This window comes from Numenius arquata, chromosome 4, assembly GCF_964106895.1.
Source record: "Numenius arquata chromosome 4, bNumArq3.hap1.1, whole genome shotgun sequence".
NCBI classification, from domain to species: Eukaryota; Metazoa; Chordata; class Aves; order Charadriiformes; family Scolopacidae; genus Numenius; species Numenius arquata.
This window is the reverse complement of record NC_133579.1, coordinates 49072145-49216323: the sequence shown is the minus strand read 5'-3', so window position 1 is coordinate 49216323 and position 144179 is coordinate 49072145. Positions and strand designations below refer to the sequence as shown.

Sequence of the window (144179 nt, the reverse complement as noted above, 5' to 3'; positions counted from 1 at the left end):
AGCTGTTTTATTCTGGAAATATATTTGAATTCTGTAAGTGAATGAAGTTTAGCAAATGGAAGACAAATTCAAACTTTTGAAAAGCAGAACGTGCAGCAGACAGTACTTCCTCTGTGCTTCTAGACATTAAAGTGTATTCATGTTGGATAACAGATATGATAATTTACAGTAATTATTTGATTTTTTAATTGATCAAAAATTTAATTTTTAAATATGTTACAGTACCAAGCAAAAACAATTCAGCATATGCAGTAAACCACTGAACATTTACATATCAAAGCAGGTTCTACACTCATTAGAGTAATTTCCTGAAGGGAGCGCACAGAGTACGTGACCTTTTGTCACAAGACATTTCAGCAAGCAGGCCTCAGACAGAAGAACAGAGGACCCATTAATCTTTGGGAGACCCCCGAACAATCAGTCTGTCTGTTTTCGCAGTTTCCAGTCTGTTCTGAACTAACCATAACGTGGAAACTTTTCCACCTGGTATGCTTAATGAGTATTTTCTACTAATGAAGGGTCTTTCTCCTCAGCTTCCCATATCTTCAGTGCAGCTTGCAGAACTACATATCGTTTCATCCTTTTGAACTTTGGCACATCTTTCTCTGTGTCTTGGTCTCATGTTTCTTTTCATGCCTCCTGTTCTACTTGATAATGATTCCTCCCTGCAACTTTGTCTTTTCTGGTCTATATCTATCCTTTTTTGTGCACCTTAAGTTAAAAAAAACCACAACAACAACCACCACCACCACAAAAAAAATAGAACAAAAAAAATGGAAAACCGAGAAATACTGTCTTTTTAAAACAAGCTACAACCATTGTTACAGCCATCAGCTGAACACTTCTTCCAGCTTGCTGCTATTAATAAAGTTGCTAAGCCTTGGTGCTGCTCGGGAGACAGTTCAGCGTAAATTTAAGATCTGAACTTCCTATGCAAGCTGTTTCAGAGGCAGAAATTTTCTTGTTGGCCAAGAGGAGCCAGCCTCAGGCAGGTTGGCTCAAGTGCCTTCTCAAGTTCCCTTCTCAATTTAGGATTTTTCTTCAGAAAGTATACTGGCATAATCATAGTGAGCCACATAATATTGGCATAATCATTGCGAGTGGCCCCCATCTCCAACATCTGCATGGCCTCATCTGTACTGGTCTCTTAAAACCGCAATTGTTACAGGTTGCTTCTGTAATTCCCTGTTCTTCAGAGACTTCAACAGGTCCAGATGCAGCTGTTCTGTCATGCACGTAGATAGGTGCATCCAATTCTCTTTGGTTACAGATCTAAGTTCAGTTTTGTCCTGATAGGCAAAAGCCTAGCTTGATTAGAGTTGGCATGAAATATCTGAGGTAGACAAGAATTTCACTTTTTTTTTTTTTTTTAAGAAACTTTGGTTGGTGTATGCCACCTGAACAGGATTGCAGGCTCTCTACTCACCTCCCTGTCTGCCCATTTATTGTCTGTCTCATTCCTCTGTTGCAGTGATGGTCTTGCCATTGGCAAGCTAAAAGCTGCATTCTCTGAAGCTTTTGAGCTCTGAAGGGGCAATTCTGTTTCTCTGCAGGTCTTTTTATATTAATTTTTTAATCTTGAAATGTAATTAGGTAAGGAACAAATGAGGCAAAATTAAACCTGTATTGTAAACCTACTGCAGGGTAGGGGTTATAGGGAGCAACAAGAAAAGTGAAACTAGTAATAACTTTGCAATTCAAAGGAAGACTGGTAGAAAAAGGTCTGTAATAAATTCTGTAAGGCTTACTGCTGCTTAGGAGTCCTATCATGCTCCATATTCATTCTGGGAAAATTACTATCAAGGCAATAAGGTTGCTAAAGTCGCTTCTGGGGACAGCCATTTAAAGGGATCAAGGTATGGCTATTGGCACCTGCAGTGTACTTTGAGGCACTGGTCATTAATAGCCATGAGACGCCCTGGAATAGCAAGCAGTATGTCCCCTAATACGAAATAAGATGCAAACCTATTTCGCTTGGCGTCTCAATTAAACTTGTGCTCTTAAAATAGCTCTGAATCATTACAAAGGTAAGTATAGCATGATACCAGTCTAAACACCAGTTAGAAGTACAGCTCAGGAATGCAGTACAAAGGAACGATGAGAGGACAGCTTGGCCCCATCTGCGAGGATGATTGTGTAAAGGGTGTGGAGCAGGTACAAGTTCAGTGAATGCAGCATGTGAACTGCTTGTCAAGCTGGAATTGTAATATTGTCATATGGAGACTTGACTGTATGAATTTTACTGAGTTGGCCTGGTAGAGAGATTTTTTTTGCAGAAATATGGAGAAGGACAGTGCAAGTCTAATGCTGCATTGAGAACAGCACTGACATAAAACCTTGAAAGATGCAGGGAGGGAGACTGAGCTTCAAGGATATTGTACTATACCTTCAGCACAGGATTGCTAAGCATCTAGATAAAACTTTACTTTTAAAAGTCTTTATTTTTTAAAAAAATTATCCTTAATAAAATGGTCCAGCTTCAAACTTCTATGCACATCCATCCTGTTGCGGTTGTATACCAAGCAAGTGCTTTATACACCAGCCTCAGTCACTCAGCAGACTCTGGGTCTCCTTACTGGGGAGCAGATGCTTTTGTGGTTTTTTAAAGACACTGAGCCCAGCAGTGAAAAGCTAAAAAGTGTTAGGCCCTAAATAGAGACGTCTTTATGGTTTACTCACTTAGTTGCAGAGCCCTGAGGTAGCAGCCCTTCTGCAGCAAACCTGCAATGTTCCCTGGTACCGGGAGCTAGCAGATCACAGGGTAGATGTGACTTGCCGTCTATAAGAAAAAGGGAATAGAAAGCCTGATCATCATGCTAATAGCTACTCTGTCATACCTCGAAAGTAAAGGGAATAGATTATATGGCCCAGGTACAGCTGCTGGGTGTGTGCGGTGCTATCTGTAGAAAGTTAAGGTCTAGTAGTATTCATTTACAGCTGTATAAGCAGCTCATGTATTAGAGATCCTTATTGCCTGTTTTAAAAACCTGTCTTTTATCTCAGTTGTTCTCCATAAATACTTGTTTTAAGAAGGCTTTCTGGCTGCCAATTACTGCTGTGATTGCTTCTGGAGGAAGCAGAGCCACAGGCTCTGAGCAGAGCTCGGGCTTGCTGGGGCAGCCTGGGTCAGGTTCAGGGAGCTGCTGTTCAGGCTCATCCTTTGGGAGGAGAGCCACCATTTCCCAAAAACACAGCATGATGGCCCAGTCTCGTAGGTCAACAAGTGCATGGGGCCAAATACAAACTATTTATCCTTAGCTCTTTAACTAGTTCATAAGGCTTTATTGTTCGTAATCAGGAAGGCGCAGTCCTAAGGTGTGGCATCGTGCCTGGCCAACGCTGCTTAATTCAGCTGCCGGGATCTTGTCGCCTTGGGTTTTGCAGAATTACATAGCTTCAAATCAAGACTTGTGGAGTATGTCCCAGCTGCATCATTTTCTGGCACATCACTCGAGTAATTAGGTCAGGCACTAGAAGACTCCTTAGGTAAAAGTGATAAGGAGAGTGGGTGTGAGGAAAGCAATCGCTCCTGCTCACGAAGTGCCGGCAGTGATGTTACGTGGGGATCTGAATCCCTGGCTGAAAGAACAAGACAATTCCTGCAAAGAGTTTCGTGCTGCGCTGGCAGTGCCTGTCTCCTGTGTCGCCTCCCTGAGATCGCTCCCATCGCTCCTGCGGTGCGGCGTGTCGGTTATGCTGCCCGGGAGCCACTGGGCTGTCCCTTTGTCCCCATCTCAGAGCGTCGCTGCTTGCTGGGCTGAAGTAGGTCATTCCGCTCTCCAGGCAATCGCCCAGACAGGCATGTCCTCCTCCTTCATCAAGGTTTGTTGTTTACTAAGCAGGGCTGACTAGGCATCCCTTGCTAAGTGTATTAGGGTTTGTCTAAATTTTAGTCACCGGGGCATAAGGAGTTTAAAATTGAGATGTTTAAGGCTGGGGATGGAGACCTGAGATGGGGTGCTGCCGGGGAGGGAAGCAGGCACTGTGCTGTAAAGATTGCATCAAACTCCAGGCAGTTCGGGCAAACAGATTTTTGCATGTTTTGCAGCACGTATGTGCGCGGTTGCCAAGTTTCCCGGAAAGACCATTTGGTAGAACTCTGTCCACAAGTGGTAAGAGTCATTTCTTTGCATCTCAGAGAGTAACTGTGGCAGTATGCTCTGGTGAGCAGGGTGGAGGGATGCACGGGGAGCAAACGCTGCTTCAGGAGGGACTGGGGAGGAGGCGCACCAAGAAGCAAAGTACCAGAACAATTCTGGGGAAAAAGAAAATACCCGGAGGTGGGGTATTTTTGAAGTGCAATACTTGCTATGTAGTTCAGTGTAATATTTAGAAGTGAGAAGAATTTTGGCTGCTGCAGCAATGGATCTTTCAGCAGCAGGGGTCTTACTGCCTCCAGCTGACCTTAAGCACTGTAATAATTTTGCATTTTGTGCCACCTGTTGGATTTTTTGTGTTTTATGGATTCCTTCAAATGTGATTGTGTGACATGGATGGGCATTTGTGGAACTGCAACTAGTGATCCCAAGTCTGAAGTATTTGCTTTTTATAAATACCGAGCAAAGAAGTTGGCTTTTCTTCCTTCTTGTGCACTCTACCAAGTATTTGAATTGCAAGCATTGTCATGCAAATGTATGCGCAGAAAAAGTGTGTACTTCATCAAGCTTTGGAAGTTTTCTTTTTTAACTACAACAAAAAAAGTCCCCCCACATCTCTAGATGGCAATTTACATTCAAATCCTGTTTGCTGTGTTCTCATGGTAACTACTGCAAGGGAATATGCACAGTCCATGATAAATAGACATCCTTAGAGCTCCAAAAGCATCGCTGGGGTACAGAGTATTGTTCTCTAGCAAAAACTTTTAACGTTCATAACTCCCTTGCTAAACTGTGTCTTAGGGCATTTTGTGCATTTTTATCTCTTAAGGTTTAGGAATTCATTGGCTGTGAAATATATTTACATTCTTGATGCCTGTGAGGTGAGATTAGCCCTCGTGTCCTGTTAGTCAGGAATATCTACAGCGATTGCTGTAGAGCCAGCCCTCGCTAGGCTTGACTTCCTTTGAGTAGCAGCAGGAATGAATTAAGCAAGTACAGCCAAAGATATCACATGAAAGACTTGAAATACCAGTGAGCTGAAGAAAGCTCTGTTCTGTCTGTGTGTGTGTGTGCGCGCAGAACTGCAACTGCTAAAGATTCACTTTTTCACAATGGGCGAACGCTGAAGGGTGAAAAAGCCTTAAAAGGTAAGAGGTTTAATTCATGCAGGTTTTTTAATATTTTTAATCTTGCATACTTAGAGATGTAATGGACTTGTAGAAAAAGAAAAGAAAGTGCCTGGAGTTTGAGCAAGCTGTACTGAAAATCTTCCTGGACTTGTATTTTCCTTTAAAGGGGGTAAATGCATGCAGAATCAAGTTAATGAAAAAAAAAAAAGACTAAATTTACTGGTCTAATCATATTTTTGAACACCAGGAGAGCTTTGCTGCCAAGCAGTCTGCTTTAATAAATCACACTCTGTTTGAAAGCTAAAGGGGTGATTGTTCACAGAGCAGGGAAAAAGTCAGCAGAAGTAGAGCTGTGTGTGCAGAGGGGGGAAGACGCATCTTGTGGTGATGGGCTGCTTTCTGGAGAAAGATCTTTTCTGTTGTTCAGCAGCCTATGGCACAGATTCAGGAAAACCAGCTCTGTAAAGTTTAGGACCATAGTATTCCTATAATTTATTAAGGCATAAGGCTGTAGTTTTGCTCTAATTACATGATAAGAAAGCAACACTGGGGATGAGTGTGTTTTGGGGTGGAGGGAGTCCAGCAAGATAGTTGCAGCACCCAAAAGTCTAAATTAATTTTGTAGTTTTACTGGAGAAACTTGATGGGGCACATTTGCAACAGTAATTTTTTTTCCATAGAAATACAGAAAACGGAACATGCCTGGAAAAAAAATAATAATTGCAGTAGTAAGGGAAATACCACAACAACAGTATATTTTCACTTTTGTTTTCTGTGTCAACTCCCCCGATTCTGCCCCCAATGAAATAAACCCCCCAACCCAACTCAGCAGGTAAAATAGCTCTGTTCTTCACCTGATTGCCTTTGCTTCTGGGATCTGCATTTTGTTCCTTGCTTTTGCACTTAAAGAGCTTGCCTCTGCAAACATTAGAATTCAGCCACAGGGTAGAAAATTAGGATGAAATTGCTTGGGAGAACCTGTTACGAAGGGAATGGGTTTGATCCTGAATCATTGAAGTCTATGGGAGTTTTATTCTGGTCTCAAGAAGAGGAACCCTAGATTTGCCTTGCAAATCTAGATGGAGGAGATATGATCTGATAAAGAGCCTATGAGACTGGGGAAGGGGGTTCTCATAACTTGTAGTTGTTCTTCTCCCACTGATGCTGTATCCTTTTAAACCCCAAATGGTAACAGTGGTGGTAGGTCAAAATGTAGGTATTTTTGTTGTGTGGATCATCAATTATATTTATTCAGTATTTCTTTTGCTAAAACTGCTTAGTTTCAAAAAAGATCAGATTTGGTTTGTTTTTCATTTGTTGGCTTATTCAAACAAATGTATTAACAACCTGCAACATAAATGGAAGCATAACAACAATGATTTTTTTCCAATACAGCTGGATTACTGATAGAAATTAGATGAAAGTTACAGTACTGTCCCAACTATTCACACATCTTTGTCAGAGCTACCCTCAGAACACAAAATCTGTGTCGAGCTAAAGGTAATGTTGTTTAAGAGTAGACTTGGGTCAGTTGCTAAAGTTTTTTCCTCTTTAACTGTATCTGTCTGTTCCTGTGTGTTTATATACATACATGGGTTTTCTTAATTTAGTCACAGGATGGGGCAAAGAAGCAGAGACTTCATGGTGAAAGCCTCACTGTCATGTATTTATAAGGACTAAGTACACTTCAGAACATCTGCTGTCACCTTGTAAGATTAAACTTTAAACATGAAATGTTCACTGAAAGCGCATCAAAGCATCTTATCTTTGTTGTCTAACTTACACTCAGAATTTACTGGGTTTAGGGAGTTTATAAACCTAAGCAGCAAGGCAGGTCTATTCCTAGCGCTGACATTAGAATTACAGAAGTGAGGTGCTGGTTTCAGTTGTACGAAGTGGAATGCAGTAGCTATGAAGTAGAAGTTGAGGACATCAGCTGAGTTGTAGCTGTATGAGGGCAGTCAGCCTAAACTACAGGAAGTTTTTGGCTGATGCATGATGAGGTTGGAGGTTGCTGTTGTTGGTTTGTCTCCTCCACGTTCCTGACGTGCATCCCCTGCTCAGGCAACAGGGAGCTGGGCAGCTGGTGCCGTTCGCGGGAGCTTTGCTGGGGAGGTGATAGCACCACAGCTCCTCAGGCTCTGTAGTAGTGGGCAGGAGTAGTTTTGTTGTTCAGTCCCAAGCTCAGGGTAAGCGTACTCTCTGATCAGGTCTGCAAAGTTGCTGGTGAGCCAGGAAGCCCGTGGCAGCATGTCAATCATTCAAGACACTGGGAGGTTTTTCATTTCAGCTGCCACCTTGGATTGTCACACACACCTGTGAGAATTGTGCAATGTTTAGTGTAGAAAAGGCAAGTTTGTCACCAAACTTCTAGTGCTTTGTTATATTTCCACTGTTTACATGGCATCTTTGGAACTTACTTGCTGTAGATCTAGAAATCTTAAATGCTAAGTATGTGGTAATTAGGGGTTTTTGGGATTCTCGAAACTTTTGATAGTCGAGCAGAGATAAAGTAGATGGGTTGAGAGAAGACATCCACTTTCAGGAAGCCAGACAAATGCCACATCCTTTGTGGTACTGGCTTTCTAGGATGAATGGCTGCCCCAAATTCAGCATGAAAAGGCGAGTATGTCCATCTGCAGCTTGCCAGCCACACCATTTGTGCATGTTTAGCCAAAAAGAAACAGTGTCCAGCCTCATTAATTAAGTAGTCTTTCAAAGGAAGAAATGATGATTTTTGTTAAAAGTGGTTTAGCACTTAAATTAGCTTCACAGAAGTTTTTAATATAAGCAATTAATTCACATAGCAAATAAAGTCTCATTTAGGAAAGCTGATTCTATCTTCAGTGTCTCTGACTCAAATATTAAGGGTTATGTTTTGTTGCATACTTAAGCCAACCTAGGAATTTCTCAGGGGAAGAAATGTTCAGCCATCCAAGGTTGCCATTTCCCTGCGACCACTGGCGTCCCCTACCTAGCACCTTTCAAATCAGCCAGATGCTTAAAGGGCACGTACATCTCATTGGCCTCAATGAGCTCTAAGCACACACCTAAATGCTTTGCTTAAGTTATTGCTGCTTTTAGGCTGCTGTGGGTGTGCTGGGCAGCACATAACAGAGTGCCTGGAGCCGTGATTCCTGTTGTCACACAGCTTTGAAGAGGAGTGAGGTGTATGTGCATCTCCCATAGAGTTCTGTATCCAGCCCAAAATTGTGACTGGTCTATGCAGGGGAGGAGGGAAGACTCGTTAACCTCCGTTGCTATAGTGATGTGGAGTCCACGCTGCTGGCCAGTCCCAGGAGAACAGAGTGCTGGTATGTCAGCAGTGAAGTGCATCTAACCCATTGTGGAGTCTCAACGGTGTGTTTTCACCATGAGCAGAAAATCTGGAAGAGGGACAGAAAAAATCCACTTCTGGGGCAGGAAGATCCATATTCTTATTTAAATGTGACACAGCAGACTGTAAAACCATAAGTAAGGGCAGAACTTTTCTCCACAGGATCATCTTAAAAATAGATCTAGTCAACTAAGTGTGTCCTTCATGTAACTAAGAAAAGATGGAACTTGTCTTAGGGAAACAAAGGACCATTGACCAGCATCCCTGCCTGTAAATTCTGCAGGCTTTGTGGAGATGAACAGTGGCATCGCAATTAAATCACTCAGAGGGTGGTTGAATGTTAAATTAGTTAGGTCCTGATGTAATTTTACCATCTATTATAATTCTTTTTCTCTGTAGATAGGTCAATTAATAGTTTGATAACCATATTGATGTTAAGGGAGATTTCTTGCCATCAATTTTGGGTAACTGCACCATGCTAATAAAGGAAGGTTAATTTACTCCATAATTAACTTCTATTTCACAGATGTGTAGGAGTTGGAACAAACAAGTAGTTTGTGCAATTTTTTTGTGAGGGGAAAAATGAGTGATGACTTTCATTGCAAGTGGTAATGATTGTCAATATATAATCTGTAGCAATGAGATGGCAATGTATTTTTCCCCTACCAAATGCAATGATTAGCAATGCTTGCAGGAAGCACAGGAGCTACCTGCTGTTCTAGCCAAGGTGATGTTGACTCACCTGTGCCTTCAGCATGGCCTCTGTGGCAGCACAGATAGCTGTGATCTGCAGAGCTCCTCCATCTCGTGTTTATATAGTATTTGAAGAAATTAGTAAAGGGGCTTTTTGGCTTAGGATAGGCATTTCAGAATTATCAAAAAAAACCCCCAATTTGATTTTGATGTGGTTCTCAGAAACATCAAAGAACTCGAGTAGGAGATTTCCCAGCTCTTAATGGCAGGATGGAATGGGATGGGAATGGACTGTTGTGTTGTAACAAATCAGTCCAAGGAGAACCTATTGGTTGCCTTTTCCTGTGAAATGAATGTACACAAGAACAAACAACTACCTTCATTTTCTGTCCCTTCCCTGCAAACACATACCTTTCACTAGTCTTGATATCTTATTGTATAGTTACTTGCAGATCTGCAAGGCAAGTCCTGAATTTATAATGTAAAAATGTAAAGGGGTACAAGAGCAGCAGCTCAAAGGACCAGATTCTAAGAAAAGTGCCAAAGTTAGACTGATGCTATCTGAGACATGCTGAGATATAAGATGTGGGAGTAATGAATGTACTGATTGCATGGGATTGAGCTGGGTCATTGATCTGGGCCATCATGCAACTCTTGCTGTAGCCAAGTAGACGTATGTGCTGATCACAGGGATCCCCATCACCACCTGTAAACTCGAATTTTCCCTCTCTAGACTTAAAAAGTACCTTAACTGCAGTTTCCTCATACTTTTAAAGCAGATCTCCAGACCACCCACTGCACGTCTGCTGCAGCATAGCTCTCAGGCAGCCCCCCTGGTGTCTTGGGCTCCCCTAGGTTGAAGCGAGCCCTCGGTATTGATGAAAACCAGAAAGTCTGATGGACATTTTTGGTGCAGAGGGGCACAGACACTGACCACTCTGGCAGTGGTCAGTGCCGGGTCCCGGGGGAGCCAGGCAGGCAGGGAAGCTCAGGGAAGGCCAGGTCGTGGCACCCATGCAGGCAGCAGCCCGGAGGCAGCATCCCTGCCATGAATGGAGCCCTGTGCTTGCGCCGGGGTGGGAATAATCTGCCCTTTCAGTGCTGCCCGACCTCTGGTGTCCTAGCAACCCAAAGCTGTTGGGCTGAATATTTTGTGGCGTTCCTCATTTACACATATCAGATACTGGCTGTGAGTTAAGCCTGGCTGATTTCCCATTACATCTTTCAAACCAAAGGCTCAATACAGGAAGGAGAGGAGAAAGGGCTCCTCAGGAGATAATTTTATAAAACCATATATTTTTTTTTCCCCGCGTAGGAATTGCACTGGAACATTTCCTTGCTTGAGAAAGCACCAAGCAGCAAGTCTGAGCGTTACATCAGCCTTGTGCTTTGTAGGCATCTTTTATGGGCCACTGAGGTGATGAACCACGTGCAGGGGCGAAATGCATTGGAGGAGAGACTGCTTACGGCCTCAGTATTGAAAAAGGAGTGCCATCAAGGACTAACTTTTTAACGTTGCTTGAATCTGATTTTGACTTTTAGCTAGGAAGTTGCTGGCCCTCGTGGCCATACAACAAACTCATATGCTCCACACTGAAATCAACTAAAGACAACTCAAACTTCTTAATTATAGTTTGCAGAGGTGTGATTCATGATCGTTGTGGGGCTTTTCCCATTTTTAACAATTAGAGCTGATCACGTGGAGGGGTTTTTTATTATCTTGTGGTGAATGTGTGAAGGCTTTGTAATGACTTAATCTAAGCCAGTCTATAGTGCTGCAGCCTGGCTCTTCGCAGACAGTCAGTCACAGTAAAATCTCAGCCAAACTTCCCTCAGTGGACCGCCAAATACTTGCATAAGTAATGAACTTTCTTCTTGCCAAGGCGAAGCCCTGCCTGTGGGAAGCACAGTTCTGGGTTGCACTGTGTGCTGTGGGCCAGCAGCTGTGTGTCTTCTCTCTTTCTCTGGTGCAGAGCTGGTCTTTGGGTGTCCCAGTACCAAAGGTTGCAGAAGTCAGCACTAAGCTTCTTCAAATAAATCAAAGTAGTATTTTTTCCACAACTGGAGTGCTTAAAGGTGACTAGTCAGATCTTTTAGTCTAACCTGCTGGGTGGCAAACTAAGGAAACCATTAACGCCTGCTGGAAGGAGGAGGACATCCGTGTTTTCTTTGAAGTGACTGGTGGCTTCAGAGAGTCCCACCACCATGGGTAAGCTCTTCCAAAGAATACACTCGGTGAGAAAAAGGTGTTCTGGGGTTTTCATGCTTTTTATGTCTTTATCTGCTGTATATTAGAAATTGTTGTTGAATGTATGCTCTTGGTATAGCTACACACAGATTACTATCAAGGCCTCTCAGCTTTCTCATTGATGAGCTCCTTAAGGCTTTTATTGAAGTTCCTTACCACTTTTTTTTCCCTCAGATCTTTTCTCTCATGGCTGTTATCCATGTGTAGTGTTTCCAGTGTAGTGGTCTCCTTAGAGAGAGACAAAGCGTTTCAGGAGCAGTCACATATCTGAGGAGAACAGGTTAGCCTGCAAAACACTAAACTGACTTCTGAAATATCAGAGAATTTTTAGTATTCTCTTTAAAACAATGCCCCAAAATAGAAGAGTCTCCAGATGTAAATGGCATTCAGGCATGCGGTCCTAAAGGAATAGGGTGTGAGCAGACTAGAGATGCAGCAGGTGGGTGTCAAGGGCTGAAGCAGAGAATAAAGTGAGATTTAGATTTAGTCCTCTTCTGCTCTCCTTGTGCTCTTTGAGTTGATGTCTCTTATCCTTCTGTAGAGTATGTCATTAGCTCCCTCCACCCGTCCATCATGAGCTGTTCTGGCTGGAAGTGAGGTTCTTCTAACCTCCTCCTTTCTACTTATTTGCAATAGAGAAGTGGAGGCGATACCCTTGTGTCCTCTCTCCCCCTGTATGGAGCTGCAGTCTGAAAAAAAAGGTTGGTCAGTTTCATGTCACCAGGGAAAGCAAGGAGAGTTGTGGTAATGTGGATCAAAGTTATCTGCAATACTATTTCAGGATGTACTGCTGAAGTGATACTGTGTTAGGATTTCAGTGAGAACTAGCTACATGGAGGGTTTCAGGTAGTCAAGTGTGAGATTGTAATAACACTACACTAGGCATCAGAACTACATAGGATTAGGTTCTTACACAGATTGTTACAAAGAAAGGTTTTACTGCCATGTCAGACTTTGGCCATGCATGATGACATTCGTCTTAAACAGATTCTCTCAAGTATTTTTCATCCTAATTTTCTATCCCCGATGAAATTTCTTATCTTTCAGGAATAAATGCTTGATACTGAACTCCATTATCTGAAGAAATCATGTTAGAGGAACCATCCTAAAACATAATTTACTGCTTTAAAGTATAGATATGGACTTGTATGCGCACCCTGCCAATAAACTGTCAAATAACAAAAAAAACACTTGTAAGGTGTGGATGAAAAGTCTGGCGTGGAAGAGTGAAAATACAGTGGGAGACTTATAAAAAAACAAAATAGAAATAAGGGTGAGATCTCAGTCCATGTAAGTTATTTGATGTCATTGCTGACGTGGAGGGCCAGGGTTTCACCGTCTGCGATTGGTCTTTATGCAGCCTCAGCGGACACGGAACGGTGCGTGCAGTTGTTTTCTTGACTGTTTGTCCTGGGTTGAGAGACACAGGACTAACTTTTCATCTAATGCTGGGGAAAACTGCACTTTTAGAAGACTCTAGTGTCTGAATTTGTGAAAATATTTACTTTATAGCCAGCCAGGCTCTGTGGGATTCAAGGTTAGTGTTTTTGAGCCTTGCCAGGGGCAGGGACAAGGAGGAGCAAGGCCTGGGCATTTGACCCAGGCTGGCCAACAGGAGTATTTCATACCACGAACATCACATTCAATATAAATTAGAAAAGTTTGCTGCGTAGCTCGCGCTCTCCCTGATGGCGGCGGTCCAGACAGCTCCTTGCCCCGGTGCCGGAGCCCTGAGGCCTTCCCTTCCTCCTGAAGCCATTGCGCTCCCAGTGTCCGCCATTTGCTGTCCCTGCTGGGAGTGCACAGCTTCCTACTGATAGAATTGGCTGAGTATAATTCCTGTATATCTTATATCAGTATCGGGATTAATACTGGTTCTTTAGTATTATTGTTAATTATTTAGTCTTAGTCTATTAAATCTATTTATATTTCAACCCTTGTGTTTCTTTGTGTTCCCCGATTCCCCTTTCTGGGTGGGGAGGGGTCATCGGGTGATAGAATAATTGTCTAACGACAATAGATTGTTATGGGTTCTCTCAAACCATAACACTGTTGTAATGAACAGTAGTGATACTGGTGTTGGCTGTCTTGACACGGGGTCGGTAAGGAAGGACAGCTGTCCTTGCAATTAGTACCTCACAGCATGTTTCTTCATGGTATGTCTGTGGCTATCAGGCAGCCTGATTGATTTTCTGCAGGAGAAGCTTGCTGACCGGTCACAATGTGTGGAGAATGAGGCCAGATCGGGGTTTAGTCTGCCGGGACTCGGAGGCTTTAGTGAAGATGACCTCAGATGAAATGACAACAGATTACTCACAGGTGCAGAAGGAGGGTCCATGAAAAGTTCCAGCTGGGGTCCATGCTGTGAGTTGCACCTTCTGTCAGTGCGCTGAGACCCTGCCAGAGCGGCTTCAAAACTTAAATCCCTCTTTTCCCAAATGCTCTTAATCGTCTGTCTCACATGGCTGGTCCTGCAGTTGCTGTGCTGGGACAAACAGCCCATGAGACTTGCTGTGCATTTCAATGGACTCCCTGAATAATGTTTTCAAGCAACAAGGGCTCACGGCTGAAAATGTAGGCAATCACATGGATAACTCTAAACATGCACTTAGAAAAGTTAAATGTATCTGGTGTTCAAGCCTGTGCCTTTAACAATCCGTTCCTGTTCCATGAAGTTTTACCAGTGTGTAAGAAATTACACTGTCATTTTGAGGAGGTAGCATCCCTCTGTTTTTTTATGAGAGGTAAACAAATTCTTCCTTTAGAAGAAATTCTGTATTCCTTTAGAAAGGAAGGCTCACAAACAGGCTGTTGTGTGTTTACTCAGGGGTAGGCTTTAGTCCATAGAAACCAAACAAAAAGAAGTTTACTCTGAAACGCAAGAGTACAGTGACAATGACTAATAAAAAGTAGATTAAATAGCTCCAGGATTGTGTGTTTATTGATCCCTATTGACGAAACCATAAAATCGCAGCAAGCCAGTCAGAATCATTTGAGCATCTTTTCTCCAACAATGAAGCTAGTTCCAGCTCTTATCTTTGCTCGGTATAGACAAGCAGGACCTGATACATGACTACAGCATCTTTGTAGATGGGTCTAACTCAGCAGTGTCTTAACCTAGTTGAAATCTTTATAGACTAGTGCAAATGGTCAGTGTGGTAATGTACTGCTTCATGGCTCTTAAATGGGCTGCTGTCTTAAAAATATACTCTTGACTGTAAAGTAAGCTGGGTGACAGGCTAAATATAAATACAAAAGCATTTTCACATTCATTTATTGAGACTCCTTCTTTGACTGTTTTAGTACAGCAGCAGTACTCTAAAATTACAATGTTCCTTCTATACAGTATTATTTTTAGCCGGAGCAACTCTAACCTGTGGCATGAGAGTGGCTAATTCTGAAGCCTGTCTCTTATCTGAAATACTCTGGGCTGGAAGATGAGTCACGCAGGTCAGATGCAGTAGTTGGAGCTGAAGAGAGAATCAGCTAATCATGTAAACACTTGTTATTGGTAAATGCAGTACTTTCATGTTCAGACCTGTAGAGATTGTATAAAAGTGCCAGCATATCATTACCGAGTTTGCAGTGAAATCTGGCCTGGAGTTTGCAGCAGAATTTTTTGAGACACTAAATGTTGTTGCAATGTACTTAGGCTCTTTTTCTAGCAAGTTACCACCAGCAGTGTTAGAATTTTTAAATGCTTTTTGCGGATTTTTGGGGTGGGCCTTTTTTAAAGGCCAGGAGAACTTTGAACGTGCAAAACACATACTGTTATTTCAGGTTTATCCAAATATTCCTTGACTTCCCAGTGCCATACAGTAGAAATAGCAAAGAAACGTTTTAGCTGTGGCATGTTCTTTGTTTTTATTCTCCTATACACTTAAGGTGTTTGTCTGTGGACACAAATACTCTGGGACAGTAAGGGAATGTCTTCAAAAACAAAGCAGGCATCAAACTTTTGTATGTTTTGACCTGAACCTGTTCCAGTTACAGCTTGCTGGGTGCTGGAGAAGACCATAGAGGGTTTCTTTCCTTGAAATACGCATACTCTTAGGTCAATGGGACCTGATGCTCCAGGTCCTTGGGCAGGACACGCACAGGTTTTAATGTTCCTTGTGCTGGAAGTGCAGCAATTCTGAGGTTAAAACTCTGTTGAATAAGCCAGTGCCAAAGTTTACCGTGCAAACAACTGAAGAAATAATGGCTGGAAGAGCAGGGGGTGAAATGGGAGATAAGAGGGTGACCAACATGGCACGGCAGCAGAAGTCTCTGGACTGGACAGGGAGGTTGTCCTTGTCCTGCCCAGCCTGGGTTTACAGTACGTTTTCCTATTGCGAGTGCAGGCATTTCCCTTTCACTTCTTTCAGGCTACTGGCTTGAACCCTCAGGACAAGTAAAGGCTGCCGAGGAGTACGTATGGATAAGAATCGCTAAGCATAATGTGGTTTACAAAAGCTAAACAATGGGCATGCAGACATTTTCATATCAGTTCAGCTACATTATATGTTAGAAGTTAATTTATACACACTTTTCAGATTTGTCTGGGAGGAAAGTCTGACATTGATTTTGACTTGTGGAGCTGGTGACTGAGATCAGAAGACCATGGGGGACTGTTTCAGAAAGATCTGGCTTAATAAGTCCTCCTGTTTCTGAAGAAATATCAGTACACCTTAGGATGCGAAAATAAGTTCAAAATCTACTCTGAAGCAGGGTAGGGCTGACGTCTTTTTAATTTCTGCTGCTTTTCTCCAGACTAAAATTGCCATGACTAAGGGTAAAAGAGCAGATTTAAAAAACTAAAATATTGAGAAAAGTTGTTGGTTTTTAAATAAGAAGTTACTTTTTCACATCCTCTTTCCTGTTTTTCATGTTTTCTTTGTCTTACACAAAACACTTTCCTAAGGCAAGAAAATCAACACTTTTAAGGCACAGTAGCAAAGCCGACATAGTCCTACTTAAGTTCTCACAGAGGAATCTAGAAACAAGGGACTGGGTTCTTTTTCCTTCCTTCCCGTCCTGCCACCCCCAACCTCTCTGTGAAATTCTTCCTGCCTACATAAAATCCGTGAGGCTGCTGTAATCTGTCATTATTGTGCCTGCACTATTCGGAGGCCGGCAGTGATTCAAGGAGGAAGAAGGATTTCAGCAGGGGAAGTCAGGTTTCCTCTGTGTTTGAACAGAGCAAATGATGCACACAACAAAAAAAATGTTGTGTTTTCTTTGGGTGTTACTCGGATGCACTAAGGGTGATGTCGAGGGGAAAGGGATGGTGCTTTTTGAGCCTTAGTTATACTGTAATCTAATGAACTATTGTATAATGAAGATTATGCGTACATGTTAGAAGTCTGTCCTAATGGCTGCTTCTAATTGTGATTTCAGGCAGAAGCTTTGCCCTTTAGGAGGCTCACAACAGATCAGAGCAACATTTAGCAGCTTAAGGAGCCAGAGTCTTGCCAGCAGAGACTCCAGGTTGTATTAAAGCCTTGGCTTCGATGTCGTCTGGTGCAAATTCAATGGAGACTTCTGGATTCAGGAAATGATAAATTATAAGTTGTGCTATGAGAGAGTGCACACAAAAATGCCTTTATCAAGTAGAACAGAGCTGACTTGTAGCTATTAATTTCACACTGATGTTGCTCAGTGCCCTAACATGGCTGTGACCCACGTGAGTCTAGCCCTCGTCTGGTGATTTTGCGTGTCAGAGTGGCTGCCATTCCTTGACAAAAGTAAAGTATCTATTGAAAATTGAATTGATTTGAAGTCGATTGCATCTCTCAGAAGATTCTGGAAGCTTATTAGTTGACTTCCTTTTCTGTTGCCTTCTCTTTTATAAATTTGACCTTAGTTTGCAGGAGTCTTGCTTTTAGCAATTAACTCAAATATTTACTTTTTGGAAGTATGGAAGACGTACTGTTTTAAAATCCGTCATGGTTCTGTTGTCTATCTGAAATTTTCCTAAAGAATACAATTTCTTCCCAAGTGTTCATTTGCGAAACAAGTCCATTTTTCACAGCAACACCAGTGAAAATTTGGCAGATCCCAGAGATGGGTCCTGTCCTATGTTACTTTGGTATAAACCTGAAAGTCAGCTTGCTTACCACAGGAGGTGTAAAGGAGCACCAGTAAAGGTACAAGACTGAGCATCAGCTGCATAGGTCACCCTTTGCAGGGAGATTTTATACTATTGCAAGTTTAACTCCTTAGTGCTGCGTTGAGCATCGTTCAGGTGGAGATGGTCATCACTCTCTGTCTCAGAAGAGTCTGGAGGTTAAGTGGGGTATATACAGTACTTGCACTCTGCTTCAGTAAGTGCATGTGCAGTTGATTTTTTTTTTTTAAAGTATGAGGAGTCCTGCTGACTGGAAGTTATGCTTAAGGTTATCCCTGCCTGCAAGTGCTTATACAATTGAGGCCGAAATCCTCTTCATCCACAGGGTAAAACTACCTGAGGTGTAACGTATCGCCAAGTCGTAAGGTGGATATGCCGGCTGCTGTGGTGTTGTGCACGGTGCTGCATTTCTTACTTCTTCTGGTTGTTTTCGTTAGATGTAGGAAACCCTGGATGCATTTTAGTGTGTAGGGTTTCATCTCCGTCTCTGACCGGCTGCAGCTCTCCTCTTTGCTGAGGACTGAAGAGTTGCTGTGGTGGCTCCATCAAAAAAACACCCAGGTGATGGGGAGTATCTTCTGCTCCTCTGTATCCAAAGCGTAAAATAGGAGTTCATTGCATCTCTTACCACCACCCTCCGTTTACTCAGAGCAGCCAGATGTATTGCAGGTGTAATTCCAGTGATATGCCAAGGCAGGATTTGACCCTCAATTTAATAGCCTCGTGTGTCTGTCTGTGAATAATTAAAAATAACTAATAATGTAAAGTGAAGGAATATGCTTATGTAATTAAAATGTTGATGGTCTTTATGTTGCCCTGCTGTGATACTGTGTTAACATCTCTTGCAGTGCTTCATGCTTTTCTTTAAAACTCAGGCTTCTGAAGTCAGGCGACTGTGTGACAATCCCTGCTCCTGGTGACAGAGCAGGGCTGTTTCCAGCTTCTGTAGTTGCTGGGAAAAGATTGTGAAAATGTTGCTTCTTCCTCTGCAACTCAAAACAGGGATGGAAAGAGAAAGTCTTTTTTTAAAAAGTAACATGAGCTTTCAAGCCAGCTTTGTGGCTGACTTTTGACTTTTTAAGTGCCTGGGGCTGGCAATAAAAGGATTAGGTGGTGGAGCAGCCATCTGGCCCGCGAAGCAGGAGGTGCTCCCTTGCAAATTGAGAGGCTGCCTTGTGGGAGATGTCTATAGTGTCACCAGAATTTTGCCTGGCTTTGGTGTATCCCCACTCCCATCCATGCATCTGCTCCCTGGCCTCACTGCCTAAAAATACTGTTTTGTTGGCAAGTCTTGCGAAGATTGTCACATTTTGGGCCAGCGAGTAAAGGTGGGGTAAAAGGACTGAAAACACGTATAGTGTCAAAGAAAAAAAGACGTATTGACCTGTGGCCATTTGTGGCATGAACCGGCCTTGGGTTACATGAGGCAAAAAGCGAAGATGTGTTTGCTCATGGTTTGTGCTTGCGTCTGTGTTCAGTCGTTCCCTGTCCTGCCAGCATCATCAGCCGCCTGTGCAGAAGCAGGCAGGCAGGTAGATGCAGGGACATTGGTAAGGCTAGTTCCCTGACGCACCTGGCTGCCACAGGGTGGGCACCTATGGAAAACACGGTTGGCAGTACCAGTCATGACAGTTTCCATACCTTTATTGTAAGCATTCATACTGTGTGCTCACTAAAATGCAAAGGTTTTGCTTGTGGTGTATTTCACTGGTGGTGGCAAAATCCAAATGAAGCACATTGTTGAGAAAGAAGAGTTTGTTCACATCATTTGCAGAGACATTTTTCCCTTCTGGAACATTATTTTTTGTATCATGTGGGTATGGAAATAAAATGTGAAATCACATTTGTCACAGAGCCATTAATGTAACAGCAGCCAGAGTGGTGCAGAGTTGATGTTGCTCCTGAGTCTCCCTGGAATGCAAAGCACCCATCTCAGAGGGAAGGCAAAAGCAGCAGCCAGTGGTGGTGGCTGAATTTCTCCATAGACCCCATCCGCCTGCTGGGGCCGGATCAGGTCCTGCCGGCACACGGTGCTCATTACCCCAGGCAGGGCAGGGCTCACCATGGTGACCAGCCACTTTTTAAAACACAGATTGTTTTCCTTTTTGGTCAGTGCTATCAACTGTGGGGGAAGGGCCGGGCTGTGGTGTCTTTCCATATGAATTTTAGTCCCTGTACCAAAGGAAGGAGTTGGAACAGTGAGTGCTGGGGAAGGGCTTGCCCGTGCCCGGCTCTACAACAGCTCGGTGTGGAGGGGCTCCTGCATCTACAGAGGAGTCTCCCACCTCTACTCCGGAAAAGAAATTAACGAAAGGAAGAATAGCAACATTTTGGGTTAGACATTTTGCCTTTTAATGGAGGGAGGTAGAAGCTAATCTATCAGTATTTTTGAAGCCTACCTAATGAACAACTCGGAGGTGTTATCACTAGCACACAGTGTTCTGTTTTATGGATAAAGCGGCTGATGAAAAAGTTTAGACTGGAAATTTTAAATGAACTTTTGGGTCTGTGCTTTCCTGAAAGTACTTTTGATAAGTTAAAATTTGGGGGAATCATTTATTTGCTAAGTTGAACAAGAGGCATAATTAAAGCCAATTAATAAATACCAAGAGAGTCTTTGGATTTACAGTTGCTCGGGGCTTGATCTTGCTGTCATTTCTATCAGCTGAAGAACCTCAGATCTTATATAAACCATTGACTGTATCTATGAGATCCCACCTTCTGAACTTCTTGCAAAATACAGAGCGCTGTACTTCAGCCCTGCAAATGACTTTGCAGGAGGGTCACCTCGTGGGTTAAAGTGGATGTTTGGGCTGATGAATTATAAGATGTATTTACATACGGTGTTATTTTGGTATTGGGGTTGCAAGACAGCAATTAGCACTATCTTGAGTAGCTCTTTGTGTGGCTGTGGCTGCTTTACTTCAAAGCGTGGTGAAAGCACAGGTGACTCGGGATGAGAGGATTCCCGAGGCTCCCAAGGGCGGGAACACACTGAGCAGTATTCGCAGGTTTTCATGACTGAGTGGCTGTAGAGTTATCTGTTTTCTAAATGAAAAATGATGCTGAAAGAACTGCATGCAAACTAAGGGAAACTTATTTCAGATAAGCAGGTATTTTTTTTCTGCTTACAGATGAAAATACTTCTGCGGTTCAGAATAGCAGCAAATAGAATCTCTTTGAAATACATCTTACTTAAGATTTGAGGTACCACTGGCAAACTTCCATCCTTGTCCATAGTAGATGAATTGTCACTATGCTAAAAATTAAATCTTTTCTGTCCTTTTGTTTTTGTTGTGTTTTGGGTTTTTTTTTGCTAAAACTGTATCACACCACTGTATTGTGTATCTTCAACATTTGGCATCATCTCCAGGGGCTTTATATTCTGTTGCTAAAGAAATAAAGTAGTCAAGCTTATAGCTGTTGACCTGTTGTCTACCTGGACTTTTTTCTGCCAGTTCTTCCTTCACAGCAATGGCCTGCGAATATATCTGAAATGGAAGGAGAGAGTTGATTGCATTAAATAGCTGTAAATGTTCTGTCTGTGGAAAGGATATTTTGTAATTGCCCCTTAATTTCCATCCTGTAGATTTATTTTTATATGCTCAGAACTGCTAGTGTCCTTTAAGAAATTGTGTAGCCAGTTTTTAGCCTTTGTGCATTTCAGATTCCTATAATTTGCCCTTTGTTTATTTCCCCTGACATCTCTAACCATTGCTATTAAAATCCTTGTTTTGAACCTGCTCATTTTAGATGCCAGACCAGTTTGATCAGACAGTGGTGCTTAACCAGCTGCGCTATTCTGGGATGTTGGAGACAGTCAGGATTCGGAGGGCTGGTTTTCCAGTCCGGAGGCCCTTTCAAGACTTTTATAAAAGGTAAACACACTGACCTCTGTGCTTCAGATGCGATTCACGGGTACCAAATCAACATTCCCGTGTTGAGGAATAAAGTGAAAATCTAATTAAAAAAAAAATCAAAACTTGTCTCTTAAATGAATTAATAAATAGTTTTTGGTTGCCAGGTATAAAGTCCTCATGAGAAACTTAACTCTGCCTGAAGATTTACATGAGAAATGTGCCGTCCTACTTCGTCTGTATGACAACACAAGCACTGAATGGCAGCTTGGAAAAAATAAGGTAAAATAATCTGACTGCGCTTATTGTGGGGCTGGTGCTTATACAAAAGTGAGGGGACAGGATTTAGACTGCACAGCTGCAGAGGTGTAGTTGTAATGGTAATTACTTCTGGCCTTAAAAGAAGCTGCGCATGCCTGTTGGTGCTCTTGAAACCCCTATAGCAACAATTAATGGTTGTGCTCAGGAATTTGCTGTCTAAGGCACTTAGACACTGACTGGTGATTTCACTCATGGAGAAAGAGCCCACTTGAATTTTCTGCCAGTGCTCACAAGTGATAGCGCTTGTGAGGGTCAGAACTTAACACGTGGTAGCTGGATTTTATCATTTTGAAATGTATCAACCATGTGAGCTAGCACTTTCATTCTGCAGGGAGCTCCACTCATACTAGTAAACCCACTTGCATGATACCTGCTCAGTGGCGGAAATCAGGGGGAGGAATTCTAGCTGGTGTTCATGCGGCAGAGTTGAGCTCTAAGTGTGTTTGCCATCCTAGTCTGAAGAATCTTTTACAGAAGTATATTAGACCTCGATATATGTCCTACCGAACTACCTGAGCTTTGTCTACGACTTTTTTTTTTCTACTAAAAAAATCCAGATTCTTTTAATTCAAAGCATGGAATTCTAATTTGAGAAATAAAACAGTCCAGGTGCTTTTGTGTGCTTGTTTTGCAAGTTTTATTTTGGACAACAGCTGTGTGGAGAGCTTCCGTCTTTGTGAATTTGTGCTCTTAAACTTGACAAACAATGTGAAAGCTTCGTGTATTCAGGAGAAGATTCCCCATTGCAGGATTTGAGATTTCCTAAATATTAAAAATGCCTGGTGCAAAGTACTAGAGAGTGGATTACAAACATCAGGCCATCACTGCCAAGGACCATGCCCCAGGCCTCTGCAGATGACTTTCTCTTCTTTTTTTCTGTGGATAACTCCTATGGGCACTCCCAGGGCTTCCGTAGGAGAGAGGGAATGAAAAACAGATCCAGAAGTAAAGTTTGCTGAACTACGTGTTACACTTGCAGTTTTCCTGTTAGTTGTTAGAATTGTGAAACTTTCTCATTACCATAAGGCAGCAAAAATATTTTGTAAAATCTAATTGATTTCTTTGTGAAATGCCCTTCCTCCTTATCGTTTTGAAGGGTTTCCTCCGTTCCTCTTCATGCTTAAGGAGTCTCAGAGATGCTGTTGGGAAAGTTGATTTAATCATTTTACAATTATTGTAAGAGGTAGAATCTGAAATATTCTGACAGCATTGAAGTAATCTGTCATCCTGTTTTTGTAGATAATGGCTTACAAATAATACAGTAATAATGTTCGGCTGCAGAGATAGACTGTGCTTCCCATTATACTTTCTATATTAACTCTATATTAACTATTTATGCACAGACCCCAGACAGTGCTTTGGCGTCTTAGGGACATATATTTATCAGAACCTGGAATTGTTTTAACCAACTGTTCATCAGGACCTCGGCAGGAGCCAGAGCTCTATTATAACTTCCCTTACTGGGGCCTGGGCTCCTTTCCCCCCAGGGGCTGCCTGCGCATTTGTGAGAGTCTTCATAAATAGCTTATTGTAGAAGAGAACAAGTGGCCATTGGTTTCAGACTGAAGATGGGATGGGGCACTGTCCTGCCCATGGTGTTTAAAAGGGATAGTAACAGCATTGCGATGATTTAGCTTCAGTGTGATTTTTTTTTTTTTTTCTTGTCTTTTACATCTCAATCTGCAATGCACCTGCTCAGGAAAAGGCATTAGCCTGGGCTTAACATGTGCTGAACATCCATTTTTGTTCAGGAAGTGGCTGAATGCCTTTCTGAAGCAGAACTTTGTTGTGTTTTTAAAGCCAGTGTGAGTAGAGCAAAGAAGGATTGCCCACTGAGTGAAAGAAATGGCTTTTTCCATGCCTAAAAACTGTATCTAGGAGGAAGTGCCCAGTGCAACTCGGATACTGGAGCACTGGGACTTTCTGTGGGACTTTTTATTTTCTGTAGTGTTGGGTAATTTGTGGTAAAATGTAATCCCTTTCTAGCTACATTCAAAACTCACAACGTGCCTCTCCTTAGAAGTGCTGCTGCTTTGGCTTTGATGATAGGCTTTTCTCCCTTAAACACAGAGGAAAAAACTACCTTTTTCCTACTTGAACACCCCCAAAAGTCCATATTTTTCTTTTTTTTTTTTTTTTTCTTCACAGCAAGAAAAAACCCAAAACACTTCAAGGAAGCATTCCTGCTTTTAGATGTCTTTGTAGCCCTCCTCCCTTAGCAGAGTCCCCCCTGTCCATGCACTTTGCCTTCCAGAAGGAAAAGTTGAGAAGGCCTGGAGAGAGCGTGGGCAGGAGATGGCTCAGCACTTTGTGAGTGCGCAGCAAAGAGCAGGCATCGAGGCGGGTGGAAGAGGGAAGCTGCATCCCCCATGCCTCCGCTTGGCTGGAGAAGCAGTTTCATTCATTCAAGGCAAAATAAGCCGGGTTAGCTCAATATATGTCAATGCCGTGTGCTAAAGCTGTCTCTAAGAAGTAGTCCAGGTGAACGGCCCAGGTTAGTGCTCGGCTGAGAGCCTGGAGAGCGGTCTGTCTGCTGGAGGGTGGGTGGCCGTGGTGGGGTGTCTGGCCACAGCAGCTCTCTCCCCCTGTAACAGCAGGAAAACCCAGTCAAGCCAACCCAACTATGAAACCGCTCTCATTTTTTCTTACTTCCACAGGCTTATAGCAATGTCATTTGAAGCGATGAGGCTTGTAAAGGGTTGTGGAGGCTGCTGTTACTTACTGTCAAACAGCTACATTACTGGGGTGGTATTTCTGCCCCTCAAATCAGGAAATTCATGCTAAGTTCCACAGCTTCTTTGGCCTGTGTTACTCTTTGGTGGGAAAGGCTGTTTAATGAATCCAGTAATTGTGTTGCTTTTGGAAAAACCCTGTTCCTAATTAAAATTTCCATTAGGGTAATCAGGCTCTTCCCACTGAAATCCAAAGTTAGAGGATCGTCTGCAGGTATTTTCTTTTAAGAGGAATACATTTTGTTTTTTTCTTTTCTGTTGAGGAAACAGTATGTTTATCTCTGAGTTCAAAGCTGAGGCTTGCTGCTCAAGCTGACGTTGGCAGCACCCTGGCTGTCCTTTATATATGATGCTCTCCGCAAGTTGTTAAGCCAGATGTTTTCTTGTGTAGGTGTTTCTCCGAGAGTCCTTGGAACACAAGTTGGAGAAACAGCGAGAGGTGGAAGTCACCAAGGCAGCAATGATTATCCGAGCGCACATCTTAGGTTATGCGGCCCGGTAAGTGACTAGATGAAAATAATAATAATTAAGCTTTGGAATAAATGGCTAGGGTGCCACGGAATTAAATCCTTCTGGCACAATTCTTAACTTTTCCTAGGGACCAGACATCTAAATCCTGTAAGTGGCTTTTGAAAATACCACTGCTGGTATCTTTGCCAGACCCATGAATAAAACAGTATGGAGTTTGAATTGTTTTAATATAATGTATAAGACAGTATGGAAGTTTGGAGGTCAGCCAGTACCCATATAATTGTATCATGGCATTAGATCCATGGTAGGAACTCTAGCTGGGCGGCACCTAGTGGTTCTGCCCCAAGTTACCAGCTGAGCTTCAGATTTGTCTTTGCTTCATCATGGTAAGAAAAGAGAAGGCAAATAAAAGTAATCAGTTTGGTTCTTAAAGAACCATGACATTAGGTAACTGATTAATATTTCACTTGTTTACTTGGCTTCATGCATTATGTATTAGGTGGATTTGCTCATCCCATCTGTTTATTTCTCTGCTTTTTCTAAAAATCAGTAGACAGTTTAAGGAAACTCATTTGCATAATAAGGTAATTTCTCTTCATGTGTATATTAGTCCTGTTCTTATATTCTGACCAGTATGTTACTTAAAGACTATATGCCTTTTTTAATGACAGAGCTATCCTGCTGTTCATGAGATGTGCAGTGAGTATCTATGTATATTCTTTCTGGGCATGTGTGCACACACACAGAGCTGTCCTTTTTGCATCTCCTTATCAGGGACATAAGAACATGTAAGACAGGTAATGTGCATTTCCCTAATGAAGACAGACAGCGCTGTTATAGAAATGGGAGAATCTCTTTACTCTCAAAGGGAGGAGAATGTGAGCAAGAATGGAGAAACCGTCACAGAGCTAGAAATAATAAATTGGTTTATTACCACAGGCTCGTTATTGCATTCACTGTGGCAAGACTTCTTGTGACTGCTCATTAATTCCTTGTTTCCTTAGAAAGTTGCTTTTTTTTTTTTCCCCATATCTCCCAGAAAGCGGTATAGAAAGGTTCTCTACTATGTGGTTGTGATACAGAAGAACTACAGAGCATTCAGTGGTAGGAAAAAGTTCCTGTGCCTGAAGAAAGCAGCCATAATCCTTCAGAAGCAGAGGCGAGGCCAGCTTGCTCGACGTGTTTACAGAGAGCGACTAGAGGAGAAGCAGAGACAAGAGGAGGAAAGAAGAAGAGAGGAAGAAGAAAGGTGCGGTATGCTGTCATACATCACTCCCCTGTTGGTGCCATATTAGGTTTTGGTCTGAATAGCCTTTATTTCAGGCTGTTCTTGATCAAGTGATTTTGGAAACCTTTGGTTCCTTTGCTCAAAGATGGATGTAGCTATCGTGGTAGTTTTGTATGCACAAACATATCCTTGGTGACTTTATTTTTGGCTGTCTTTTCCATGTGGCAGATGATCTCTGTAAGTTGAGATACTGCCCTAGCTAAGGTATGTGATGAGCTTATGTTGAGCTTCATATACTAACTTCTTTTCTTCCCTCACTTTTAGGGAAAGACAAAGGCAAGAAGCAGAGCGTCTTGCCCAGCAGGTAAATTATATTCTTAATGCTTTCAGCCATCCTGTTTATTTGAGTTTCTCAACCAGCCATTAAAAAAATAAAAGGCATCTGTGGCATTTAAACTAAACTTATTACAGGAGTTGGCAGATAAAGCCAAAGGAAACTTGATACAGTTGTTTGCATGGAAATTTTTTTCACCTCACGGTTCATTTAATTTCTGGCAAAGTTTGAACTTTCTGCACATACTTCAGCTTTCCAGTATCTGTTAGCAAATGTAATCATGCTTTGGTTTTCCTTTTTCTTTCCTTTTCTGATGTAGGGATAAGGGTCCTTTTAAATGAACAGCATGGTGGGAGAATAGTCCCTAAGAAATAAACAAATTTGAAAAAGGAATCTTGCATTGAGGGGCTGTATTTTATTTTCTTTAATTTTTTTTTTATTTTATTTTGAACGCAGGCTGAAGAAGAGCGGCAGAAGCAGGAACTGGCTGCCATTCAGAAAGCCCAGAAGGAGGCAGAGCTGAAGCAAGAGGTGGAGAAACAGAAAGAAAGCAGGCAGGTTGAAGAAATCCTGCGTCTGGAAAAAGAAATTGAAGACCTGCAGCGTGTGAAGAAGCAGCAGGAGTTGTCCTTGACAGAGGCTTCATTACAGAGGCTGCAGCAGCTTCGAGATGAGGAACTCCGGCGGCTCGAGGACGAAGCATGTCGAGCAGCCCAGGAGTTCCTGGAATCTCTGAACTTTGATGAGATTGATGAATGCGTCCGAAACATTGAAAGGTCTCTCTCTGTGGGCAGTGGGTATCCTGCTGAACTGACTGAACAGACTGGAAATGCCTGCAGTGAAAAGCCCAATTTTAACTTCAGCCAGCCATATCCCGAGGAGGAGGTAGATGAGGGCTTTGAAGCTGATGATGATGCATTTAAGGATTCGCCCAACCCAAGTGAGCACGGCCACTCTGATCAAAGGACCAGTGGCATCAGAACAAGTGATGATTCTTCAGAAGAAGATCCCTATATGAATGATACTGTGGTGCCAACAATTCCTGCTGCTACCAACACCATGCTTATACCTCCTACCCATGATACAGTCAGTCTCCACAACTCTTCAAGTGGTGAATCCACATACTGCATGCCAGAAAATGTATCATGTAGACCCCCAAATTCTGTGGAACTTATTTCTCCTGATGGAGACTATGATTACGACCAAGACGATTATGAAGATGGTGCTATTACTTCTGGTAGCAGTGTGACCTTCTCTAATTCGCACAGCAGCCAGTGGTCACCGGACTACCGGTGCTCAGTGGGGACATACAATAGCTCTGGAGCATACCGATTTAGCTCTGAGGGAGCTCAGTCTTCTGTAAGTAACACTGGTTTTATTATCTAATAATTGCTGTGTGCTTTTTGATTATTAATCTTCTTTTTTTCCCCACTCTGCAGTTGTAGAGTCACTGTGGATGTTCTTATAAATGTCTGTGTTGTGTAGTTTGACGTGCTTAAGCTGTGTGCGGACATAGTTGTCTGTTGCCATCTAGATGCCACTGGGGTGAGTGCATTAGAGTTAGAGGCAGCTCTGATGCTCTTTGCAGTCCTGGGCTTATGCAAGGATATGGGTCCGTCTGCTTTAATGGAGAACCGCATGTTATTTGGTGAGGAGCTCAGTGCATGGCCTTGGATGCAATTCATAAGCAAAATTCTGCAGTGTGTGTCTGTGTTTTGAAGGGGGGTGCCAGTAGTGTGGTGGGGAATTGACTTCAGAAAAAACAAATTCAGTTATGGATGCAGGTTGCAGTAGTATGGAGCAATAAACTGCTCGCAGAAGTCCCTGAAATGCCTGGTGTATTTTGACATGACTTGGAGAGTGAATTTCACATGATGGCTAAAATTATTGAGGTGGACACTCGTACTGAGGAGCTCTTTTTCAGTGCCATTTATTGAGTATACTGTGGGCTTTGCTCCTACAAATATTTTTAGAAGAATACGATTCCCTCTACTGCTCACAGAATACTTCTGTGAGACTGTGCGTCTGGGAAAGTGAAAAAGTATTTCAGCAATGCTGGCTGAATGGTAGCACTAAAATATCTGTTACAGTTGAGGTTATGAGAGCCGGTCAAAGAACCATCATGGTCATTGTGATAAGGTGATGGTTCTTGACTGAGAGAAAAGCACTTTCAGCTGTCTCTATTGAGGACCTTTTCCTGTTGCATGACTCTGGGTGTGTGTCAGATACAGAACAGAAATTCTGATTGTCTGAGGTGAGGGTGGAGGAATAGGGAGCTTGTAGAATACATTTCTTTTTCCAAGACTGTTACCCACAGCACTTCAGTGATGGAGGGAGGAAGCACAGGGTAGTATAACCTGACCATGCTCTCGCAAAGGGATAACTATCCTGAGCAGCTACAAAGCTGTTTCCTAGATTTTTCACATGACATTAGAGCTAGTGTGTAATCAAACAGCTGCAGCTTACTATGGTGTACTCCTTCCTTTCTGACCTGGACAAAAAACAACGAGGAGTCATGTCCTTCCAATAGAGCATAAAATGTTTTAGCTCAAGACTTCTAAACGAATCTCATCTAAACTCCTTCCTGAGAGATCATTTCACCTTTATTCTTCTCTTCTGTAGTTTGAAGACAGTGAAGAAGATTTTGACTCCAGGTTTGATACAGATGATGAACTTTCCTACCGGCGGGATTCAGTCTATAGCTGTGTCAGCCTGCCCTACTTTCACAGCTTTCTGTACATGAAAGGTACTGGGTGAATCAGAATTTGCTGAATATACAAAATAACCAGAAAGGCTTATTACACCTTCCACCCCAATTCCTGTTGAGTTAACCTATTTTCTGATTTTTCAAAGGGTAATAGAAAAGTCTGGAGAGAGCTGCTCTCAAATTGAAGTTACTTGCAGTGGCTTACAACTGGAAGCCTTTTTCCTATCTGCAAAGGAACATCGACATTTTGGGCTGCCTCTGTTTCATTTTACATCTTTGCTTTGGCTCGTAAACAATGGAATATACAGTATAAATATAGCGCAATAACTCACAAAGTCAAATCATACCAAATTTTGAGGAAAGCTGATTCTGTCTCCCAAAACCATAGACAACATTCTACATTGCAGACCAGTTTTACTGATCTCAGTTGACTTTAATTTTGGATCCGAAAGACACAAAGAAGGATATGTGTAACAAAGGGGCACGAGAGACTCTGAAAGAATATACACAGGAGTTCTCTTGTTAATATTCTTGGTTTTATCTTCTGATGATTGATAGTAAATCATAATCTAGATGAATCCTTGTATGATACTCATCACTGTAGTGTAACTTATTTTTCTGAAATAGGAACAGTGATGAATATGTACATAGCTGTGTTTGTGTGAAAAATAATGCATAGTCATCACTAGCATGGTTTTTACCTTCTGACATAGTTAGCAATAAGTTTTTGTGGAATGACAGGAGTATATTGATTTGGTTAAGGTTTTTATGACTGTCATGTACCTACAGTGCGAGGTGTATTGTCTACCATATAGCCACACTTTGGTACGACTGAATTCACACTGATATATTTCCTATTCAGGTATAGCTTCTTCAGGTTTTGTGGTTTTGAGTTGAACATTGTTACCTCCTAATAACCTGGAGAGAGGAAAAAGTTTAACACTAAACTTTTCTTAGATTATCATTGAGATACATTGAAAACTGTTAAAGCTCTGATTCTCATATGCAATAAGACTTTTTAATAATCTATTATTTGTTATATATATGTTATGTATATGTAATTATATGTGTTACATATTTTTTTTAATATAGAGATTTATTATCATTTATAATTTAAGGGTCTTTAGATTGCCAACAGTATTGGTGGCCTTAAGGATATGCAAAAATGAGATCTTTGGTTTCATGGCTTACAGCAGAGGCTCAGTTTAACTGCAGCATTGTTGGTCACCATCTTCCAGCGTTGGTTTGGTCACAGCTTCTGTTTTATAACATAATTGTTTGCCTTAACTACCTATAAACCCACATCTGTGTCTCTTGCCAGGCGGCTTAATAAACACATGGAAGCGACGCTGGTGTGTCCTGAAAGATGAGACCTTCCTGTGGTTTCGTTCCAAGCAGGAAGCACTTAAGCAGGGTTGGCTTCACAAAAAGGGGGGTGGATCATCTACGCTTTCCAGAAGGAACTGGAAGAAACGATGGTTTGTTCTCAGACAGTCCAGGTTGATGTACTTTGAAAATGACAGTGAAGAAAAGTTAAAGGGTGCCATTGATGTCCGAACAGCCAAGTAGGTTTATATGTTTTATTATATTATCCATAGTTCCTCCTAAATACTTCTTGGAGCTTAATCTAGGAAGATGTTAAGTGCCCCGCCTTCAAACTGTGTGAATGCAAGCGTGAGTGTGCTTGATGAAGTTATTGAAAGCGAGTGTTGTCCTTACTTGGCTCTCTCTTAAGTCTGTGGAGCGTTCCAGAGCTAAGGCACTGCCAAATACTTCAGAAAACTGCTGCTATAATGGACCCATCTATGTTTTCTCCCAGACTAGAGGCCCTACTTAGTCTGTAATGATTCCCAAGGCAATTTGGGGCACGTTGCCAAGTCTGTAGCTGCAGGCAAACCTAGAATGGAGAGGGTGGAATTAATAGGTCCTGAATATATTTAAGCTAGCATGGGTCAAAGCTGTATCTTCTGGATGCATTTATGATTTTTTTTCGTGTTTGAAATAACTGTAGTAGTGGTAGAAAAGTCTTTAAAATTCATATATTCATTAAAAAATATAGGATTACTAAACCTGGCTCAATAACTTAAGTCTTGCTTACTAAAGTTCCTTATATCTTGAAATTCTGTGCTTCCTGAAGAATGCATTTTCTAAGGGATGTATTTTTCCTTCTAAACTGTCAGTATACTTTATGAATTATCTAACTAATTAAAAATTAGTGTGCTAACATTGGTGGTCTCATTTCTGTATAAAAGTGTACATAAGCTTTCTTCCAGGGTAGAGAAAAATGGAAATGACTGTAACACTTGATTCCACTCTGCTCCTTGTAATCTGCAACTATCCATTTTATTTTGTTAATTTAACAGCGTACTTAAACTAAATTGAAAGCTTAGATTAATCTTTTCTTTGGAAGTCCTGGCTTGAGCCTGATTTCAGTCAGGACAAAGTAAATAGTTTTGGTGAGCATCCTGACTTGCTCTTGTAAAACCAATGGGCTGCTGGCTGTGAAGTAAATATCTGAATAGAGACTGAAGTTCCCACCACAATTATTTTTTGTTGAAACTGAATTTGACTGTCTCGTGTACCGTAGCATTTATTTAGCATATTTTTCTAATATGTTTAAACTTTCTTTTTCATTGTTTCATTGGCTGTGCCCTATAGAAATTTTTTGCTGAACGTACCCTTAAAATTGTCAGGTAAAGGTTATTGAACCGAACTTGAACTGTGGGTTCAATCAAGGACTATATGTGTATAAAATAGCTAAAAGAAAGGGTACTTGTATTTAAAGAACTGTACATCATGAGAAACAAGCAATAGCTTTTCCTGGTAACTTTAATATTCGCTGAGTGCATTCCTAACATATCGTACGACTTACATATTTCACCATTGCATGTTAGGGACCCTGTTCAAATCAAATAAATCTTAGGCTGATCCACTTAAAACGCAGAACAGGGAGGTATTCTGTTGGACACTGTTATTGGGAGGGAAGGAAACCAAATTAAAGAAAACAGTACTGAATCACAGCTTTTTCATTTAATAGCAGATAAATTGTCCTCATGAGTCTGATAAGCAGAGCTTGCGTATATTGTTTATAGGATAGAGATTTATGAAAATAGTATAGCTGATAAGGCAGTATAGCTAGTTAAGGAAATAATAATCTTCAAACAAATACAGTAAAACAGCAAAAAGGGAATCAAGTTGATTTCTTAAGCTTCAGGAAAATCTGATGTAGTACTTAAATTACTCCTTAAAAATCTTGTGCTTTTTGGTTCGTGATTGTTTAATATATTGATACTTAGATGTCCAAAATACAAATTAGAAAGGTGTAATTTTTCAGCAGATGAGTGCTCAGCTTCTTCTGGAAGTCATGTTTGGAATTGTCTTTATGCTGACTCACCCTCACACAGAATCACTAATCCAGGTTTTGTTTGCTTTTTGTTTTTAATCTTCAAGAGCTTTCTTTTTATCACTCCAAAAATTACTTAGGTATGCAGTCAGTTCAGACATATATCCATTTCTCAAGTCAGTTATCCTTGCCTCTCTTGAGGTTTGATAATGCGTTTACTTTAGTTCTTGTTAAAACAATAATGGAATAATCAACTTGGTGTAGTCACATTCATAGTAGTTTGAATGTTTGTACCATATAGGCAGAAAACACAACTATAGTTTGGTGAATTAATACTGTCTGATAAATTACATTGTGAGTCTTGCGAATGAACCTGATTAAGACTGACTGCTGTTACTTTAAGTGTCAGTAGTTTGTGTGTTTCTCAGAAGAAAGAATTTTCAAAATGTTGACAATCTCTAATGCTCAATCTTGATGTTTTCTTCTTTTCAGAGAGATTGTTGATAATACAGGCAAAGAAAATGGTATTGATCTAATAATGGGTGATAGGACCTACCACTTAATTGCAGAGTCTCCTGAGGATGCAAGGTATGAAAGTCATCAAGCCTTTGCCTTTTCTTTTTTTTCTTTTTCCTTTTTAACCTCTATGTCATTCTGACTGTGCTTGTCATTGGTTTGTTTGCCCGCTGTGACAAAATATTCAGGTCGCTTTAAACATGTTGCATTTAACACGTTTTCAAAAGGCCTGCTCAGAAGAAAATCTTGTGGCAGAACATTACTGGGAAGAGTCAGACTGCCAACGAAAATTTGCCTAGAATTTGGCTGTTACCCATTTCTTACTAGCAACTTTCTGAAATACAGTGTGTCTGTAGAGAGGCAGTCATCAGCGATTGATGCTTGTCTTGTTCCTTACCTGCTGTATTTGGCTGCATAGATTAAATCAATATTTAGGACCCTCTAATCTGCCTGAAATAAAGTACTGTTCTTTAGGATTGGGATCTGTTTGCCTAAGCAGAGCCTAAAATTTTTTCACATAAAAGTTGTCACGTGGTCAGTGGAATTTAGGGTGAAAGCATGTTTATGAAGAAAAGGAGCGTGCAACAGAGTGTTTCCCTTTCTGCTGATTTAAAAAGGGTATTGCTTTTCTGGCAACAGGATCCATATCAAACTGTAGGGGGAGGCTGGTAGGTGAGGAGCAAGCTTGGCTTGTCAGATCAGATGTAGTGCATATTTTTAAAAAAAAAAATTCCTCACGCTACAGTTCATGCAAGATAATAATATGCTTGCCCATAAAAATCAAGTATTTAAATAAAGTGAACTTAGTAATCAAAGCTTATTACCCACTGCCTTGCTGCCCCAAGGCCAGAATACAGGATGCCTATGTCAACATCACTTGAGCTAGTTTTGCTCTGAAGCCTTGAAAGTTGCTTCGTGTTCTATTCTTTTTAAAGGTATAACACTTTCCTATATCACAGGACCCTGAGTGCAAATTTAGCAATGCTTACAATGCAGGAACATTCTTTATTTTTCAGGCGTCCTTAAAGTTACCCTTGAAATAAGCTATGAGCTTTCCAGCACTTATTGTTAAGATTCTTGTGTGATGTCTGTATATTTTAAAATGAAGGCTTAGCTAAAGTCTCTCCTGTTAGACTTGTGTACATGCCCTAGGGACCAATAAGAAATTATCAGCATAAAGACTTGTCTGTTGTCATGCATCTCTTTCATTTCTTTCTTAAATATGGAAGAGGAGACACTATACGCTATTGTTATATATAGTACGCATAACACACCAGCCAGATTAAATTTCTTTTTACCGGTGTATTTCATGTTTCTTTTTTCTTAGTCATCACAGAAGATTTTAATGAAGGAGATGTGTAAAGATTTGCAGATAGGCTTAAGTCAAAGCCTTGTTAATGTTTGGCATTGTTAAAAGTGAAGTACAAAATTACTGGACTGTGGTGGTTCTGGATCTGCTATTGAAAAAAATATTTTGTATGTGGGCTAAATCATGATCTGAGGTTGCTTTTTGTTCAAATAAAGGGAAAAAACAAGGAAAACCTTCCACCCCCTGCAAGATAGGAATTACTATTTTGATCGTGGAAGTGTATTTGAGGAAAGAAGTAATGCTTCAGTGGGCAACCATTGCTGAGGATTTATTCCTTTCAAAACCTCTAGTCTGTCTTTTTTCCCCTATTACTGGGTTCTGGGACTCAGCTGAAAACCAAAGGGAGGTCTCAAGAGGGAAGAAAGCAAAAGGAGAGTAAAATCTGCCTTTGTCTTTTGCAAAGTGCCCTGATTAATTTTCATTGTTTACACAAAGATTACATGAAATAATGAAAACTCTGAATTGTTCTTTAAAATCCAATAGTAAATTATTACTAAATATGCATACAGTGCTACGAGGTCTTTTTTTTGTTTTTAAATAGATGATTGACAGTTAAATACATTTGCAATTCTTGAGCCCAAAAAGGAAAGCTGAATCTAATTTGTGGGAATCTTTTGGTAGATGAGGTTTAGTTTTCTTCAGCTGATGGTTCCTTCTCTCTAAACGGTCCTTCCCTCATTTTGAGGGGTTTTCAGGGTTGACCCTTGTCTTACTTCCAGCAAAGTAAGTGTTAAGCACAACCTCTCTCTGGGTATCTCTGAGTCTTAGCAAAAGAGTCAGAACTAAGTATGTTCTCATCTGCTTTATTGTTAGGCATTCTAAATCTTCTCTTTTCTTCATGTCTTATATTGTTTCTAATAAAAGCATAAGCTGTAGGAAAGGACTGAGGATCTGGCAGCAATGGTACTGTTTGACAGACTACATGGGTTTTCTCAAGCTATTTTGGCAGTTCGGTTTCCAGATATCTGCATTATGGGGAGCAGTTGGCTTCTGAACACTGGAGTTAAGGAGACAGCACTTCAGCATCATAGGCATAAATTCGTGACTACAAGAAATTGCAGAAAAGATAGCTTTATATTTAAAGCCAGTAGTTTTGCATTTGTTTCCTCAACCTGGTGGTTGGGGGAGAAGTCTCCGCAGAAAGGTGAGGAGTCTGTTTTACAGGCTGGGCTTTTGAGCCCTTTGAAAACTTGCCCCCAGGTGATTTTCATTAGAATGGCAAATTCATATCTCAAAGAATGGCATTCGGGAACCTGCTGAACAGGCCAAGCTCTGCCCTCAGATTTCAGTGGGATTGCTTAGAGCAGTTGAGCTTTATCATATACAAGTGCCAGGAGGGTAGAGATTTCCCAGAAGCAGGTGTGGTTGGAATTAAATCCTTTTGCAATTGCTTCTCAACACTGGGGGCCTAAGTATTGGAAACCTCTTTGCCAGTTTTCCTGTTGTGGATATATCCAAGGCCACTGTAGTGGCACAAATTGGCTCTGGTTCAACTTCACTGGTCCTTCCAGCAGCTGGATTTTCCAATGCTCCATAGGGAACAAAAAACATAGAGGTATTTGCTTGGGGTTTTTATTCTTTTTCCCCTTCTCAGTTGTGCTTCTACACAGGATGTGATGGCCTTGGGTGGTCTTTGCAGAGCTACAACTGTAAGAAACTATTACTGGTCACGCTCTTGGTGCAGCAGAATTTATAATCTGAAGGTTGGGTTTCCCATTAAAAGCTTTGTGTGTAGCTAGTAATGTATTTTTTTGCAGATGAAATGTGTGGAATGTGTTACAAACACTCTCTAAGCACTCAGATGCTTCAGTGTGCTTACTGTCAGTTTTTCAGAGATGGCACTTTTTGTACAAGGTATTTGTCTTCACGGAAGAAGGGTATGACATGAGCTTGGATGGGAGATCTGGAGGGCTTTGCTTCTACCCAATATTACTTGAACTGACATAAAGTTTTGCTGCTTCATGCATGTTGACAAAAGGAATCTTAAGCAATTTCAGAAACCTGCAGAACCTGCTAGATTCCTGCAGAACAAAGGTGACAGAAGGCTTCTGCAGAAGCCACGGTTTACTTACATTGCTGCCTTTCTCTCCACAGCCAGTGGTTTAGTGTACTGAGTCAAGTCCATGCCTCCACAGAGCAAGAGATCCGAGAGATGCATGATGAGCAGGCAAATCCACAGAATGCTGTGGTAAGTCCAAATCTGAAGAAATATTTTTAGAAAACAGGGGCACTGTGGTGGCCACATCTTCTGAGTGTCACAACCTAGGTTTCCTTAAATGCAGTGGTAGCTGTGACACTGGCTAGAGGCTCCATGTCCCTGACCCTGTAGCTATACAAGAGGAGAGTCTGACTTCTGATCGCTCTCCCATCATTCATCTTGATGAAAAGTCAGTGTTGGTTTTGGGGGTGTTTTTTTCTGGTCCAGTTCCCTATCACACCACAGTGTATGCTTAAGTTTGAAGTTTGGAAAAGATACAGTTAACGAGTAAATTAAAAACCCAAGAGTAGAACATCTGAGATTTCTCTGGTCTTGCATTTATCATTCTGTACAACGTACACTGGGAATGAATGGGATAAATTTGGAACCTAATAACAAGCAAAGGGAAATAAAAACTTCTGCTTAATGGCTTCAGAAGTTTGTTCTGAGAGGATGCCATTTATATTGGGATGGCACTTTTAGGTGAAAAATTCAAGTAAGTTTGGAAGCACAGAAAAATAAGAGTAGTTTTTGAGTTGCCTCCAGCTTAACTGGAGATACTCTTTTATTGGATCTATTTATCTGAGTCTCTTAGTTTTGCCCTCAGCAGTTTTAACGGTTAAGAGAAACTGATGCCCAAATCTGCAGTTCATTTTGCTTGATCAAAGCTGCTGCTCCTTTCACCTGTCTCTGAGAAGAGCACTGTGAGTAATGTAATAGTAAATGTCTTCCTCCTCTCCTGGTTGGATATTTGTTTACAGGGTACACTCGATGTAGGACTAATTGATTCCGTCTGCGCTGCTGACAATCCAGATAGGTAAGTCATAACCACGCCTGATGACTTCCTTTTTCTCCTTTCTTTAGCCAAAATCGGATGCTTTATATTTTACTCTCTATATTCTACTGACCAACCATGCATTAAAGTGATTCATTGTTGTCTCCCTTTTTATAGTACTAAACACCACATGATAAAACGTGTAATAAGATTGGCGGTGGTTTTTTGTGGGGGCTTCATTAACTTCCCTGACACTGCTTCATGTATGAACTGTTCAGCTACTAAAGTGATCCAAAAGTAGAAGACCAAATATTTCTTTCATTTATACAAGTAAATCTCCTGAAAAGCAGCAGTTTACTTTTCAGCCCTTTAGCAATACAGTAGGCAGAAAAATTAACATTTCTCTGTTCAGCTTCTCATGCAAGAGTGTTGTATTCTACAGGGATGAGAATTATTTCCCAGAATAAAAGTATCTTGTAACAAAGAAGACAATGCAGCATAAAAAATAACCATCAGGATATTCTTAGTTCTGGAACAAGTAGCAGTATTTTGTGGGATGAAAAGTAATCTGGGTTCAGGCTATGACTCTGGTTATAAGGTCACTGGCTGTGAGGTATTATTTGTACTGTAGGACTTCAGTCTCCTCATTGCACGTGTGTTAAACAGCTGGGTTTAAGTTACTGGTTTGTCCTTGGCCGGCCAAGACACTGATACCACATGTAACTGTGATTATAAGCCAGGGTTTCATAAACAACACAACACAAATGTCCAGAGCTTTCAAAATTTTGTTAGGCATTTCTTTTGTAAGCATTTTTCACACAGATTTTTTTTCCTTGTAATTTTTTTTTTTTTAGTTCTCTGAGTCTAAATCAGTGATGGCAGGTTTTTCAATTAGGAAATGAATTTGACTAATACAGGCAATAGATTATTTTTATCTTGAAACATATGAACCCACTATTGCAAGCTCAAAAGAGGGAAGCTGAGCAGAGCCCTTTGAATCTGTATTCAGAAAGAATCCCAAGAATGGGGCTACCGTTGTTTTCCTAAACTGGGGAGGAGGAGAGGGGAGCCTGGAAGGTTGGCTACTCTTGATCATAACCTTCTGTTTGATAGCTTGATCTACTTTATACCTTAGGGCTCTCCTTTTTCAGTTCTCTTGCTACAGCTCATCTATAGCTTCTGTCCTGTATATCACATCATCCAGCTTTCTAGAGTGTGCTTCATGTAGCTCAATCTAAAGCTGCTTCCTCTTCACACATCTTAAAACACGGTCAACAAAATTCTTCTGTTCAGTTCACATGCCCACTTGTTTCCTCATCCACCACTCTTCCTGAGTAACGTAGCACTTCATCACCACAGCAAGTGTGACCGAAAGGTTGGATTCTGATCACTCCTTTACTCCCTGCTGTGGCACTGGTGAGCACTAGCTGTGGATAACTCTTAGATAACTTTTTAGATAACTTACACACTTCTCATGTTACTTGATTTTACTGTAACCTCATTTCACGCAGTTTTCTAATTTTTCCTTCTAATAGTTTTACTTACTTTTTACTTTATCCTGTTATCCATCCAGCTTTTACATGGCACACGCTGTTTTTGGAGAATAGTGTCATATTAGGGTGAACCTCTCCATCCCCATGAACAATTTTTCGATTGGTTCTACGTTCTGCCCAGTTACCTTCTTGCAAGAACTGTAAAAGGAAGGGCCGTGAGCTCCTCGTGCGTGGCGTGGCCCAGACTGCACCGTCGCCATTTTCTACATCTGATACAGTTCTTAAAAATTGTGTGTGTTCCAGGATGCACAAATTAATGGTAAAGGGTTAAAGCAAGTGTTTGTAGGCTGAAAAACCTGCTGCCTCTCTCATCCAGAGAGCCATCAGCACAGTTCACTTGGGCTAGCTCTTCACGCTTCAGTGAATCCTGGTGTAGGATTGGGTAAAAGCCAGACTCTCATTAAAAATAGATTGTGCTCTCTGTGAATTGGGTTGCCCTGCATTAAAAATAAAAGGATCTGTGTTCACATGCTGCTTCACTATAGACCTTTGTAAATTTTAGTTGGTTTTAGCTAATGTAACTACTGAAGCAGACGCTCTAAATAGATCTGACCCTGAAATAGAGTTATGATTCACATCCAAAACTGATCAAAGATTGCAGGTTTTTCTCACCATAGATTTATTTTGAGATAGGACAAGTTGCAATTTAATGTAAACTTTCCCACCATTCAGAGCCCTAGCATTTTTGCGTGAATCCAATATAATTGAGTCTTTTCAAATGCTTAACTTTTTTTTAGATTTAGTAGTATTGCAATAAATGCTTCAGAGGTGGACAGTATTTGCATAGAAAATGCAAATGATGGACAGTGTTTATGGTTATGGTGAGTGAGGTAAACAGAACATATGTTGATTGTAAAGACTTTTTCAATCTTCATTTATTTACATAGACCCAATTCATTTGTGATCATCACTGCTAATCGTGTTCTTCACTGTAATGCTGACACTCCTGAAGAGATGCATCACTGGATAACACTGCTCCAAAGGTCAAAGGGGGACACTAGAGTGGAGGGACAAGAATTCATTGTGAGGGGTAAGAACTGAGTGGGGCAGCAACAAAGTAATTAACATCCATTAAGCTTCAAAGAGATTGTTCCCACAATACAATCTCTATAATATGCTAGAATTGCATGGCAGAGTAGGAGTCTCATCTTTGTATGCCGGAGTTTACTCACAAATTAAAACAGCTGAAATTATACTCCTGCTGTGCCATTTAAGAAAACACTGTAATGATGACAAAAGCATTTTTGTAAGTTGACAAAAGATTTTTTTCTAGGTAGACACCAAAGTAGAATTTTTTTAATGTAGATTTTATGTAATATCTTCATTATTTCATTGTTTGAGAATTTTACTCAGTTGTTTAATATGTGGGCTAAACAATTCACATAATATATTTTGTTGTTAAAAGTATACAATTAGCTTTTAGCAACTTAATTTTGTCCAACTCTTTTAAAAAAATAAAAATGAAAATAGCGTGATTCAAATTGTGTCTTTACCAGGATGGCTACACAAGGAAGTGAAAAACAACCCAAAGATGTCTTCGCTAAAACTAAAGAAGCGTTGGTTTGTTTTGACGCACAATTCTTTAGACTACTACAAGAGTTCAGAGAAAAATGCTTTGAAATTGGGTACACTGGTCCTGAACAGCCTCTGCTCAGTGGTCCCACCTGACGAAAAAATCTTCAAAGAGACAGGTAATTGTTTGCTCTTGTTCAAATATGCTTTCAGTTGCCTTCTGCCCTGCCTACCTGGTAATGCAACAACCAGTGCATAATATTTTAAATAGATTATTACGGTTCCAGTTTGATAAATGAATCAGGTTCCTAAGTCACTGAGGCATTTTACAGGGAATTACTGGACAAAAAAACAGAGGTAATAATGTACACAGGAGTAAAATTTGTTCTCACCAACATTCAAGTTATCATAGACTGACACTGCTGCTGAGTTAGTGTGAACACTTAGGCTTACACATCAAAGACCTGGGGAAAGACATATGAGTAGCTCTCTCCTCATACGTTATTTTATGCGCTGAGGAACTATGAGGACTAATATTGGTGGAGCAAGTATAGGGAGACCTAGGGTAAGAGTCCAGTTTGTGCTAACCTACATCCTACACCTGAGTCAGCTCCCCTGTGCATTTTCAAAACTGGTTTTCAACTCGGAAGTGGCTGTTTGCAAATGAGAAGCAACTACTGTCAGTCCTGTATAATCTCATTGGGGTCACTGACGCTTCAAAGAGGCTTTCGCTAGTGAAAGATGAAATAGATTTTCTTTAATTGAATCTGCTTCATAAAAAGCCTATACAATGATGCAGAAAGAGAATTTGAACTGAAATGCTCTTCTGTCATAGTTGCCACTTCATTGGTGTGAAATTAATGACTTTTTTACAGAAGAGGTAGCTCATGCTTTATACTTGTTTGTACATGTGCCGCAGATGATGAAGGACTAGCATACAAAGCAAGACTGTCTCACATCTTCCTGTTACAGACAGGGCTGGAGAAGTAGGGCCCACATGAAGCTAACAGTGTTCCATAGTGTTGTCTTATGGCCACTTTTACTAAGATTACTGGATAACATAATGGTGACTGTACTCTGAGATTACTGGACAAAGGCTTTTTTAAAGGAGAGAATCTCCTCTAATACCATAGTATGTGTATTACGGTACTTAATTAATCATATGACTTCTTAGTTCCTGAAAAACTGCCTGCGTGATCCAGAATACAGCACCTGGGATCTGATGGGACTACAGCTGTTTTCAAATAGAAGCTGGGGTATTTTTAGAGCTACAGCTTCTATGATTAATGATCTTTACTGTTGTGCTAGGTTATTGGAACGTAACTGTATATGGACGCAAACATTGTTACCGTCTCTACACAAAATTGCTTAATGAAGCAACCCGCTGGTCAAGTGCCATCCAGAATGTGATTGACACAAAAGCGCCAATTGATACACCAACTCAGCAACTTATTCAGGATATTAAGGTAGGCACAAACAGGAGGGCGTGGGGTGGGAAAGAAAAATTGCTTAAATATTTGAAATCAATCTCTTTTTTATGTTGGCTTTGCCATACAGGGTAGTAAAGCAGAAAATGTGGGTTTTAATCACACAGTAACATGGACTGAAATTGTGGAACCTGAATGCATTCACTGACCTGATAAAGGAATTTCCATCTAAGCAGTGAAACAACAAAGTATGAAGTGCACCTTGGAGGTCAAGAGGGATAAGTTTTTTCCATGAAAACAGGAACAATTTTTACTGGTTTGTGTAACTGGACAGACGTTGCTATACCAGGCAGGAGAGCGCAGTGTGCAGGTTCACAGGTTGGCAGAGCTGTGTCCATGGTGAGCAGCACACCAGGATATGGACTAGACCTGTCCACATGTGTGATTTTTTTTTTTCATTATGGTTCATTTCTTGTTCTGTGATAGCACTGGCTAAGCATCTCGTGTCTCTGCGTGATGAGAAACATATTCAATTAATACTTACTGCTTTATGGTCCTGTTGGAGACATTGCCTGCACAGCCAGAGAATGTCATCCTGGAGATTTTTGCTAATGTACTTTCAGGAGAGAGGATGATGATTCTCAGAAGAGATCAAATGAAAATAGAGGGGAGAATGGCTACGAATGTTTTCCCTTAGAGGGTGCCACATCTTCTCTCATGAAAAAACCTACCAAGTCCTGAATTCCAAGACTATAAATGCTGTTCTTCAGAGCAGCAGACATATGTGGAAGTTGAGGATTGATAGAAGACAGTGGTCCCATATCTGTAAAATGTTGCCTAAGAACAAAGAGTATTTAGACATCAGAGTGGGTGCATCAGGCTTACAGCAGCAGTTTTTCTGGACTATTTTGTTATGGTAGCTCCTGTAGATTCTAACTGAAAAGGCCAATTAGTTATGCTGGAGAAATATTTTTAAATAAAATTTGAATACAGATTTCTTAATTCCAGTTATGAAATACTGGAGTATAAATGATTGTAAAATGAAAACACACTTCAAAAAATTTTATGAAACTTCATTTTTTTTGTCTCCTGCAGCTGTGCTGTGGTTTGTTTTTTACTCCACAGATAAAGTAAGCTTATGCAAGGCCTGAGGTTAGCAGATAGTGAGCATTCATAGCCCACAGAATGCCGTGGGAGCCACAGTACCCACAATTGGATTTAGCACCAAATAGTGCTGGTAACTCTGATGACTAATTTTTTTACAGCCAACCTAAAGGTACAAAGCATTGAATCATTGTTAATGCTGGACCCCAAATCCTGCTTTTTGTCTTACCCCGACAGGAAAACTGCCTGAATGCTGATGTGGTTGAACAGATTTATAAGAGAAACCCTATTCTCCGTTACACTCATCATCCATTGCACTCACCATTACTGCCACTGCCATACGGGGACATCAATCTAAACTGTAAGTTTTTCAATCATAGAAACACTTTTCCTTACGAAAGACTAAACCAGAGGATGAGAGTTTTTAGTCAATGGGCTATAGGGAAGTAATGGTAGGTAAAATGTATGTTTGTAATACAAATAGACAAGTTTCCCTGTTCTTTTCCAGGAGGTAGAGAATAGCAGTTTGTCTAGCGTAGAGCCATGGGCTTGTGGTGCTCCTGCACGGGTGTTACAGCAGGGAAGGTCGCTATTGCTGCTGTAATACAAGTTTGTTATCCTCGGCAACACAGCTGAGACCACTGAGTTTGAAAAGCCTTGCACTGAAATAAGTGACAAAACTGAACAGATTCAGTCTCCTTGAATAGTATTCTTCTGAAACCATTGTTGCTTCCTACCCCATGGGGGGAGCTGCAGTAGCTAGGACTTCCAATTAACAAGTGTAAGTTTCATCAGTTGTGTTGGGAAACATTGTTTATGGGAAACAACACTTGAGTGGACACGATTTTAAAAAGTAATGGCTCATCTACTGAAACAGGTGCAGTCATGTTTTTTAATATCCTTGGCTCAATCACTAACTTAGAAATCTGTTTTGAGTGAATGGTTCAGAGCTATTGATGGTTGTGAATTTGGTGTCCTTAAATGGATTTGCTTATCTTATTTTGCAACTGCGTATTAAACAAGATATGACTCAGATCAGAAGTTTCAGCCTTGAGAGGAGGGTGGGAGGTTACAGTTGATTAAAAGCTAAAGTATTTCAGGTAAGACTTCCTGACAACTCAAGCACTATCCTTATGCTCAAATGACTAGGAAGAGGAAAAACCTAGGAGAAACCTTTCCCTTCTCTTCCCCCTCCTCCTGTACAGTGGCAGTAGTACAGTACTTGAGCTGGTTGTCCCATGAAGGAGCGCAGCATGGTTGCGCTCCATTCCCCTGGACAGGAAGGGTTCGATCCCTCTGAGGCAGAAGTCCTGCCAAAGTCTTCCGATACTAAATGTAGCTCCGCAGATGGACAGATGCTCAGTTATTGTCTGACCTGCAGATGAGTCTAGTTATTTTCTGTATTAATATAATGTCATGTTTGAAACTTCATATACATAAGATATGTTTGTACTGTTCTGTGCTTTGATGGCTAGTAGGGCCTAACTGATTCAGACATCAGAGTAATCTCTTCCATCTCTTGAACTCAAGTATTGCATGGTCCTTTTAAGTAGATTGTGAAAGTTGTTAGCCCACGCTGAATAACCTGTAGTACAAAAAACAATCACCTTCTTTTCCAGCACTCAAAAAGCAAGTTGCAGTTTCATGGCAGTGATTTAGTTTAGTAGTATCGTATGGGTTTAATTGAAATGCTACTCCTGTAGACAAAAGTGATGCCATGTATCTTTGTCACTTTCCATAATACAAGCATGCTTTACTTCATTTATGATCTGATTAGATTTTCACTTTCCTGTGACAGCGCAAAAATGATAGGCACTTCAGCAGTGTGGATTGCTCTGGAAGGAAGATTCTCCATCAAAAAAACCCAGATCAAGCAAGGCCAGGTTGGATAGGACTTTGAGTACCCTGGGAGGTGTCCCTGCCCATGGCAGGGGGGTTGGAACTAGATGATCTTCAAGGTTGCTTCCAACCCAAACCATTATATGATTCTGTGAAATTCTATGATTCGTTCCAAGATACACATTTTAAGTTATGTTGTCAGAAAATGGCAAAGCGGGATTTCATTAAATTTGGATCAAATCTCAATAGAAAAACAACTCGTAAAATGAGTTTGCATCATACATTTGAAATGGAGAAGTTCCATTCTATAATCCTGCATAATAAGGGTCACAGAATAGCATTAAACAATTCCTAAGCCTGAGTGCTTTCTCTTTCATGCCTCAGTCTAAGCACCTTTCTCCCGATTTTTCTTTTGTAGTGCTGAAAGACAAAGGCTACACAACTCTGCAGGATGAAGCCATCAAGATATTTAATTCTTTACAGCAGCTGGAGTCTATGTCTGATCCCATCCCTATAATCCAAGGTATCCTCCAAACAGGACATGATTTACGACCTCTTCGAGATGAGCTCTACTGTCAGCTCATCAAGCAGACCAATAAAGTGCCTAACCCTGGGAGCGTGGGCAACTTGTACAGTTGGCAAATACTCGCCTGCATGAGTTGCACGTTTCTGCCGAGTCGCAGCATCCTCAAATATCTTAAGTTCCATCTCAAAAGGTGAGAAGCTTTGAACTATTAGAGCAAGAAAAGAAGTTTCTTCACTCGCTGTTTTCCTCCCCACAGCTTGTAGCGGTGTTTAAACATCTTGAAGTGAGACTTGAAGATGCATTCACTTAGTGAACTGGTTATGCCAAACAATGAATCTGAAAAAAGTTGCCTGAAGAGAGTGTATGAATTGATCTAGGTGGAAATATTCTCATTTGAAGAATCAAGCAAAATCCCACTAAACTTAATGCATAATTTATTCATGTTGACAAACGAGGGGCTTTCTGTAACTGTGTAATGTTGCTTAAGTGATTTGCAGCCCATACCGCCAGGTCGCATTCTCAACCGACCAAATCAACCTGATAAAAATTCTTCATCCTGCTTATCTTAGTTTTATGAAGTATGCATCATGCACATAAAAGAATATTCTTGTATTTAAAGATGTATTTGAGGTAAAAATGGCTGTTTGAAAATCTAATTTAAAGATAGTAATGACTGTTAAAAAAAAAAAGAAGATAATTTTTAACAATTCAGCATTAACCAGAATGGAGTTCCTCATGCTGTGATGCAGCAAAAGAATGCAGTGCGTCATTAGGAAAGTTACTCCACCAAGTGTAAACTGTTTTCAGTAATTTAAGTGTCATGTCTGTATTTGTGCTAGAGCATGGACTTTGTCAATCACTTTGCTAAATCTAGTTATTTTATAAATGTTTGTAAAATGTTTGTATTGAAGATACACCTTTCAACCAAAGTAAGCAGTAAAAAGCATCGATTACTTTATATAACTGTTAAAATGAAAAAATCCAACATTGATTCACTTCCTCAGTTTAACTCAGCTCCTAAACTGGTGTCTTAGTTAAAAAAATTGCAGCTGATAGAACATTTGGAGGTTGGTTCAATACTATAGATGTGTAGTCATCTTACAGCATTTCTGTAATCCTGTAGTAATCTTTTTATGCCTTGTAGATCACACATCACTGTACTTTTTCACATAAATTAAACCTTAGTAGCTCTGTGAAGTTGATATTTTATCACTGGAAATATTATAGAAACACTCTATACTGAAAGCTACCCAAATTTAACAGTTTTCAATAATACAGAGTGGAGTTTATTGAAGTTGTTAGTGAATACTCATATACTAACTGCTGAACAGTAAGGTCTAGAGAGAATCTTTAAGAAAATCAGGAATAAAAATCAAGTGTCCTAAGTGACACTACCACAAAACTGAGCAGTCAAATATGTTTCATTGCTTTTTTTTGTAGGACCTTAGGGCAGTTTAGTCTTCATTCAACAACTGTTACTGACAAAAAGAGGAGCTGATTACAAGAAAATTTTCATAGTTATCTTGCTGTCAAATCTGAGTCTTTACAAGATTCCTGTAGTTAATGTTATAAAGGTAGCTCAGTTTTTTCTTTCCTTTAGGTTTGTAGAGCAAAATGATGAAAGCATATGTTATCCCACAGTAAAATCACAAGTTAGAACACTTTCCTTGACAATAAAGATAAATCTTTGAGCATGGCAATTAAGTAGCTTACCGGATACAGAAGTACTTTCAGGAAAAAAAACCTCACAAAACATTCTCAAACAAGCAGACTTTCTGTTTTACAGACTGGCAGATTAAAGTAGTAATGTTTGTCTCACAGGGTTCGTGACCAGTTTCCAGGAACTGAAATGGAGAAATATGCACTTTTTACTTATGAATCTCTGAAGAAAACCAAATGCAGAGAGTTTGTGCCGTCCCGGGATGAAATAGAAGCTCTGATCGGCAGGCAGGAAATGACATCCACAGTTTATTGCCATGGTGGGGGCTCCTGTAAGATTACAATCAACTCACACACTACAGCTGGAGAGGTGAGAAGTTGTGACAGAAGGGCTTTGGCACAACCTCAGTCTGTCCCTTTACGTGCCAGTTACAGGCAGCAGCAGCGTCAAACTTCAGAAGTGCTGGGTGTTTCTCCTGCTGGTCTCTCATTCAGGGGAGGGGAGGCTTCCAGAGCTGTCCCTCCAACACATCCAGCATGTTCTGCAGAAATCCCTGCTATAAAAACTGTCTTTATTTTGCAGAGGATTACCTAACTATAGTTCCTTCTTACAGGAAAAATTACAGGAAAGACTAAGCAATTCAGTAGAGGCATTGATGGAATAGCTTCAGTAGATATTGGTGTGTATGATAGCCAAGTTGCTTCCTAAAGCTGGAAGACTCTTGCTGAGTTGGTGAAATACAGGGCTATATCTGGCCAGGTGATAGCACATACATATTCTGAAAGAATCAGCATTATTTGGTATAAAAAATACAGTATAAAAACAATTAATACTGGTGATGAGAACATGTTAGCAACATTTTTAGCCTGATGTAAAACCTAGCTCTGAATTTTATTCTAATTATTTGTCTTACTCTGTGGTGCCGCTTTTCCATGCTATATTTTTTTCATGTGCTGTTTTTCATTAGGTGGTTGAAAAGTTAATTCGTGGCTTGGCCATGGAGGATAGCAGAAATATGTTTGCTTTGTTTGAATACAATGGAACTACTGATAAAGCAATTGAAAGCAGAACCATTGTGGCTGATGTCTTGGCAAAGTTTGAAAAGTGAGTGCGCCTCTCCTTCTCTCTCACCACTCTAATCTGTAGCAATTAAATACATTTCCAATGTCAATAATGCTGAACTTTCTCTTGCTTGTTTGTGGTGATGCAGCTGAATTACACACATAGTGGAACTTCCTGGAACAAAAGTATCTTTATTTTTTTTCTTAAAGGAATTAATGAGCCATCTATTCACTTGTGTTTGGTTTTCCTCTGTCTTGACACCAGTAGAGTAATATTTCTCATCATTATTTCCGCATTTTCTTTTGCACTACTACAAATCTTTCCACCATTGCTAGCATTGTGGCTGCCTCAGTACTGGGAGAACTGAACTCCAGGCAGTCATTGCCATTCTGACTACCCGTTGCCTAACTTCACATGGAAGTCGCCACAGTACAGCTTATAATACCTTTCTTACCAGTAAAATCTAAACCAACCGTAGTGCTGTAGTCAGAAAATGTAATACAAGCCTTAGTACCTGTTTGTCCTTATATTATATGCATGGCAATCAGCCTCCTTTATCCACATAATAAGGGGGGGGGTGGGAGGAGGAATGTCTAAAGTGTTGTGCATTTATATTTTATAGCAGGACTTAATAATGTTGCTTTTATCAACACCTGACTGAGCCACAAATAAAAGTTTATTAAGAGACTGTCTTAGAAACAGTTGTCCGAGGACTGGGTCAGCTTTTATAAGTCCTTGATTTTGCTGTAGGCTCTAAACACACACATACGGATCTATCTATAAATATATATATATCTTCAAATGACATCAGTCAGGTATACTGCTGAAAACAATAGCTCCTGTCAACAATACCAGATTGACAGCAGGTGTAACAAAGCAAAATTCAGCTGATGCCTTGCTTAGATTCTTCTGGTGTCAATTTAGAAAGGAGTTTGATTTCGCAGATCTGATCTCTCTCTTCTCTTCACACACCCGTGCAGACTTGCTGCCACTGCTGAAGCTGGGGAGATGCACTGGAAGTTCTACTTCAAGCTCTACTGCTTCCTGGACACGGAAAACGTTCCAAAAGATAGTGTGGAATTTGCCTTTATGTTTGAGCAGGTAAAGGATAAAGGTTCTGTTTTGAAGCACTTGTAAGAGGAAGAAAAAAGCAAGAGATCTAGGCAGCACAGAGAGTGTTTTGATTATGCTTCTGTTTAAATGCACTATTACTCAAGCATCAAATGCAAAGAAAGCAATTCAGTGGTAAAAATAGGCTTACCCTGACATAAGTGAAGCACATATGTTTTACCTAGTGTTACAACTTTTCTTCTGCATTACTTGTGCGTTGTTTTATGTATAGTGGTAAAAAATTGGATAACTGGATCTAAGCTGGATAGAAAAGAGTAATACTTGCTTTTAGTTTTGCTCTTATGAAACCAGTTTCTTAAGGAAGTGCAAGAAATAAAGTGAAATGTGTCATTGGCAAACAAATTAATTATTAGAGACCCCTGTTGGCAGCTGGACAGAATTAATCAAACAGTAGCTTCTTCTCATTTCAAAAAGTGATTGATATTTCATAGGCACCATAGTAAAACAAACCAGTTCTGTCTCAGCAGTAACCATAAGGCAGCTATGATGGGCAGAAATCCACTTAATGAATGTCATGAGCTCAGAATAAGGCCATACTGCAAAACATAAACAAAATTTATTTATAATGAAAATTAAATGCATCAGCCGTTGCATTTCTATCGTATGAAGTCCTGTAGTTACTCAGAAACTCTCACTGATGGCATTTTTCATTGCTGATTGACCTTCTCCTTTTCTACTATATTGCAAATGGCTAAAAATTCTTCCAGTGGGCAGCTGCTTTCAAGTGGGCACTAGAGACAGATAAAGAGTTCTGTGTGAGGCTATTTGCAATGCCAAGACACTGACATTGTGTTGGTAAGCAAACCTGATGGGATCAGAAACACCTTCCCTGTAATAGAGTATTTCTTCCTTGTTCACAGTTTAGGTTTTAAGGCACCATATTACCTCATGAGTATACCAAAAGTCTCCTTCCAGAGCCTATGACTGTAGCTCAATCTAGAACTGCTTATTGCTAGCTGAAGGATCTGGGCAATAGATTGCTGTCGCTGGTCTTAGAAACATTGCTGTTCTGACTGTCTGTTTTTACATATAGAAGAGTCAGACGATTAATGCCTCGGCTTTGGAATGAAGTTTAAGCAGTAAGAAGAATATCCATGAGAGCTCTGCATCAGATATTTTACATTAGGATATTGGTTAAAGAGGCAGATTTAGGTAATTTTCCATATGAACAACTAAAACAAGCACATTCGCTGAAGCAGATTGTTTTCATGCAGCATTCTGTGCTGACTGGTGTTTAGCCAAATATTTTATGTCTTTTCTTGCCAAGACCAATAGTATTTCAGTTATAAAGCATGGCACATTCAATCCCTATGATTAATATTGCAGCAAATTCTTAAAGAGGTGACATTGTATTCTAACATCAGTTCTGTTCTTTTTTTTCTAATTATCTCCTTTTGATGTCAGTCACCAACTGTTTTCAGCCAATTAAGAAAGTTGCCTTTTGTCATCAGTTTTAATTCTGTAACCCCCATTATTTTAAAGTCTGAATCCTTTAATACATAAGGCACTGAAGAAAATCTTTTAGTATTTTCTTGTTAAAATACTGTCCTTGCTTTTCCACAAGACAGCTCTTTCTTCTGCTTGGGTACAATCTCAGGTAAACCATCTTGCATGTTTAAAGGCACATTTTGTCTCCATCCTGAGTGTACACATAAATGAAGTAGCTCTTACTCAGGTGTGAATTATCTTTGTACATTTACTAAGCTGCTTGCAGTTCCTGCATCTCCAGACATGAGGCGTGTTTGTTTCCTGTACTAGTGGCCTATGAAAAAAAAAAAAAAATCAAACTGCTGTACATTTCCAAAGGTTTGAATGGGTTTGCAAAGAGCAAGGATTTGAAAGAGTTTTCTTGGTTCACAGTCTCATCCCTGATGCTACTACACACCCCTACAACATAAATGTTTTACTAACTTTACCTGGGATCCTCTGAAGATGTACCGTTTTCCCTCAGTGAGGTGTATTACAAAGCTGTCTCAGGGCTTTGCTTGTTTGGCTGGAAACATCAGATTTCACATCCAGATTGTTGATAGCAGTAAGCAAAACTAGATACCCATTTCTTCCTAATGCCATTGAATGAAGATGGCTTCCTCCCAATCAGGTGTTTAGATCCTGATTTTCTCCCCTTCACATTTTATTTTCCTTTTTAGTAATTCAGTTGCTGTTATTTATGTGAGTTCACTAAGAGCTGTATTAGTAACAGCAACTCCCATTTAGCAGGTTCCTCCTCAATTGCCGTGCAGTTCTTCTGGTAAACCCTGTCTCACCCAGTGTAACAAATTTGCCAAGAGATTTACTGCATTTGATTTATTCAGTGGATCGTTTATTTCAGATCCTGGGTTTGCCTGGCAGTAAATCTAGTTCATATTTCTCTCCTAGTCCTTTCAAAGACTGGTTTGTATATAAAAAGCTACCTTTTCCCCCTTGATAGGCTCATGAAGCAGTGATTAGAGGACACTATCCTGCTCCCGAAGAAACCCTCCAGGTCCTTGCAGCTTTGCGTCTTCAGTACCTTCAGGGAGATTACACTCTGCATACCACCGTCCCAGACATGGAGGAAGTCTATCCCTTGCAAAAGCTGAAGTCTCGGATTACCCAGTCTACCAAAACATTTACTGGTGCAGAGAAGGCTGAGAAGAAACGAGCCAGTTTTCTTGAAGGAACGTTGCGGAGGAGTTTTCGCAGCGGCTCTGTCAGCAAACAAAAGGTTGAGGAGGATCAGATGTTAGACATGTGGGTCAAAGAGGAAATGTCAGCCTCCAGGACTAGTATTATCGACAAATGGAAAAAACTCCAGAGGATGAACCAGGAGCAGGCTATGGCAAAGTATATGGCTTTGATTAAGGAATGGCCTGGCTACGGCTCAACACTCTTTGATGTAGAGGTGAGTATGACCTCCTGAACACTCAAACTACAGTCTATACTGTAGACATGGTGGTTTCATTACAGAGTAGGGAAACCATAAATACGGTATCATGATGCTCAGACAGCTGATGTAATAAGATGTTAGATATTAAAAGCATACTCCCGTTAGAAAGGATTGTTGCCATTTCAATCCACTAGCTAATCATAAAATACAGAGGGACCGAATGCGTGCCTGATGGGCTGCAAACAAATTTAGAAGTGTAAAAGGCTGCGTTCAAAGAGAGACAATCAATATGCACTTTTTAAAAAAAGGTTACAGGCAAGAACCTCAACAGTAAGTGCTGTGTGGCTCCCGCTGTTCCCTCCACTGTTAATCTACATTTTTTTCCTCTAGTGTAAAGAAGGGGGATTCCCACAAGAGTTGTGGCTTGGCGTCAGCGCTGATGCAGTTTCTGTCTACAAACGTGGGGAAGGCAGGCCTCTGGAGGTGTTTCAGTATGAACATATCTTGTCATTTGGTGCACCGCTTGCCAACACCTACAAGATCGTGGTGGATGAGAGAGAACTGCTCTTTGAAACTAGTGAGGTAAGAGCAAGAAGGAATTCTCTTGTTGTGCTCTTCATGTTCTGATAGCCAGGCTATTTAGGAATTTAGTAACTGCTGCAAATGTTAGAGATTTATTCAAGATCCCTGTAAAGATAAAAGAAGAGATAGTGAGATGGATAGAAATGCTGAGTATTTTTGATTTGTTGAACTGCAAGAGGGTTTTGCTGAAAACGCAATACTTTTATATTGTTAGCGTCTAAAGAAATCCAATCACATACTGTTGTTACCTTACTAAGAACTTCGCTCTTCATGCTCTTTTGGCAGGTGGTTGACATTGCGAAGCTGATGAAAGCTTACATCAGTATGATCGTGAAAAAACGCTACAGCACCTCGCGATCAGTGAGTAGTCATGGAAGTCAGGGCAGCTCCAGGTGAAAACAAAACCAGTTCTACTGTGCTCTAAATAGAACATGTCGCTGCTTGGCCTCAAAACGACCTGACGATACTGATCACATCTGTTGACAAGCTAACAAAGAACCAGAGTTTCCACGGAAAATATCTTCAAACATTGTTTTAGAAAGACCACAGGGTAGGGAGGGGAAAATCGGCTGAAATAGTCACATACTAGAACTGCTGGCTCGTTCAAAACTTTCCAAAGCAGCATTATCTTCAGTTGATGTAACAAATGCCTTAAGACTTGATCCACTGCAATACAAGCAGTAATAAGTGCCTTAACAATATTAAACCCAACTTGTATTGACCTAAAATTGCTGATAAAAATCAAGAGGATTATTTTTGTCCTTCCAGAACACTGAAAACAAAGTTATATTCATCCATTCTGCACTAATCTACTGGCCTGTATACATGTGCGAAGGGGGAGGGGAAAAGAGCAAGGTATATTTTTTTGGAGAGCTGCAGGCAGCCTTCTTGATGGACGCCAACATTTTGTTTCCCCTTGCTTCCATGGATATGCACATTGTGCGTGCATCTTTGAGCTGTCAGTAAAATTTGACTAATTTTATTCTGTATTTCACAAGTCTTTTGAAGCAAAGGGAGTAAGTATGTGCAATGGTGTAAACAATCTTTCTGTACATTTTAATAGTTCAGAGTTATAGTTGTTACAATTGTATGGTTACTTTATAAGCAGTTTTATTAACAAGTGAATTCCAGAATTTTCATACATTGATTTTTACTATTGCAAATATGTATTACCATATAAGTAGCAGAAGTCTGCATTCTGTATCTGCTGTATTATAAAGAGAGATGTAGCTGAGAATATTTATAGACTACCCTAATATGGAAATACAATTATCAGTTCAGTACTCCATAACGTCAGCTTAAGTTTTTAATATTAAATTTTTCTTTTAAAGACATCACTCTTTTATAATTCTGGCTGGACTCTCCAACTCGGACTGACTGCCAAAGGTCAGAGCTCTTCAGAGTTGACTGAAGAAAGCAAAGTTATACAATGCAACTGCTTTAATACAGAGTTCTCTTATTTTACCTGGTTGCTTGATGAAGGTTCTTGACAGTACCCTGTAAATAAATCGGGGAATATCAGCTAACAATAAGCTGATTTTGGACTTCTATTTTTGTACAGAAATACTGTAATTTAAGGCAAAACTTTGATCAAAGGTATCTTTCTTTCCGCAGCAAAAAGGGAAAAAAAAAAAAAACAAACTGAAAAACCTTACTGTTATTAAAAACCTCAGCCTTTAAGGAATCATGCCTACTTACTAAAAAAAAAAAAAGTCCAGCAATAAAGAAAATATATGTGATGTGCTCTGTTTCCACTTCATATTGAGTTGGACTTGCAGCAAAGCCCTAACTCCGTCCGTCTTCTGAGGAGCCAGGCCAGGAACATGGTGCAGGCTATACGTGTGCTCTTGCTTGGAAAGGTGCACCTGCTTTGTGTTGTAATGGGGCAGGTTTCCGTCTGTGGTCACCACTACCTCCTTGATCATGTGGTATGTGTCAGTTACACCAACAGGACAGAGGGGAAGCACTGCTGAGCAATTCCACTCCACCAGGAATGTGCAAGTAAAGCTTTTGCTATTTGTGTAGCCCTGATGGCTTCTTCTTACTAGCCAGCCGCAGCATCGTAGTGCAGCGTGCGCTGCCGTCCTAAGTGTACACAGCCTTTGTAGACTACAAGGCTTGCTGTGAGAAATCCTCCACTCTTCTCCAACTGGCAGATACGTTTAGTCACTCCATCTGTGACGCTGCTCCTCAGTCCCTAATGACTTAGCTAAATTACACTACTAATCACGTCCCCACCCTCCCAGCAAAGGTGGTCTTAGGAAGACAAGAAAAATGAGAGAACTCTAACTCCAGTATGTATAGCTACACACAGAGAGAGTATCTGAGACTGCAATGTTTCTGATTTTTTCCATATGCAAGTTGTTTAGAAAGAACTTAGCTGCTTTTAGCAAGGCATCCTGGGAATGACACAACGTATACATTTGAGCCCATGCAAGAAGGTTCAGTTTTGTCCATATGCTGTTTGTAAACATGCTGTAGGTTGAGAGCATAGGAAATCACGAAGAACCTGAGCATTAGAAATTAAAGAATTATAGGAGAAACACTGTGCCTTGTCCTGTCCCTCTGTAGAGAGAAGGGGAATTTTACTGTACATGTAGTGGTGTTCAGCGCTTGAAACTATCATATATTTTCATAGAGAATGAAGAGCAGCCCCGTGTCCCATCTCCGCTCCAGGAGATCCACCACCCTTGGGCAGGTACACCGGCCCTGTCAAAAACCCTTGGGGAGGGCACGGCAAGTGATTGCGCCTGGTCAAATACAGCCACAGTAAGAAAAGCCCCAGGACCCACCAGCCGGACACGCTGCGAGAGCGCAGGCTGGGCAGAAACTCTGCAGTCTGGCCTAGGAATAGCGTGGCAGCTGCAATGGAAATCCAACTGCATATCATCTTAGCATGCCTTAGAGCTGGCCGTGCCTCGGTTCCACTTACGTCCTCAGGCTTCAGACTAGCACTTTCCCTGTGCCTCGTAATACACAGATATCCATTTGCCAGGGTGCCAGAATTCTTAATAAACTTAATTACACAAGTTATGCACAGGAAATTGCTTCACCCAAAAAGCGTTGCATCAGAAACTTCGGCTTCAAGCCCCACATTTCTGAGGCATCCGGCTGACAGGTACACACAGGTTTGCACCAGTACAAACACCTAACGCAGACATGCTACAGCATTGCAAGTCGTGCTGGCCTAAGTCCATTCTGCAGCTGCTCCAGCAGAACAGTGGCGATTTCTCACGGCACGTGTACTCCAGATCATTTACAGCTCTGTGAAGTCAATGCAGAAGCACACCAAGCAAATATGACAGGACTGTCCCGAATATGACTAACTCTGCATGGTGCCCAGCCCTAGAAACCCACAGCCTTTCTATCAGATGGAGGAATACAGCTACCAGCTGTGCTGTGGCACAACCGTGCCACACACACACACAGCTCTGCAAGGTGGGTGAGATTGTGGAGACAGACATTTGCAATTGGTTCCTGGGACTTTCCATCTCTGAATTGCTAATACCAGTTAAACTTGCATCATAAGCAAACTTCTACTTAAGGAATCCACTGAGAATCTCCCTCACAACAGACACAAGGCCTTTGGTGCAACACAGGTGCTACACCCGTCATGGGAAGCAAGCAGCAGAGGGCAGCAACAGCCCAAAGAAGTGAACTATACCCAGAGCATTTCCAGCTGTAGTATGATTTTACCTGGTCTTAATCAAAGGTAGGAGAAGAAAGATGGAGTCCTGTCATCATTTTTCCTGTCCACCAGATGTGTGATTAGGACAAGCAACAGCTACTCAGGCCACTTCTTGGACAGGCCAACACCCCCATCCATCTCTAGCTTTGGGCAATCCAGCAATCATAAAGTGAAAAATACATTAAACATCAGAGGGAGGACACCAACAAAGCAAAGAGTGACACTTCAGAGGACAAAGTTGCAAGTTTCTAACCAGTCAGTCACTCCTTTTTCCTGATATATTGGCCGGGGGAGAGGGGGGGCAGGATAGGCAGGGGCTGCTTAGTTTAATTCTACCTACTTGCCCACATTACCCTGTTCAGAAGGCTGTTCCTGAACTTCTCTGTAGACCTTTTTTCCAAAATGTCTTGTCTAAAGTTGATTCATGACCAAATTATTTGTTCCTGTTCCAGTACAACATTTTGATTTTAATATTTTTTTCCTCCATGTATATATTTTTACCCACTCCTGCCTCCCAGTACATTTTATAAAGAGTAGTTGCATCATCTTCCAGCCTTCATTTTGCAAGACGACTCACACCAAAACTTTTTTTATAAATAAACTTTTCTCAAAAGCAAGTTTTCCATTATCCCTAATCAGTCTCGTAGCATCTTTGAGCATTTATTAAAGTTCTTTAAAAACGAAGGTGGTGGGAATGGTACAGTGTTCTAAACACCTTACTGTTGCTTTATAACAACAGTACTAATACCTTCATCTAGTGAAAGTACTTTACCTGTATCTTACAATCTCACTACTCCTATTCATAGTGACATCCCTTTAATTCCACATGGGAATTCTAGACTGACAAAGAAGAAAGGAGGAGACAAAGGGCCAAATTTAATCAACTGAACAGACTTCAACTAATTTTTCAAATTAGCTCCCAAGTATGAGATTTTTCATTCTATGTTGTTACATCTCATTTCTCTTACTCCCATCCTTAAGAGCATCCAGTCCTTCCTTTATGATTATCCTGCCTAGTTTTGCTTCATCCACATCAAAACACAGTTCTGACAATCATGCTCCTAATGAAAACATTTAAAAGGATCTCAAACCCATTCCTGGTAACACAATTATTAACTTTAGTGATTTATATTAGCAAGGTCCCTTAACAAAAAGAAAAAAAATCCCCCTTTTGCTACCTTCCCTCCCATCTTATTTTTATAACATATCTTAAAACAGCAATTTTCAAATTTTTTAGAATTACTTCCTTTTTCTCATAGGAGTTTATTTTTCCCTTGCTGCTAGTCACCCATACACATCTCCTTGGCAGACCTGAATCACACTCCTGATATTTACCAGCTGACCAACAATAAGATCACAACATCCTCTCATTTGCTCTGTCAGAATTGAAAAATGGTTAAATCCCATCTTCAAGATCTGTTTTCTCCATTATAAGGAAGTATCTTCTGTGCACTCTGGGACATTCCATATAAAGGGGACTGTATCTGTTTTGCACGCTGAAAGACACTTCCCTAACCTTTTTCTCACGTGCCCCCTTCTGAGAGAGTATTTCCCCACCCATGCTACCAGAGTCAGTCTTCTAGGTACAGTGCCACAATCCAGTTTGCTCCAGCTAGGCATTACCTTAGCCCCTTCCTGACTAGGAGCTTCTCAGTGCTGTAAACCAAACATTACACCCAACTGCCCTCTCCACAGATTGTACCAGGAATTTCTACCTTTTACCCTCAAGTGAAATTACCTGTTTGCTACTATCCCTCACCAGAGCACACTGATACACCCACTGCCATGGTGTAGCCTTAGCTGTACAGACCGCAATTTGTAGCGCTCTCCCTGGCAGCATCTGGGGTTCCAGTTCTGGCTACTTACACAGCAAACACTCTTCTCTCCATTCTCAACTGCTCCCCCAATTTTGTGTGTCCCACACTTCTTCACACTTTGAGAATCTTGGTCTCTTGAACTACAGTTTTAAAACAAAGCACCAAAATACCAATGTACGGATTTGCTGATTCCCAGTGATTCTGATTCTTCCTCGCCAATGACAGCTCCCATATGAGCTTGCCTGTTCCTAAATCCTCAGCAACTGCTCGATTCAAAAAGGTTGATGGCCTGCTTGCCCTGTTCTCAGGTGGAGCTGACCAAAGAGTGGAGCTAAATCTATGAAGTCATTATTGACTCTCTATCACATATATTCAAACAGATGATGCTATCTAAGAGACTACAATAATTAGGTTCAAAATTAGATCCATGAAAACCAATTATTCTTATTGATCTTCCACATGGCATGATTAAAGACACAAGAACGGCAACATAGTTTGCTGCTGAGCACCTATAAATTGTTGTATAAATTTTTTATAAGATTGCTGTAGAGCACAATTTCTGGGCTAAAACCACTTGTTTTAAGAGGTTTTTTAACGGGCTTCAATCAGAGCTGTTGAGCCTGTCAACATGCATTTTCTTCAGCAAATTCCTTTGTCTCAGGTCTTAAACAGTTACATCAGAGATACTGTCCTTTCTAATTTAAAGCTGATCTGTCTTTATTAGTCATCTAATGCCACATCAACAACTCAGACATTTATATTGTTATACTACCTCAATTCTATAAAACCTAGATTCGGAAAAGAACAACACTGCATTTGAGAACAGAACATTTACTATTGTTTTCACACACATTAACCATAAAAAAAGGAACATCAGATGCAGGGGTACCAGAGCATCATGATCATGATCTGTATTACAGAAAAACTAGAACAGACCAATAAGCATGATTCTTCCATACATTACTTCATTGTTGGGTTCTACTCTTAAAGCTTTGAGTTCACAGGCATCAAGAAGCAGAGAGGGGAAAAAAAACCAAACAACAAAATATTAACATTTCTGGATAAGAAGCAGTATCAACATTCATAAAATTTTGTCACTCTTTTGTTACATTTTTACATCTTGTACCACCTGGTAGATTTATCTTGTAAGGCCAGTAGGTCCCATGAATTCCAGCTGCCCAACAGATGATAAACATTTCAGTGTAACACATGAGCATTTTGAAAAATCTGAATTGGGAAACTTTTTAATTTTGCTTAGCATGCTGTGCTCATTAATGTATTTTTCCTCAAAATATACAACTTTGCAGAACCACTGTTAAAAGCACCAAGTTTCAGTTTTGAACTACCAACTAATATTGTCTACCACAATCCAGCATAACTATGAATATGCCAAGCAGTCTTATAACCTCAAGCAACTACGTATTTCATTTTAAGATCACCTACAAGCTTTTGCAAGCACAGGCCTTTCTTAAGATTTGTTTTCTAAATCAACCACAGTTTTGATTTGTAAATTACAAGTTCTCCTGTTTTTCATTATTTATCTTGGGAAAGTACCTGGGAGCTCCGAGATTGCACCCTGCTTAGGCTTGGCACTGTACAAACACATGTGAGGTCACTCCCATCTGTAAAGACTTCAATCAAATAGAGAAGACAAAGAGCAGGACAGGAAGATACAAGGAGTATTAAGTGTATTGGGAAGATAGAAGCAATTTTCCCCCTCTCACGCAGCTGGACAATAGGAGCACTTGAGGACAGCGCAGGTCTCTTCATTCTTGCCCATTGCTCTATTTTCCAGATTAGTGTAACTTTAAAAAGCCAGCAGAGGCAGTGCAAGCATTCTAAACAACATCATCCTGCTGATGATATATGTTAGGGTTTTTTTTAATGAAGTTCTCCCATAAATTGTCCTTCCCATTTACATAAAAAAAAGGAAAACACAAATTTATGAACACAAGAAGTATAAATAAAGAGACAATAAGAAGAAACAACACACAATCCTCATATAGCATCAAACAAGACCTTAGTAACTAAAGTTCTTTTTGTAAAGTACAGTCTGGGATGAGATGTATTTTTCTGGATTTGACACACAAAACTTAAAAATATGTTCATTTTGTTATCCTATGTTTACTTCAAGAAGGTAAGAAAAAAAAAAAAACAAACAAAAAACCACCGAAAAACCAACCAAACAAAAAACCACCACAAAAAAAACAACCCACACCAACAAACAAGCAACGAGGCTGATGGCTGAGAGAAACAGCAGAGGGCAGCCTCTAAAATAAAATGTTTCTGGATTGAAGTTCCCTCAGACTAACTGGCAATTACACCTTTGAATTTCCCTGCGTTTCCTTTAACTACAATTAGTTAGTTATTTAGTTGCAACAACCTTCATGGCTGTACTGAAGCCCAAAACCTGGAATATTAAACTGAATGCTGTATTTTTGAAGCATGTGGCAGCGGACAAGAGTAGAATAGGACTGTTAGTGCCTAGCATTTTAACTGATATACAAACTTTTATATAGAATACTCTAAAAGGTGTGTCACAGTCCTAATTGCATCTTGCATAAGATAGGACAACACTTAACACGTTCCTGCTCCATAGTTTAGAATTATGATATATTACAGTTAAATAAAAGAATAAACAGTTTGGGATGTAGTTTCAATGCTCCACAATAGAGACCTTTAGGATGCTGAAAGGCTGAGAGGGTGTACCTCAAGGAGAAAAGTGTTTGCCAGTTACTAATTGGAAAGTTATTCTACACTTAAAATAGTAACTATAACAGATAAGAGTTTGGTAAAGAGACCTGTGAGAAAGTCCACAAAAGCATGCACAAAGCTTCAAGCAGAAATGGGATTAAAGAAAGGTGCATGTATGTCATGCATGACACCAGTCTTTAAAGAGTTTGAGGGGTCTAGGCAACTAAAGGCTTTAAACGTTAATTAGTAAATATTATAATAAATAATACAATTAGGGGACACCTGGAGAAGTAAGCTCTACTGGGGAGAAGCAGCACAGGTTCTGTAAAATAAAGCTCTGCCCTAGAAATTTGCTGAGGTTCTTTGACAGGCTCAATGACCTCTGAATGAAGGCAATTTGGTTTACCTGGATTTCCAAAAGGCTTTTGGCAAAATTCACTACCTCAGGTTTTTAAGGGAAGCTATGTAGCCACATAAGAAGGGAAGTCCTGACGTGGAGAAATAATTGGCTGGAAGACAGGGAACAGACAATAAGAGCAAATGGCCCGTTCTCAACAAAGGAAGGAAACCACCACTGAAGTTCTGCTGGAGTTCTGTGCTCTTCAACTATTCAATAGTGAACTGGAAAAACGACAAACACCAAGCTCAAAGTTTAGTGATGGCATCAAGTTAATGACGGAAGTGAGAACAAGGGCACACTAAAGAACTGCACAACTTTAGGAAACTGAATAGTTGTCCAATAAAATGGTAGAATAAATTCCCAGTAGATAAATTGAGGCAGGTAAGGTGGCAGGGGTGGGGGGAAACTCAGTCCCAGATTTACCTGTACAACAAGTGCTGAACTGATCATTATCACTATGGGACAAAATCATGAAGTCTTAATAGTTCCAGAAAAATCTCAATTCAATGTTTTTCACCAGTTAGGGAAAAAAAAAAAAAAAAAGAAAAAAAGAAAAAAAAAAAAGGAAAGCAGGCATTAGAAATTATTACAAAAGGCATATAGTGAACTACAGAGCATTGCTATGAAACTGTTTAAATCCATGACCTGCTCCTACTTTGAACTCAGCGATGATGTGACTCAAACTGCATGAGAAGGTCATCTTAGATCTGGAAAAGGGTCTCACGGAAGGGTAACAAGGATGATCAAAGTCACGGAACTGCTACTATATGAAGAATGACTAAGCCTCCAAGCAGGGACAAATTAGGAAGTGCCATGGACATGACTGGATACAGAGTCAATAATCATGCACTAACTATGGGTCATTAGTAGGACAAGGGAAGCGATTCTTCCCCACCTCCCATTTGTAAGACTACATACAGAATGCTTTGTCCAGTTTTGGGCAATCCAGTACAAGACACTCGCTGACATACTGGAAGGAGTCCAGAGGGCCCCTGGAAGGTCAGTGGTGTACAGCACGTGATGTAGAACAAGCGGCTGAGAGAGCTGGGTTTGCTCACTCTGGAGGACAGAAGGTTAATGGAGATCTACCTACTAAGTACCTAACGTGTTGTTATAGAGCAGACGGGGCCAGAGTCCTCCCTTACGAGGTGCAGACCAAAAAAAATTAGAGGGGCAAAATTTGCAGAAGAAATTTTTAGTAGCTAATAAGAAAATATTCTTCACAATGAACATTGTCAAACATTGGAACAGGTTGCCCAGAGCATGCTGTAGAATCTCCAGATCCTCCTCAGAGACATTCTCAACTAAGTTGTTGTGGTTTAACCCCAGCTGGCAAGTAGGATCACGCAGCCGTTCACTCACTCCCCTCACCTAATGGGACAGGGAGAAGAGGGAGAAAAAGAAAAAAAACACCTCATGGGTTGAGATAAAGACAGCTTAATAGAACAGTAATGGAAGAGAAAATAACAATAACGGTAAAAAATACATAAAATCAGTAATGCAATGCAATTGCTCACCACCCGATGATCAATTGCCCACCCCACCCTGAGCAGCAGTTGCGGATCCTCATCCCCCAGCCAACCCCCATTTATATACCGAGCATGATGTGTACAGTATGGAATATTCCTTAGGCCAACTTGTCTTGTCTATGCTCCCTCTCAGCTTCATGGGAAGCTGAAAAAGTCCTTAACTTAATATAACCATTACTTAGCAACAACTAAACCAATTTGTGTTACCAGTGCTATTCTCATACTAAATCCAAAACACAGCAGCTACTAGGAAGAAAATTAACCAGGGCACCTGGGCAGGAGACAGACCAACCTGTCATAGCCAATTACCAAGGTGCTTTGAGTGAGTATGTATGTGGGGAGAAAAGTTAGACCAAATGTCTTCCAGATGTTCCTTCCAAACTTATTCTGTGATCCCGTGATAAAATGAAGCAAATTGAAAACGTTTGGGTTTTTTTTTTAAAAAAAAAAAAGAATAAAAATCATGCCATTTTGAGCTGGAATCCTCAACTGAATTCAACAATGTTTCTCTGTGCTAACATCAGAATTTTCAAACACATTTCAGAAGCATTAGAATGCTTTGATGTATCTAAGCTCCTTTGATACAACCATTTAGAAAGCTTTCTCCTCAGTTTTCATCGATCATTTCATTGTAGTCCCTGACACTAGAACTGCAGTCCCTAATTCTGCGCATTACAGCTCACACACGCAACTGTGCACTGGCTACTAGTCCTAGTTTTTCCCAGCTGAAATTCACAAACTGCACACAAACCTTTTAAACCCTAGCAGGCAAAACATCAAAACACAGAAAGATCAAAGCCAGAGATCCTATTTACTATTTTTTCTGAAAAAGACATCTGGGAATGAACGATCTATGTCTTCTCTCACACTGATGTCTATACCAGAGCACTTTCAGTAAGCTCATTCGTATAAACCCAGCCCAGTACCTATCAACAGTGAAAAAGAAGAGCTGGTGTCCATCAATATGTGAAGCATTTTTTCCATTAGCTAAATTACAAAACCTGTTCTGAAAGATCTTTTCACTAATTTCTAGTCATGGTATAGGTCAGGAAAGCAGAGGCCAGTAATCCAGAATGGATGCAAGTTTAATCAAAATCAGAAAGAGTTCCCACATCTATAGTCTACCCTTCCACTGAAACCCCACCTCATCCTCCCCTCACAGATTCCATCCCCATTTTTCTGAGGAGAAGGAGGATTCCTGAACTCCTGTGACTGAAGGGAGTACAGTATAGATTATAAATGGGGGGAGGGAGGGAAGATAGAATCATACTCTAATGTTTAAAAACAAAAGTGCAATATTGGTAAGGGCAGATCACCTAAAACCTGCCATGGTTTTAATCCTTAGGACCACAGGATTATATTGCCGTTATCCACAGTTCACAACCTCAGTACAAATCAAGACCTAATGTCGGCTAACTCCAAATTTAAACATTTTAACCCCAGTATGCGTTCTGGCGTTAACTATCCCAGGGTCACTTTAAAAGCGCACAAGCAACACCTGACTTCTTTCCAGGCTTATCTAGTGACTGTTTAGAGTTAGCTAGACTTAGATGCTGAATAGGACACATTACTGAAATAACTGAATGCTAGCAAGGGAAAGCAGGCTGCTGCTGGCTATGTTGAGGATGGTTTTGGCAAGTTACAGACAGCATTCCCTAGAACAGCAGCTTGGCCTAGTTAACACAGCATCCTACTATGGCCTGAAAAAAGGGTAAGTACCGGAGAAACTCCCCTATCCGTGCTCCTCTCCCTACCTCTTCTTCCTTGTGAGAAGACCCTATTTTTACTCTCATGGACTGGTAAAACTCCCTCTGCTTCCATTCCCAAAACCAGGGAATCGGCATCTGCAGGCAACCACTGCACACACCTTAGAGAGCAGCAGGTGCTCAAGTAACACCAGGAGGAACGCTCAGTAACTGTAAGCAGCTGCTTGCAGACCCAGGAGACAGCATAGGGAGGACGTCCTCTTTTGACCAGGTCTTCTTTGGGCAAAGTTTTATCCATCAGCATAAAACTGAAGCAAAAGAACAAGGTGTTTCTCCAGCCTCACTGCAAGTATTTCTTTTCCATCCGCAACTATCTGGAGCCTTGCTGCAACTATTTCTTTCCCATCCATGTGGTTTGGGTTACGGGAGGAGCCTGTCTCTTTTCCTTTTGCTCTCTCAGGCCTTCAGAGACAATCACTTTCCAGCTAGGCTTATTATTCAGGTAGGTCTGCCTGGCTCCAGATTCTTAGAGGTAAAAGCATCGTATTATAACAAATTAGCATAAAACTAAAACGTCCTTTAGAAAAATGTTAATTGCTTATGTAGAATAATGTTCTGTATGTTTCCTCTCGGGTACAATTCATATACTACATAGAGCACGTGGAATCAGAGAAGTAACGTTAACTCCTCCCCAAGGTCACCTGCTCAAAATACACAGCAGATTTGTGACCCACAGTTAACAGTGCAACCTAACTTTTGTTATCTTATTTTTGTCTTCTTTTACCTCAGAGGAAAAAAGGCACATTGATCGTAAAGTGAATATGACTCCTTTTCCCATAAAAAGATCAAGCTAACAGGGGGTACTCAATTAAGCTAGAAACAGATGTTAACTCCCAATCCAAAATTCTTCCATTTTTGTTATTTTGCTCTTGCAATACAAATGATTTAATTTTAGGCAGTTTACACTGAGACACGCTCTTTGATTCCAATTTTTGGCTGCTCCTGTTCAGCAACAGATGCTCGAGTGACGTTTCTCACCAGGCACGCTCTCCAGAAATCAGCTCCCCAATCATCACATGAGCCATGATGCGCATCGTCACCTTAAAGATTGTGTCAAGCTTCCATCTTGAGCCTGAGCCTGGCCAGATACTCAGTAGTACAGATGACCAGACAACATGGTATAGATTTTTGAGTAAGTTTCTTGGGTACTTAAGATGCAGACGGAAGCCACCAAACTCCTGTAGCCTCCTTTATGATCTCAGAAGTTTCCAGTGCTCTGACAACAATAATTTACTCCATTTTGGGTAGGATTTTGGAGATTGTTGCTTGGCTGAGGGATATATAGGAGGAGATGAAGGAGTCTCAGTAGTAACACCTTCTGGTAGGTTTCACAGCATCCCCACACCATTACCCGAAGGAAGGGGGCAAGCGGCTCCCCAGCAGGCAACCGAAACCCTCAACGCTTTTCTCTGGCCACTTCTGCAACCCGGGTGCGCACCCACGAGCCCCCCTCTCACCAGAAGGCAACGGCCGCTGGGAGCACCCACGAGCCCTCCTCTCACCAGAGGGTACCGGCCGCTGGGAGCACCCAACCGCCACCGCCTGCCGCTCCAGGGCCCGTAGCGACGGGACAGCAGCGGGGACGGAGGCGTTAGGGGCGAACGGAGCCGACCCGACCAACTGGCCCTAAAGGCCGGGAAATGGTCACGCGCACCACCGACAGCCTCCACCCACCCCACCCCCCGCACCTGTCACGCGCACGCGCAAGCCCTCGTGACACCTGCCCGGAGGGCGGTTCCCACCCCTCGCCCCGGTGTCTGGCGCGCGGCTCGCGGTGACGTCACCGGCGCCGGTGGTTGGCGGGGGGGTAACGGCCGCGCTCCGGGCCCCGCCCCGGCCCCGCCTCCCGCCGGCCCGGCCCCGCCCGGCCCCGCCCGCCCCAGCGGCAGCCTCGGCGGCCGCCACCGAGCCATGGCGAGCGCGACGTCCGCGCAGCCCCGCGGGCCGGAGTCAGGCGGGGAGTGCGGCGGCGGTCAGGAGCGGCCGGAGGCCCTGGAGGAGCGGGGCTCGGCGGCCGGGGATGCGGAGCCGGCGGAGGTGTCAGGCGGGGCCGGGGCGGCGGCGGCGCTGCTGGGAGAGACGGGGCTGGCGGTGGGCTGCTGCATCGCAGCGGCGCTGAGCTGGGAGCGGCCCCTCCACAGCCTGGGCGGCTTCGTCTGCGCCAACCTGCTCTTCTGGTGAGCGAGCCTGGCCGGGATGGGGACCGGGGGCGGGGCCGCGACCGGGGCCGTGCCCCCCGCGGGAGAGAAGAGCCCCTGCCCGGCAGCGGGCGCCTGCTCCGCCACCCTCGGGCTTCGCTCGCCCCCCGGCAGGAGCGTTTCTCCCCGCGGCCCCCTTCCCCGACCGTCCTTTGAGGGGAGCTGACTCGCTCCCCTCGCTCTCTACCTGCGCCATCTCCTCCCCCTGCCCCCGGGGCCGGGTATGGCCCTTTGCGTTGTGTGCACCTGCTTCATCGGGCTCCTTCACCCGCTCTGCCCGCGCTCTGCACCCCCCCATCCTCCCCGTGTGCCTTACCGTCGCCGGGAGCCCGGGCTGGAAGGGGACCTGGGCGGCTGTGGCCCGCCCCGCCGAGAAGTTGGGTTCCTTGCTGCGGGGATGAGCGGTGGGCCTGCCTTTCTCTGGGGAGTTGTGAAAAACCCTGTGAAATCAGGCCTCGGGCCCGTGGGTCGCACTGCGCTGTTGTCGCCGTCTGTTACTTCGGAGTTCGTTTTGGGTGTGCGCTCTTCTCCAAATTGGTGGCCTAGTTAGTGGAGGCTTTGTGGAGTGGGGACAGCGGGAATGTTACTGCAGTGCACCAGTTCTTTTTTTTTTTTTTTTTGTGGGGTCATTAGCTTTTTCTAGTCAGATACTGCTTTGGGGAATAAAACCTAGAAACTGACATAGGGAACTGTTCGTTGTTGTGTTTGTAACAACCCTTCTGTTTATTTCTGTAGGAAAAACTTGTGTTTCTCTGTGAAACTTCTTCAGGACTTTCCCCTGATCACAGATTTTGCTGATGCCTACGTCTTTCGTATTCTGATCTCCTAAAATGTTGCCGTATGCCTGCCTGCTCATGTAGAGGGATTTATGTGTTAGGGCTCTGCCTAATAATACCATTGAGTCTCTGAGACTGAATTGAGTTTCCTCTCCTGTGGCTAGAACTGCCTCCTTTCCTCTTAAGCAAATGAGTGGCAAACAAGCAAAGAGGTGGATTAATTGCAAACTCCACCTAGTTCTCTATAACCCTAACAGTGGGATGTTTAAACATGCGGTCCAAGTCATGGAAAGAGAACTTTCTGAAGCTTTCACTGCACAAGAAAATCTCTCTGTGTAAATATTTTCAAAATCATTTTATCCTCTTTAGTAGCAGGAGCAGTGTGTGATGTCTAATTTAGGTTGACTTAATTATTATCCATCTTGCTCTTAGGTATCCAGGGTAAATCCTTTCATTGAGGAAGTGACATGGGTTTGCTCTCATTTTCTGCATACATCAGAGATCATCTGTTCTTTCAGCAATTTGGAAGGGTCATAATGCTTTGTCTTTCTTTGTGACATGGATCTGTGTCCTGGTTTCAACTGGGATAGAGCTAATTTTCTTCATAGTAGCTGGTGTAGTGTTGTGTTTTGGATTCAGGATGAGAATAATCTTGACAACACAGTGATGTTTTAGTTGTTGCTGAGCAGTGCTTATACTAAGTCAAGGACTTTTCAGCTTCTCATGTCCTGCCAGCAAGGAGGCTGGGGTTGCACGCAAAGCTGTGAGGGGACACAGCCGGGACAGCCAACCCCAACTGGCCAAAGGCATGTTCCATTCCATGTGGCATCATGCTCAGCATATAAACTGGGGGGAATTGGGCAGGGGGCAGCTGCTGTTTGGGGACTGGCTGGGCATCAGTCAGCGGGTGGTGAGCAATTGCACTGTGCATTTGTTTTATATTATTATTACTCCTTCCTTTTCTGTTTTATTAAACCATCTTTATCTCAACCCATGAGTTTTACCTTCCCCCTCCCCCCCCCCCCCCCGATTCTCTCCTCCATCCCACTGGGGGGGAGTGAGCGAATGGCTGTGTGGTATTTAGCTGCCTGCCGGGTTAAACCACAATAGTCTGATAATATTTTCAAGGACAGCATCTGACAGAATACATTTTTTGCATCTGAAGGAATAGTAGCTGCTGGGCAACCTGTCTGCTATTCTTTTTTCCAACTTTGATCGTAAGCAAGGTGTATATATAGTGGGTGCATTATGTGGTGCCTATGGAAAATGTCCTTTGGTAGTCTTACTGGCAACTTGTTACGTGACCAGTATTTGAACCTACTTTATCAAAATTTAGGGTTCACTCTACTTTCTTACTGTCAAGATGAGTCAGAATGGCAAAAGTCAGGGCAAGGATTGCTTTTATTTTGGTGTTCTTGTTGTACCTCACCAGGAAGCTCACTATTGTAGTGCCAGGGAGATTTGAGAAGTGGAGACAAACTAGGAAGTATGTAGGAGCAGGTATGATGGCCAGTGAACTTCTGTGGTTTGAGACTGAAGCAAATCAGGGAAGATCTTGTAGCACACCTATGACATCTGACACTTTGAAAATGAAACAATTGTTTAAATCTAGTTTCACATTTCCCTGCTTTAGTGTTGGCATCGGGAGTGTTTGTAGCACAGTGTGTTTGCTGCTTCTCCTTTTCTCCTTTGAGATCCAACTGGTCAGCCTGGTTTGTGATGACTCAACCAGTCGCTACTGATTCAGAACTGGGAACAAGAGTTCACCCCTGCTGCCTGTGAAGTCTCTCCTGAGTGGGCTCTGTGCTGGCCGGAGCCATGGTTGAAGAAACGTTTCCCAGTTACTGCTTCATGTGCCTCGTCTTTCTTTGTCGTGTGCCTGCAAGTATCCCTATCCCCATGCGGGGGTAGTTGCACTCCCAGTGTGTAGGGCCTCTAATCTCAGTATTTCTTAAAGTTGAGAAGTCTGTATTGCTGGGTGGGAGACTTCTCTCACTATGTTGGCAATAGTGTTGGTGGAAGAGGGAGGAAGGGGAGGTGAAGTTTAATTTTAGTTTTCCAAATGTTGAAAGAGTAGTGATAGTTTCTTCCTCCCATCCCTTTAATTTTGGTGGGATTGTGTTTTCCCTCACAGTTAGCTTAGTTCTTGTATGTAGGCCATTCAAAATACTTCATGTGTAAACTGTTGTAGTAGATGCTGCTGAGGGTCAGCTATTTCTTAGATGTCCTGTTGCAAATACTTTTTTTTTTAATTTATATTTGCTTCTAGTCTCACATTAAAAATCTTTTAACGGTATGCAAATGCGTTTTTGATGTTTACTACTGAAATAATTGTCTTGTAGGTACAAGAAATTTACTATTTTAATTCTATTTTGTTTTCCTTCATTTTTTAAATATTTCTAAAAAGTCATCATGGGCTCTTTTACAAGGCTTAAAGCAACTGGTTCTTGATCTTGTCTTTAGGACTTTCTTAGACTAGGCAGTGCTTACTGTTTTTCAGTTTCCTTGGATTTCTAACATCAAGACTGCAGTGAAGTTCAGACCCTGCAAAAGCTGACGTGATGTGCTTTGCTTTAATATTTTGAATAAAGGTATCCAATTCCAATGCAATTTGGATTTTACATATACTGGCATATCTAGTGAACTAACATTTAACAAAATTTGCTCAAAAATTAATGAAATGAGGTGGCAGTTAAAGTAAAAAGAAATCTGGTTGTTGAAAAAGCATCCGTTGTTTATCACTTCCGTTATTTGTTCACCATGAACAGTTTTAAGTCCCCCACCCCAAATGAACCCAACTGAAAATCTTTAAAATGAACATGGGTTAAATATATATTATTTAGCACCTAATCATCTGAAATGTGATATGGATTCTACTTTTCTGCTGTAGATAGTTTACAAACTGAAGTCAAAATGCCACATAAGAAAATAAGATCTTTTTTATCTATTTTACACGCATAGTACTGAAAAAGTGAGTGATGTGGCCAAGAGCAGAGAAACTCTGTGCTGGTGCCGGAGGTTTAGTCCAGGTATTCTAAGTGTTAGGCTACAGGCTGATAACTTCCAATCTTAGGTTTAATCTTAGATAAATATTAACAGTCAATCCTAGATTTTAAGATGGTATCTAGCCTAATTATTACTTTGTGAGTGTATGGGGTAGGGGGAGTAGTGGCAGCTTTTCATTTTTGTTCTCGCAGTCTGTCATCTTAAATATTTCTGTGAGGTCAGGGGGACAAGTTTATTTTCAGTAATTCTGTGCTGTTAGGTGTCTTTTGTAGTTTGCAGATACTTGTTTCAAATGTACATTTTATATTTCCAGATATATGTTTCAAACATAATACATTAACGTCTGCAAGGTCATCCTTAGATGCACCAGTTGCATCTAGTCACAAATTGCCCAAATGAGTAATTTCCACAGGGTTTCTTGGGAAGAAAGGCAGCAGAAAGACTAAAATGAAATAGATCTTTTCTCTGTTTCTGTCTCCTTGTGGAACGCGTTTATTGCCCTGTTAGCCCAAATCCAAATTTTTCTTTCAGGATTTTTATAAGCTTTATGGTAGACAAATGTGTATGTTACTGCAGGTCTGTTATATGATGTTATTGTACTGGGTGAACAAATTAACTGACCAACTGGGTAAAAGACAAGTATCGTTCCTTGATTTAGACAGGTATACTGGCCAAATTTACTATTAAAAATAGTGTCTTTTGTCACCATTCGTACTCACATTTTTTTGTTTTGTTTGGTCTTAGGCCTAATGAATATTTTTTTTTATGGGAGCATTAATTAATGAAAACAGGAAATAACATTTCTTACATCTGAACTGGCCATGTGCATTGCATCAAGCAAAGACTGTGGTAGGAAGGGTGTTCCAGATATAAATCTAATGGCTATCTAAATGTTAGTAACAAAAACACATTCAGAATGTAGAGGTTTGGTGTGTTTTAAGTATCAAATTTGATTTTAAGGTGTGTTGTTGAAGTGTTTGTTTTGGTTTGGTTTTAAGTATCCACTTTACTCGTAAGATTTGTTATTAAAGTGTTTCTTACTTGAAATCTCTGCTTGGCAATGATGATGCTTACCATGGAGAGATCTCAAAGTACTTTTTCTTCATTAATTTATTGTTTTGACCAAAGAAAGTAGTACTGGGCTAAGCATTTCTTTCAGGTGTTTGCACACAAACTGTAAATGGTGTCACTACTACATCTTGATGGACAGCTGACCTATAAAGCAAGGTTTCTGCACATTTAGGGCAGTGCGCTTACAAAGCGTATGCCAGCATCTGCATTTTTGTTCTTTGTTACGAGAAAGAAACTGACCTATTAGACATGCAGCAGCCACATTTGTATAGCTGTTCATAACCCTATATATGTTTGGTATGGCTGTCATTATGTTGCATTTTGAGTGTTTGAGAAAGGGGACTGTAAATTTCTGCCTGCTGTCAACATTGACTGTGGGTGTCAGTGGAAATGCAATCCTCGGAACTGCTCAGTCAAACAGGACATCTTAGTGAACTTGGCATCCTGAACCTTAGGAAGTTCACTGCTTACAAAATGTTATTTTCTTCTTAGTATTGTGTGTATTAGGTGGTCTTCTTATGCTAGTGATGTTATTGCTAGAAGGGTGGTGTGGTGCTCACTAGTATTTTTCAGTCAGTGTAGCAGTACTGCCTGGGTGTTGTGAGGTTGGTGGCTGTTTTCCCTCAGCAGTTTGTGTGGTCTTTTAAGGATGACTCACTTAGTCCTTGTACCAGGATCATGTGGCTTTTATCCATCCAAACCACTCCTCATTAGCGGCATGCCACCAGAAGGCATTAGTAAGAAATTCACAGAGACTCTGCACAGACTGTATTGGCTATGTAAATTCAGCTTTTAATTTTACTTAAACAATTCTGGACTTTTGATGAGTCCAGTTATTGAAATTTCAAATAGCAATATATAAATATTTTCTTCACTGTTGCTTTAATTCAGCTTTACCCAGTAATTCAGTTGTTTCAGAATCCTTTTTTTCCCCTCTCATACCTAAACTTTCCCAAAACCACACTCAAATCTGAGAATATATTGAGCAAAATTAATACAGAAAGAATTAATTCTGCCCAAATTTAAACCGTAGGAAGAAAATATTCGATTCAAAATACTTGCTTTCATTTAGAATATGTATGGAAAAGTCATCGGTGGCTGGGGACAGGAGGGAGATTACCGAACTAAATTAAGTGAGAATTGGAATAAAAGAAATCTGTTAAATCATAGAGAAAAGTGCATTAAAATTAAGTGGCTTGGAGTAAGAAGGGGTATTGACATTTTGAGGCCAGTTTGTAGTATGGTGACCTTCAGATCTTAAATTTGTCATGTCTTCCAAGACAGGAGAACACATCTATAAGTTTCTGTGACAAAAGGTTTTTCTTCTTATAGCAACCAGATGCTAAGTGTGATTTTGAACTTGAGAAATTTCAGTCTTCAGCTATCTTGGTTATATAGGTAATCTTAGAGGTACCTTTTTAGTCATTTTGGGATTACTTTCTGAAAATTCAAGTATCAGAATAACACAAAAGTAAATAGTTTAATATAGATTGTAATCCTGTCTCAAACCCTAATAAAAGTTTCTATCTCTTATCCCTCAAATCAGGGTAGTAGAATAGGTTATGTATTGACATATTTCTGTTGCAATTATAACATGTTCACTATCAGAAAAGAGAAGAAAAAAATTCTGGCCATAGGCAGTTTTGAAACGCACTGTGCATCCACATGAATTGTTTATTACATGGTTGCTAGTTTGTTTCGTCTCGTTTGATAGTAGTCGTACTTAATTTGCTGCCTTTTGCCAGGCTTTTTTAATTTAGCGGTATTGTGATTATTCTGTTATACCCAGCTACAGTACGGTAATTTGCTGCTTGTTGTGCAAGCTTAAAAAAGTGTTTGTGGATTGTTGTTTGTTTTGGATTTTTTTTTTCCCTAGAAGGTGATATTCCAAAATATGTTTTCTCAAGTAAAGCTAAAATTCCAATGGCAACACAAGCTATGATGTAATTTTAGGGTCTACTTGTTTTCACTTAGGCAGTTTAAAGCTTATGTTCACTTTTCCAATGCAAATTATTAAAACTTTTTACGACTTTGGAGTTAGAAAAGTAGAACAGAAAGTTACATTAATTTAGTTTAGTTAGCAAAAAATTTAAAGCCATTATCTCAACAGCTTTTTAGTGACAGTTTGCATCGTTTTGGCTGAGATTGGTTTACAGGAATGAAAATTGACATTGTTTTAGAGCCAGACAGTGTTACATAAAAACCTGGACAGTTTACAGCATTTTTCAACCATTAAGATGAAAACAGGATCAATCAGGAGAGAAATCAAATGGGATAATTGAGGAACTGAGGGAAAGCGAGCATTACTGAACAATTTAGGACCAAATCCAGACTGAGGACTTTGCAGAAGATGGAAATCCCGAACAAAGGAGAATAGAGGAATTGCAACATGGCTTGGGTTTATTCTGTCTTGCTAAAACTTACAAATTCTGTGTCTAAAGCAGTTGTCTTAAGAGAGAAATGGTAATTTCTTCTTGTATTAACTCAAAATAATGAGACCTTTCAAATAGTAAGTAGAATTTTGAGAACAATGGAAGTTTTGTGGGGATATGCTATGCTCCATGGTGGATGTTACAGGACTAATGAGAGCATTAAAGAAAAGGAGATTTAGGGCAGCATGGTAGAGGTGAATTGTTTAACATCAAACTGCTGCTACTGTATGAGAAAATGGGATTAAGATTTCTTCTGTACTTTGCCAGAGTACAGGTTAATTAAGGTCATCTCGGCATGTTTCCGCAAAAATAAAGGAAACCGGGTTATTTGATGTTATGTGTTTAATTCAAAATAATTTTAAGTTCCATGGAAATATCATCCCCTATTTTCACTGATGTAACAGGTAGCATTTGATGTCATAATAGACTCAGAAGGTATGTTATTTTAACTTTCTCCTTCTCAATGTTTTTTTATTTTATATGCCTATCTGAATGCAATAGGCCACAGTAAATCTGATCCACAAGCCACAAATGTTGAAATACGATTCTAACTATTGCATTCCCCAATACATTTCCTTGCAAACAGTGTGAGATAATTTTGCAATGTGACATTTTGTTATTGACTTACCCTATTTCCCAGACCACCGATATACTTCCAGATTTACCAGCTTATAAGCAAATTTCTCTTTGATTAAATGCAAAGCATTTTAAAGATTTTTCTAATGTTTTTGCTTAGAGAATTGTAATATTTTAATTTTTACTCAGACCTATTTACAAGTTTAAAATGTCATTTCTTGTAGTTCGGTTAGAGGGAATATGCAATTTGAATTCCTATCCTATGTGTTACTAACTTGAGTTAATAACCATGTAATTCTTTAGAATTGTCCAGCAGTTTGCCTTTTGCCCTGCAGCCTGAGCGAACTACTACTTCTGCAGGTGGCTGTCAAAGTAATAGTAATGTAAGTTTGTGGGAGTCAGTTTCTTATGACAGGGGATTTACTTATTATTCCAAAATCTTTATTCTTAATAAGTTCTAGAAGGTTTCCTAAAGAACAGCTGTCCAGGCTTGATTTGATCTGTGCTTTCTGGCTGAACAAATACGATCCTAATCTTTTGAATAAAACCTGACAAATAAGCCTCTTGGATAAAAGGTTGATGACTGAGTTGTCTTTGTCTTGGCAAAGAAAGAATTAAAGAAAATGCTGCAAGTCTTAGAATAATAATCATGGCTCTTCTCTTTGGTTATTTTTATTGTTTATTTATTTATTTTTATGTATTTAATGACAGACTTTTTGGTCTTCTGGGCACTATCCAATGAAAAACTCATTGCTGGTTGGCACACAAGTCACAAATAACTGCCTTCCAGTTCTTCGTTCTATTCAGGTTGAAATATTTTATTAAAAATCTTAGATATCCAAGTTCTTGGCATTTTTACTTAGAAAAAACTTTAATTGAAAATAATGTTTCTTCCTAATTTATGGCTTTACAGAGGCTCACACTTTTCTCCACTAAATTAAAAGTAATTTTAAACGTTTTTTAATGTACATAGTTTAAGAAGCATTCTATCACAGTGTTTCACGTGTTTTCAGCTGAACAGATATACAGCTATTTGAGTTCAAGCTGCCGGGCACCCAGGGAGGTCATGTGCATATTTTAAATCTGGATTAGCATGCTGTCATTTCTTTGCAAGGTGGAAAATGTGGAGTAAATGTTTTTAGTGTTTTCTTGAAATGATTTTATTCAACAAATTATGCTTTTTATAGGGGTGAGGAGGTTTGTTAGAATTTATAAAATTTTTGTTCATTCTAAAGTTTTTGACAGCACATGTATTACATGCCACAAAATACATTTGCGTATTTTACTCTCTGCAACAGGGATTCTGCTCTACTACAGGTTTTGTGTATCTTTCAGACATGCAGATTGACAGTTAAATATGATATAAATTTAATAAGATTCTACCAAGTTCTATTCTATAAATAGATTCTACCAAAAAAGATGCATAAATTGTTCTGCCATAAGTGGGTATTTACTCTTTTTGTGCAGGGATGGGGAAAGGATTTTTGTACTGTAATTTTTGAACAAGTATCTACTTTGGCTCAAACCAAGATGTACTAAAGGAACAGCAGAAAAAACTCTGGATTATTGAGTGCTGGCTTTCAAATGTGTTTAAGCATTTGGATTTTAATATTTAATATTTACAGATACTGCATTTTGATAATTACAGAAGCTTAATATGGAAATCCTTTACATTTAAGAGCAATTCACATAGAAGTTGTAAATTCATGTGTTTTCAAACCTACTTTGGGATGTTTTTTCAATTAGGAGAGTCAGTGTTAAATTACCGTTAAATAAAATATGGTTGAATTTAATATATATTGTTGCCCATAGATTCACAAGAGGGCAAAGAAAACGATTGAGCCAGTGATTGGTAAGAGCACAAGCTTTCTGATACTGCCTTTGCAGTGTATTTCAGCAGTGTTCTTCAGGAAGTGCATTTCGTGCTGTATTTAGAGGAAAACTAACTCTCCTCCGCTTCCCCAGACCTCTTGCTTGAAATAAGCCTCAGAATTTATTGCAACCAGCCTGGTGCCGGTCACTCCAGCAGTAAGCATGGAAGAATATCCATTGTTGGCAGTTGAGCACTTCAAAATGCATTAGAAATACCTGATCTGTACTGGTGAGAGCCATTCTTTAGCTGGTTTGTGTCATAGCCGACACTTGCATACACGTGCCTCATTTGGAGCTTTTGTTCAGTGGTGCATCATAGCCGTGTCTTACAGAAAAAAGACCTGTTCTGTGGGGAGCTATGGCTGGAAGGTGTTGGTGGATTTTCACCTTGGTGTTTAACGCGGCAACAAGTATGTACCGACCTGCACCACAAAAATACTCTGAAGAGTTTGAGCTCTGGTTTTAAGATGTAAATGTGTTTGTTGAACACTGAACTAAAATCCTCAAATCATTCATGCAGCCAGTAAATGTGTCATAATAGCTGATGGTGAAGCAAAGCTCTATGTTCGTGTCTCTTATTCACAGCTTTCATGTATTTGTGTGGTTATCTTTCGAATTCATCTAAGAATAGGTGGTTATTAAAAGTGTATCTGCTAAGACTTTCTAGAAATAAATGGTTGCGGCTGCTAATAATCTGTTTAATTCTTGATGAAATATTTTCTTACGATTTGTGTTTGCAAAGTATGTCATTCATAATTCTAGAATGTGATGTAAAAAATATAGCATCTCATCTGTAATTAGGCTTGTGTCGTTGAATTGATACATTTAACCTTTAAAGCAATTTAGTAGGTCCATGCCTTCCCTGTATCTCACAAGTACAATTAAAAATAGTTTTTGCCATGCCCTGTAAGAGTTCGTTGTGTTTACAGACTGCGATATTGTGTGACAGTGTTTGCCTCTGAAATTTCTTAGCTGGCTTGTGCCCCTGGGAGGTGGCTACTTCTTGATATAACAGATCCAATGGATAATTCATTGTGTTAGTTAACATATCTTGCCAGTATTGACATACAACCATCCCATACTGTAAAGAGCTGGAGAAAAGACACGAGGGATGGGGTATCTTAGGGTACTTTTCTCTCTTTAGATGATGTGATACTAGACAACATCACCTCCAGGAGCAAGTACAGGACCTCTCTAACCAGATTAGGTCTAATCATTAGTTTTAATGTGTTGCTCTTCTACTATATACAGTATTGCTTTTGCCATTGGGATTTCAGATGCATTTATTGTCCCATCTTTTCTTTTCATCTGACCTTCACAGCTATGGGAAACTTGTCAAAAGGATGTTCTTTTTTTATTTTTAGTCAGAGCATGATTCTTGAATTTAAACATAACATTTTAGCAAAATATGAAAGTTGCCAAAAGACTGAAAAGGTTACACTTGAATATAGCAACTTCCAAATAGGCAATAGAGATTAATGGCAACATGTATTTATTTCTGTGATGCTAAAAATAAAGAAGCATTACTTCCTAGGAGAAGTTGCATTATGGGATTTAAGAAAATTATTTTGTACTCTGTAGTTGTCTGTAGGTAGGAAGAAATGAAGGTGACAAATGCTAAAGAGCAGGTAGGGTAGCTCAGTGGAATTTCAGAATGGTGTGCGCTCTTTTTCCGTAAATCTCACACTTGCATGTAGTATTGTATATATGCATTATTTTAAAATTGTGACAGAAAGAATTTTGACTTTTAAGTCTGGAAGTTGTTGAGTTTTGACTCTTAATTGTGCCATTTAGAGTTATTTCAGTCCAGCTGCAATACAGCAAGACCAAGAAGAAGAAACTTGTATGCCTTAAACTTCTAAATTCACCATCTTACAGAAAAGGATTTGCCAGCCACTTTTAGTAGACTAAAGTGGTCATAGAATGAAAATACCACTCAGGTTGGTAGGGGCCTCAGGAGGTATCTAGACCAACCTCCAGCTCAAAAAAGATCAGTACTTAATTCAGAACAGATTGCTCAGGGTTTTGTCTCGACTGCCTTCAAGGATGGAAATTCCACCACCTCTGTGGACAACCACTGCTTAATTATCCTAACAGTCAATAGTTGATATCTATCCTATTTCATTTTATAATCATGGTTTCTCAATCTCCCACAGAGGGGTTCAGTAGCAGGCTTGGCTCCATCAAGCTTACATTCTTCCTACGTGGAAGAATGTAAGTTGAAAGGACAACAGGAGGTCAGCTAGTTTGACCTGCTCAAATTAGGTCTAGTTAGACCAAGTTGCTCAACTGCTTACCCAATCATGTTTTTGGAGATCATACTCCGTAGTGGTCTGCCATCTGCTCACTGCCTCCAGTAGCTCTTTCACTTGACTGCTCTATACGTCAACCAGAAGACATCTTTCACAGGTGAGGCCACTGTTGCCATCAGCCCAGGGAAGAGGCATTTCTTGCAGCCCCAAAAGCAGATGGCTGTATCCTGCCTCTGGAGCTGTGTCTGAGTAAAGGCCTCTCGTGTGCCGGGGATACCTATTTCAGCCAGTGCTGGGGATCAAGTCCTCTGGTACCTCCTGACCATTTTTGTGCGGTCCCACACTGTCTACAGTGGAGTTTCTAGCCCCCGTGTCATGCAAGCTGCCTTGTTAACTGCTGAAGTCATTATCTGAAATGCATAATTCTATACGTTGTTTTAACCTTATCTCTCAAAATACTACAGAACTTAGGGAGACAAATCTTGCTTATGTCTGTAGTAATAGTTGTTACTTCCACAGCACTTGTAGAAGAAATTCAACAATTTGAACTTCAGCCTGTTTTGTTTACTGCTTAAAAAGAGAGCATAAAAGTTTGTTGAATACGTATAGCTATTGATTCTTCTACTAAACAGAAATGGTTTTGTGCAGTATATGATAACGTCATTCAGGAGCCTTTCAGTTTTGTCAGATATGCATGTGTGTTAGAAATACTTCAGTAATCTCTGTTCTTTTCCTTAAAAAAGAAGGGGGGAAAGGGCCATAACTCCTAATAATAAGCAAAAATACCACTGAAACTATTTGTTAGTCAGGTTGCTATGCATCATGTTGATAATTCCTATAAGAATTTTGAATGCTGACACTGTTATCATAATAAGTGGTTTTCAGATCCCAGCATGCTGGACTAACTTTTTGTTAAGTTTATGATAGACAAAAACTACAAGGGGATCTCACCATCTTTTGACCAGTTAAGGTTTCAAGAACATAGATCTGTCTGACATGTCTCACATACAGTTTTTCTAATCCACATTGCTAGAGCACCTGAGGGCTGACACACACTGGCTGTTAATGAATTCATAAGAGATGGTCTTTCTTGCTAACAGCACAGTCTAAATAAACAGTACTGAAGCAGAGGAGGAAGGAGTGTGACAGCTAATAATGTTAAGGCGTGGTAAGTCCAGTCAGAACAATTCAAAGCTCTCCAAATACGTGACGAGCCCTTTTTTGCTTACTACATTAGCTGTTCCAACTAGATTACAGTTTTTTCTCCCAGAAACTATGGATCAGAAAGATTGCAGTATCAAGAAATCTTGGAAGCATCTTTCAGAGAGGATGCTACCTTGTTAATCCTTGTTTGCTAATCCTTGTCTGCATTAGGGCAATTGTTTTTAACAGCAGGTGACAGCTGTGATTGCAGTGAAACTGGGAGTATGGTTTAATTGTGAGCATAAAGTAGGTCAAACATGGTCTGTATATTCTTTAACAGACAGGCTAAACCTTGTTAGTAAATATCAGATCTTACTTTTAGAAACTAGTAAAACGTGTGTGTATGTATGCATATGCATTCACACACATAAATATAAATTTCAGTATTGGTGTATTTCTTTAAAGCATTGAGGACTGGCCAATGCTAAGTGCTAAGCTGGGGCATACTGTTTGATTCTGTAAAAATATTAATGCACAAGCACCACGAAGGACCTGTAGAATAGACATGTTATTAAGCCTACATAACTTAAAGGTAGCATTTGTTACAAACTTCTGCTGCTCAGAAGTTGTAAGAAAAAATCTTCATTTGATTTTTCTTTATGGTGTTGCATTCCTGCTCTCCTTCATTATCAATAAGTTAAATAAGAAGGTTAAGCAAAGTTTTCAGTGCAGTTAAACTCAATTCTTAAACAGAATCAAGGATGTTTAACAGTGAAGATTATCACCAAGAAAAATAGTGGGACAGCATAATGCAAAGCTGTTAGGAGTTTTGATTTAATAAGATATGCTTGGGCAGCTTTGAAAGAGCTTACCTTGTAATCATTTTTCTTTAAACATCTCTATTGCTTTTCTTGAGCTGGATGATTTCATACTTGTTTTTTGTTTGGGTTTTTTGACAGAGTAGTGTTATAATTCCAACTCTGCACAGATGTAGAAACCATTCATGTTCAGAAAAAACTTTCAGAGTTAGCTTATCTGTTTGTATTGGAAATCATATCCTGGTCTGCTCAGGGTGATTGGGCGTTATGAATTTGTGTTAAATGGGAAAATCGGTGGCAGAGACATTTTCTTTGATGCAATCCTGTTTTTTGAGGATTGCAAGGAATACTGGAGCAGTTTTCCAAAACTGTGGTGTGTCCTGAGCTTGTTACAAACACCTAGAAATCAATTTTCTTTTTGAAAATCCAGGTGTACTCAAAGGTGTCTCTTGGTCTCCTCCAGAGGCTGTGCTTTTGTTACTCCTTTTCACTTCCCTTCCCCTTCTTTCTAGCAGAAAAACTGCAGCAGCAACTAGTTAGGTGGCCAGTTGCCCTGTTTTCAGATCTGAGAGGTTTCCTGGAAACCTTCCAGCTTTGTATAGATTTTGTTTCTGTTGGTATTCTCGTTTAATCCACTGCCTTGGACAGTGGTTTCTTACCGATGTTGGCTATCATCAATTTTTTCTTTCTTTTTTTTGAAGTTAATTGGTTTTGCTTTTACCTTGAAAAAGATACTAATGTTCTCATTATCTGTATTCAGATCTCTGGCTTAAGGTGCTTGAAACAAGCTATTAAAATACTTTAGTTTTTTATTTTTTCATTTAATTGAATTTTAATTCTTACTTTGGATCCTTTTTTACGAGTTAAGATATTTGTCAGTAAAAAGGATAGAAGAGCTAATCTCCAAACACACCTAGATAGCAAAGTCAGCAGTGCATGAGGTTATAAATCATACATTCTGAGTCTAAATCTGTTTGACTTGATTAGACGTGTTCTAAAATTTTTATGTAATGAGAAACAAAATTCACAAAAGCTTATTAAAGACAAGTTTGAGTATTATGCTGTTGTGGTTTGGGCATATACCATGAATGATACAGAAACTAAATTCAATTAATGTAGTATCACTCTATTTTTTTTCTCTTTATTTACAGTACTAATAGTAGCTATCAGTTTACATAAACTTCCAATAAGTTTACAAGTATTCAATGTTTATTTCTTCTTGACATTCTAGGTTTGTTGCACTGACCTCTTGGAGAGTGTATCATCTGACTTCTCTTATAATACTTGGAGTGCTAGTTCTTCAGATAATAAAGGATTTGGTATTCTCAAGGATAAAAGGTAAAGCAGTATATTGATAGAGTTCCTTACTTAAACACCTGCGATTCAGAGCCTTTTAGTTCATTATAAATCCACTTTGATATTATGGTTATTGTAAAAGTGTTAGCTAATTGCAGAGAGAAATAGTATGTCTGTGATGGTCTATTACCGTTTTCAGTGAAGTTTTCCTATATTTTGTGGAAAAGGCATTAGGAGATCTGTTTTAGCATTAGTATAATTGGTATCAGTGAACAATCAATCTTGTTTCATAACTGCTAGGTCTGAAAATGCATTTTTTTCTAAAATACAAAGTTTTTTTAAACATTTCTACTTCTGACATTAGTCTAATCACAACATTGTTGGAAAACTTGGGAGACCCAATATAAGTACATCAGTTTGTAAATAGATTGAGAAAGGACCTATTGTAGCACAGTTGAAATAAGAAATGAGCAGTATTTTTTTTCTACTTTATATAGTGTTTAGTTTCCAGTGTGTATGAAGTCTTATGTGAATACAAGCAAGTTTGGAAGGGATTTTGAGTTTGTTGGCTGGGCTGTTGTTTGGGTGTTTTTTTAAATTCCCATGCTTCGTTTTCATCTTGAAAATTCTTTGGCAAAATGTTCATCAGTCTGTAATTTTCATCGCCAGGAAGATTTTTTTTTTTTTTTTAAAAAAAAGTGTCTTATTTTGCCTTTTGTTTGATGTTGAATCCCCATGCACAGTGTTTGAAAAATCACCTGCACATACTTCAAAAGCAGAAAATAGGTGTCAGAGAAGCAAGGTGTTGCTCTTTGATGTACTACCACGTCACTTCTGACTCCCAAAGCCTTTGCTCCCTGCTAAGTTACAGCAGTTATTCACAACTTTTTTTGAAGCATGGTTTATTGTCATTGTTTTTTCCAGTCTTCATTACCATTGTTTCCTGCTTGAGCATTACAAGCTCAGAAACCGCCTTAAGAAGCTTAGCAGAATTTGATTTTTAGGCTCTTTGTTGTATAAATTGCCCCTAATGTTTGTACCTCACTACATGGAAGATAGTGATTTACCTAAGTTCTCTCTGATATTTTTGTATTGACCAAATCCAAGGTGTACTAATATTGACCAAGCTAAGACAGTAATACTGTCCCATCTTCATTTGTGTTTCACTCCTGTTTCTAAGTGATTATTTAACCGTTCATTATAGAGATGAGGCTAGGAAGACCTATGTTTCCTAGCTTACAGAATGATTATTTTACTATAGCTAACTTTTTTATTTTACTATTGCCTTTGATGGCATTGTACACAGAGTTCAAAAACATTCGGGTTCTTGAAGTAATACTGTAGAAATCTTGTGGTAGTGACTTGAAATCAATGAAGTGCCACTCCAAAAAGCAGAAAAAAATTCTTCCCAGTATAACACTTCTGTGTACCTACTTCACACTTCCAGCCAGCCACTAGGTGGCAAGACTATTACAGATTCGTAAGGAATGTAGAAAGGGGTTATCAGTTTGTAGATGTAAAGCATAAGTTGTCTTCTCCTTTCATGTGAAGATGTAGCAATATAAGATACTCAGTTTTTTCCATTTATATTTTTAACAGCTGTGTTAAGTTTACAGAAAACAATTTAAGAACTGTTACTCTAAGCTGATTATACCCCTCCTGTTTTGACTGTTATAAAGACTCCCTTAATCGTTTTGTCTCAAATATGAACATTCCTTATGAATAAAGAAGAAAATATATATTGTTTCTGTTTCAGTGCATTGTGTTTCATCTTACATTCCCACAATTGCAGGTGCGCAGCTTTGGAGGACCATCACTGCCAAGTAGGTATATTATTTTTAGTATATTGGTTATTTAATATATTTTATTATAGTTAGTCTGAAATTTTAAAAAAAGGTCTGTTTTCCCTCTAATTAAAATAGAACTGAATTATTTTGATTTTAGCATCTTTTTAAAGTTTATTAACGCTTGTTCATCGATTTTAATATTTAATAAGTTTGTAAAAAGTGTATTTTTTCTGATTTGAGTTGCACTATACGGTAACATATCAAAATATTTGTAGAAATGCTTTTTCTTACAGTGGGGTTGTCATGTTTTGTGTTTTCTGGGAATTGGTGTTTTCTTTGAAGTTGGTTATTAGGGAAAAATACTTTGTTGGTTAAGGAGGTAACTTTCTTTTAGAACATCATTGTACCAGTGCTGTCTAGAAGCAGGTAAGCTTCCTGGAGTTTCCCTTTATCTCTGTGTAGTAGCTACCGCAAGTAAGTGATCATTATAATTTCAAATAAATATTAGTTGATGTCCTTAGGAGCAGAAATTAATCAGTAATTGTGAAGTCTGTTGGCTTGCCATTGGGCTGACTCGATCTACAGTCAAATGTTTGCATCATGTTGTTAGTGTATAGTATATAATGATTTAATTTGTTATATAAACAATGTCTCTAAATGGTTTACAAATAATCCATTTTCAGAATACAGGTTTTTATATTTAAGGCATTATTCTTCTAAACAGACCACCAAGAATTATTGTATATATGACATCATTTAAAAGCAACTGCTGCATTATGAACATCCATTAGTACACTATTGTATTACACCCTGACACTGAAGAGACAGTAATGCCTCTTCTGCCTAGAGATAGATACCGATATCACGGCAGTTACAGAATGCAGTTCAGATGTCTAGTCTTTCCTAAACTCCTACAGGTATGAACTATTCTCAGGCTTTCTCACAAATCTGAAGTGGAGCTATATGGAACTGGTGACAGGTTAGTTCATGAACTGAGCAGCGTAAAATGGTTCTAATACTTCTCAATGTATCTGTGTAGGCCAGCAGTGCTTCAAAGATTTTAACTGAGGAGCCATTGCTGTGGCACAGTAGGTACTGTGACTTTCATTCTTTCATCCTCTTCCTTGTGGGAGAATTGTACATAAAACTTACTATCTTTTTTTGGTTTTTACATCTGAATTTACCTGTTTACATTAGAGAAGAGGAAGGGAAAAAAAATAGTCAAATTGCTTGTAGAATGGAAGGGAGCATAGGTTTTTAACTGCCCTTTGTTTCCAAGAAAAATACTTCTGCAGTACGAGACCATTTTTTTTTCTCTTACTCACCGGTTCAGGTCCCAATATCAGAAGAATTGGTCTTCACAAAAAGACTATAAATAGTACTTGGGTACTTAGGTTCAGGTTTTCGGGTGTCCAGAATCTTGGACTTGACTCACTGTCCTGTGGGAACATCTATTCTATTGAGTAATATAATACAAGCTTTGTATGTCTCTGTGTAAAATTTGCAATGGTAAGAACACAAGGTCAGTTTGTAAGTCCATCTAGCCCAGTGTCTGGTCTCTGGAGGTGGCCAGCCAGGAGAAAGTGGGTAGTGTATAAAAGCAGGACAAGCTCGCAAGGTGCTTCTCCTGGTGTACTTTCCCAGCCTCCAGAAGCTTACAGTTAAAGGACTTCTACGTACCAGAAGTAGTGTCTTCCTCCCCACTCCCACAGCTGTTCTAGGTGGACTTTCCATGAATTTGTCCTATTGCTTTTGTTCTTACAAACTTCTGATATTCACAACATCCTGTGGCACAGATATCCACAGCTTTGAACTACGTGTTTTGTGAACACAGCTTTGTGTTTGTTTACTGCTATATAATAGTTTCTTAATACCTTTCTCATGTGACTTTAAGGTGTTTTTTTTTTTTCTATGGGAATCTCTGCACATTTCATCTGCCTTTTGGCAAGCAAGTCACTTGATACTTGGTTAAAGTTCTGCAATTCCTTGCCATTGGTCTCCATCTTTACCTGATTAATTCCTCTCATATCCCATGACTTCTTAGTCTCCGTAAGAGCATTTGATAGGAGACTTTGTTGAAAGCCTTCTGAGAAATCCAGGTGACTTTTCATGGATGTCAGCGTTCTTCTAGAAGCCGGTTGACTCTGAAAGCACAGAAGGTTTGTAATGCGATGTCCTTTACAGTGTACCATAGGACAGGCATGCATATCCTTTGTTAGATTTCCTGACAGTTTGCACAGAACAGAGATGAGTCTTTACTGGTTTGCAGTCCTCTGGCTCTTGCATACCTTCTCTAAAAATAGATGTTGTTTTAGACACTTCACAGTCCTCTGGTGTTAAGGTGGCTTTAAGAGAGATTATTTATCATAAATGAAATTTCAACTGTTGCACTGTAGCTTTCATTTAGAACTTTTGTAAGTTCATATAAAGACTTTACATTTGTTTGCTCTGTGGGTGGGTGTTTGGTTTTTTTACTTTCTTTTTTCTGAATACTGCCATAAATGTGCCTGTTGATTGGGTTGAAATTGGAAGAACTGCTCTAAGATATTGAGGCTGGATGCATGGTTGCTTTTTATTTTACTCAAAATTGGATATGAAAAACTGTTTTCATGGGGTCTTATATAAGCAAGCAGCGTCAAACATATCCTTGTGCTGGCTGTTTACAAAAAACACTACCCAGCAGAGTATCACACGCTTAACATACAGACAAAAAAATAAGTAGATCTCTGGCACTTTGGACGAGAGGCAAAGCCTATTCTAGTAAATTAAATGTGTTCATTACCATTCTCTGGCATTGAGGCCCACAGGCACAAAGCAATCTTGCCTGTAGCGTTTAACAGCCTTATGGTCCACACGGAATGGCCCTGTAGAGGCTGGAAAGGGTTCCTGGTCTGTGCCAACTTTGAAACTACCTTGCGTCATTTGGGAAAGTGCTAGTTGGCATGCGCCAAAACTGTGCCAAGAGCTATTTTAATGGTTTAACACCATAAATGACTAATTCTAGTGCCTGACAACATTGCCACATGCTGTTTATCAAAATAGATATAGTCAGAAAATAAAATTGATCTAAACAGACTGGTTTCCGGCCTTACCTTTGTGTTACATAGTTGTGTTTTTGGAAATGAATATCAGTCAGTCTCTATCACACTATAACGTTTCATAAATGGTGACACCACTTTATGATGATTTTAATAGTGAAATGGTATGCTTTGTACTATTACTTTTGGAATTAAAGCTTGTGGTGGTTGGAGGGTGAATGACTGATTATCGCTGTTGTGAAACTTGCGGTTTTTTCAACATTCACATGCACTGTGCATCCCTTCTGCTGCACATATATGCCAAGCATCAGAGATCAGAGTCTTGACAATAAAGATACTGTTAATTTCTTGTGCTTGCTTTTGGTCCTCCTTGGTCCCTGGTAAGCACCGCTGACCAGTTAAAGCTTCCTTTTCATTGCCGTAACCCAAATGGAGAATACTAGTTGTCTCCCATTTAAAATCTGTGTAAGAAGACCTGTGCTTTTATTTCTAATGAAGTAATTTGGTACTACTTAAGTTAAAAATTTTAAAACTGAAGCAAGATGACATCTCATCCTGAACCTTTCTCAGTGAAGCAAATTCTTGCGCCATGTTCTGCTTCTGAATCTGCTTCTTTGTCTGAGGGATTTATCTACTGATATCTTTGCCTGTTTTGAAAAATGGGTAACAACTGTTAAAGGAGCAGTGGAGAAGGTCACTTGTTAAATTACTTTCTTTTACTTTATAAATCTGTTCTATTTCCTCCTATCCTAGCAAGATTTCTTTGAAACCTGATGCTTCTCTAGTTGTGCTAGCAGGTGTATTAGAAGATGCACAGGAATTGTGGCACACCTTAATTTCTTGAGTCACGAAATCTAAGAAGGTCAAATTGATGTTCCTTCAAAGTTACCCCTTTATAGCAAGCCTAAAAAAATCAGCCTGAGAAGAGACTAAGCTACTGACAGCAACGGAAAAATCTATGTTACCAATAAAGATGTTACACAATTCCTCCTTTCATCTAATTGCCATGCTTCAATTATTATGTCTGAGGCTTTACATACCTCTGATTTGCATATGCTTTGCTTGCTGGGTTGGCTTAAGACAATCTACAAGTCGTTTGCCTAAAGATTTCTGATGTAGTCTGCCTAGTCTTATTTCATGATCAATGGAAAAAGAGTTGAAATACTTTGTGAGAGATGTAGCATGATTCCTCTTGTCCTAAATGAAATGTCTGTAGGCTGGTCAGGTACATTGTACCTTAATGGTGACTTTTGGTTTCCCCTGAATATACAGTAAGCCTGTGGTGTGGTGAGACAAGTAAGAGGACTTAGAACCCTTGTTCAGCCTGTTGGTCTGAAGGCCTGTCTGTCTTAAAGATGCCATTGACTGTTGCTCATGGTTACATTAAGAAGCTGACTCTTGCAGCAGTGCATTGGAATACCGTTCCTCAGCAGTAACAACTGCAGGGCTTGACAAACAAGCATGGGGACTAGATTTGCTTCTGTCTCTTTGTATATGCAAGCAGTTTCTCTGAAATTAATCTCTGCCACAAAATGATTATGTATTCAGATGATCTTGAGGATAAGTTGCTTAATTGTATCTTAAAAAAATATTCTGTCCTTCAGGGTTTTGCAAAGAGATCTCTTTGTCGATGAGCGGATTAGGAAATAAGAGGTATTTTTCCACTAGGAAATCTAAACAGAATTGAAACTCTAACGGAAGTGTTTCTGTTTTATGTTTGCTAATCCATTTCCTTGATGTTGTAGATAGGAACAAAGTTAACATAAGTCAAGGGCAGTCATCACCAAAACACAGTACGATCAGTATCGGTTTCTGTTGCACGGCCCCTTAGGCTTGGTTTGATCATCCCGACAAGATCCATTCTTCATGTGGCTGTACACAGCTGCATGAAGTCTGGTAACAGATTGAAGAAAAAAGTTTCTGTGCACCTACAGGAAGGCAGAGTGCAGAATATAGTCTAATGGATAAATAGGTAAAAATAGGCTTCATAGAGCAAATATTTCCTTCTTCCATTGTTTCAGTATAATCTGAAGGCATCTAGTGCACTTAAAGACTTCCACTCCTGGTAGTTTGTAATGTTTGCTGTTCTGTTCATTTCAATTCATATATATTACTATGAGTTTGTGCTGGAATATATATATATGGCTGAATAACATACCTCAAATAATTCTGCTTACAAATATGATTCACCCTAATGTTCTTAATATAAAAAAGTGGTTGCAGTCCTGCAAAAAGTAGTTGCATACTTGTGGAACTGTAGTCTTAGCAAATGGAAATTGAGTTTTACTTGCATTTAAACCTATACTGTATTTAGTAATCACTGTACTGTTCAAATATCAAATGGTAATGATCCTTTGTTTTATATAATGCATTGTCACAAATCAGATAGCTAGCAATATCAGTGTGGTTTCTCTTTACAAATCATAAAGCCACGTTATATATAAATGTTCAAACTCCCTGCAGATTGCAGAAAGAATTGTCTACATTGCAAAAATTTCTTGACACTTGTATTTTTTTCTTATATTGTGTGACTTTTTCCTGCTTTCTGGCTAGTTATTTCTAAATTAACTCACTTCTCAGGTAGTATGTTCTTCAGAGTTTATTTTTATATTTGATAAATGATAAAATCAACATTCTGCTAAGATTTTTGTGTGTTCATTTTCTTACAGGAACAAAAAATAGTAATACTTAAATAGAAAGGCTGTAACTTTGGCAGAAGTGTCACACTTCAAGTCTGAAAACCATTTAATACATTTTCCTACAGACCTATCCTTGGTTGTTGGTTGGTTGGTTCTTTTTTGTTAAAGGGAACAGGAAACAAAGGAGGTGGCACAGCCTTTGTAGGTGTTATTTATCTCACAGGTAGAAATAGTTGGTTTGTTTGGCTTGTTTTTTCCCTTACATTTGCCAGAAATAATGTGTGCTGCACATGACCAGTTTCTTCTCACATAGAGAGGTTTGCAAACTTTCGAAGTCCACTTCCTGTGGTTCTTTAGTGATTTAGTTATAACGTGATTCTGCCTTAGCCATCACAAGACATTTTCCTCTCTTCCTCATCTGCAGGAGCTTAATTCATCTTTCATTATGGAGGGTGCATGAAAGAGACAAAGAGAAAATGTTGAAATTGTCAAGCTGCTTTACTATTACCAAACAAACATTGTGTATCTCTTCCTGTCAGACTTACTTGCCTTCTCTCCATATTAGTTAAAAATAAAGGTTAAACATTCTTGTAGATGCAAGAGAAGAGTAGCTTCTGAGGAAGTAAGGGCAGAAAAAAAGGGCCAGCAGAATTTTACTGGGGCTGCTTTAACTTTTTTAGCAGGAATATATTCCATCAACTCAATTAAATATTTGCTGACTCATGAGTTATGATTTCAGAAACTTTTATCATTCATGTTTGAGCATCTGCATTGCTCTTAGCATGATGCCTAAACTGAGGCCTTGTCAGTATCAAGTAAAAGAGATGAATTGTGCTGTATACCAGAATGTCTTGTAAATGTGTCCTAGGTATAGATTTAGTTTTTTCTAAAACCATTGCAAGTAACTCAAGTAGGTTATATTCTGTTAGGAACAGGCTCCTTGTTTGCTACATCGCTTGTTTATTAAGTAGTTTCCTGTTTTGCGTCCATGCATTTGGCTTGTCAGATACAGTATTTCCCTGATGAGTTTCGCTGTTGACTGTTTCACCCCGTTTTACAGTTTGAGCTTCTCTTTGAACCCTGATTCTATTTTAACTCCTTGATTGTTTCATCTCATTTTCCAGTCTGGGCTCCTCTTTGAACCCTGATTCAATTCTGTTTTGAATCACAACCTCTACAGTGTCTGCCACTTCCCCCAGGGTTTTGCCACTTGCTCATCTGAAGGATTAGTGGAGATACCGAATGAAAATGCTAAGGACCTATCAATCTCATATAACAAGATACTTCTAATACCTGCTCTTTGGTATGGCTTTTCAATTAAATGTGAAGTTATTTTACAGGGATTGCATATAAGCCGTGCTTTTGCAGTTTGCTTTGAAGTGTCATATAGGAAAGTTTCAAAAGCATTGCAACAGTTGAGATACATGCTTCCCTCTTTTATTTAGGATGGGCTAGGTACTTTTTTTTAAAGAAATATGCCTTCTTTTTTACTTGTTTGGACACTGAATAATCCTCATTGACTGCTTTAACAGCCTCACAGCTGTGTTACTAACTTGGTCAGTATCTCCAAACAGTTGATCTGAAATTGCTTGGGTAGCCCTATTTTTCCTAGTTTTAACTTCACAAACCATAATTCCTTGAGAAATGTATTACTCTCTTCGTTTGTTTCACAATTATGGCCCTTCCTCTAACCCATTGGTAGTCAAAATTATAAAGAATTACTTTAAACTTTTCATTCTATTTAGAGAGCTCCAAAAGAATTGCATATTGTATATTTTGCTTTTGCAGCACTAAGATACAAGGGAGTCATTCAGAAGATTGCTGTTGTTTACCTCTAGAATTCTTTTTTTCCTTCTGATAACAAAAGTGTTTTATACAAATGTTTAATTGAAATTTCAAGATACAGAAGAACACCTCACATAGTCTGATTTGGCAGTTGATTTTTGGTCTCGCTAATCTCTCACAGACAGGAGATTTCAGTAATCATTTCTAAGCATATTGTTTGAAAGCTTTTTTTTTTTTTGAGCATTCTTTTTGTATCTTCTTAGGGATAAACAAATATTCTTCCTTGAATAAATCAGAAGGAGTAATTTCATGGAACAGCCTCAGGAGATTTCATGTGGAGGCTTCTAAAAATCCTTACACCTAGCATTTTGCCAGTTTGCCTCCATGTTGAAAAATAGGTCATCTGGGCACCAGCAGAGTGAGACGTGTATTTTTACTATGCTTAAATAAACTAGGTTTGAAATACTTTTATTCAGGTGAAGTCACTGCACCTATTATTAAAAGTGTGAAATAAATACCTGACATAAATGCAGTTGTTGCAAACAGCAGGGTATGCTGCATCCTGTGCAAAAGTGACTCAGTAATTAATTTCCTTTGTTACTCATTGGTAAAAATGAATTGTTACACTCAGCTGAAAAATGCTAGCTCCATAATGATGGGAAGATGGAAATACAGCCTTTGTTTGCCATTTTTTATTTAAACCTAAAGCAGTTTTTCTTCAGCAGTTTTCAATGTATAGTAGAGCCAGCTCTATTCCATAATTATTTTTTTTTGAAGTATGGAGCTGCAGTCACCATTCAGTTATTCATGAGAGTTTTGCTTCTGGATCTGCTGTGTCAAAAATGCAGTTCTGTTAAAGGTGTCTGAGCTCAGCCAGGTGGATTTGTACTTTGTGAACAACCTAAGAACTGCTAATTCTGAGCTGACCCAGTTCTGATAGCTCTGTGTCATGCACGCTGGCATGTCACATAATACCCATGTTACCATCACTGGGGAAAAAATGCAACCTCCCTGCTGCTGTCTACCATCATCTAGGCTGTCTCACATCTTTTTTTTATTGCTATGTTTATTGTAATGATAAAATGTTTCTTTTTATCACAGTATTAACTAAACATCAAGTACAAGATGTGTAGAATTGCAGGTGTTTTGGTTTTTTTAGTTCATTTTGTTTCCAGCACTAAGAAAACAAAACAACTCCTGGAAGCTGACAGGAGTTGAAAGGAAAGTGATAAAGCAAATAGAGAAAATTCCATGAAGGAGGTGAGTGGAGAAACAAAGCAGAGGTGCAGAAAGAGAAAATGGCCAAAATGGTTAGTGTTACTCTGGAGCTCTCCCATGCCTCTTAACCCTTTCTCCACCTTTCACTATCTCGGTAACAAGTGCTTAGATCTGCTCTCCTGTCTTAGCCAAAAGCAAGTGTGGCAGGTGCTGCATTTGAATTTACCGATTTGCACAGTGCAGTTGCTACTGTTTGCCAAGTTTTCCCAGCTTTCAGCAAGGGAGTTTGGAGGTGTCCTTCACATCTTAATATTTTTCGGTTTCTTACTGATATAGCAATATTGGCACTAGTATTTTTCAGCAGCAGAGATAAAGCTTTAAAAGTCTAATTACAGGGAAAGCAAAACATACTCTCTTCTGTGTTGAGTTGTGGGCCACGCTTTGGACATAAAATGAAAGCTATAAGCTTCTCTTAAAGTATTCATCTATCCGATCTTCGTGGGTTGATTTCTGAAGCCTGTGAACATCTCTATAGAAAAACTATATCTGAAAAACTGCAGCGGAATTGTGCTGGTAACATGCATCTCGGATCACTTTTTCTGTCTGTCTTCAGGGACCCCTCCTGAAGCAAGCAATTAATCGTTGCTTGTTGTTGGGTACAAGACCCCCACAGAGAGTATCAAATGAATTAAAAGAAAAGGGACAATATTTGGGTACCTCCTGAATATAAAAAAAAATTTTGTTCTCTGACAATTTTTGAGCAGATCAGCTTTCTCATGCTCACCACGGCATCTGTTACTCTTTCCCAATTAGTTTTTCAAAGCTGCTTGAAAATTGTCAGCTACTGGCAGGCACACTTTATGTATTGCTGTCCATTCTAAGTATTACTGCACTTTCAGTATAAAGCCCTTTGTTTCTTTTTTTGACTTGTTTATATTTACAAAGTGTTTATTATAAATAGCATACTTCAGAGGCAGGATGTAGAAGGGTACACTCTTATTTTGGCTGCCGGCCTAAATAGCATTATAAGAAAACCTGTCCAAGGATGTGATTGACAGGTATTTCCTCAATAAGAAAGTGAAACTTGGAATAAAGTGTACGTGGGGGAAAGTGACAAAGACCCTTCATATACTACATAAAGATCCTTCTAGTTGAAGGATTCAAAAGGTTTGGTCATACTCTTATAAAATGTCAGCCAAAAAGTAATGTTTGTTCTCAGACAGGTGTACTTCAACTCCCAGGTTGAATTCAGGCTCAAGTTATGAACTGCCTCTTGAAGGATAACAAAAGCCTTTCTGCTCAGCTCAGAGAGGGAAAGGAGAAGACTTGGATGTAGTTGCATCATTCTGGACAGAAGAGCTGGTCACTCCCTGCCTCTCTTGGACCTCACCCTGAATATTTATGCCTGATCCATAAAGACTTTTCAACAAGTATTCAGTATTCTGGGATTTTCTAATTTTTGTGGGAATCCATGTCAAATGTCTCACAATTTTTAGTTGTGATTGTGTAGAAATAGGTACATACCAGTACACTAGTACTAACACGAGGTTACTAGTTAGAGTGCAATCTTTAATTCCTTATTTTCAAGTGGAGCAGGGCTTTGCAGACAGTGCAACGGGAGAAAGTCAGTTTCTTCTAAAGAATATCTTTCTTTTTTTAGGGCAACTCTCAGAGTTAGCAAGGCTATATTCTAGTTAAAAGATTTCAAAGAGCTTAGGCAGACTTAGTAAAGTGTCTACATGGGTAGACCTTAGCTGCATATTGTTGTATCTTTGAATTGGTTAACAAGCAATAGTACCTTTTCAGAGTAGCAAGGCACCAAGCCCTGTTAAAGAGAAAAGAAAATTGACATACAGTCAAAACATCCTTTTTGTAACTCTCCATAGGGTTATATCGTAAAATAAATCAGTATTGCCTAGTCCAGGAACAGCCTGTCTGATTGCCACAGAGCTCTTGGTTATGTTTGCCAGCCTCAGAGATTTGTTCTGCTTGCAAATACAATATTCTTTTTTTTCACCTTTCGTGTATATTTTAAAATGTTCTTTCTTTTATAATTAGGTGGGTTGCATCAAATTATTATTAACACCTAAAGCAGCAGAATATCATTGCAACAAGTACCAGATAGATCACAAGTAGAGGAAGAATGCATTTCTGATCAGTGTGGAGCTTTGAACAGAATGACAGACCTCAAATTGCTCATCAGGAGAGAAGTTTGCAAAACTGACCTTTTTAAAGAGTAGAGAGTAAATTTAAAGTGGAAAGATTAATGTTAAAATGGCTATGTGTCCTGCTCCCTATGTTTATTCCATTGCACATGTAACATTTTCACCATGGGTATTTTTATTCTATTCTTACCACTTTCCATTTTAACAGTTGAACAACTGTGAGAGATAACTTGCAATCCTGAAGTCATTTGACTTGTCATCTTAAAGGGTATTTATAAACTATAGCATTCAGGGAGCCCCCAGTGTTACTTTAAATAGAGACTGCGTTTAGGATTAAGGAAAAAAAAAGGTCTGTTTCATTTTGGAATTGCTTTTCTTAAACACAAGTCAAATCATATTTGATAAACTCCATGAAAGCAGGTAGCAAGCTTAACAATATTATTTATCACAGTATTTTCATATTATCCCTAAAGACTGCATGAAAAGCAAATGTTATGGCTTACGCCAAACAGAAGAATGTGAAAAAGATGTTTTTCTTCTGTAAGTGAAAATAGTATTTTTCTGGCTTTTAATATTGGTCTATATTATCTGTTTCCTGTGGGCAAAAATACTACTTCTGTTATTTCATTATTTTGAGAATAGTGTTTGTTCCGCAAAAGAAGTTACTGTATCAAATATCCAAACCTGCCATAGGTATATTTATCAGAGGCATTTGCCTCTCAGTTTCTGTGATCACTTGTCACAATTGTTGCCAGTCACAGATTATTATTTTTTTCTTGCCACACAAATCAGCATCAATCTGATGGTGAGAATATAATATGCATGACGTACAGAAATGGTTCTAGGGCCAGTTGTCCCTAAACATTGATTTCAGCATCATGAGACCAGCTTTCGGATCATTCTGCAGACAATCCGAAGTTAGTGAATCGGTATCTGTTTTCTCTGCTTAGGAAGCTTGCTTTTCTGTACTGTTGTATGTGGTTTGAGAAACTGAATTATTTAAATAATATTTTGTATTGTCTTATATATCAACAACAGGAACAAAGATTGAAAATTCTATACTGCTACACAGTTTTCTATATGCAATATGCCCCCTGTTTGCAGCAAGAATACAGAAATTAAATTTTCAGTTTTGTAAAAATGCTGTTTTTCAGAAGGAGAAAACATGTGCAGGTCTCCTAACAGCCTGTTAAGTTAATTTTCAAATTCTAAACAATTTATAAAGCATATTGGAAATTTCAGGGTGATAAGAAGGAAAAGTAAACATGCAGCTACAGTTAGAGAACTTGATAAGAGAAGCAAGAGACATTTATGATAATGAAGCAAGGTATTTATAAATATATACTAGTTATTGCCGTGGAAGGAAGAGGACGTCATTGCTTGGAATGTTTAGAATGGTGATAGTCAGGAGAAAGATCAGAGTAAGTAGAGTTGAGTTTATATAGTAGTTGGATTTTGACCTTTAGTTGCATCTGGTTTGCCAAATACAAGCATTAGATTTCAAAACGCATGATGGAAATTATTTACAGGGGGCATGAGAACCTATAGTCATAGTCTTTTTTTTTTTTTTTTTTTTTTTTTTTTGTTATGTTGCAGACGCCTGGGTTCTAACACGTGAGGGTGTGTTTCCCAGCACAACATCTGATTAGTCACTAATTTAGTAAGGAATGTCCTGGCACACAGTTTTGTTGAAGCATGTGAGCCTATCAGCAGAATAACATATTATATTCTTTTAGGTGTTTCGACATACAGTTGAGTAAAAGAGCTCAGCTGTTTTGAAACAAACATTATGATATTCCTTCCCTGAGTCTCCTTTTTTTTTCCCTTTTTCTTACTGGCAGAAGAGATGTTGCATGTTTACCTACTGAAATATATTTCATGCCTTATTTTTTTTTTTTTTTCCCACTTAATATTCCAAGGTGGTCTAGAGTCTAAATAACACTGCAAATCAGCTCTATAAAGTTACAGGTCTCTTATTTTTACACTGAGGAAAATGGAGGGTAGCATATACTCATCATGTTTTTCATGCTCTGCAAGTTTCCCCACTCCTTGAATACAGATGATCAGACATATTCAGGAGACCAGTTTAATAAAAATTTTCAGAGATAAATATTTACTGTAGCACAAAACCACAAAAGTCCTCTCAAGTCCACCTGAATGTTCTGGTCACAGAATTATATGGCACACACTTCCTTTTCTCTAGCTCAGATTTGATATAAGGAGAATGATACTCTTTCAAAAGATCAGCCTGTTTCTACCGAGTGCTTGGGTTGTTAGTACGATTAATAGATCACTGGCATAGCTGTGGCATTGACGTTACTGTAGGTCAGCTCATAGCGTGAGGTAAAGCTTAAGAGAATTTCATGATGAATATAAAAATATCCATTATGAAAGTAGTAGAAATATTTTTTAAATACTTTAAAATATTAACATTCTTTAAAAAATCTGTATCAAAAATTTCAGACAAGACGACTGACACAACACTGAGTAGACACTTGATGTAGTCCAGTTGAATTTCCAAAAGGCGTTAGCTAAAAGTATGTAAGTAACTCTGCAATTTGAGAGGAGATCCTCCCATGAATAAAAAAAACAGATAGAATATAAGGAACAGGAGCAAGACTAAATGGCTAACCTTCATGTTAATGGAAGGTTGAAGAATGAGTCCTGCAGCGGTGTGTGTGGGAACCACTCTGAGAAATGTACTCATTAAGTGATCCTGAAAAGGTATTGAATTTTGGGATGGCCAAACCTGCTGGAAGTACCAAATAATTCAAGGAAACGAAGACAAGGACCGACTGTGAAGAATTTAATGAGATCCTTACAGGATTCTTTTGCAGTAAAATAGCATATGAAATTCAGTGTAACTCTTAAAGTTATGTAGGAATACCCATCCTAAATTCACATAGAAAATAATAGTGTCTGAAGGTGACTAACCACTCAAGAATAAGATGTGGTCTCACAAAACCAGCATTGATCAACAGACTAAATCTACTGTTAAGTATCAGTAAAAAGTACATAACAGGGCAAAAGTAAGCGCAACCACATGCCACTCTTACAAATCTATCTCCACATCCTGAATACTGTGTGTGGTTTTGATCTGCTACCTCCCAGAACAAGATATAGGACCAAAAAAAAAAAATTCAGAGTAGAGCAACAAGGTAGAAGAAATATACGGAATTATTTCCATATAAAGAACAAGTAAATGAGATAGGACTTTTCAAAAGAGAAAAGGAATCATTAGGGGCAAATACAATAGAGGTCTCTAAGATACCATAAGGAACATGCCTTCTCTCTTATGCTATCGGAGTGAGGAGGTGTCAAAATAGCAGGCAGTAGGCTGTAATTAAGCTTTAGAAAACAGGATTGCTGTGAACATTAAAACTATATGTGGATTAAAAATATAAACTACAGGACAGTTTTTTAAAAAAAATTAATTGAAGGCTATTAAATAAAAAATCACCACCTCTGGCTTTGGAAGTCCTTGAGCTGCAGATTGTTGGACGCTGTATCATTGCATTATTTCCCATGTTCTTGTCCTGTTGCTTAGGTATCCCCAGGTATTCAATTTTGGCAACTGTTGAAGACAGAGCACAGGGCTATATGGACCTTTGACTGACCCAGTATAGCTGTTCTTGTTAAAAGCGTTACAAGCATTGACTTCTTATTCAGTTAAGTAATGTAGTAAGGCTGAAATAAATACATCTATGTATTTCTGAATTTGTATATGTTGTTAATAAATTGTATACAAATGTTAAAGTCAGAAATCCCAGAAGGGCATGTGAGATAGCTGTTGCCCGAGTTTAGACTGAGTGTCTGTTGCTACCACTGCATTCCATGGAAGTTGCAAGGTCAGTCTGTACCTTAAGAACTTGCTTTTATGCATTTATGCATGAGATCAGAGTAATAAAATCAATCAGAAGAGTAATACCTGAGTTTTGCATGTCTGATCTTAAAATGTTTACAGTGTTCTTTTAAAGAAGTTTTAGCCAAATGCTTATATATGTTTTCTTAGAACACAAACTGAGACAAAAGCATGTAAGACTGTTATCTTGTGTATTGATAACAAAGACTCCAAATGTGACTGAACAGTTATTGTATGAATTTCTCACATCAAGCTGTACAGGAAGAGCACTGTTTCCATTGTGAGTTCACCATAAACAATTTTCTTAGGATGCATAGCTTGGCAAATTCTGTCCTAACCTGTTAGCTGAATTAGATATTTTGTATTAAAATTAAAGTCTTAAAACTTGGGAATTCAGCTGAAAACTCCTTAATCTGATGAGAAATAGAAATATAAATAAGTTTCTGAAAGGGATACAAAATTTTGTTAAAGTTTCAAATACTTTGATCAAAACCCTTCCAGATGTACCTTGGAAAATACTTATTTCATCAATCAGTAATCAAACAAAAAACATACTAAAGAGGCTCTTTTGGTAAAGAATATTAGTCTTCTAGGGCTTTCTTTGTCAGTCACTGAAATGAGGTGGAGAGAAATGCAGAAAAGTAGTTGAAAGATGATGCGTTTAAATTTCTCTGAATATTCCCAAATAGAGGCTTCTTTTTTTTTTTTTTTTTTTTTTTTTTTTTGTTGGTAAATAAGGAAAACTTACCTTGCTGGACTGAAGTAAAAATCTGAGTGTTATTTTTTCACCCTTCTACTTCCCTCGATAGGAACATCTAGGGAGCTGCACTCTATGATCCTTCTGAGTCCCTTCCGACTTGAGATATTTTATGATCTGTGTATCAGCAGAGAAGGTTTTTTCAAAGCAAAGGATGCTTTCTTGTAGGTATCTTGGAGATAAAGATTCTGAAGGCAATAGCAAAAACTGTGAAAAAATATCATGCATTTTACATATTTGCATGGATAAAATACGTGTATGAATAACTACTAAATTTAAAGCTTAATTTTTCAGTCTTCTGGCAGCAAAATCTACTATTGAAAAGGATTTCCTAGGGCTTAACAAAATATTTCTTTAGAAAACTTTAGACATCCATGAAAAATGAGGGAAAATAAGTTTTAATGGTGATAGGAGCTGCTGTTGTGCTGTGCAAAACAAGGTGTTCTGTACGTGTTCTAAACCACCTTACGAAATGGACTGAATTTAAATAAAAATTAATAGTAAAGGAACAGGGAAAGGAAAATTTATGTCTTTTGTACTTTCAGACAAAAGTCTAGATAGAACTGAAGTTAATTTGGCTTCTCACTAGTGCTGTCAGCCTCTCAGCAAAATGTCATGCATATTACCATCTTCTCAAGGAAGGGCGAAGGTTATCAGGTGCTCAGTGCTTCTGGCTGAGTGTTCTGGCAGCGCTTGCCAACCAGTTCAGGGGATTTCTCTAAATCACAGATCTGCCTGTGCCCTTGATGACAAATGGGTTAGGCTGCAAGCCATCATTGATCATCACGCCTGGTCTCTCTCTTGACTTCTGTTAGCACAACAGCCATTTAGCTCTGCACATTCTTTGGGGGTGGTGTGATTGCTGGATGAGGCCAAGTTCTCTTTTGTAGTGTTGGCCGCCCCCTTGCCTTTTCTGTGGAGTTCTGTGGTGTTTCATTTGCCTCCATAGCTTTAAATTTGCAGTTATTTCACAGAGGGACAGATGTTAAAAGAGAAGAATGATTGTGGTTTGACAAGTATTTACTTTGATGAAACTCTAGTAAGAAATTGCACACTCCAGTCACTCCAGGATAATAGTTAGTTTTGTTTTCATCAATACATCTCAGAATTAAGCATCCTGTTCCAGTCTGCAATTGTGTATGTGTATGAATTGTCATTGTGTGAAGCAAGCCGTTGCTTTGTATAATGTATTTCTGGCTACTATTTCTCATTATTGCCTATCTTACCCTTATACATTGTTGCCTGTGATATTATGTAGGAGTATTTTCTTTAAGTTTTGATACTAGCATTTAACAAGGTTATATGCCTGGTTTCTCTTTCCAACTGATAGATATATAATGTGAGATTAAAAGGCAACATAAACTGTGGTGAGGTGTTCTATATTTTTGCCTTTTTTTTTTTTTAAACTGATTAATCTACAGACACAAGTATGCACGTTCTAAAACAGAATGCACTTTGACATTATTTTCCCTGATTTCTTTTAGTTTGTAGATACTTTAAACTTTGCTTATATAAATTTACATTTGTTTTCTTTAAAATACATATCAGATTGGTAATGTGCTGTTACATGTGTTGAAGATGGAAGGTAGTGACAGATAACATACAAATTAGCAATTGCTCCATCAGATAAAAATACGGTCTTGGAACTGCGTTACAGTAGTGACAGTCTAATATTTTTTCATGTCACAGTTTCATAACCCACTACCGTGAGACTGAATAAAGATAATTCTAATGAGAAAAACTCTTTTTAAAGGAAGAGAATATATTACTGAAATTTTACCATCAGGCATATTAAACACTAGATACTTTATCTCTTGTCACACAGTACACCAACAAATAGATAGTAACTTGGTGAGAAAAGTTAACGGTATAATTTGGTAATCTGTCTCACTTTAATTATGTAGGCATTGAAAAAGGCTGTGGCCCTGAAGGAATCAAGATGAAGTTATATTTAGTATGAAAATGTTTGGCTAGCAATTCTGAATATTAATCAAGAACTTTGGGTCTTTGAGCTGGGACATAAGAATAGGCCTGATGTCAATGAAAATTATTATTAATGTGCTGTGCTTCCATTATAATGTACTTGAAATCCTGCAGTTATTTATCTCTAAGCATGTGAGGTATAATTCAGGACTGGTGATATGGACTTTGATATAGTTGTGGCTTGCAATTGCACTAACCACTTTCTGGTGCGATTTTCTTATATTGCGTGGAATAAAAAATTATGTGGTTGGGTGGAAAACTGGCTCATATCCTCTTCATAGGTTGGTAGCAGCATTAAAGTGATGGTGGGTTGTCGTAGCAAACAGCATACCAGCAAAATATTTTCGACATAGGCATTGTCAGTGCATGGCTCTGAGTGTCCTAATAATCTTAGAAATTCTGTGTAGCTGAGTGCCTTCTTATGTTTTTAATTGAATTATGTATAGAATTGTCTTCTAAATATTCTCCTTTTCTTGGTAGTTTGCTGGCAGTCTGTTTTTCTTGCATTGTTTTGTGCTGTGTTTAACACGTGTTAGAAAACAGAAGAAACCTCAGGTTTGTGCTTTAACTCTTCATATCAATGCTTTTGAAAAATATTTTCAGTTCTTCATGCATTCTTAACTATTTTTAATCTTTTGACCAATTTATTCAATGCAAACTTACTTCATTGTGTAGCTTGACCTGGCTATTTGGTCTGCCTTTCATACAGTTCTTTTCAGTGGGAGAACAAACCATTTGCTGAGATAAAACAGATTCAGACTACTACAAACCAAAAGAGACAGGTGGAGGGGCACATTTCAAAATCTTGAGTAGCCTGTGTGCCTAGGAAAAAAAATCCATTTTAATGTGTCTTTACTGAATTACAGATCATAATTATTGACAAGCTAGTATATAAGTACCTTTGGATGTCGTAGGGTTAATAGGAAATGTGATATAGTAAAAATAATTTCATGTAACAATATGTAATGAAAAATTTGGAAAAAAATTCAGTTCTCTTTAGAAATTGCTCAGATCATTGCTAGGTGATGTATTATGTGGGGTTTTTTTCCCCTCCAAAATCTGTTTCTTTTATAGCTGTTTAACAAGATCCCACCGCCAGAAAGTCCCAGAGCAGTTGAGATTTTCACCCTTAGTGGTAAGATCTTCTACCGTCCTGTCTCCAGCTCTTCTCTGTTTGTCACACAAATCCAGCATGACCTATTGTATTTGTACCAGAAGATTTGCTATCTTCATGTGACTAAAATGCAGGCATTTGCTTTCTAAACTGCAGTTGAAGTGTCTCTTACTTCCTTTAACTCCCCTGCTTGTGTTGGAAAACTTGGAAGTACTCTCATGCACTGTGGAGCATTATTACACGTGCTTTATGATGAAACAGTAATACTTCACAGTGACAATTCATTGTTGCTGATAGAAATCAGGTTTTGGTGTCTGTTGATAGTCATGTTGCTTTCATACTCAGCTTTTTGTGATTCTTTAAAAATACATATTCATATGCTTTGTTCTGCTAAGTACGTGTTTCTTGCATGCAGTATCTTACTCAGCTTTTTGAACGTTGCATAACTTTTTTAATGTCAAACCTGAATGCTGTGGGTTTTTTTTTTCCTGAATATGCAGCTTGCGATTTAAAAAGTGTTTCAACAATTATTTATTTCATCCAGGGACAGAGAAGAGTTCTGCATAACATGCAGGGTTCCATGAAGAGAGAAAAAATTTCCTGAGCGCTTTATTTTGCTTGCTTTTGTTGGTCTTTGTTGAATTTTTTTTTTCTAATTTATTTTTTTGTCATTCCTAGTTCTAGATACAGATAAATATAAAACTGTTTTGCGTGTAATAGGTGTCTTTAAGGTTTGTTTAGCATACTGCTTACTAGGTTGAGGCTATACCTGCTATAATGCTCCAGCAAAGAACTGAGCACATTCAGCAGGGCTATCTTGATTTTTCGTTTACGCTTGTACGAAAGGCTTCCTGTCTTCTAAAACAAGCCTCTTGTGTATACCTTATAGTGTACAAAGTTTTCTACATTGAAAAAGAGGGGGAAAATATTCCATTTTGGGGGACATAATGTATGGTATTAATGTGAACTTTTCAGTAGCAGAAACATGCATTTCAAATTAGTTTTAGTCCTAAACATGCCTTTGACAATGATGGTAATTTTTAAACACATGGTCTTGCTGAAAATATGTCAGCATAAACAGTCTACAAAAAGTAAAATGCTAGACTTTCCATTCTTTCTGGAAATACGAACTAAACTAAGTGTTCTTTTTGGAGTGTGTTTTTTCCCGAGTGTCAGTTGAGGGTTTTTTTGGATTTGTTCAAGTGTACATTATGGTATTCATTATTTTTTTCATCCATGTTACCAAAAGTGAGTCTCGTTCATAGCTGAATAATTAGAACAGGGCTATACATTGAAAGCACCATCTTACTCTCCTTTTAGACAAGGAGAGACTTAGAAGGCAGCAGTGATTGTGAGTAGTTTTGGAGCTGGTTAACCAGACAAAATGTGCCACAGGCTGACTAACTAAAAGCTTTGAAAGCTTGCAGACTGGGTTGGCTACACCATCTATCACGCAACGCCAGATCATTCCTCTTGCACTCCACATGGACAGCACGCTGCCTTTCACCCCACTGCTAAAGCGCTTGAGCATCTTCAATATTCAAATACATAAACAGTACATCTGACACTTACTTTCAGTCGTCTCAGCTACTCAGTAAGACTGCTTCCTTGTTGCAGGTGGAGTCATGCATTTCACTTACAAGAGAGAGACAACAATATACTTTATTGATATAAAACAGTGACTTAACAAAGTTCAATGGTACATGTGACAGTGGTTTAACAAGATTCCATGGTAAGGTAGACTTGGTTATTTACTGCATCGAGGACAGGGTCAGACAGATGCCTCCAGGAGACCTTCCCATCAAGTCACAAGGTTCAGAGAGGACCCCCTTACTTTCCAAAATTCTTCTGAGAGAGGAGTCTAGGTGTGGCTGAATCCAATCCTAGTCCCAAAGTTGGTCAATGGTTTATGTCTAAAGGATTATATATGCGCAATCAATCCTTTCTATCACTTGGCTAAAGCTTCAAAGTTCAGCATGCTATTAATCACTTACTGAGAATCTGTTGTGACAAGGAATCTCTTAACCTCGAGGTGTAACCTTGAGAGGCGTCCCTACACAAGGGGAGACCCTGGCGTGCAGCCTGCTGCCATGCAGGAGAGCTCAACGGGTCCTGGGCTGTCTACTATTTATAGAGTAAGATGATTGACTTATAGTCATATTTGCATACCAGCGAGACATTTGGGTCCCTGTTCCAGACAGTGCTTGGCTGCCATGTTGCCATCCATCCCCCAAAGTCCAGCCTAAGCTAGATGCAGCCATCACGCCCCCCACTGGTGATTATGGCTTGGGCTGGGTTGGGGGGGGGAAGCAAACCGCCACATTTGTCTCTGGCAAGAACATAGCTTTTATTTTCCTTCTTTTGCTGGTGGCTTCCTCTGAAGGCTTTGGTGCATGCCTGTAAATGGAAAAATTCACATAGATGTCTGTACTGTTTATGGGGAAGACCATTTACTTGATAATTATGATCCATGTTCAGTCTAAATCTGTACTCAGCAAGAGAGAAACTGGGAAGATTAAGATCAAGCATTATGTCAGGCTGGCAAATGCTCTGCATGCCAGAACATCTTTTGGGGCATCTTAATACCTGAAGGTAAAGAGAGCCATTACTTACCAGCTATCAAGGAAGTTTTGAAAGGTCTACAAGAGGTCTCTTTAGTTGAAGAACAGGGTAACAGAGAAGAATGGAAGTAAGAAGGATTGATCCTTAAAATTATCCAAATAAAAAAGGCCATGTACTCTGGAAAGCTGTGTGTAAAAACGTAGTAATGAGGGCCAACAGAGCATGAGGAACACCTCACAAAAAGGTTCAAAATGTGTAAATCAATAGAACATCCTCACTGGGAATAGTGGTGTACATTTCTGGTTTCTCCCACCTTAAATCAGTTACAGTAAATGTAGGAGGAGTTTGGAGAAGAACAGTGAGGATGTTTGAGGGCATGCAAGAACTTACATGTATGAGACAAGTAAGCAAAAATCAGGCTTTTAAAGTTGATTGAGCTGCCAAGAGCACAACATGATCCATGGTCTCTTTTTCCTTTTGATTACAAAGTCAAGAGCTTTCATGTTCCTTTCAGAAGTAATGGGGTTAGGGGGAAGAACTCTCTGTAAGGTAGAAGGTGGTGTTCCTTCTATTCAGGAGCCAACAGAGCCAAGGACTGGGAAAATTTCCAAAAATGCTGGATGTGAGAAGTGAGACATAGCAACACTGGAATATAGAAGCTCAAGCAAAGAGGTTGCTGAGAGGAGCAGGGATTAGTCGTGTAAATTGAGGCCTCAGAGGTGGCAAGAAGGAACTTAGAAAAGACAGAGAGGACTGACCAAAGTCCTCTCCAATTCAGAAAGTTGTAGCATTAGCTGCAACTAAGTAAGGAAGTAAGAACCTTCCTGAAAAGTAACTTGGGTAAGGAAAGAGCTTTTCCATCCTCAGTTCTGTCATATCTAGTCACCCTGAGTTTTCCATGTTGAAAAAGTTTAAAACTGATTTTTAGCAATTCTAATACCAGGCAAGCTCTTCTCTAGGCAGCTCAATCTTTCAATTCTGCAGTCCTGTCAAAAAGAATATGATAACGGTCTGCAAAAATGATAAATAGCTGTGAAAAGCTAAAGGGAGATAACTGGCATCTACCTGTTCTGTAAGATGAATGGTTCATATCGGACCACTCCAATGGTCACTTGGAGTGATGACCTTCATTCTACACAGCCTTGTAAGACTTCTTAGAAATCAGTTGAAGTGGCTGGATCAGAGCAAACAAAATTGGGGGCAGTTTGGTTCAAGCCCTAGGTAGATAAGCTGCAGAAGTCCTTGCCACAAGATGTTATAGATGCTATCACAGGATGGAAATCCAGTCAGAGCTAAAAATACAGACATCACTGCTGGTTCAGGAAACCAGTGAGCCACAAGTTGGAGTCTGGAAGACTATTTGGAGAAGGCAGCAATGCATTTTTCCCTAGGCTGAGCTTTTGGACACAGTAAGGAGATGCCAGAAGCCCTTTGGCCTGATTCAGTACAGTATTTTTGCTCACTGCTGCTGTTCCACCCAAGTGTACTTGGCGACATCACTCCATTTCGTGCGGCTATGAAATAGTCTGGAGCCTGATCTGCTGGAAACTTCCAGATGGACCCATACAAACTGTAATTCCCTCAGGTGCATAAGAATTCAGAATTATCGAAAAATTGAGATGAATGTTTCAGATAGTACTTTGCTTAGTATCACAAAGACGAACTTTAGTGTGATTGCAGTTCAGCTAATTATGCACTCATGCTGTTCTAAAGTCTGATTTGCAAAAATTATGAGTAGTGATATCAGTGGAAACTAGTTTTTGAGTATTGAAGTGTTTTATAAGTGCTTGACTTCCAAGTTAACAGGTCCTTGACATTTCAGTTAGGTACTCATTTAGTAGACACTTTTGAACCTCATCTTTCGAGGACTTCCTTATCAATAAGTAAATAAGGTGTTATTATTCTCCTTACCTCACTGAGGACTGGGATAGAGTTCTAAGGAATTGTAAAAGTGAACAGTGAACCTTTTTTCTGCTGTAGTGGTGAGTGTTGTTTACAGAGTATGACAAAGAAATGAACAGTCCAAAGTTGTACTTGAAGAGTTTGGAGTACATCGAGTCCAAGACTGAAATATAGGGACAGACACAATACTGAAAGCTTTTCAGCTCCTGAGTGTGATCATCAAATGCATTAAAAAGGAGTATTCTGTAAAAAGGCATTTTACATAGTAAATGCATATGGCTGTGTAAGGCTATATTGCAATGTATGTAAACAAACAAAAGCAATTCAGGTTGCACAAGGGGTTTAGTTTTGCTTGCTTTCATTTTTGATACTATATTTACATTTTCAATGATGCTTTTGTGTGTTTGCAGATTGCAGTTATTTCTTTTGATTCTTTTCCTAATTAGAGGACTTCAGAACTTTAATCTGAAATTGAAGCTGTCACACAAAAACTTTGATTTTGTAATTTAACAGCTCTGTTGTTTCAGGGTGACCTTGAAGGAAATTCAGCTGTAATTATTTCAGCTATAACTATCAGAAGTAGAAAAAGAAGAGAAAAAAGAAGAGAGGATAATATTGGAATATGCAGGTATAGGTGACCATGGAACGTCTCTGTTGAGTAGGGCAGCACATTTATTAGTACGTATTTGTATATTGCCTTGCATAATTTAGACGTAGGACCTTATTCCTGTTTTTCTTTTTCCTCCTTTCCTTAGAAAGTCTAGCGTGATTAAACTGCTTCAGGAAAGATGTGTCTTGTGAAAGATTGAGGAAAGGTATGAATACAGAAGGTGGGATGAGATTAAGAAAAGGAAGAAGGAGCTGACTGGAATGTTGGGGGCAGAGTTTAGGAAGTTGTCATTCACAGACAGCCAGTGTTCCTGTTTCTTTTTTTTTTCTCACTGTTTCCTGAGATCATTCTATTAATTCAAATGCTCACACAGTAAATATAAATCATAAAAATTAAAGTAACAGATCTATAGTTGTATGGCTTGGGGAATGTTTACAATTATTATCTAGATCTTACTAGTCATTTTGAAGCATTTTATATTAAAATAAGAAGAAAGGATAGAATCCTTTGTAGTTTTAAAAGTTAAGCAGCTTTCCAGTTACCCAGAATGCATTACCCACAGTGCACCAAATGCAGCTTACCAAATCAAAGATATGGGGTGGTTGGTTTTTAATCTAACATACATTTTGTTCCAGCTTTGCTTATTTTTTTTTAATTTATTTTTAAGATGTGACATCCCCAGGACAATTCCGACTATCTCATGCAGGAGAGACAGGTCTAAATCTTGCTGGGTTCCCTCCTAGAAAAAAAGATTTTTGTGTGAAGATCTCTAGATGTACTATTTGTTTGAAAATATATTAAGAACAATAGGTCACACTGTTTAATGGAAGAAGGAAGCACATGAAGGAGCAGTGCTGAGCAATGTGCTGAACAACCTACATATGTGATCCTTGGAGTCTTGGGCTGCACTACAAAGCTTCATCAGCACAGATAACGTTGCTGGGGTGTTGAAAATTAATAGAGATGTAGCTGGTGTGGCTGGAGTGACAGAATCTGTCATGCACGCAGCAAAAAGAGATATGAGGAAAGTGATATTGTCAATTCGCTTTAAGTTGTTCACAGAGGCATTAGAAGCATTTTGGCAGAAAATCTCCTGTTGTCGGCTTACTTTCATTTTGAGGATGAAAATTTCATTAACAGTACAGTTTGCTAGTATACCTGTGACAGCTGAGACTGCTTGTGGTAGACAAGCTCAGAATCTGAACTTAAAAGCAATGCATTAATCTTTATTGAAAACTTGTTTTCTTATTCCTTGTTTTAAAAGAATTGCTAAGTTTTTATTTCATCTGTTAATTTATTTGGAGGAGAATTTTGCTTTTCTGACAGTCTGTGACTGACACTTTATGGGGAGGGGAAAAAGGATGTTTTTACAGTTGCAGTAAGTGCAACTTCTATTTGTAAGCATGTTACTTCAAAGTTTGTGTCATTTACCTTCCTGTCATTTTGTTTGCTGCTCACTTACACCTGAGAAGAATGGGAGACATTGAGTAAGATTTCTAGTGGAAGCCGAAAAATAAAATGTACTAACTGGGTGGTGATTCTCCCTCACATGACTAAAGGGAAAAAAAAAACCCAACCGCAACTGTTTTGCTTTTGGCAGTGCTTGCTACTGAACACCCTGTCATAGTGTGTGAGGTGAGTCACGACCTGTTTATTTATAGCCTTGGCCAATCAAAGCCGAACGCTCTGAACTTCATTCAAGACCAGCACGCACTTAGGATGTCTTGTAAACATTTGCTCTCTGAGCAAGGAGTGCTCTTCTTGACAGCAAACAGGACAGGTGCCTGGGCTGTTGCTTCTCAAACACCAAACAGACTAGAAGATCGTTGCCTGGATTATCTAGATTGGTAGAGAGAGGGAGACATAATTCCTTTACACCTGAAATGCCAGACAGTGAGGATCTGGGACAAGATGAAAGGTACTGTACGTCGATTCTGATGGCCTTCTCATGCAGTGCAGTATGGACTGAGGCTTTGTGTAATTAATCTGTGTGCTCCTGAGTTCTCAGCCTAACATCACTTTGCTCTGTGTTATAACAGATCAAATTCTTGAGGGGTTTGCCTCTGTTGCTGACCTAAGGCTTTATAGGAGAGAAGGATTAGAACTTAATGTCTGCATAGAGGTTAAATTGTACAGCTCTTAGACATTTCTTAAACTGAAGCCTAAGGGAAGAGAATACTGGGTAGTTTCTACCTAGTGACTTTTCCCAACCATGGGACAACTTACAAGCCTCAAAATGTCAGAGAGACAAATAGTTTAGCTGGAGCCATGTTAATGTCAGAACCATAACTCATTACTATGTGATAGGGCACTGTGTCCCTTTGAGGTATGCCTGTCTTTCCAAAGTTTAACTTTTAGCTTAATTAGCTCATAAAACCAACAGTCAGGAAAAGAAGAAACTAGCTGGATCTAAAACTTAATAACAGTTTAACAAATACTGTTTTCTCAAACATGATCCAGCACATTCCTATGAAATAAATGCATTAATTATATTTTGCTAAATATACAGATTTTAAAATAGGTATCTTAAAAGTAGATGTTACTGATGTTAGGATATGACAGAGTTTATAATTTAGGTTTCTTAAAGTCCACATGGTCTTTCCATAGTTGCGATTTTTACTGTCATGATGCTCGTCAAAATGTTTACTCTAAAATGGTGTTAATGAACTATTTAATATTGCAAAAAAAAATTGTCATGTATGTGAAAATAGACTTTTTTTATCTTAGTTAACAAAATGCTAGAATATAGAGGCAAATCTATGAAATTACAAGAATCAGAAGTGAACATTTCATTATGATTATTGATTTGTTCTAGTTAGATTTAAATTTGAACATTTATGTGGATGTTTTTTCCAATATGTATGTCAATGTGTTTTTTTGAGATAGATGAAATACAGAAGACATTTCAGTTGTCTGTTGTAGATCAATGTATTCAGGCATGGTCACCTAATTGGATGAGTGTGGGTGAATGGATCCCCAGTGGCATAATTGGGTCTCTGCAAGGGTGGGGTCACCTACGCATTTCCGTTTGCAGGCATCTAAGTTGTGTCCTATATATGACATAGATTAAAAGTAATTGTAGTAATAGGTAGCATTATTTTTTTCTTTTCTTTTAAAGAAATGTTGACTCATTACTGATAGCCACTGAAGTGTTAATTGCTATTCGTTAAAAAATGCTCAGCTGGATCTCCAGTTTGTTAAATTATATATTTTTCAATACAGGAAAACACCAGTATGCATGACATTAAAAAAAACAAAACAAAAAAAAGTTTCAGATCATCATCACCTTTTTTTTTTTCTTTTAAATTAATTTTATAAAGGATATGTATCATGTCTTTCCTTGCAGATGTGTTGGTTTTTTTCTAAGTCAATATGGGAAAAAATCTTGCCAGCTGAGAAGAAAAATAATTTTGAGAAAAAACTATTTCAAAATTCAGATTTGGAAAAAAAAAAAAAAAGCAGTAGTGTTTACCAGTATGTAAAAGGATGCAACTGGTATGCAAAGCTTTTTAATATCTAACTTTCTTTCTTCATTATTCTTTCTCTATAAAGGCTTGTAGCAAGGTTTGACAGTTAAATAGAAGTAATACTAGGGCTAAAGCTCTAATACTTCTTTTTTTATGAATCGAAATTGTTTGTTTTAAACAGAAGGAATGTTTCTAAGGTAGTAAACTGGAAAGGCATGATAATAGGGCCTGCTCTCCCCATTTATAATTTCTAATACCACCATTAAATTAGTTGGCCTTGATCCTAGTCCCTCATCCTTTTCTGTCGTTGCTATTGAGCAAAAAGGTTTGAGAAAACAGTTTAATCAAAAGGTTCTGGTTTTCTGGAATTAATTTGCCTCTTTGTCTTGGTGGAAATAACTGGAGAACATTCCTACAGAAGTGCTAATGAGATTTGGTGGAGGTCAGAATGTTTTGGTCCAAGTTAAACAGGAGGGAATAGAAATAGGAGCTATGGGAACTGTACTGGAGCAAAATGGGAACTGTACTAGAGAATTCATTTTAGAATCGCAAAAGAAATAGTAATGTAAATACACAGATAATGGGGTAAATTTGAGGACACTGAATCAAAGCTACTGCTTTATATATTTAAAAAAGGAGGGCAGTAGTATTTTTGTAGAAGCTATACAGTGAGTTTTGTTCACTGATCAGTTTCAGTGCACTGCACTCCTTGTAGCTCCTTCTCAGATGCAAACAAACACTTCTTACATCCTCTCCCCTCTTGAGTTCATGTCCTACTTCAGAAAATATGTAATATTGCATCATAGCTAAAGATGTGGCATTGGTCAATAGTCGGTTAGTCATACTGTGAATTTAAATGTATAAGTGAAGGAGCATATGCACAAATACTACTTAGTAAGGCTAGTGAAAAAGCTAAGAGTTGTGAAGATGAGGTTCGCACTCATATCTTGTTTTGTTTTGTCATATGATCCCGGGCGGTAGCAGATCAAGAACAGTGAGGAAAGATGTGGTCAAAGATAAATGATTGAAAACAGTTTAGCATAAGCACAGTGTTTTCGCCTAGTAATTCTTTTATCATCAGGTTCTCTATAGTTTTTGTGTAAGATGGTATAATTTATTTTAAAATAAATTTAAAAGATAGACAACTCATGAGGAATCTAATGATGGTCAAGAATGTATAAAAGGTACTGTGAATAATCAGTCCTGAAGTGGTGGAAGCACCTGGTTGTAGGTGCTTCAGATACCGACATGGAACTACTTCTATCAGAACAATGCCTGTGTTGTTCTAATTGCTGTCACCTGCCTATTACTGAAAAGGGTGGTGCACTAAACTGTTAGGCAGGAACCTTTTATGACTTGAATAAAAATGGGAGAAAAAGCTACGTTATTTTGAACCAGTAGTTTCTGAACTACAGTTTTATAGTGCATGACCTTTCCCAGTATGTGCTTGGACTTACAGAAATGGAGATCTAGTTTAAAGTCAAATATGCATGTTATTTAATTACTCAAAGCATGTCGATTTGTAATTATATAAGAATATTTGTTTCTTCTGCTAGTATTAATTAATAAAATGGAAAATCTTGATTTTCTTTTATGACTCAATTCAATGCACAAATGTAGGCAGCGAGGGGTTAGCTCTCGCCAGGAACTCTCAGTAATGCAGTAATGCATCAAAGTAAATGATCCCCTGCTCATACTAAATACATTAAAACCAATTGAAAAGAGGCAGAATGAAGTTCCATACAGAAAGAGTTAAAGATGTCTCATAATATTACACACAAAGTAATTTTTCATGTTTTTGCAGATTAAAAGTATTGTCTGGCATTTGAAAATCTAATTTTCCTTTTTTGTGCAGCTGCTCTGCAACTCAAGGAATGCGCAGCTCATCTTTCCTAGCTGTTTGACTTTGAGTGGCCTTGAACTAGGAGTATCCCAGCTGAAGAATGTGGAGGCTGAAGGAGGAAATTGAGTTTGTGAGAAAGGGTTAAAGAGTTATCTTTGCAGGTGAAAAATAAATGTGAAAGAATTGCTTCCAGCAGCTGGGCAGAGCTGTTTAAAGTTCTCAAACAGAACTTTATGCTCCTGTTGATAGAAACAAGACTTCCTTACTTTTCTGAACAAAAATAGTGCAATAAAAATGTCTCTGTTGCATCACAAGTTTCTATTACAAACGGGAAGCTGAGCTTGAAGATCTCAGCCCTTATACTGTCTTGGTAAAAAGGCACCAGCACGTAGTAATAGCATTCTAGTCTTTGCTAAACAGAAAGCAAATCTGTAGTAGTGTTTATATGGCACTGGAACACTCAGTTTTCATGCAAAGAGATGTTTAAGAAATCTACACTTACTAAGTCATGACTTCGGACTAATAGCACTTGACTATCAGATCACATTTCACATTTTGAATGACCTCGAACTGGAATAGCTGGTGGTGTTCTCAGGAGGGCTGAACAAGAGTAGTACGGGTCAAAGGAAGGGTTTCCCGTGAGACCTGACCTATCAGTTTGCTTAGAAGAGGAGCTGGACAATGAAATGTCCCAAATTTAGCTGGAGTATATTTTGTTTATTTTAGCAGGACTTTCAGCAAAAAGCAACAACTTTTAGGACAATCTGCTGTGTTGAGGAACTTGTGTACTGGAACCACCTTACAAACTGGTTAACTCTAACTCTTTTTTTATCTGATCAGCTAAAGAAAGACAATACAGCTCCTTATTCACGTTGTCAAATGTGATTGGTAAAGGATTTTGGCCAGTTTGCCATGTTGGTGAAAGCCTAAACCTGTGCAGTGCCTATAGATTAGCAATGGAAATTAAAGTGCATACCGGTATCTACAAGCTGGGGAGATTTCTATTAGAAAAGCTTCATAGAGTTTGTAGCAAAAAGGCCGTAGATGAAGATTCTCCCCGAGGTTTGAGAACGGAGTGTATTTGTGGATGCTCCCTGTGTTCCTTGTTCTTTCAGTGGTACAGCATCCTTTCGTGGAATTCTTTGAAGCAAGCAGGATTTTACATGGTGCCCCAGTGATTCATTTAAATTGCAAGTCTTGTTGACTTGGTCATAGCCACATGACACAGATATAATTATTTTAGTGTACTTAATGATTGCATAGGATCCAGAAGTGGCACAGGATAAAGCACAATTATACATAATCATCTTTTAAATTAGCCACGTAGGTCATTAAGATGCTATGCTGTGAGTTCAGTGGTGCTTGCTATTATGTCTTTCCATGTAGTGCACATAACATACAGATTTTTTTACACTGTGTTACAATAAGGCGAATCAATATTGCATTGTTTTTTACCACACAGTTCAACAGTAAATTTTAGAGGTTTTGCCATTGGTATTTTAACTCACTTAACTGTAAAATGGTTTTTTTACACTATTTTATATCTTGAAGAGAGAGAGGGATGGTTATTTTCATTTTGAGTATGTGGTCACTTGAAATTTAAATGTAAAAAGACATTAATAATCTTTTTCACAAACTTTTTAAATCTAAATACTATTTTATATCCATTATCTCAGTACCTGAATAATGTAGAAGACAAATTTTAAAATATATTTTTGCCATAGGTCTTCAGGTATAAAATGTTTGTTTCAAAGAAGGGTAACTGCATCATTATAATCACTCCCTTCTGCACTGTGTGATTCCTTTCCTCACAGGAGACGTGTGAAAGCTCTGAAAAGGTAAACCTGTTTGATTGGGTTTTGCTAACAGATTAGACACTTGATTTCATTTGATCAAGTTTCATATTTAAATCCTTGTTGCCTGTGAGGTTTATCCTTAGATACCCACATCCCTTACAGCTGCATCATTCTATAAGCTCTAGATACTAATTTTTAAAAGACTACAAAATAGCCACATTACCTATATTTTGATTTACGTATCTTTGGGAATGTAACTTTCAGCTCTTCCACCTTGACTAATACTTTCTAAGTTACCCCTAAAATTACAGAGTCTGCACAGGTTCCAAGCGTGTGTCGTTACAGCTGGGAAATCAAGAAGGTTTAGAAGCTCTATAATTACAAACTCTTTGTTTATGTAGGTGCAGTCCTTCAGATCCACCACATCATAGTGTACTCTGTCACTGCTGCAGTTCTGAGTAGCGTATCTACGTGAAGACACATACAAAACTGTGTACACATAATTAAAAAAAATTCAGCACATCACGAAGAGATCTTTAGACCAGTAACATGAGAGCTACTGACCTTTCTGAGAGAAATGTGACGGGGCTTTGGTTGAACAGATGTCTAGATACAAAATGAGAGCATGACACCATCAGTCATTTTTAGAGAATGTAATGCCACTGACTCTTCTGGCCAGAGTTTGTGACTCTGATGGGTAGAAGCATCTGGGGCGGGAGGGTGTTGGGGTTGTTTTTTTTGCAGCTACTGGGTAACAGTTTATGCATTTGCTTAGTTTTAGAAATGATGCAGTAGGTAGTCAGAAGGATATGAGTAACTAAGTTTCTCTCTGAATACCTTCAATCTTATTGACAGTACTTTTAGAATAAAAGTGTAGTGCTTTGTATATCAAACTTGGAATAAGTGATGGGAGCATAAAATTTTATTCTTTCTAAATTGTGCGTGAAAACCTCTGAAGATGTTCAGAGAGAGTTGGCTGCTCATATCAGCAGAGGAGCACCTTGACAGGAGTCCCAAAAGCTGCCTTGGCAGGAAATATAGGGTTCATATTTAAGTCACTTATTAAGGTACTGTAAGTACTCTCCTAATATGATGCTGAAGGGCTTTTTTATGTTTTTGTTTTACGGATGTCATGCACTCCACGTTCATCATCTGCATTACTTCATGTATTTATTTTTTTTTTCCTTTTGGTCTTTAATTGTGGTCATTGAAAAATGAATTTGCCTGGAGTATGCAGAGTGTACCCTCAGCAAGTTTGCTGATGCCACAAAACTGGGAGGAGTGGCGGACACACCAGAAGGCTGTGCCACCATTCAGTGAGACCTGGACAGGCTAAACAGTTGGGGGGAGAGGAACCTAATGAAGTTCAACAAGGGCAAGTGTAGGGTGCTGCACCTGGGGAGGAATAACCCCATGAACCAGTACAGGTTGGGAGCTGATGTGCTGGAGAGCAGCTCTGCAGAGGGACCTGGGAGTCCTGGTGAACAAGTTGACCATGAGCCAGCAAAGTGCCCTTGTGGCCAAGAAGGCCAATGGTCTCCTGAGGAGTGTGGCCAGCAGGTCGAGGGAGGTTGTCCTCCCCCTCTACTCTGCCTTCGTAAGGCCACATGTGGAGTACTGTGTCCGGTTCTGGGCTCCCCAGTTCAAGAAGGACAGGGAACTGCTGGATAATAGTACACCAGAGGGCTACGATGGTGATCAAGGGAATGGAGCACCTCTCTTATGAGGAAAGGCTTAGGGACTTGGGTCTTTATTTAGTCTGGAGAAGAGAAGACTGAGCAGGGATCTCATCAATGCTTATAAATATCAAAAGGGTGGGTGTCAAGAGGATGGGGCCAGACCCTTTTCAATGGTGCCCAGCGGCAGGACAAGGGGCAACGGCACAAATTGGAACACAGGAAATTCCATCTAAACATGAGGAAAAACTTCTTTCCTTTGAGTGTGGCAGAGCACTGGAACAGGCTGCCCAGAGAGGTTGTGGAGTCTCCTTCTCTGGAAACGTTCAAAACCTGCCTGGATGCAGTCCTGTGCAACCTGCTCTGGGTGAACCTGCTCTGGCAGCGGGGTTGGACTAGATGATCTCTGAAGGTCCCTTCCAACCCCCACCATTCTGTGATTATGTGGTTATGTGTCTGTCAGCTTTTGATCTAATGCAAATTTAATGTTTCTCTCTGTTTGTACAAGGGCACGACATAACCTCTCTATCTTTGCGTACATACAAATACACATTGTACCTCCTTTCTTTCTCACTCCCTCTTCAGCAGGGTCTCTTGCTGCTCCCTGGTTGCAACCCTCTGGCCTCTGGGTAACACTGCCGCTCAAGTGGGCTCTGGGGAAAAGGGACAGGGGGGGCGATGTTACCAGGCTGGCAGTTGTTGGGAGGTGCGGACAAGAAGCAGCAGCATGTGTATCTGATTGTTGCACTGAAAATCAGCAAGCTGACTTTCTTACACCTCTAGTTGCCTGAGATCAGAATAAGTCCCTGGTATTCATTGTAAAATAGAAAAGTGTGGCTATAGTAGAACAGACAAAGGTGTCTCAGGTTTTCTTGTGGCCTACAGGAAACTGCCAAGTATTCTTTTGCAGAGCAAGCTTAATAGTGGGTTTGTAATGTTTTGAAGGAAACTGCACCTGTACTGTCCACTCTTCTTGCTTGGCTGCTGCTTTTGTCAAAGCGCTGCATGCAGACTACAGGACCAAAGCATCTAGCAATACATTTTATCTGCACTGCAGCTCATACTTTCAGTATCTTTTAAACTTGGCAAAAGAAATCATTAACAACCAAGACAAGCAACTCCAAAGAACTTTCCCTGCAAATGTGCCCTTTTCCTGCATTAACTTGCATGTTTGTTTTGAACCACTGTTAGTTATCCCAATATGCCTTGTTTTATCTCCTTTAATCTACGTTGTCTTTGCATTGGTCGTTAGCCTATATGAAAATAGTTTGCATTATTATTGTAGTTTATGCTTTCATCTTTTTTCTCCACCTGTTTTTGCAATTAACTTAAAGTTAGTAAGCCAACTATCCACAATTATCCTGTGTATTTCAAAGCTCTGTTTTGACAGTAGGCATCAGGCTTATCCATTGTCTTTGTGCTCTCACAAAGTTCCACTTTGATTGTCAACAATTTTAAATAAAGGATAGCAGAAAAGTCTGTAAAATGATTTTTTAATTCAGAATATTGTCATAACAGGTTTCAACACTTAGAGTAAAGAAGCAACTCTTAAAATACATATTATTAATGCTGCTGAATGGTTTACAAAAGCTGGAAGCAATGTTTCCTTAAGGAGAGTAGCCCATCCATAAAAACTGTGGTTCTCATAAGACAAAACCATTGTATACTACTTTTCTCAAGCCACTAATTATCAGAGAGGATGGAAATTGAAATCGCTACTGTGGATGGGAGGTGTAACATTGCTAATCCTTCCCCTCATGTTCTTCATGAGTTATTTAATGGTTTTACTTAAATCCTCTGTCAGAGGCAAATACCTGCATGTAGTGCCACGCATGGCTGGAAAATATGTTGCATTCTCTCTGTCTGACGGAAGTCACCTAGTCCAAGACATGAGACTTTCATCCTATGAATTTCAGGTACACTGTTTTAAACTGCTTATGGTTTTTTCTCAAAGGGGAGGGGAAAAACCCTCACCCTGAATATTTTGTGATGTAAGAGTAAATCGCACTACTGCAATACTATAAATACAATACTATAATAAGGTCAGGAATAGGGCAACAATTTGGGGGTTTTAACTTTAATCACTTTTTCACCATGATTGAAATACTCGTTTTTCCTTAAGTCATGTTCTGCACTCCACTATGCATACGATAGTTTGAATAGGAATCTCCTACGCATGCTATTTATGGTCTGTGTGAAATGGCTCCCAAACCTTGCTCTAATACCGATGTTGCTGTGTCACCACCTCGTGGCAAAGTTGCTGTACAGTATTTAAACATAAGCAGAGAGAAAGATGAAGTTTCTCCATGTGTGACTAGACTTTTTTGACCAAAATTATTCCTGACTTTTGTTACAAAAATGAAGCTGCTCAGGTTATGTATCTGAAAATAGGAGAAGGTGGTTAACCTCTATTATGTTAGGAAAGCTGCTTCCAAGTAATCACTATGTCTGCAGTGCAGCAGAAAAGGTATGTAACATTCCCACATAGAATAAAAATGGATATCATGTGTGGGGGAGAAGACGACATATAAAAGTATGTATGTAAAGTATGTAAAAAATCACAAATTAAAATTTGGGCAGCAGTTTGACCAAAGTGTACAGTTCAGCATAAGCCAAAAATCCTCTTATCCTGTGTGTTTAGGAGAAATGAGAGCAAGAATTTGTAATTGTAAGAAAAAGTGTCTTTAGCCCTTGCAGAATTGTATGTCAGACGTTGCCTGCAGTTTGTCTGAAATGTTAGTTAAAGATTTTAAGGAGAACTTCAGTTTGGTGTTCTTTTTGCTGAGACATTGGATTTGAAATTCAGAGTTCTTTTTCTCCTTTTATCATACTTTTTAAAATAGAAGTGACATATCTTTAAGTTTATAAAACTGAAAATTTATAAATAGGGGGCCTTTTAACTTTTACAATACATGCCAATAAAAATGACTAAGCAAACTGTTGTTGATCAAGGATAATATTAACATGGAAGTTTTTAATCTATGGGTATTTTTACAAGTGATGATAGGTAATTATTTTTTAGACTTATGTTCACTACAAAAAAAATTAAAATTTTGTATCCTGTTACTCCTAATATTAAACAAATGTTACTTTTGAACTCGTAAGTTCATACAGGGTAAAGTTTGAACAGAAAAAATCTTATCAGTCACTTACTGATGCTTGCTAAAATTTAAGTTGTTCCGGGGAACTATCAGAGGGCATTTGCATTCTGAGTAACAAGAAGAACTGTTAATAGGGCCTTCTGGTGTTTCAGTAGCTAAATAGAAGAGTAATTATTTAGAAAGAGGAGTTGGCAGTTTGATCTGACAGTCTATGTTTATGTCCTTATTGCTGCACACCAACCCTTGTACATTCATTTTTTTCATAATGTAGTTTTTGATTTATTCTGTAATTTGATCTACCTATGACAAAATGTTACTAATAATGCAGTGATGCATTGGACATTTAATGTATTATGTGTCTGAGTCAAACGACTGTGGGATTGCTTATGGCTTACTTGTATTTACTGTGATCAAAAGTGTGTGTACTGAGCACTGAACTATGCAAAAGATAACTTCATAAAACTGGTGCAGAATTTACTTCATATGCTGAATATTTGCGTCCGGGTACATCCATACTTTGTACCAGTTTGATTTGACATTGAGTGGCCTGTGTATGTTTTTTCTTTCATTTGTTGTTTCATAAAACATCTTTGTTGTAGATGTTTTGTCTACTCCAAAAAGGTATACAATGTGATCATTTAAACTGATCAGCCCCAAATTAGATGCTTTCTTAGACACAAAAACACTTTCTTATGTTTTTCAGCAAATTCTTCATACAGGTTTTTTTAATTTTATTGAAAGGACTGAATAGTCATAAGCTAAGCTTTAGAAACAGTCCTTTTAATACAGTACAAAAATAAAAATTCAGTAAGGAAATGAATCTAAACATCAAGGCTTCAAGAGTGATTTCTTTTTGTCCAAGTTGGCTAACAGTCTCTTATGGATCATCATAGTTTGCCAAACAAGACAAAAAATAGAAAAGAAAAAGCACATGTGACATGCATGAAATTAAATGTATTGATATGTATGGCCATTCTTTGGCAATGGAAAGAACTGTGTTACGTTTTTTAAAGAAAAAATAATATTAAGAAACAAGCTTGGGATTGCTTAATTTAGATGACAACTATGCCTTCAAGTAAGTGTTTTCATATGGCCAGAATGAATAAACAGTAATTTCTTCTGCAATTGCTTATAAGGACTGAGAATTGCTACTACTGAGGACATTTTTTTTATTATTATTAAAAAAGATCAAATTAGCGCAATATAAAATATGTGGAAACAAGCACAGGTTTCTGTAGCATAGCAGCAGCCATTGGATTGCTGGAGGCCATAGCTTTACAACATGATGTTTTCAACCAGTTTCAGTTTTCATATGAGCTATAATGAAAGTTGTTGGGTTTGTGTTTTTTTAACTCAGCTGGAAAGTCATCAGTTCCAGGCAAGACTACAGACCCAGAATAAATCAGTGCATTTCAGAAACACTGATGAATTTATTTGTATTTCTTCAAGAAATGTCCCACTTCAAGGAACAAAACCCTGGCAAGGTAAGCACTCCCAAGTAAGATAAACAGTTTGTTATTGTTTAATAAAAAGGTGAGATAGATTTAAAGAAAAAAAAGCACGCAAGCAAAAAAAAAAAAGGAAAATAAAATACACCTTATGATACATTCAGTCATGAGTTTCTGGTAAGTTTTTCCTGTGCAGAACATAGGTAGGTCATCAGTCAGCAAAGTTGCTCCCAGGAGGGTTTATAGCAGTACAGTCCTTCCCCCTTACTGCTGCTGGAACTTCACCAGTCTTTCTGTGGAAATGAAATTTTAAACATCATAATTCAGTAAATACTTGAAAAAGCAGGAACAGTAAACAGTTCCTAAATATGCACATTTTTTCCAAGTAATTGTAGTTTTCAGAAATAGCTGCACAAGTATTATATGATAGAAGACAATCCTTAATATTTTATTGTGATAATTTTTCTTCTATACACATTTAGTTTGGTCTGTTTTTTTTTTTTTTTACTGGAAAGACTGAGCTGGAGAACCCAGTTCATGAAGCAAGAATAATGTTTCTTATTTTTTAATAGGAAGAAGATTATTATGTAGTTCTAGCCACAAGTGAAGCAGCTTTCTTTTCCAAACAAAAATATGAATAATGTAGAAGTATAGCATGGCAAAAGTAGATTTCATTTTTATATACTTACTGCTAAATATAGAAATTTAAAAGGAGATTATGAGGTTTTTTCCCCTCTTTTGATCTCAGTTAACTTTGCCACAAAATCTTTCATGAAAACAGGCCCTTCAGAATCAGCAAATTGGAAGTAGGGAGTACCACACTCAAATATTAGGACTTTAGACTGAAATTACAGATGAACAACAGGATGAAATACATTTCAAAGGTGAATAAATCATACAAAAATGTTATTTAGACTATTATTCTAAACCATTCTATATGTTTAGAAAAATAGTCTAAAATCGTTTAGAATAATAAAGTTATATTTAAAAGAAGTAGGTGTACTTGAGGTAAGGAATATACACAATCCCGTAATTTTCTCATGTAGTAACATGACACAGTAACTGTATGTTAAGATATATTTAATACTGATTTCGAAAAGCTAATTTTGACAGCATGTTTTCTCTTCTTTCTCGTGACCTCATTCTCTAAGCCATGTCAGTATTGTACTGCAATAATTACAAGCAAATTAGGCACTGATGCTGTGTGCAAAATTTCTTTCATGTAACTGGTTTATTGCAGTTCAGCTCCAAAACCAAATGGATTCTTTCTGTAAACTTTCAACAAATCAATTCTGTACTCAGCATTGTGCAGTTGTGAAAGAACCACTGTGTGTCTCAGTCACAGCAGACGCTGAATCTCGAGTTTTGTACTGAAAATTCAGTTCGGTGTTGTCGTTACGGGGATGCTAGAGTAGCCAACAAGCATCAAGAGAATGCTTGCCAGCGTATGAGAGAAAACAGTTTCACGAAGCAATACAACAGGGGGAAGAACTGCACTCTCATCGGAAGGATTTTTTGCTTTTGTAAGCATGTATCAAGTACACATTGTAATATTTCAATTAGTGATTTGGGTTTTTTTCCTGCATATCAACTGTTTAGCCTGTTTTTTGTGTAATGAAGATGAAGTAACTTCTAGTAATATTAGCAATAACCATGAGCTTGTGAAACCATTACAGTAAATGAATAAAAGTACTATGTTTTTATAATAGGAGAGGGAGTATATCCTGACCACCCAAAGTGGACTGCTTGATGCTTATTTGCACCAGATGTGTTAAAGTATTTCCTAATTTTAAAAAAAAACTATCTTCCATTTTCTACTGCATTCTAGATTTCATTTAGCATGCAACATTTTTCTTTTGCAAAATGATCTGAATATTTAAACAGTGGAAATGTTAATGGCCAGTTTTAACTTTTTTGCCAGTTTTGCCTACTAGTCTGCAGTGTCTGTACGTTTTTCACTGTCTTGGGAAGTTACATTCCTGGAGTTGTCCTCTCCTATGTCCTGTGTAAGTATAGTCTCTTTTTCAGTCATGATTTATCTATGTGGTTTGTTCATTACTTGGTGTCTGTATCGGGTGTATTTGTTTATTTTTTTATATATACACACACGTATGCATATATATATACATATACATATTTATGTAGGTTCTGACAAGTGCTTTTTGTCATATGGAAGTCAGCTTCCAAGTTTTTTCAGCTTGTTGATTCTGGCACAATGTTGCACAGTCATGTTTCTCATGCAGAGGTACCAAAATCGGACTAAATGAAGATAATGATAAAAGTTATAGTGATCATAAATTGTGCCATACTGGAAGTAAAAAAGGTGTCAATTGATATGAATACAGTGGTATTTTCTGCGACGAGTAGAAATGGCTCCTAGAAACTGGATTTAAGAATAACAGTTTGACATGGGCATTTCACAGTGCTTTTTTATGTAAAATGAATTGCCTTATGTAAAATTAGTAGCTACCTTACGCAAATGCATTGTTTAATCTTTATTAACTTCTTATAAAGCAATATTTCAATGCAGTTTCTCTCTCTGTCTTCATTTTTATCACAGTATTGTGTGCCTTTTTATGTCCCTTCCTTAAGTGCAATGAATTTGGACAGAAAGTGTGCAACAAAATTAAGACTGTTCTGATGAAATTAGATTTTGGAATAGTGGAATATATCAACCAGAAGAAAAAAGAGAGATCTGGTGAGTAATTAAGTATAGTCTCAAGTAATGTATTTCTGTATGCAGAGAAAATTTTATTCACCTTGCAGACAGCTTGGTTTGTCCTGTGAAGCCTGTATAATATACCTGTAAAGGTATTTCTTGCTTTGAACGTTCTTAGCTTTATAAGGAGTGATAATGTATGTCAGACGTCTGGGTATGGTAAAAAAAACAATTTGCAGGTGGCCTACCCCTTTTAGTTAGTATTACATCAGTAGATTTCATACCTGCTTTAAAATGTGCATTTCTTATAACATTTTATCATACAAGGTGCTGTTCCTAGACACAATGAGAGGAACCATCTGCCTTTTCCCCTTCTCTTATATATTATATATTACAGTAGTTGTTGCAAATAAGGACTAATGCGTTGCAAATTTTCTTTCCTGTATTATTGCACCTTGTACTACTTTTGAGTGAAACTGGCAGAGAGATCAGACAATCGTTTCACAAATTTCATAAGCCAGCGCTCAGAAAATGGTAGAAGTTAGATTCATTCTTTCCTGCCTCTCACCCTCCAGTTTAACCGAGACAAGTTGCCTCCCTTGCTTCACCGCTTGGGTTCACCACAGGGGTTCACAAACCCTTGTACTGGCATAGAAGAGGAAATAGTAAGTTGCAAAAATAGGCAACCAAGAATAATATGACTGTGGTTTTCCACTTGTATTGGTTTAAAATACTTGTGAAGGTATTCTCAGATGGAGAGAGGAGAGGAGGCAAAATTTGCATCTCCGTTCATCTGTTAGGAGCAGCTTTCTACCAGACTTCAGAGGATGCTTTGTATGCATAATTTGCATGTAAATGTTGCAAAAGCAGGGGAATGGGGTGCAAAGAAGGAGAAAGGTTTTGTGAATGAAGATGACACACAATTATCCAGAAAATTGCATTTTCTCATGTAAAAGTGGGGTAACTACACTGCCTGTTTTACCAGTATGTTACAACTGTGCGCTGTACCAGCAGTGCAGTTTAAAAGATAGGTATGTACTGCCAGGGAACATTATATTATGGTGAGCAACTGAGGCTTCTGAAACTAAGTAAATAAATGTGATGGAATGTATTTCAGAGCAACAATCTCTCTGCTGCTTTGGCTGCTGCACAATATATTTTGACAAGCATTTAGCCTTTTCAATCAGCCTTTTTTCCCTTCACCTTAGTAGCATATTACGTAAATGATGCACTGTGTCAACAGATGAAAGTTTACTGTGCTACGCAAGCTGTGTGACAGGGAACGCACACTGAACCTCAAAGTCTGTTGTCAGGAGTAGGATTAAAAATATTTTTTTTTCTTTCAGAAACAGCAAAAACAAAACCCACAGAAGATGACAGTGAACTAGACATATCAGCCCTGTGTCCTAAGGTGACTTTTTTTCAGTCAGCCCTATCTTGCTTTTAAAATCTATGTAGATAATGGAGAGTATCTAGACTACTGTCTCTGTTTTTCGTGGAAGACTAACCTGCCCAGGAGGCTGTTTTCCGTTCCTGAACTAAGCAGTACGCTTTAAAAGTGATTCATAGTCTCCATCTTTAGGCTTATACTAATTAACTTACTGCATTTTTGACTTCTGGCCTTCAAGGTAATGGTTTCTTTGGCCTACTAAACTAAAAATGTGTTTATTTTCTATTGGCTGTAGAATGATTAAACTAGACTTTAATAGCAAAGCCAGCTATTTTTATTTGCAACAGTGAAATTGCAATTAATTTTTATCAAAATAAATATAAATGGGAAATGTTCGTAGAAAACCTACATAACGTATCAGATACTTTTGTAATCACTGATCGTTTTCAATGATAGTGTAAATCAGTATATTATCTGCAAGTATCTTTCTAGACATGTATGAGAACACTCTAATATCTCCTTCTCTCTTAATGTTCAAAATAACTGGCAAAAGATTTTTCATCACTGGTTGATATAAAAAGAATTCAGTTTTATAGGAATTCTTATGGAGTATTTGATCGGTAGTGTATAGAGCCTGACTTTGGCAGTGATCAGTTTGAAGGTGTTTTTGTATTCTAAAAATAAATAAATTTATATCCCATGGAACAAAAATTTGTAGTTGATATAATTGAATGTTGTTGGATAAATTCATAAAGGATAATGATTTTTTAATTTAGCTATTTTTTTACTGTCTTACAGATAATGGGAGCAGTTTTGATCCAAGTTATGCATTTTTTTACATTTATGTGTCTTGTATTTGCAGGCTCATTCTGCTTTCATTACAGTAGGATATTACTTTCAGAATGAATAAGTGGAATTTTCTATGCTGCTTTAGTATAATACAGCTTTCAGTTATTGCAAAGGAGAATGCTTCAATTCTAAATATTGTATACTATTATTTTCATATTTCTACATTTAAAACTTAAATAGGAGACAATTTATATTGCTATGACATGCAAGAGACTTCTTTTTCAGTATCTAAGCATTGGCCTCCTGTAGTGTGATTTTTTTGAGTTAAGAATACCATGTATGGGATTTCTTTATGTTTAGGTTAGTCCTGCGGTTGTTGCCAAAGAGCTGTCAGTGTCTGACACAGATGTATCAGAAGTCTCTTGGACTGATAATGGGACCTTTAACTTATCCGAGGGGTATTCTCCACAGACAGACACATCCGATGGTATGTAATGGCTTCATCTATTTCATTGATGAATTGCAATCATGTAAGTTACCTGAAAATTATTAGAGATTTTGAGGACAAAAGTTCTCTGGGTTGTTCCCCGCCTCCCCCCCCCCAATGAACTCAAAATTAATTCCAGTGTTTTATATAATTGTGGATATATCTCATGTAAGAGCTGTCTTCATCTTAAAAATAATAAAGTACATTAGTATGTGTTAAATAAATAAGTAGTGATGAGTAAAACCAACATATTCAATAACTGCCAGATTTAGCTCTCTTCCACTAAACCATTTAAGCAAGTAAATCTTTTAGGTTAGTACTACTGCTTTTGTGGAGCTATACAAATAAAAGCTGAAGAAGAAAAGGTGAATATTTTGAATTGCTAAACAGCCAATTCAATAAAGTATTCTTAGGTTTTGGTTATTAGAATGCTGATGAAGACAGCCAGCAATAAGCCTAAATGAGATGTGAAGACTAAGACTAGGAAAAGATTCTTAAGCACTTGTCTTATCTTGACCAGATCTTTAAGTTTGTATTTTTTACAGACCAAGCTTTCAGTTAGCACTTGGCCTGAATAAAGATTAAGGACAGCAGTAGTTTAGTGTAACTTTAGCTGTGGATTTGTTGCTTTGCTCATCTTGCATTTCTCCTCTTCCAGGAAAAGTTCACTGTAAGTGACAAGTAGGGTGATACTACTTAATGACATTATACAGGCCAAATTAATAATTTAAATTATTTTTGTTAATATTTCAAGTAGTAACTAGCATTGTATGATCACAGAATCTTAAGTTGGAATGGGCCATTGTTGTTCATCTCATTTAACCTCCTATTCAAAGCAGGTTCAACTTGATCAAGTTGCTCAGGGCTGTGGCCGGTTCAATTTTGAGCATCTCCAGTGGTAGAGATTCAGGAACCTCCCTGGACAGCCATTTTCAATATTTCATCACCCTCATGATGAAAAAGTTTTTTCTTATAGTGAATCAAAATTTCCTGTGTTCCAGCTTGTGTTGATTTACTCTCATCCTTCCACTGTGCGCTTTCAAGAAGAGTCAAGTCCCATCTTCGCTATACCTTCCCATTACATAGTTAAAGACACCTATGTGATCCCCCCTTTGCCTCCTTCTTTTAAGGCTGAACAAAGCCCATTCTCTCAGCATCTTCTCCTGTGTCGTGTTCTCCAGCCTCCTAATAATCATGCTGACCCTGCAGGGGGCTCATTCCAGTCTTTCATTGTCTGTCTTGTACTGGAGAGGTCAAAACTGGGCAAACCACTCCAAATGTGCATTCTCAGGTGCTGAACAGAGAAAATCCCTTCCATTGACTTTCTGACTTTGTTTTTGCTAGTATAGCTCAGTATGTGCTTGGTCTTTCTTGCTGCAAGGGTATACCACTGACTTGCTGTCCACAGGTCTTTTTCTTGGAAGCTGCTCTCAAGTCTCGTTGCCCCCAACCTGTGGTGCTGCACAGGTTATTCCATTCCAGGTGTAGGACTTCCCATTTGCTTTTGTTGAATTTCATGATGTTCCTTTTCAGCCTGTTGAGGTCCCTCTGAGGGCGACGTGCCCTCCAGAATATCAAATCACTTGCCCCAGAGCAGTTCCTTTCTGCCTGTGAACTTGCTGAGCATGCACTCCATTCTGTCATCCAAGTCACTAATAAAAACATTGATCAGTGTTGGCTTCAGTACCTTTGGGAGACACCCCTAATAACTGGCTTCCAGTTGAACCTTGTATCACTGATCACAGCCCTTTGAGCCTGGCAGTCTGATCGATTTTCCACCCACCTTACAGTTCACTTACCCAGTTTTCTCACCAATGTGGCTGTAAGTATAAGGTGGGAAACTGCATTAAAGGCCTTGCTAAGTGAAAAATAAAACAACATCCACTCTTTTACCCCCATGGAGCGTTTCAGCAAATGGGACATACACACAAGTGCAAGACCAGATGGGATGCATCCGATGACTAGCTCATCTCCTCTCAAAGCTCTGTGCATTTGTGCCACAACTCTGCATACAGCACAACCCTTCCTCCTGACCTTCCCAGCCTGTTTTTTCCTAAAGAAAATGGAGAAAATGATGTACCAGACATTTTTAGGATTCATTTCATTAGCCCTTATGAATGCTGCTTTTACTTATTTTCATAGAAAGTAAGTTCAAACTGATTATTTTTTACCTTCTCATTCAAATACTAGATCAAAATATTCCTTTTTGCTCATTTAGGTCTCTTCCACAGGCCATGTACTGTGGTCAGTATATTTTACACATTTACAGTAACAAATATCATGCTATTAACACAGTCATTAAAATCTAATCTTTTATTTGTTTACATTCTTTTTGTCCACCTGAAAATGTGTGATTATCCTAGTCATCTGTAGAGTTTCTCTTTTCTGTTTCCTATTTAATACAAACATTGGCTAAGAAAGGAAAAAGTTATAAATTAATTCTTTACCATTGGTTTTATATCTTTATTTAAACATGTAAACACTCTTTTTTTTATTCTACAGTTCTTTTAAAGGCTTGTAATACATTCATACACACATATTTTTAATTTTTATATATTGTGAAGAAAAATGTTTTAAAGACCTGTTGTGACATTACAAATTTTAGGACTTTCTGTGGCTGGTGTATTTAGAACTCCCCGTGCTCAAGATTTGCATGGCTTGTTTCATAAACAGCTAGATACCATTTTAAAAAGATAATTATGCTTAAATAACTTTCTGAGTTAGGTTGATACCAGGTGACTTGTGGTAGTAGGTTTACGACCTCAAAACTATTTTATTTTAGATGTAACACAAAGCTCCTCTGCATTAAGACTACATAAGACTACTAGACTATGGATTAGTAAGTGTATTTAAAGCAAAACTTGCTAATTGCAATTTTACATTTGGCCGCTTTTTTTGTAGGAAGCTTTTCATGTTTGTTAACACTGTTTCCATCTGTTTATCCTGTAATAGATTTTGACCGACCTAGTGATCATGAAGAAGCTTTTGCTAGAGATCTTTCAGAATTTCCTTCTTTAGAAAATGGTGCCGGAACAAATGATGACGATGACTCAAGTATTGGTATGCCCATCCAGCAAAAGCAAAAAAAAGAACAAACATATTTCAAGGTGGATCACGCTTCCAGACAGAGTAAAGAGAGACCGTCCACTGCAGGGCTCTCCTTGCCTTTGACCAGTGACCAAACCTTTAATTTAATGAGTGGAATTGCTGGGGATGTCATCGCAGCTGCGGTGTCTGCTGCCATCAAAGACCAGTTGCAGTCCGCGCAGCAAGCTCCCTCACATGCAGTGCCCAGTTTGAGCGAGGAGACAGACACAGAGGAAGCTGATGATTTTGAACTGCTTGACCAGTCTGAGCTTGAGCAGATTGAGAAAGAATTGGGACTTTCACAAGGCCAAGAAGCAGAATCCCAGGAAAAGAAAAAATCTTCAGGCTTCCTTTCAAATCTGCTCGGAAGTCATTAGCCTGGAAATTGCAGCTGGTAACATAGAAGAAATTAAACATAAAACACACAAGAAAAAATCAAATGCAAAAAAAAAAAAAAAAAAAGGAAAATTCTGAGCTGTAAGCTTTAACTATCCCTTTAGATGTGTTGTAATAATTTCCCTTATGCAGAGTGAATTAACTGGATAAATATCAGCTGATACTGATAGTTTAATGTTTCTGGTAGTTATACCTCAATGTAATAGCATGGAAATGAATTATCTATCCACTGTTTGGTTGCAGATGAGTGTTGGAGGTCAGTTGTTCAAAAGAATTGGGGGAGAGGGATTTTTTATCTTTTTGCCAACCATGTATTTTGGGGTCCTGAGCCAAATTTTTGACATCAGCAGGTTATTTACTCTTGGTTGCCAACCATGTAATACAATTAACTATTCACACAGGGAGGGTAAGTTATCAGAGGACTGCAATGAGATTAATTAAATCTCACCTCCTTCAATCATACCGAAAAGTATGAACCCCTGCAGTTAGCATTATGCATAGTGCATCTATTATATATGAAACACTTTAATTGGCACAACTCTAGTTTAAATATGTGTGCAACACTGTCAAAGAACTTGATTTCAGACTTAAAACCTTTTTGTTATTTTGGGTATGGTGATGCATTTCCAGGTTTTTTGCTGTTTTAGGCTTGTAGAGTTGTAAAGTGGCATGCTATTTGACTGACCACCTGCTGTGTTCCTTGATAGAGTCTGGTCCTTGGCAGTATTGCCCATGTAAAGTCAGCCAACACATTTTTTTATATTAAAGAGTTAATATCATGTAAACCAAACAACATTTTTGGGAGCAGGTGAGGGTAGCTATTGTTTGGAATAGAGGTTAGAGGTTAAAGAAAAAAAAAAAAAAAAGGATTTTTTAGGTGCCACTTCCTTAATTCGAGATCCTGTGGGGTTTGTTTTTTGTTTGTTTCGTTGTTTGTTTTGTTTTTTTTTCCCCAGGACAGCTGCCACCACTTGCAACAAAACTTGTGTTGCCATCTGAATCTTTTAAGATACCTGAAAGTAGTCAGTGAGGTCATTTGCTATAGAAGACACTCAGAATCTTCTTCTTGGCATGTAATTTAAAACAAACAAAAAATAACTTTTTTAAATTATTTGACAGATTAAACTGCAGACATGCTCAGTGAGTGGCATGGGATCTTAAGCAGGTAACTTATTTAACTCTTTCTAGGGCTTTTTTGTTCACCTGTGGCAAAATTGAATTGTAATACCAAGCAATAGTAATCAAAGAATTAGGAAGAATTAAAGCTAGTTTTTTTTAATGTGATGTAAACTGTTAGCAAAGTTGAGGGACCATGTCAGCTGCTATTACTACTCAAGTGATTTTCCATTTGCTGGCATTTGAAGAGGTGAATGCTGTCATCTAGGACCCTCAGGAAGTACAGCAACAGATTATAAAAATCTTCCACTAACATGTAAGTGTAGGTAAATCTGTGTTTAAAGTTAACTCCATTTTAATTTGTTTTTCTTTCTGAGGTGAAAAAATAGACAGATGGCCAAAAAGAGTGTAGTGAAAGGAAAAATGCTGAGAATTTTTGACACTAGCTTTATCGTTGCTTGTGCTTTTGTGTCAGTAATGCATATTGACCGTGTTTGCTGTCCTTTACCAGTAAAAAAGTGAGCCTGTGCCTTCATTATCAAATCCATTACGAAGTAAGTGGATGCTGGATGTAGATCCCACAAGATGCAGCTTTTGAAATTACAACATCTTAACATTAAAAGCGAGTTTCTGGAAATGATTTTTAAAAAATGGCCACATCGCTTCCACAGCGTTGGTTGCTAAGTTTCCTTTTTAGCTTCCCCCAGCCTGTCCTTCTCAATTTGCAAAAAATAAAAGAAGCTTTTGCTGGGAAATCAGTCAGTTTAAAGGCCATTTAAATTTCTCAGATGAGTTAAAAGCCTGGTTTCCTTGCTGCATGATCAGGACAATCTATAGAGTTAGAAGAGTACAACTTCCAAGTTGCTGATGAAGCTTTGTAGGACACTCAGACAACTGTGTGCATCCTTGTACGGGAGCACTGGTGCCAGGAGGGGACACGGGCTACGGGCCGGGGAGAGGCAGGAGGGAGCCATCCTTCACAGGCTTTTCTGGAGGGGATTGATGGGATGGACTAGCTGGCTGTCAATGGCGGCATTACAACAGCGTGCACTTTATTGTTGTTTAATGAAGAATACTTGTGGTTATAAAGTACATAACGCAGGGGCACTCTTCTAGAATAATAGGTTAGATCAAGAAGGAAAAGCAGTTGAAGGAGTTTCTTGGACTTTTTGTAAATGATCCATTTTCTGGTTTCAATATAGAAAAATAGATCAATTTTTCTCCAGTACAAGTCTCAATTTTTTATTTTTTTTTCAGAAAGAAAAACAAAGCAAAACAAGCAAATCATTAAAGTTTAGGGGTGTAATTGCTTATCTGAGCGTCTTTAGAATTTTATTTTTCTGTTCTCTTAGCCAATTACCTTCAAGCCCCTAAATACTGTGTATTGGGAAGGAGGTAATTCTGTAACATTCAATATTTCTCCTTAGGTAGTGGAAGGATGCATAGTTTTTCTGCAGAAAGTTGCCTCTTCCTTCCCAAACAACTGCACATAAGAAACACTTTGCTCGGACACGATACATTCCACTGCCAGCAGTTTGACCGCAGAACACGTTTCTCTCTTTGGCGAGATCCCTCCCACGCTGCCGTCAGTTGGAAATCTCCCAAGAAACCTTCATTTTGCAGTATTCTATCAGCAGTTACTTAAAAATTCCCGTCACAGAGGCCCACAGCGTCTTTCCCGCCATCACCTTCCCGTCCCCCGCGACGGAGCAGAGGCGCAGGGAGAAAGGCAGGCGAGGATGGGGCAGCAGGGAGCTTTGGAAAAGCGCGTTCGTTCTGTGGAGAGCCTGCCTGCCTGCGGTTCTCAGCCACGAGGCAGTGCCGGCAGCGGCGAGGGCGAGAGCGGAGAGCGTGGGAAGCGCCCGTGGGGTGACACAGAGCGTGACCTTGCCGTGGGACCAGTCCTGCCTGCGGTATCGGCCAGCGGACTGAGGATGTTGAGGGCGCGTTGTTGCAGCAGGGTTGTTAAAAGCGCTCGCCGCCCCCCCGCTTCGCCTCGCAGCATCCCTGCTGGAGGAGAAGGAGCCGTGTCGGGGCAGGATCCGCGGGATACAGCTCTGTCCTTCGTCCTTGGAAAATTTCCCCTTGCCTTAGTACCCCTGAGTGGCAGACGGAGCAGATGCCTTTTGATCAGCCTCAAGTCTGTCAAATCCAGCGTAAAAACACCCGTTTTCAGCACAGGGGGCTTCCCCTCTCTATGTGCTGCACCCCTACTGACCCTTCTGCAGTTTGTTCCTGAAAAAAATGCCAATTATTCTACGCAGAGGAGGGGAAATAATTTTAACCCAAAGTAATAGGATTTGAAGAAATACTCGTTTTACTTGTTTTTTGTTCGTTTTGCACTTTTCCCAGCCGGTTTAAGCCTCGTGAACACCCTCCCTGTAATCTCCATGTCTGTTCTCAGCACACGAGCAGCGTCACAGTCTGTAACACACCACCTGTCCGGGTAACCAGAAACTGGAAAACTACAAAATGTCTTTATTTAAAATATTTTGCAGCACTTTACCTAGCCTGATTACTATTTTGTAAACATGGAATTATTATATTGTTTGTAAAAACCATTTAATAAATATGTGTTAGTTTTTATCTTTCACCATATCTAATTGTCTTTTTGTTCCCACAATAGGGAAAAAAAAAAAAAAAATCCATAAAACACCACAACTACGCCCCCAACACACACACACCCCCCCACACACTTTACCCGAGTTCCCGCCGCTCCAGCCACTCCCCGCGGGCGGGGCGGGCAGGCGGCGCTGCGGGGCCTCCAGGCCCACAGGGGGCGCCAGCGCCGGCGGCGCCGGGCGGAAGAGGGCGGGCCCCGCCCTTCCTGCTTGGCGCTGCGTGGCCTCTTCCTCCTCCTCCACCACCTCTTCCTCCTCCTCCTCCTCATACTCCGCGGGTACCGGCAGCCGCGGGGGACTGTTCGCCCCACGGGTGGCAGGTGCGTGTCGCGGCGGGACCTGGCGGTGATCGGGGCGGCCTAGCACCGCCGGGGGTGGCGGGGAAGGTGAGGCCAGGCCCGGCCCCGGGGTGCGGCGGTTGGGCCGCGCGGCCTGGGCGTGTTGGTTGCTGTCCCTCACGGCGGAGCCGCCCTGTGAGCCCTGTCCGGGCCACGTCTCGTGTTTCGTTTTATTTTATTTTGTTTTGTTCTCTTTTAATTTCTTCCCTCCCCCTCTTCCTCCTCCCTCCCCCCTCACCACCCCACCCCCCCCCCCCCCCCCCGAGTTGTGCTGTCACTTTTGGTGTCTGCGTAGTCATGGAATCACGGAGTTATAGAATGGTTTGGGTTGGAAAGGACCTTAAAAATCACCTAGTTCCAACCCCCGTGCCTTCCAGCTCCTCCCACTAGACCAGGTTGCTCAAAGCCCCATCCAGCCTGGCCTTGAATACTTCCAGGGATGGGGCACCTACAGCTTCCCTGGGCACCTGCCTGTCAGTCAGGCCTTTCTGTCTTGTGTCAGTTTTACAGACACCAGCTCGATTTAAATTCAAGTAGAAGTAGCTAAAATCAGCCATACTAAAAACCCTGCAGGGAAAACGAGATTTGTCTTGACTGACTTGGCTGTGCCTTGGGCTGAAGGCTTGTGGGTGCCTCAAGTTTTTTCCCCCAAGACCCACACGTGGGAAAATTTTGCGCTTTGGTTTTGTGGGTTAAAATGGTGCAGGAAGGCTCACGTGGGTAATGTGTTGGCATAACTGCGTAGGATTCTATAGGTGCTTTTTCTATTTTATGCAGCTTGAATTGTAGAGGTTATTTTTCCACCTAGTAGTCAGATATGAAGGTTTATGGTGCTAGATCCTCTCAGTTACATACATCTTCTGATCTGTTCTTTGGGGGTTTTTTAGTCACCCCCAGGGAAACCTACTGTGTAGCTGCTGTCTGCTTGTAATAGACCAGTTCAGACTCTTCTGATCCTGAGGCTTCTGTAAGGATTTTGTGATTAAGAGTAAATGTGATTCTGTGTCAGTTGCTTTATGGCAAGAAAATACCTGCTTGGGCTAGGAAAGGGACAGGGAGCTGTGCGGGTGGGAGGGAAAATATGCTTCAGAGAGCAGTCAGGATCCTTTGATAGGCAGAGAATGCATTTTCTTCTGAAACAAGATGCATCTGTTACACTGAATGGGTGCTTAGAGTATTTCAAGTAAATTAGTATGGCCTTTATTTTCTGTTAATATATTTTCTGTCACTGTAGGATTACAGATAGCGCAAGCAGTAAATTGGGAGACCAGTTCTTCCAAGAAATCAGTGTTTCATAAAGTACTTCTCAACTCTCTGCATATGTATGTCTTTCACTGCTGCTTCTTCATGTTGGTGGCTTCTGGGAGACGCTGCTGTTCTTCTTCCTGCTTTCAGACCACCTCCTCCTGATGTATTATTTCTTTTTTTTCCAGGTTAAACTATATTTTTCTAAATCAGTTAAAAGATGGGGGTGGCGGGGTGGCTTTAGTGATCTTCGGTTAGAACATGCTTTTTTTCTCTTTGCTTTTGGAGTGTTCAAGAGATTCCGTCAACTTTGTTTTTAAAAAAATAAAGTTTCATTAACTAAAGGACGGAAATACATGGCTTTGGAAAGAAAAGCATCAGTTACAGGTCACTGCCCTCCAATCGTCCTGTGAGAGCCCCAGTAATACAGCTCAGCTGGGTGGTGGGAAGTGTCTTCCACTTCGAGGGGCAACAGTGGCTTCAAGCGCTAGATCTAGGCATAACTGGCTGCCCCTCCAGATTAACAGTTCTGTGGGGTAAAGTGTTGTCAACAGCACATGCACTGCTCAAAAGTAGCTGAGAGAGTTTTAGTTTTAAATGTTTGGGGTTTTTTTTCCATTTGATAAGGCTGTGGAAAATAGGCATGAGAGCAAGTTTTCCCTTTTTACCCTTATTTTGAAGAAATCGCTAGTCTCTGCAAAAAGCCTATAGTTGGCAGAAATCAAGCTTGATAAGAACCTTTAGTTTCTGATCTCCAGTTAAAAGCACAATGCCTTTAAAGCACTGCTTCTAGGGCTGGGAACCCTCTTGTTCGTGTCCAAGCCCTGACAAGCACAGTGAGTGCTGGATCCAGAGCTGGGATGCTCTGGTGCTGCTGTGGTGCGAGTAAGCTCTGATAACTGTATCAGAGTCTTGTATGGTTTTGCTCCTTCTAGTATGTAACATGCTGTTTGCTAATGCTGGTGTTTAATAAATATAATTCTGTATGAGAACTGTATCTCTTATGCTGCCTTACATGCATGCTGTCAGGATGTTGTCATTGGGGGTTTTTATGACTGTTACTTATCTTTGTTAGTATGATTATTATTTTTTTTTCCCCACTTTCTAGTAATGGCAACCTACACTTGTATCACTTGCCGTGTGGCTTTCAAGGATGCTGACATTCAGCGTGCCCATTACAAAACTGACTGGCATAGATACAACCTGAAGCGTAAGGTTGCTGACATGCCTCCTGTCACTGCTGAGAACTTCCAGGAGAGAGTCCTAGCGCAGAGAGCAGTCGCAGAGGAGCAGAACAAAGTCACTGCCACTTACTGCACAGTGTGCAGCAAGAGATTCTCCACCTTCAATGCCTATGAGAATCACTTGAAGTCCAAGAAGCACCTGGAGCTGGAGAAGAAAGCTGTTCAAGCTGTCAGCAAGAAGGTGAAAATATTAAATGAAAAGAACCTGGAAAAGGGGCTGGCCCCGGAGAGTGTAAACAAAGATGAAATGAACGCAGCTATTCAGCAAGCCATCAGAGCTCAGCCATCTTCATCTCCAAAGAAGACACCTTTACCCCCTAGTAATGCAAGCGGCTCTCCAGTTTCTACAGGAAGCACCAGCTTATCACAGAGTAGAGAACGATGGGAAAAACCTCCACGGCTACAGTGGTTTGAACAGCAAGCAAAGAAGCTGGCCAAACAACAAGCAGAGGAAGAAGAGGATATGGAAGAAGGTAAGGCAATAAACATGCTGACGAGAGGTAGCTCGGGGTAAGGTATGTTGTTGGTGGTTTTGTGTAAAAGCCTTCTTCTATTTCTGTAGTAGTGCAGCAGTTTCCATCATGAAAGGTCTTCCTGTTGATTAAATTATCAGCTTAACAAAGGAGTTGAGGTTGGTCCATGCTTGCAGTCAAGGACTCTCTGTTAGTATCTGAATTGCCAGCTGCGCAAGATACTAATGTGTGTGAAGGTCGAATATAAACAGCTACTAATGTGAATGCTATTTCCAACCTAAAATTCCAGGGGAAGTTTCCTTTAAGGAAGGCTAAGATAAAAGGTTACCCTAAAACTGCTTCTGAAAAGTAGATGAACAAAAATCCAGTCTTTACCATTTGCTTATTGTCCCATCAATCACTTTACTGATCTGTTGAAGGGAGGTGGGAGTGGGGTTGGTTTTGTTTTTCTCCGCCCACCAAAGTCAGAGGAGAAAGTTTACTCCTTAACCTGATGCTGTGCGGCAAAGCTTTTCAGCATGTTGGCATCTATATTAAAATTGGTTTAAGAGTTGCCGTTCCAACTGCCTCTTCTTGCTCCTTCACCCTCACCGCTTGTGTGAGTACAGTTTCTTTGTTGGAGATTAGCCTGAAAAGTGGGCAACTGAAAAGATCAGAGCTACAGAATTCACAGAAAGTGGGTTATTTTCAGTGCTGTAATTTACAGTGCAGCTCCAAATGCTTCTGGTTGAGCAGTTGAATGGGGTGATTGAACTGCAGCAAGGGGACATGTGTGAATGAAGTGGGACCATAATACTGAAACCATATTATTACATATTATTACAACTGTTACAGCAGTTTTACGCTGGTGAAATTTCAGTTGTGATCCAGGGAATCTGTTATACAGGAAAAGAAACGTACACCTCTGAACGTGCATCTTAACATCTAAAGGAGCTAACTTGCACCTGTTTTGTATTAATGTGTTAGTCACAAAATGTAATGCTAAAATCTCCATAGGTTTCTGAATGTTAATTTTCCTTTTAAGTGTTTATCCAGCAGTGTTTCCTACCATTCCTGTTAATTCATTGTCAGGCTTTTAAAATTATTAAACTATATCCTATAGCAAATATCTCTAATTAACAGCCTACAACACTGGGGAGCACCGTGTTCCCTGTTCTCAAGCACTCTGTGCTCATGGCAGTTGGAAGAGGACCAGCAGGAATAGAGTACTGGGAAATGCTTACTACCCCAGATCTGAACTCCTTAAAAAAGATTTCTAGACCCCTCTGGCAGTATAATCAGATTGCTGGTTCATCTGTCTATTAATGAGCTCTGCAGTAGTCTTGCAAATGTGTAAAATCATAGTATATACAAAGATGTACTGACATATAAAGTAACGTAGTATATCTGTGACAGCTGGCTTTGTTCTTTTCTGTTGTTAAAGATGGATGTGTGAACAGGAGTGTGTTTTCCCTCACCGCTGAGTCACTGCTGGAAATGAGTATTTTCATGATTCTGACGGAGTTGTATTGTTTTTAATGAGCCGTGCATGTGTTCTTGTGCTGTGGTGAATTTAAATTTAAGGCTTTGAAATAGCAATGAAGTGTTAATAGTTGAGAAAACGGAGGAGAAAAAATTGTGCATCTCCCAACTTTTTTATGAGCAGACTTGAACTTTGCTGTGCATCTTACAAAGAAGTGTGTTTTACTGGCAATAATATATTCTTGCACCTGGAAGGGACTGTGTGGCATTTAGCTGTAAGAATAGAAATGCAATATTTTTTATTATAATCTTTTCTAACTTAATTTGGACTTGTTTTGCTTGAGAGAAGTAATCATATAAATGAATATTTTTTTTAAATTTCCTTTAAAAGACTGGGAAGATATGGATTCTGATGAAGACATTGGCTCTGAAGAAGAGATGGATAGTGTGGGAGAAGAGGAGGAGCAGGCAGAAGCCGAAAGCACTCCTGCTGTTGGGGCCATACCAGTCACAGACTGCTTGTTCTGTCCCCACCATTCAAGAACTCTCACGAAAAATGTGGCCCATATGACAAAAGCTCACAGTTTCTTCATTCCAGACATAGAGTACCTTGTGGATCTGAGAGGACTAATCAAGTACCTGGGTATGCCTGTAAATGTTCTGATTTTTTGATCAGGATAATTATATACTGTTGTTACTTATTTTCACTGGTATATGGCTTAAAATGCTTTTTGGGTTCACGATCAAAATACTGAGCAGGACCACAGCCTTTCCAGGGAGAGTGAGAGAAAGCCCCACTGAGTAAATGTGTGGTCATGTACCCCATAGGTCTCATGTGGTTTTCTAATGTTGAGAAAGTTGTTCAGCTAACGTGAAATTTAGGACAAAACCCTATTGTGAAAGTGTGCGTATGAACTGTGTTATCCTACTCATGAATCGAAAGTATTTGCCTCATTGGTTTACAACAGTCATGAGACAGCTTAAAAACTAGAAAGAAATGTATCTTCCTTGATAATGGTGAGAATAAAATAATTTTGGAGTATCAGATAGAAAACTTACTTGAAGTATGAGATTTGTTATTGAGAATACATAAAGATCCATACCTCATCATACGAAATCTTTAAATGTACAGACTTGTCCCTGGTGGAGCCATATGGTCAAAGCATAGGAACAGCAGAGCTTTTCTGGAAATTAAGGGCTCAAGGCTCTTCCTCGGTCTCTCTGCCCTCAAGCTGGAAAGCCTACATCACAGAAATGTTAATTATTGACCAGAGAGGTTCTGTTCAAACCAATAAAAGTGTCAATGTTTTCTGCAGGAGAGAAAGTTGGCGTTGGGAAAATCTGCATCTGGTGCAATGAAAAAGGGAAGTCCTTCTACTCTACAGAAGCCGTACAGGCTCACATGAATGATAAAAGCCACTGCAAACTCTTCACAGATGGAGATGCTGCCCTGGAATTTGCAGATTTCTATGATTTTAGGTGAGGACGCTTTTCTTTGAGTGGAGCACAGACAGGGACAGACAAAAGAACAGTCGAATATTACATGAGAAACTATTACTCATTCTTAAAATTTAGTCCTGTTTTTGGTTCTGATGCTTATTTTGCATAGCTGGTTCACCACTTTTCTGGGTAAGCATAACAACACGATTGGTTCTTCTCTCCTGTGGCCACTAATACCAGTCCTACATGAAAATATATTTTGAATTCTTGTGTTGTGTGTTTGCTGTTACTGAGTTTAGATTTCAGTGCACCAGCAAAGACCATAAAAAGGCATAACTGTCTCTTCCATTACCTTTTAGGCAGATTGTGGACTTAATACCTACTGTGGATTTTTTTTTAATTTTTTTTGGAAGTAGCTGGACTTAAACAGAACTGCTGTGATTTTGAGGCCTCTCTTTGAGCTTCCTGTAATATATCCTAAACTGTGTTCATTTTGGTCAGAAATACCTCCTTTTATGGTGACAGGTGGATTTGCTGGAGCTTTTTGGAGCACTCGTTCAGTAGCTGTGCAGAGCTGGTGGGCTGCACAGTGGTGGCTTTTCACCATAAGTCACTGTTAAGTGTGCAGCAGCAGAACCGTGGTGGGTTATAGAACTGGGTGGAGGAAGGACAGTCCTTGTCTTCAGCCTCTGTTCAGGGCAGGGTGCTACGTGGAAGAACTCTCAAACCAAGGCAGGTGGAGCGTAACAATGTTTGTGTCTTGCTGTAGCTCCATATGGAAGTTCTTTTGTGTTACAGATCTGGATGGCTGTGGCTGCTCACCATGTATAAACCGTGTACTGCTATTCTTCCACAGGAGCAGTTACCCTGATCACAAGGATGGGGAAGATGCGGAGGTGCCTGGAGAGCACCCAGCAGAGAGAGAATTGGATTATGATGATGACACCATGGAGCTGATCCTTCCTTCAGGTAGGCATAGGGTTTGTGTTACGAAGTACTCGCTCTGCCTTTCTCATAGCTGCAGCCATTACCTGCAGGTCATCGTGTTTTCCTTTGACAAAGGAGAAAGTGATTTTGTATCTAAGTGTCTTTGGGGTTTTGTCCCCATCTTCTGTTATTTTCACTACCAAGTAGTTCAGCTTCTTCAGCATTAATGTGTATGTGGACTGGGGCAGGGGGTTCCTTTGCCCACTTTACCACTTCATTAACATGCGACCCTTATGGTTGTCCCGGTTTGAAGTAAAACCGAACCAATTTTCTGTTCTGTAACTTTACATCCTAGCTAGGCCTCCTCTAACTCTCTGAAATTAACGGCATATTGTGGAGAAAACTGCTCGTTCTCAGAATGATAAGCCCAATGTTTGTGCTCCATGCCAAGGAATGGTATGCAGGGAGGCCCTTGCTTATACTTATTGCTATAACAACCAAGGTCAGCCCATTTCGTTATTTGCCCCCTTAGAGGGTCGGAAACGGAAAAAACGTAAAGAGGTCACATCAGTGGGGAGGAGTGGACAGGACAGGTGACCCAAACCTGACCAACTGGGGTATTCCATCCCATCTGCCCCATGCTCAGTATAAAAGCTGAGGGATCAAAGGGTCAGCCCCTTCCTGCGATGGCCGACGTCCAGAGAGGACTCTGTCTGTTCATCTGCCTTTGATCCCGATCCGTGTGTTCCTGACTCCAGAGCTGGAATCCCATTCATCACTGAGTCCAGTCTGGGACTTCCCCAGTGCCTACCGGTGACGTGACTGTCATCCTGGGAGCCTGATACGGTTTTGTATATATTGTATCTATTTCATTATTTTCTTCTTTATTTTTATTTTAATATTAATTCTTCATTAAAGTAGTTTAGTTCACTCTAAACTTCTGAATCTCCTTATCTCTTTCTCCTCCTCTCTCCTCTTTTAGGAGGGGAAAGGGGGGGAAAGGGCCATCTGCCGGTCCGGTTTTGGTAAATTCAGCCAAAACCACGACAATGGTATACTCCAAGATCTTCCATCTCTTGTTTTAGTGCAACTTAGAGAGGCTATAATTTCGGTTATCTAGTGTAGGTTTTCTGCAAAGAGTCGGCTGGTAACTAATTTAGTAGACTAGTTCAGTAAAATTAACGTATTTAAACAATCTTACTCTTGCCTTGCCTCGTTTGGCACTCTTTCTTGCACCTTTGTTTTTTTCAGTTGTTTTTTGTATGAAGGGACCTCAGCCCTTTCATTCTGAAAAGTGTTGTTACTGTGCAGTTAAAAAAGATTTAATGAATGTCAGCAAGTTACTTCCCTAGTTACTTGAAACAGCATTGCCTCTATTCATTTCCCTAATTAAAATATTTTTTTTTTCTGATAACTGCCTGGTTTCTATTTGAGCTAGGGCCCTCTTGAACAACAGCACTCTTTGGAATTTTTTCTTCAAGGTAGAGTGCAATCCAGCAGCTCTTAGAGTAATTACATTGAGTTCCTAATAGTCCTGAAGTTTTTAAGGTTCTGGGCGTTCTGGGCCTTTTAAAGGCATTGCTCAGCGTAGGGATTTTCCACACTTTTCACAATATGCTTGAATACTGCATTTCAGAAGGTGCTTCATTATGCATAATAAGGTATCCCCTCCTCTGAACAGGTGCAAGAGTGGGTCATCGTTCTTTAATGAGATACTACAAGCAACGGTTTGGTCAGTCAAGAGCGGTGGCTGTTGCGAAAAATAAGAAAGCAGTGGGTCGGGTGTTGCAGCAGTACAGAGCTTTGGGCTGGACAGGTCAGACAGGTAAGTGGCAATCTGAGGGTTTTGCAGAGAAGGACGTTCTAGGATGTCATCACTCTACAACTAAATAGGATGAGTTTGTTTCACATTTGGGGGGTTTTATGCAGTAATTTGTGTTGCACTCGGCTCCCTTTCATTCCTGACACCCAAGCAGAGTAAGTTCTAGGAAGCTGTTTGTGTCTAAAATCCATCGCAGCTTCTGTGCAAGCACTTCAGTTCATTAGCATGTATGTTTGTAATATTTGGTAACTTCCTAAGATTTGTTGGTTTCTAGGGTAGTAATCCTTTCTCTACCTGTCTTATTTAATAATGTAACATAAAACACTCTTTGATAGTTGGAATACTTTTTCAGTTGAGGAGCAGTGATCTCTATCCAATTTTGAAATAAAAGAATCACACGCTGGAATGCAAAACAACCTTTTCCCTTAATGGGCAATGGTGATGGGTGTTCATAGAGGGAACTGGCCTTTCCCAAGGGAAAAGTAAAAAGAAGTGTCCCAGTATGGGAAGGAAAATGTACAGCTAACTGCCGATTTAAATGGACAGATTAACTGATTTGCGTATTAGTAGTAAGTAATATTACAAACATTTATCCCTTTTTCTCTTCCTTCTGTCTCCCTGAAGGAGCAGTCTTTGCTCAGCAGCGTGATATGCAGTACCTGCAGAGGATGAAGTCAAAGTGGATGCTCAAGACAGGAATGAGTAACAATGCTACAAAGCAGATGCATTTCCGGGCGCAAGTCAGATTTTGAGTTCCCAAGAGAGCTGCATGCAACTGGGTTTGGGAAGGAGGATTTGATGGTTTCTGGGTCAAGGATTGTGTTATTAAAGTGGACTTGGTACCTGTCAAATGAGGATGTGTATGCTGGTGTGTATTCCTGTCTGTGAGAAGAGCCCGGAGCTCGTCTCTTCCAGTGAAATGATGGTTGGCCTAACTTGAAAAATAAAGTACCTTAAATGTATTATGTGGCAAAATAGTCATGGCTATGAATGATGATGCATGCATAGTCTTGCTGCTCATCTTTATGCAGTCCATTTTTGTGGAGCAGTTGACATTGTCATTTGTCTGAATACCTTCAGTTTCCAATTCTGAAAAACGGTTGAGGCCAAGAGAGGATCCTAGATCTAAGAGCCTGAGATGGAATATATTGGAAGTGTTCACTTGTGATGCCAGGCATAAGTTAGCTGGGTGTTTTGGACTTCTAGCTGGCACTATTGAGTTGAAAATGTGAGATCAGAGATTCTGGGAAGGTTAAGTATAATTGTTTGAAGAAATGCACTGATGGAAAACTTAAACTCCAGGATTAATATTGTGCTTGGAAGTTGACTGTGCTTGTCAGCTCAGGGCTGCATTAATAATTTACAGTGCAGTTGTATTACATTGAATTTAATGAATTTTCATTACCTAAAACCTGTTCAAAATTACCATCACAATCAAAATTTCTGACGATCTGTTAAAGATTTCCTGATTAAAAGTCTGAAGCTGCTATTGATGTCAGCTTGTGTTGTTCCCATGGAGTACTGGTGTTCTGTGTGATCTCGCTGAAGGAGAGTGACCGAAGACATGTATAGGGTAGAATGGAGGTACCCTCTCCCACTTGAGCAGGTGAACTGGTACGGACAGGTGTAGAGAAAACCTGCTTGTTAAAGAGCTGAGACAGCAGCACTAATGTTGGTCCTGGTGGTATAGATGTTAAAAGCTTCCATGACCTTACCAGTTCTGACCTTCATGTAAGGAGGTGGGCACTTACACACGAAGGGGTAGGCTGGCTCATGAAGCCCCAAGCTGTAGTGTGCTGGACACTGAGTGTATGCCACAGGAAAACTGCTATTTGTTTGCCGGTTGGTTCATTGTGAGGGCAGCTGCAGCT

At 39.5% G+C, this 144179-nt stretch overlaps 3 protein-coding genes across 4 annotated transcripts in view; all 3 read left to right on the top strand.

Annotated features, from left to right (window-relative positions):
- Window positions 1–54425, top strand: part of MYO10 (myosin X) — a 171984-nt gene extending 117559 nt beyond the window's left edge. Inside the window, exons 20-41 of the mRNA XM_074146918.1 lie at window positions 21368–21492; window positions 21639–21753; window positions 24916–25022; window positions 26035–26244; window positions 26548–26587; window positions 27014–27916; window positions 29180–29303; window positions 30586–30829; window positions 33100–33195; window positions 36587–36680; window positions 37451–37506; window positions 39905–40047; window positions 40514–40708; window positions 41838–41995; window positions 43298–43421; window positions 45318–45615; window positions 47247–47454; window positions 48053–48189; window positions 49128–49248; window positions 51707–52159; window positions 52535–52726; window positions 53012–54425. Coding sequence (XP_074003019.1) covers window positions 21368–21492; window positions 21639–21753; window positions 24916–25022; window positions 26035–26244; window positions 26548–26587; window positions 27014–27916; window positions 29180–29303; window positions 30586–30829; window positions 33100–33195; window positions 36587–36680; window positions 37451–37506; window positions 39905–40047; window positions 40514–40708; window positions 41838–41995; window positions 43298–43421; window positions 45318–45615; window positions 47247–47454; window positions 48053–48189; window positions 49128–49248; window positions 51707–52159; window positions 52535–52726; window positions 53012–53122 — 4254 coding nt within the window. The 3' untranslated portion in view covers window positions 53123–54425. The remainder of the gene's footprint in view (window positions 1–21367; window positions 21493–21638; window positions 21754–24915; window positions 25023–26034; window positions 26245–26547; window positions 26588–27013; window positions 27917–29179; window positions 29304–30585; window positions 30830–33099; window positions 33196–36586; window positions 36681–37450; window positions 37507–39904; window positions 40048–40513; window positions 40709–41837; window positions 41996–43297; window positions 43422–45317; window positions 45616–47246; window positions 47455–48052; window positions 48190–49127; window positions 49249–51706; window positions 52160–52534; window positions 52727–53011) is intronic.
- A 12106-nt stretch (window positions 54426–66531) lies between these two features.
- On the top strand, window positions 66532–131986 carry RETREG1 (reticulophagy regulator 1). 2 transcript variants are annotated; one of them, XM_074146172.1, is made up of 9 exons: window positions 66532–66797; window positions 81996–82102; window positions 83853–83883; window positions 120723–120849; window positions 122735–122819; window positions 123374–123511; window positions 124819–124883; window positions 126012–126138; window positions 129091–131986. In XM_074146172.1, the coding sequence occupies exons 1-9, from the start codon at window positions 66532–66534 to the stop codon at window positions 129600–129602; spliced, it is 1458 nt and encodes a 485-aa protein (XP_074002273.1). In that variant the 3' UTR covers window positions 129603–131986. The 2 variants fall into 2 exon arrangements, with proteins under 2 accessions (XP_074002273.1, XP_074002274.1); XM_074146173.1 differs by lacking the exons at window positions 66532–66797; window positions 81996–82102; window positions 83853–83883 and adding an exon at window positions 109164–109400.
- Window positions 131987–133575: 1589 nt separating this feature from the next.
- Window positions 133576–143805, top strand: ZNF622 (zinc finger protein 622). Its single transcript, XM_074146513.1, has 7 exons — window positions 133576–133678; window positions 136050–136658; window positions 138511–138762; window positions 139436–139598; window positions 140416–140528; window positions 142168–142311; window positions 142933–143805. The coding sequence occupies exons 2-7, from the start codon at window positions 136052–136054 to the stop codon at window positions 143058–143060; spliced, it is 1407 nt and encodes a 468-aa protein (XP_074002614.1). The 5' UTR covers window positions 133576–133678; window positions 136050–136051; the 3' UTR covers window positions 143061–143805.
- The last annotated feature ends 374 nt before the right edge of the window (window positions 143806–144179 follow it).

Excerpts from the sequence above, each read along its gene's own strand:
- RETREG1 (XM_074146172.1), top strand. The coding sequence starts at position 66,532 with ATGGCGAGCGCGACGTCCGCGCAGCCCCGCGGGCCGGAGTCAGGCGGG. Across the intron at positions 66,798-81,995 it reads TGCGCCAACCTGCTCTTCTG|GTTTGTTGCACTGACCTCTT; the intron begins GTGAGCGAGCCT and ends TTGACATTCTAG. Across the intron at positions 120,850-122,734 it reads AGGAACAAAACCCTGGCAAG|TTTTGCCTACTAGTCTGCAG; the intron begins GTAAGCACTCCC and ends CTTTTTTGCCAG.
- ZNF622 (XM_074146513.1), top strand. The coding sequence starts at position 136,052 with ATGGCAACCTACACTTGTATCACTTGCCGTGTGGCTTTCAAGGATGCT. Across the intron at positions 136,659-138,510 it reads AGAAGAGGATATGGAAGAAG|ACTGGGAAGATATGGATTCT; the intron begins GTAAGGCAATAA and ends TTCCTTTAAAAG. Across the intron at positions 140,529-142,167 it reads GGAGCTGATCCTTCCTTCAG|GTGCAAGAGTGGGTCATCGT; the intron begins GTAGGCATAGGG and ends TCCTCTGAACAG.